General features: G+C 38.0%; 5 protein-coding genes and 2 long non-coding RNA genes across 12 annotated transcripts in view; 6 read left to right on the top strand and 1 right to left on the bottom strand.

The window, feature by feature from the left end:
• Positions 1-545: 545 nt before the first annotated feature.
• Positions 546-6,456, bottom strand: LOC127422607 (zinc finger protein OZF-like). Its single transcript, XM_051666322.1, has 3 exons — positions 6,408-6,456; positions 3,429-3,699; positions 546-3,275 (listed from the first exon to the last, which is right to left on the bottom strand). The coding sequence occupies exons 2-3, from the start codon at positions 3,520-3,522 to the stop codon at positions 2,185-2,187; spliced, it is 1,185 nt and encodes a 394-aa protein (XP_051522282.1). The 5' UTR covers positions 3,523-3,699; positions 6,408-6,456; the 3' UTR covers positions 546-2,184.
• A 1,510-nt stretch (positions 6,457-7,966) lies between these two features.
• Positions 7,967-11,251, top strand: LOC127422621 (gastrula zinc finger protein XlCGF7.1-like). Its single transcript, XM_051666365.1, has 2 exons — positions 7,967-8,067; positions 9,909-11,251. Exons 1-2 carry the CDS (start codon positions 8,013-8,015, stop codon positions 10,769-10,771), a joined length of 918 nt encoding a protein of 305 aa, XP_051522325.1. The 5' UTR covers positions 7,967-8,012; the 3' UTR covers positions 10,772-11,251.
• A 4,790-nt stretch (positions 11,252-16,041) lies between these two features.
• Positions 16,042-66,225, top strand: LOC127422596 (gastrula zinc finger protein XlCGF57.1-like). 6 transcript variants are annotated; one of them, XM_051666258.1, is made up of 6 exons: positions 16,042-16,165; positions 35,363-35,624; positions 38,348-38,451; positions 45,068-46,110; positions 47,120-47,386; positions 48,270-51,598. In XM_051666258.1, the coding sequence occupies exons 5-6, from the start codon at positions 47,302-47,304 to the stop codon at positions 49,637-49,639; spliced, it is 1,455 nt and encodes a 484-aa protein (XP_051522218.1). In that variant the 5' UTR covers positions 16,042-16,165; positions 35,363-35,624; positions 38,348-38,451; positions 45,068-46,110; positions 47,120-47,301; the 3' UTR covers positions 49,640-51,598. The 6 variants fall into 6 exon arrangements, 4 of the variants coding, with proteins under 4 accessions (XP_051522218.1, XP_051522219.1, XP_051522220.1 ...); XM_051666259.1 differs by lacking the exon at positions 38,348-38,451; XR_007894197.1 differs by lacking the exons at positions 47,120-47,386; positions 48,270-51,598 and having other exon boundaries at positions 45,068-46,484.
• A 4,518-nt stretch (positions 66,226-70,743) lies between these two features.
• On the top strand, positions 70,744-75,577 carry LOC127422636 (uncharacterized). The gene is made up of 3 exons (XR_007894206.1): positions 70,744-70,799; positions 72,823-73,080; positions 73,355-75,577. It is a non-coding gene; the product is annotated as an uncharacterized LOC127422636 (long non-coding RNA).
• A 7,589-nt stretch (positions 75,578-83,166) lies between these two features.
• LOC127422633 (uncharacterized) lies at positions 83,167-87,792 on the top strand. Its single transcript, XR_007894204.1, has 3 exons — positions 83,167-83,276; positions 85,441-85,715; positions 87,558-87,792. It is a non-coding gene; the product is annotated as an uncharacterized LOC127422633 (long non-coding RNA).
• Positions 87,793-87,808: 16 nt separating this feature from the next.
• Positions 87,809-144,179, top strand: part of LOC127422581 (zinc finger protein 91-like) — a 95,620-nt gene continuing 39,249 nt past the window's right edge. The window contains exons 1-6 of the mRNA XM_051666231.1: positions 87,809-88,331; positions 89,991-90,764; positions 95,919-96,692; positions 104,137-104,910; positions 107,767-108,255; positions 122,248-122,522. Of these exons, the coding sequence (XP_051522191.1) occupies positions 87,929-88,331; positions 89,991-90,764; positions 95,919-96,692; positions 104,137-104,910; positions 107,767-108,255; positions 122,248-122,285 (3,252 nt within the window). The 5' untranslated portion in view covers positions 87,809-87,928 and the 3' untranslated portion in view covers positions 122,286-122,522. The remainder of the gene's footprint in view (positions 88,332-89,990; positions 90,765-95,918; positions 96,693-104,136; positions 104,911-107,766; positions 108,256-122,247; positions 122,523-144,179) is intronic.
• LOC127422186 (zinc finger protein 271-like) lies at positions 122,429-142,721 on the top strand. The gene is made up of 6 exons (XM_051665518.1): positions 122,429-122,522; positions 122,767-123,039; positions 123,232-123,420; positions 131,635-131,835; positions 131,926-132,153; positions 142,210-142,721. The coding sequence occupies exons 1-6, from the start codon at positions 122,429-122,431 to the stop codon at positions 142,719-142,721; spliced, it is 1,497 nt and encodes a 498-aa protein (XP_051521478.1).

The raw sequence follows: 144,179 nt of genomic DNA on the forward strand, positions 1-144,179 counted from the left end.
TCACTAGGATGCATCAATATAAAAATTAGCTGATACCAATACTGATTTTAACAAAAAGCTATAGGCCTGTACTGATATTTTGCTACTTACCTTATTTTTTCATCAAAGAATTATGGTCTGTTGAACACATGACACAATGAAAGATAAATACAAGATAAAAAAAAGAAATAAAAATTATAACATTATGATTAATTTGGGAGAAAATTATTTTTCCACTACTGCTTTTGCACTTAACAGACCTCAAATTTGACATATTATGATACACCATTACAAATTCAAATTACACTACAAAAATTAAAAATTAAGTAACGTTTACGCTAAAACAATAAAAAACTACTTATTTAAAAGGAATTAAAGTAAAAACAAGTTGATTTTTTTTGACCCTATTGGCAAGTATTTTCCCCTTGTTTTAAGCATAAACCTCACTCAACCTTGTTAGATTTCTTTGGAAACAAGACTTAATATCATCCTGCTTTTCAAGTATTTTTTTCTCTCTTGTTTTAAGGATGATTAGATATTTTTACCAGAAAATAAGACAAAAACACTCATTTTTATTTATTTATTTATCTTTTTGCAGTGTATACATATGTTGGGCAATTCCACGCAAATGTCAACCATACCATGGAAATAAAAAAATGTAAGAAAAGAAACAAATCCCCCTTTAAAATCGTTCATTTAGCTCTATATTTTACTGTATTGAAGTGGTCAAATGGATTTTTGATGAAATAGCACTATCACATGAGGGTTGCACCATTTCTAAAATAACACTGTCAACCAGCCATAGTTCATAATTGCAAAAGAGGGATTATAGGACCAGGGGCACGTCCAAGAGTATAGTAAGGGGTGGCATCCAGTAATTTTGTCTAATGCGGGGTGTGGATGGTTGCGGGGTTGTCAGCGTAGGAGTTCCATGTGACTGGGGGGTTGGCGGAGGAGGAATGCTGTGTCCTGCCAGACGTCAGACCGTGGGGGGGTGAGGGGGTTGTGTTGGGTGTGGGGGTAGGTGGCGGAATGTTGTTATGGACCATGCACAACATGGACGGGTTAGGCTGTTGCACACCGTCTCCAGGACGCGAGCGGGGTCCGAGTTGGGGTGTCAAAGCTTATTTTTAGGGTGGCGGATGCCACCCCATGCCACCCTTCTGGCCCCGCCCCTGTATATGACTCTTTATTTTTAGCTTATGTGAATAATAATCATTTTCCATAAAGACAAGGTAATATCTGAGAAATATATACACTCAATTTGTCATAACAATGCTTCTTTTTGAAATATGTCAAGTCAAAATTAATTTATTAACTTATTGTCATGAGGGTCTGTGGATGGTATACATGCAACATTTTGTGCAAATCAGACAGTTTGAAAATTTTGGTTTTCCAGAATTTTCTCCACCTTTCCTAATTACCACGAGAATTGCCGCTTGCGGCTATATTTTGGATTTTTTTATTTTTTTGGTATTTCTTTAATACTACACAGAAAAAAATTTATTTTAACCTATATACAACACAATAAATGCACGTAATCAATTATAAATAAACCACTGGTTTTCCATATCAGCGTTTTCATGCTTATGACCGATATGCCAATGGTTCTCCATCCATTCATCTTCTATAGCCGCTTGTCCTATGTAGGGTCACGGGTAGTGCTGGAGCCTATCCCAGCTGTCTTGGGCTAAAGGCAGGGAAACACCCTGGACAGGTGGCCAGTCTATCACAGGGCAACACACACAGACATTCACACTCTCACTTTCACCTATGGGCAATTTACAGTTTCCAATTCACTTAACTTGCATGTTTTTGGATTGTGGGGGAAACCAGAGCAACTGGAAGAAACCCACGTAAACACAAGCAGAACATGCAAACTCCAAAAAGAAAGGCCCTGGGTGAGACGGGGCTCGAACTGGGACCTTCTTAATGTGGGGCAACAGTACTTCCCCCATAAATATATCTCCTGAAGCTCAACTGGTAGAGCATGGTGCTAGCAACACCAAGATCATGGGTTCAATTCCAAGGGATCACACAAACTGATAAAATGTATACCTTGAATGCACTTTAAGTTCTTTGAATAAAAGCATCTGCTAAATGCATAAATGTAAATATAATTGGATGATAAATATTGGCATCGGTGCATCCCTAGTGACAACTTATGACAATGTTTTTGCAAAATGGGTGCAAAGGCTCTTTAGATTATTCAGATGAAACCGAATGCTGGTATGGTTTCTCTCTAGTATGCACTCTCTGATGTATTTTCAAGTTTTCTGGCCAACCGAAGCACTTGTCACAATGTGGGCACTTGTAAGGTTTTTCTCCAGTATGAATTCTCCTGTGCTTATTTAATTGGCTGGCTGAAGTAAAGGCCTTACCACACTCAGAGCACACGTGATCTTTTACACCTGCGTGTCTTTTCTGGTGATCTTTCAAATTGTCCAGTCGTGAAAAAAACTTTCCACAATCAGAACACCGGTGTGGCTTCTCATTTGTATGAACTTGCAGGTGTGTTGTCAGACGTGATGTTGTCGTAAAACGTTTACCGCACTGATCGCACTTGAATGGCTTTTCACCAGAGTGACTGCGCATGTGATATTTGAGATTAGTTTTTTCTAAGAAACTTTTTTCACACAGATGACATGTGTGAGGCTTCTCTCCGCTGTGAATTTTCATGTGCTTTCTAAGATTTTTTTGACATACAAACCCCTGTCCACACTGAGGGCATGTGTAAGGCTTCTCTCCGGTGTGAATTCTCATGTGAATCTTAAGGTTTTCTTTTTTTGAAATGCACTTTCCACACTCAGAGCAGATAAAACCCTTCTCTGTGAATTCTTTGTGAATAGTCATGTGTGTCTTAAGGCCTTCTTTACGTGCAAAACTCTTCCCACACTGAGGGCATGTGTAAGGCTTCTCTCCAGTGTGAACTCTCATGTGAATTTTAAGGTTTTCTTTTTGTGTGATGCTCTTTCCACACAGAGGGCACGTGTAAGGTGTCTGTCCAGTGTGAACTCTCATGTGTCTATTAAGATGTGCTTTACATGTGTAACTCTTTCCACATTGAATGCACATGTAAGGCCTCTCCCTAATGTGAATTGTTAAATGCATCTCAAGGTTGTCTTGACTTGTAAAAGTCTCTCCACACTCAACGCAGATGAAAGAGTTTCCAGCTTCAGTGTCATATGAGAAATTCAAAGTCTGTGAGCAGCTAAAATCGCTGTCTCCGGTTATTATGTAATGTTTCTCCTCCACTTCATTCAGTTCGTGATGTCCCTCTTGCTCTTCCATCATGTCTGAAATGAACATATTAAATAATCAAAAATCAATTCATGAGGGACCAATATGAAAACAAAACTGACCCCTTATTCAACATCAGAATATTAAGTTTTATATCAAGTTTGTGCTCCTCTGCAGTCAATAGTGAAGAATCAAGCATTGACCCCAACCTCTTTGTTCCTCAGTATCTTCATATTTTCTTCTGTACGATTCTGTATCACTCATGTCCTCACTTTCCTCTTTAACAAACTCCATCTTTTCCATAGTATATCACACAGATTTCAGTTGTTACACCTGGAGTTGTTCCTGCTGGTCTGAAGCACTTCTCTTGTAGGATGATGGGAATACTCACAGTATTTATTGGTGAATTGTTGTGGGAGTGGCTTCAATGAAGGTGTGAATTGTGATCGCTGTGAGGTACCAATCCTCTGAAGACCTGATCTGCCAAAAATAAAAAATACATGTCTGAAGTAGAGGTAAGGCTAATTTATACTTACTGGGTGAACAGGCTTTGCTTAGTTCGCCTACAAATGATGATGAAATGCAGTGACGTTTTTGTTCTGCCAAGGTGTTTGTTTGGTAAGATTTCTCCTGTTCGTGCACATCTCTGAAATTCTGGACCCAAGAGGACTCGGCTGGTCGAAGAGCATTGATGACTGGTTAAATCTATTCGTGGGTGTGGTTTGGATGTGGCACTTTTCGCACGTGCCAGCTTAGGAGTTGTTACCTAGGTTATTGTCGTTAAAATGGATAACTTTGAAGCCTGTCTCTCAGAGACTGTACGGAAATATACATTTTTTACATGATTTGCAACACAAACTCTACAAAGATAGCGTGGCCACGACAAATCAGTGGAGAAGATTTGAGATTTTAAAAGTGAAAGGGGCCGTGACAAGTTTAATAAAGCAAAGAAGCAGCACAGCGCTAAAAGCGGCGGTCCACGGAGAGAAAAACCTGCATTATTGGCTTTACTTGTGGTTGGAACAGTACGTTAAACACCATGACATCACCCTAAACAAACTAATTTTAAAACGACGTTACGCATAGTATAAACAGCGGCTTCATTCGCCTAGGGAGCTTTAGTTCGTCCAGGAGAAAAAAAAAGTTCAGCTTTTTCCAAAGTATAAACCAGGCCGTAGATGGATATATCGGTTTTGCTGATTAATCAGTGCCGATAGTTGCTTTTTGGAACTCTGTTATCGGCCAAAATCTATTACTAATTCATGCGTTCATGACCTCATCATCATCATCCAGTTTATTTATTTATTGTAATGCATTACTGGGAGGATGTTCTGCAGGTTCAGTAAATAAACTTAAATTGGTTCAAATGCAGCAGCTAGATCAGTGGTTCTCAACCCTGTTCCTGGAGGCCCCCCAACACTTCACATTTTGTATATCTCCCTTTTCTGACACAACCAATTCAGGTCTTGGAGTCTCCACTAACAAGCTGATGAGTTGAATCAGGTGTGTTTAATTAGGGAGATTTCAAAAATGTGTAGTGTTGGGGGGCCTCCAGGAACAGGATTGAGAACCACTGAGCTAGTGTTGACTAGAACCAATAAATATGATCATATCAGCCCAATTTTATCATCGCTACACTGGCTACCTGTTAAATTTCATATTGATTTAAAAATTCTGTTAATTACTAACAAAGCTTTGAATGGTCTAACACCACAGTACTCAAGCAACCTTTTATCATTCTATACTCCATCACGTTCACTAAAATCGCAAAATTCTGGCTTGTTAATAGTTCCTAGAATATCAAAATCCACAAAAGGAGGTAGATCCTTTTCCTATTTGGCTCAGAAACTATGGAATAGTCTCCCTAACACTGTTCGGGACGCAGACACAGTCTCTCTGTATAAGTATAGACTAAAAACTCACCTCTTCAGCCAGGCATACACCTGGCTTAACAATCAACTCATAGTTAAGCTCTATTAGTTAGGTCTACTGGAACCGGAAACACTTCTCATATTCTATAACTCTGCTTTTAAGTGAATGGCATCTATGCTTATATAATTCTATTTGTTTCCCTGTCTGTTACCAGAGCCGGATGTCCGACTCCCACTGCTATGTGTTGCTGATCGATGATGACTTTATACTTTATACTTTATAGAAAGTAGCGGCCATTTTCGGAACGCTCGCGGGAGGCTATTTCCAATCATGAAAGTGCGGCTTCAATCTACTTGAATGGGGAAAGATGGAAATCTAAAAAACGGTTGGTCAAGATTACAATCAAAGAACATATGTCAAATCAGCAGTAAAATCTGACAACAATGGTATCATAAAATTGTGCTTCTTTAACTCAAATTACACACACACAAAAAAAAAAAAAAAAAAAAATACGAGTTTGCGCGTTCTCGAGTTGATTGACAGGCGATGTCTGTAGCTAAAAGGTGATTGGCTATTTTACGTGTAAGGCGGGACTTACATTCACCCTCTGGCGCCCTCTAGACTCAAACTGGCAAAGTCTCGAAACATTGTGACGTAACGAAGCTTTGTTGGCTAAAATCAAGCGACTTGGCCAGTTTGATACCCTGCAAAGCGCTGGTTCGAAACAAAAGATTAATAAACGTTTCAGGGTTTCGAACGCGCCCATAACATCTGATATGAGAGCAAAACACAACTGCAAGAGACCTCCTTCTGACGCATGTGTACATAAGAACGCGTCGTCTCTTTCTTCAGTTGTCCGTGAACGGGTTTAAAGGGGCCGACTTGCAATGCTGAGTGAAAGTAAATAGATTAAGTCTGAAATTCAGAACTAAACATACATTATTTTTGTATGATAATATTCTAATATTTAATACAATAATCATAACAACTGTATGAACCTGCAAGGAATTAATACAACAACATAAGAGATACGTTATTCAAACAACAAGAGTGGTGAAGCCCTAATCAACAAAACAGAACCGAGCAAGACGGTCACTAAAAGACTCCAATAGTAACGCTGTTCTATATCATAAAATAATAAAAGCAGTAGTGGCTCCATCGAAAACATTGATTTCTTAGTGTCGTTTCCCTTCATGAACGCGTCTAACAGACAGCGAACACAAACATACTTCATGCAAACTCTAAAAAAAACACTTATTTATTATTGCAATACAAACATAAATGGCATGAACATTAATTGAGCAGCACTCACTCACCTCTCTCCAGCCGTAGAGTGTGAAATAAAGGAAAGAGGACGGAACTGGAGTGTACATTTCTCTTAAAGGGACAGTGTTTCATTTGAGTGATCTACTTTCAGTATGATCAGGGGAGGTCTGGCTTTTTTTTTTTAATTATTATTATTATTATCCTTATTTTTATTTGTTTATTTTTAACAAATGAACAAAGCTAGTGGTACACATACAAAAACACACATAAGGCCATATTACCTAAAAATCTTTAATGTACTACACAGTTCAGTCTAGCTTTAATACGGTTTTCACGTGTGATTTATGAGTTTCTTACTCAGAAATTGCACATGAATGCACCTTCAATTCGTAATGCAACTTTGAAAGAAAGACACTATTTTTATACCGGAGTTTGCGATTTGGGAGGAGCCATAAACGTTCAACATGGCAGAGGGTAGTGCGGTTTCTGTAGTGAATGAAAGGTTTTATTAATGTTTCCAAACGCAGCTACCTTTTTTGCGGCATATTGTAATTTTTATTATTTTTATTATTTTTATTTTTTTTTACATAGAGAAAATAGCATATATTAAACCAAAATTCCTACATTATCAACAGACTGAGGAACATATGTATTATGGTGTCAAAATAAGAGCCCCCTTACAAATAAGTGCTCTGCACGTGTCCTTCAAGTGCAGTCGGAAATTTCATAATTACGAGTTCCAAGCCCATGAATGACCATGCAAAGTCATATTAACAAGAGTTAATTCTCGTAAATCTAGATTAATTCTGTGCATTTTCACACTGAGAATAACTGGGTTTAACATTTTATTTTTTATTTTCTATTTTTTTGCTTTCAGAGGGTTTATATGGAGTTAGGATGAAAATAAGGTGCACTGTTCTGAGACCAGTGCAGACAGACAGCACACTGGAGGTTAAGTCATTCACTAAATAGGGAGCAAGTGAGCATCCTATAGCTCTCTATGCAGTCAAGTGCGTTCAATCCTAAAATCTGATCAAAAGTTCAGTTTCAGGCTGCAGATGATGTTTGGATCACTCAACATGTTTGACAGACATGTGACAATGATAATCAGTACATAGATTCAGAGTGTATAATGTATCATTTTATTTGAACATGGTTGACAGTGATTGGATGATGCTGGACATTACTTTGAATCAGAATTAATTATGCAAATTTCTGATGTAATGTCTGTAATGTCTCAAAAACATGAATAACCAACACTCCTGGAAACATAATAAACATTTTGATTGACTTTCTATAACGTGGTATTATTTAAAATGTCACAACTTAGTCCCACTGTCCACATATGTGGACATAATTTTTTTTAGAAAAACTATTTGCTATCTGCTCTCAATAAAGCTCATTTGGTCTCTTCGGAGGGCGGGGTTTTTGAAAGAGGGGCGTGGCTAATTCAATGGCTCAGCCTCGTTGAAACAGAACGGCTGAAATCGCTTACAGCACCTTTAAGTGACGTCTTTTATTTTATAATATCTGGCAACACGGCGAAGCCCCTCCCCCAACAACCACCTATAAATACAGATAATATTCGCATCATCCTACGAAAGAGGAAGTGTTGTCACACAAGCAGGAATAACATCTGAACTCTATGGAAAAAGATGGTGTTTGTTGAAGAGGAAAATGATCCTGAAGCATATACAGTGGAACAAAGAGGTTGGTGTCCATTCTCCTGTTCACTTTCTGTGCAAATTAGAAAGAGATCCAACTCCCTGAAAGATATTTATGAAATGAGTGTTGTAAGATATCTCACTGGTCTCTGTGAGAGCTGTAGACTCTGTAAACAGCAAATAAATATGTGTCCGTGGACAATGACGCTTTCGACCTGTTGATCATTTTGCGCATTCTCATAGTTTTGTAGTTGCAGTGAATTATTGAGGCTTAATGCCATTTTTAAGCCATGTTGTTCATATCAATTGTCTGATGAGGGCGCTATTTTGCTGCTGTTGTTTTTAACAACCTTTTGTGCATGATGGTTGTCTCAAAGCTCATTTGGTATTTTTGGAGTGCAGGGTTCAACGGCTGAAATCGCTTGCGTTTAATGAGTAGAACTTTATTGTAAAATGTTACTGTTCAAGGATATTTTAATAAAATCAAACTATTGTGTTGTCCTTTCATTCAGTGTACAAAAGGTAGTTAATAAATCAGTTTCACAGTGTAGGTGAGAATAACATTATTTGTAGTAGTTTTACACATCTTTAGCTGTGTGCAAAGTTATAAAAATTGGGGTGGGGGGTTGGTTTGGGGTAGAGACAGACCGATACTGTATATCGGTCTTGCCGATTAATCTGTGCCGATAGTTGCTTTTTGGGGTCATCGGCAAAAATCTATGCTGATAGTTGACGATACTTTTCCCCCCCCCCCCCCCCCGTGTTCCTCTGTGACCACCGTTTGAGGATTCTGCAGTTGGAACATCTTGGTTCAACAGTGTAACAGCAGCCTCTAGAGGTGAAATAAAAACAATCACTGACACCTTGTGGAGATTCACTGTATCTAAATCTTTCATCATTGACAATATTTGCCTATATATTTATCCTTACTTCAATGCATATTTTGTTTTTTTGATTAGATGATCAAGTGTTCTCAGTTAAATTGAGGGCATGCTAAGTAAAATGCGATTATATTAAAAAGGAGCCCTGTCTTCAACTTCATATCATGTGAAGAATTAATAAAGAGAATCTCATCTGGTAAAAAAAAAAAAAGGCTATAAAAAGCTTAATTTGGTAAAAACCTAAAAATAGAACATTGTAATGGAGTTAAGTCTCTGTCATTTCAAAATAAGAGTCCCTGATCCATTTCGGGCTTGTTTATAGTTAAAAGTCCCTTCTTATGCGGGACTTTTTTTCTGGTTATTATTGGGATTTTAATCATTTTGGACTCTTTACTTGTGCCCGTCTTTGCAAGGAAAGACTAAATCAAATCACTTTTACTGACTAAGAAAACTATGTTCTATAAATCGATTTTAAAAACTACCGGCAGATTAATCGTTTATTGGCCTTTTCCACCACTTTAGTTATCGGTATTGGCAAAATCCACTATCGGTTGACCCCCTTAGTTGGTGGGCACTTTAATCAGGTTGTGCTTTCCTGATTAATAGTGCTGAATCATCCAATCAGGTATCACTTTCCTCATGCAAAGCCTGCAATGATGTCACTTTCTGCCTGTGAAGTGTAAACTAGGTTTAAGGGGCCAGACAGACAAAACACATTTTTTAAGCTAAGAAAATACTTTTGAAAAATATGCAAGGGGCTGTTCACAACATGCATTGACACTTGTTTTTAAACTACATCTAAAAAAAGGCAGGGCAGTGCTCAAAGATGCACGTTTACATAGAAAAACAGTATGATTTATGGTATTTGATGGTATTAACACGAGAACGTCTTTGTTTCACGGAAGGTTAATTTGGTCATTGTTTGCTTTCTGCAATTAATCTGTTCACTTATGTTCACATTTTACTGCCGTGATTGATTTTTGACTATTTAATATGTTCATTTTAGATCTCCTGGGAGTGAATGAGGAGAAACGTCACAGTTTCATAACTGGAGAAGGATCTTTGAGCTGCTCACAGAACTGCAGACCTCGACGTTCAAAGGCTAAATATTCTTTCACGTGGCTTCAGTGTGAAAACAGTTTCACAAATGAAGAAGGCATAGACCTTCATACCGGAAAAAAACAGAAGAAGCCGTTCACCTGCAATCAGTGTAAAAAAAGCTTCGCAATTAGAGGAAGCCTTCGGCGTCACATGAGATTTCACACTGGAGAGAGGCTTTGCACGTGCCAACAGTGTGGAAATAACTTCATGTCAGCAGCGCACCTCAATAGACACATGAGAGTTCACACTGGAGAGAAGTCTTTTGCGTGCCCTCAGTGTGGGAAAACTTTCAAAAATAAATCAGGACTCGATTATCATCTGCACTCACACTCTGGAGAAAAGCCTTTTAACTGTGATCAGTGTGATAAAAAGTTTGCCTTTGGATACCGTCTAAAAGTCCACCTGAAAGTTCATGCCAATGAGAAGCCTTACTTGTGTTCATTTTGTGAAAAGCGTTTTTCCCGGCTGCAGTATTTTAAACTGCACCAGAAATGGCATACTGGGAGTGATTATGTGTGCTTGGAGTGTGGGAAGGCCTTTATTTCAGCAAACCAATTGAAGACTCATGAGAGAATTCATACAGGAGAGATGCCGTTCAAGTGCTCTCATTGTGACAAGACATTCAAAGTGTTAGGAAACATGAGAACACATGAGAGAGTACATACTAGAGAGAAACCATACCACTGCTCTCCATGTGGAATGCGCTTCACACAATTAGGTTCCCTACAGAGTCATATCAAAAAACACTGTCCAAAGTCGTCACAATGAGCCAGTCTTCACCATTAGATCTAATAGTGTGAGATTCAGAAACTCAAAACATGAAGTTTCCCCAGAACAATATATAAAATATAGGAGGTTCATTTTCTGAATTTACCTGCTGTTGATGGTCACGTATTAGTTCTGAGCACGAGTGTGTTGCTGTGTAGGGATGTTTTTCTTTTTTGTTGGAGGTAGTGATAGCACTTATTGCATGAGTTGTGCATGGTATGTTTGTTTTAATAATGTATTTCCATCCATATCCAAATCTGTACAATTTTAAACGATTTTATTGTATTGATCTATTGGCAGTTTTCAAGGTGATGCATAGGCAACTGACAAGACTTGCTTGGAAAGGGAATAAAAGAGTGCTGTGGTGTCTTAACTAGCTCAGCTCTTACAGTTTGGATGAAAAGATGTCTGTTTTAGCAGTAAAGCCAATTTTCTACTATGTAGGATGTTTGCAAAAGCCTGTCTAGTGTTCTAGTTTTAAGGTGCATTAAATGTATAGCTTTCCTAAAATGAAATCCTGTCATCATTTACTCACCCTCATGTCGTTCCAAACCTGTAAGACTTTCGTCTGTGGAACATAAAAAGGGAATTATTTAATGAATGGCCTGTCAGCTGATTTTAGGACAATGGCAGTACGTACTGTAGTAACTAGTAGGGCTGCCCCCTGATAGTCGACCAAAGGTTAGTCGATGAGAAGACTCTTGGTTGACCAAGTTTTGATTGGTCGGTTGGTTGCAGAAAAAAACTCCACATAAAAACGACGAACACCGGTATTAGCGCTGGTTGGACGCTAGGTGGTACTATGGGGTAATTTTCATTAAGCAGGGTTAGGGTTAAGCCTACACAATAAAGCAAGACACCTTGATTTCAAACTTTGAACTTTAATTTTTATTTATTTTAACTAAAAATTCAATGAAACTGGAAAAAATTAAATAAGTGCAATTAAAATGTGTGTACTTCAACTTTTTGAAAGATGGTTTTACAACAGTTGTCAACATCTCTCTGGCAAAGAACCTACTTCATTTGTGCATTCTCTTCCGGTCGGGTATTTCGTTATCCGGGAAAATACATTGTTCCCACCTTCATGAGATCGCTAGATATTGCAATACATATATCCAATTACATCGGTAACCCCTGGGCTGAGGGATCAGTGAATATTCTTGCTTTAGTGATTTTGCATTGAAAATTAAATTATTTAAAAAAACGAAAAACTTAAATCAAATACATTTCTAAATTCAAATTGCACTCGAAACGAAAAAGCAATTAAAATAACGAAGTGATCAAAGAATAATAAATATATATATATATATATATATACACCTTTCCATTTACCATCAGGCAAGAATCCGTCTTAACATCATGGTGGAAATTTACTTACACAAATGAAGACATAAAAACAATTATAAATGTAAAAATAATAATTATGATGATATTAATCACTGTAATATAAATCATGGTTCGAGGTGAACGTGTTTTTGTATTTTATGTTTTGATCATAGATGTAGAGGTTGCAGAGTTGCGTTCACAATGAACTGCTCTGTGGAAATAAAGTGAACTGAATTCAAAGCACCTCCTGAGCTGAGATGTCTGAGGTCATTTGCAGCGCTCTTAGACGATACTGTTCTTGCACAAAATAAATCGCAAGACAGACACAGAGTGAGAACCTTTTAGATGCGCATGTTCCACGAGACTGCACGCCTCAACAAACAGCGTGTCATACATGCACATAGACGGCTTTTCTGTCATCTGTTCTGAATAATATAATAAAGTGTGTTTCTTCAAGCGTGCATCTGTGTTTCTACGGGCAAATTATTTGTAATATTAATTTGATAATAATAATAGCCTATTAATAATAATAATTTAATACATGTGAAAATGAGCCAAATATCGTCTTTACATCATCAAAGGCATCATCTTTTGGCGATCCCGGAGATCATCGTCTATCGGCACAACCCTAATGTGCATTTCTCTTTATAAATTAACTAAATGTTCAGACAGTCTCCTTGCTGGTTTTTCCGACACATTCAGGATCATAACCGCTTTTGCCGGTGTCGCTGTGGCTCGCTTCGTGCGTACGCTTGTAAAATGTATATTTTAAAGGCTCATTATTACAGTTTAGTATTTCTGTGTAATGTAGAACAGTGTTAGCAATGTTACTTATAACATACTTTCTCAGCCCTGGAGCTCAAACCATTTTCTGATGCCCCCCCCAAAAATATATATTCAAGTAATTAAATTAATATAAACGTGTGACTAGTCGACTAATCTCTTAAATTAACTCCTACTAGTTGACTAGGAAAATCTTTGATCGGTGGCAGCCCTAGTAACTAGGAATGCCATAAAATATCAATACACTGATTATTGATCAGCACGTTATTTTCTTGATATGCTTTTTAGGCATCAATATATTAACATTAGCCGATATTTAAATTAGAAGCCTAATTTGTGTTCTTTCTAATTCACAGTCCGTTGGCCTTCCGTTTAATGTAGTCTGGTGTAATAGCTTTGGGAGACCACAAGTGGGTGATATAACATTCACTGTACTTAATACCAATGTTACATATTAATGCGTGAAAAAGGCATCAATCCTAAGCCAAGTAGTGACTCACTTTAATGCTTAATGAAGTGCCAGAAAGTGTCATAAAAATAGTCATATTACACAAGGTTTCTGAAGGCATACATGCACTTTGTGTGTTGAACAGACTGTAATTTTAAGTTGTTATGCACTTTCAAATCAAAGGTAAAATCTTTAAATAGCACTGAAATCCAATATGGCGCCAACAGTGAGAACAACAGACATCATTTATTCTTGTACATCACGTTACCATACATCATATCACATGAATAACGAATGATGTAATAAGTACAACATGACAACAGAGCAGTCCAGTTTAGAAAACAAAAAGTATCATAAAAAAATAAAATAACTTTCAAAAGGGTAAATCGACAGCTCAAAGTGTACAAAGTAGGTAAAAAAGGCTATAAATTGTATAATCTTAAAATTCAAACAGGGAGATTCAATGATTTACAGAAATTCACATGTTAATGTATATATAAAAAAAGACCTTTTTCTATTTTGAAATGACGTAGCTGTCATAATGTTTATTTGTATACTTTATAATTGTTTATACTTTATAATTGTTTTCCCTATGTCCCAGACCCAGACATTAAATCTTGAAATAAGAAAATCCATCATTAAAATATGAATTACCTTTTTAAAATGATAATTTAAAGAGTGGAATATGCATAAACCATTTAATTATTTACAGTGTAAATTGTTTTTGTTTTTTTTATCAGTGTTTCAAAAATTACAACTGTCCCACAGTTGTGGTGTCAATTTTGCCCCTAATAAAGCTCTTTCAAAAAGTTAGTGTACTTGTTAATCAAGTGGACAAAAGTGTCAGTGAAGAGCATGCTTGAGATGAAATATGAGACAAAACAAAGAAAAATCAAGGCAAATATTACTTGTGCGCAGAATATTTGTATTGGGAGTCATCGCTTCCATGAGCACTTGACCATGCCTATTATATTATCTGGCACCAACAATCATGCCACAGTCCAAATCACTGCGATCACATTTTTTCCCCATTTTGTTGGTTGATGTGAACATTAACTGAAGCTCCTGACCCGTATCTGATTTTATGCACTGCACTGCTGCCACATGATTGGCTGATTAGATAATCACATGGATGATTGTTGGTGCCAGATGGGCTGGTTTGTGTATTTCTGTAACTGCTGATCTCCTGGGATTTTCACACACAACAGTCTCTAGAATTTACTCCGAATGGTGCCAAAAACAAAAAACATCCAGTGAGTGGCAGTTCTGTGGATGGAAACACCTTGTTGATGAGAGAGGTCAACAGAGAATGGCCAGACTGGTTTGAACTGACAAGTCTACGGTAACTCAGATAACTGCTCTGTACAATTGTAGTGAGCAGAATAGCATCTCTGAATGCTATTCTGAGATGCGGGTTGGCGCTGTTTTAGCAGCATGAGGGGGACCTTCACAATATTAGGCAGGTGGTTTTAATGTTGTGGCTGATCGGTTTATATATATATATGTATATATTCTTGTTGCACTCTAATCTGTCTTGGATACTGTTATACTGATGCAACTGAAACTTTGTAATGCAGCACATTTCGTACTACTGTGTCCTTCAGATGAATTGCTTATGATGTATTATTGCTCTTTTGTAAGTCACTTTGGATAAAAGCGTCTGCCAAATGTAAATGTAATTCCAATCTAGCTGAATTTGGCAAAATTACACACACACACACACACACACACACACAGACACACACACAAATGTAAAACATTAAAAATGGAATTTCCATCAGCGTAATTTCCAGCACACAATACAGGATTTGAGACGTGCTGGAAATGACGTAGTGGTGAATCTCAGAAAGAAACAAAATAACAAAAATGACATAAATCTCCTGTGATGCATGTACATACACAGTTGGACATTATTAATAGACAAAAAATAAAAATAATAAAAAATAAAAAAATAAATAATAATAATAATAATAATAATAATATTATATATATATATATATATATATATATATATATATATATATATATATATATATATATATATATATTTTTTTTTTTTAAGTGTGAAAACTTTTGAAAAATCCACAGTGCTAAAACAAACACCAATATTAAAAATGACAGATTTATAATAATGATATTAATGTCCCAACAATTTTATAAGAACATGTAATATTATAATTAATAATAATAATAAGCCTATTCTTACGATTATTATCTAAAGTAAGATAAATGTAAGAAAAAAGGACAATTGTGACAAAAATGTTTGTTTAGCTATCTCCAAAAATAATTATGAACAAATAAACTGCTTGAGCAGACGGCGATGTCAAGTGGTATTTGTTACTTTATTCAGCGCTGAAGAGGATGGACCAATCAGAGTCGTTTCTGATGGCTCGGTAAGGCATTTTAAAATCAGGAGATTATATTTACATTAGTATCTCAAATAACAATCCTTAGAATTAATAGATTAAACAAAATATATACTTTCAGCTTTCAGAGCCATCCAGCGCCCACTGATGGAATAACTGGAACTCTGAAATGGTTGGATTTCTCAATACCCTGCATCAGAACAATATCAGAACAATCAGGTAAATTAATACATTCAGCTGAGCGAAAATATCAGTATATGTTTAGGCTTTAATCTCTTCATACGCCGGTACAGTAGGTGGCGCTGTGTATCTTTACAGTTGGTTCGGAACCTGCTAATAAACCATGTGAAGAAACTGAGGCGTTCACGGAGTGCAACGTCGTGACAGTGTGGGGGGATTTTTGAGACGGCAAACAACTTTAAATCCAGAAACGAGTCTAGAAGAGGAGAGTAAGAACACACACTACAACAGGTAAAAAAGAAGCTTTAAACAGACATCTAATAGAGGCTCAATTGAATTTAATAAAGACCGTTTGTATTGAACGGATGTGTGCTGTTTACATACATTCAGACTCGACTCTCGGTTATTTACTGTCGCTAAATGTAGTTGATTACATATTTTAAGCCCTATTGTGATAGTGTATTTGCTAGAGATGTGGTTAGCTCAACGAGCAGGGTTACCACGATCATGTAAAATCTTCAGGAATATTTCTATAGAAAAGAGAAGAGCGCAACCGTCTGGTTACGAATGGAAAAATCCCATTAATTTCTTCCATAGACAAATACATTTTCAACTCTAACTTATAAACCTTTAAGCCTTGTGCGACCTAAGGGACAGTTTTAATAATTTTTAATTTTATTTTTAATCATTTTGGCTGTGTTAATGCCAAAGGCATACATTTTGCCAAATGTTTTCCCATTTTTGCGGGAATTTTGATATTTCAACCTCTTACGTCTATAATACATTGTGTAAACAAAATAGTTACACTCAGGACCTTCAGGACAAAAATGTCCCCATTGAAACCCAGTAAAACGGCAATATTTGATCCCAGTGCCATTAAAGCATAAAATCATGAATTCTATGATATTATACTTTAATTCTGGAGCCCTGGCTTCAAATTAGAATGTTTTAAATATTTTCCACCAGATGGCGCCATTTTTCTCATGTTTAGCCTATGGAGCAAATACATGCTTTTTCCCTATTTTCTGTTTGCTGTATTATAGAGCACTGCAGGACAACTGAATAAATGATGCAGCTAAAATTGTGTGGGTGTGTTGGTATGGATGTCAGAGTGTGTTTTGTATGTGTGTATTGAGAAGTGTGTGTGTGTGTGTGTGAGTGAGTGAGTGAGTGACAAACAACAGTGGCATTATGTAAACAAACTGGCATTTAAAGTGTTAAAATCCTGAAAATGAGTGAATATTTGGTAGTTATGATCAGGACTGATGTTGGTTAAAAAAAAAAGTCAGTGAAAGTGGAAAATAATATTATTATGGCAGTTTTTTGATGTGGACATTTTTGTCCTCTAAGGACCTCTGAGTAAGAAGCTTCTCGAGGACACAGGAGCATCCAATGCGGAAGACTTAAATGCACGTTTAAATTCTCCTCCCCTTTTACTTCTGGTACAATAGTTTTAATTCAAGTTTCACCTTTTACAGTTTAAATAAACCATAATTGTCTCATACTTCAACAGTGCATTTTGAATTATTTGGATTTATTATGAATATATTAATAAAACAAATTTCAATAACATAACGGCAAGCATGCTGAGGTACTGCAGCTGTGCAAAAATGGCACTTTGAAGTGATGTGTGAGTGAGCAATGACATAACATTTTACAAATATTTCTTGCTTTGATTCCACTGTCCTCGTTTCCTTGTTTCCTAAGAGGGTGGAGGTGGGAAACGAGGAAAGGAAGCAAGAAAAGTACACGTGGATGCACAATTTAAGAAATGAGATGCACCAAGTAACTAGAGTCTTTTGAATCCACTCACCAAAAAGATTAGTTTTGATTCGTTCATTGACCATTTATGCAAATTACACCTTTAAGCCTTGTGATGTTGCCAAACGACTGTTTATGTTTGAGTTTCATTAATGTCCATATGTCATTGTAATGTGTGGTCATCACTCACTTTTATTCATAATTCATTCGGTCCCTTTTCTTGTTAAACGAGATTGATGAACTAAACAAACTACATTCATCTTCTCCTCTTGTTCAGTAGAACAGCAGATCCTCATTCATGAATGAGATGACAGATTCATTAATTTTTTTTGCAAATGAGTTTACCAGTACATTGAGTTCGTTCATGAACGAGATGTCTCCTCTTGTTTAGACTCTAATGACCAATTACTACTAGTTCAGTGGTTGAAATCAATAATATTCATACCGCAGTCTTTACAGGCATGAAAAGCAGTAGAGCTCATTGGCTTAGAAAGGAAGAGACTAGGGATGTTCCGTTAATTATTTTTGAGTACGAGTACCGATAATTTTTTTTTTTACTTACTCGCCGATACCGAGTTCAATACCTGTTTTTTTTTTTTTTTCTGAACTCAATATCAGCAGTTTATTTCAATTTTATCATCAAAATTGTGTTTAAATAAATAAAACTTCAATCAAATGAAAGTATAACAATAAATTTTCAACATGAAATTGTATTATTTGTATCAAATGAAGTGATTTTATACAGAACCTCACAACACAATCCTAAATACATTTTTGTCAAAGTGCTGAATAACCGTTAATTAGTATAAGAGTGAATATTACATAACGATATAGTAGTGATCTATTTCTGTCATAATTTTTTCATATACATTTAGCTTTTATTTTGGTAGAGCTTTTATTTTGAAGTGTTTCTGTGTTAGAACAAAGAGCTCTGACATAATGACTGCTGATTCCCAATCCGGAAAAGCAGGTTGCTACGTGAATCACAGTAATTATTAAACCGCAAAAGGCTACTATTTAAATAAATATGTGGTCTATATATGACTCGTGCTAAAAAGTGATTTCGCGCTATGCCTGCCGTCATCTGCTACAAACAGGGCGTGCGATGCTCGTAAGTGTTTTCCGTGTATGAGTCAAGGATCTCTTAAGGTATGAGCAGTTTGTCTCTGTGTCAGCACAACACCGGCTCCACACATTCACAAGCACTCACATTTAAAATGCTGCACGTGCAAACTATCCATTTATCTCATTAAATCGCAGCTTTTGCTGTTAAATGTCACTAGGACATGACGTGATTTTAATCTGTGTGTTGATTGTTTTACGTAATGACATTCGCACGTCAGATGGTATCGGTTTTTGGTATCGGAGCATTTTTACAAGAACGAGTTCAAGAACATGAGCGCAGTATCGGACCCTATTCCGATACCAGTATCCGTATCGGTGCGTCCCTAGAAGAGACGTCAGTGAAAGAGAAATATGAGTCATTGTATGGAGGTGAACGAGAACGATTAGTTTACATAGATTCGTTCAAGAAGATTGAATCGTTCACTAATGAAACATCACTTCTCTGAATGACGCTAACGAGTCGTTCTCCCTGCACTCTCAAACGACTTATATATTTGTGTATATCGGAATATTTAGCAATAAACGTAAACTATAATGTTCCTATACTTATCAACAACCTAAAATCATTAGTTTTTTAGACTTCCAGAGTTTTATTTTTGATTACGGCATTCACAATGCTTCAAGGGATTGTAGTCCGTGCCGTCATGAGAGACGGTAAGTACACAGTCTTGTACTTTAGTCTATTTAGTCTGTTTGTTGGATTTTCAAATACTTTTTTGCCTTAAAACAAAGTATGTAATGTTGCAATTCACTTCACCTTTAACGTCCCCATGAAGTACCTCGAAAAGTGCAGCTTTCTTTGGCCTGTTGACGTATTTCCTACTGAAACATGAAGTTGAAGTGAACATGAAGGGCTGCTGCTAGAGTGTGAGACTGGTACAGAAACTGAGGAGCTATCTCAATACCAAGTCCGACTGCTTTTCCACTGACTTGAGAACTGAACGATGATCATACTGACCATGTTACTACATAACCAGACCACAAATAAATTTAGCACATCGCGGTCTTTGTATAATAAGAAAAGGTTGAAATAAGCTTGTTCATGCGTTCACGCGAGAACTTGTGCTGTTTTTGCTTTTGCGAAGTTTGGCGTGTGACATTGAGAACAAGCTTATCTCATGCGCTCATGAACATGCAGTGGAGAGTTATGGCGGAAGTCAAGCATATCCCTCAAAAATAAATTTTCGAGCATTTCGAGTTGTTTCCACTGATGCCTTCAGAAGACTTGGAATATTATGCACAAGCCGCATGGACTAATTTTATGAAGATTACAGGTCTTTTTTAAGCTTTCAGATAGTCACTATCAACTGCCTATTGAAACCAGCAAACAGGACATTCTGCAAAAGTCCACAGAAGAAAGAGTATTGAAGAAAGTCATTCAGGATTGGACTGAAGGTGAGTAAATTATGACAGTTTAAATTTTTTTGATTTACTGTCCTTTTAACAGTGCTTATTTAATGAGCCCACGATCAATCAAGTTTCATGTAAAAAAAAAAAAAAACAACTAAAACCCAGACACAAACTCTGCTAAAAAGATAGAAGTTAAAACTTAAAATATGAGAATGGTTTCATGCAGACAATTGGCGATTTGTTGTTTTTTGGGGAACAAAATCTATTCCAACCTTTGTTCTATGTTTATTATTTCATGAAAGACTTTGTTTTATTTTGGTATTTCTTTGCCCTCCATATATTAGTGAAAGGGCTTCAAACCAAAATATGTTTTTTAAACGGATAGTTTACTCAAAAATAATTGTCATTTACTCACCTGCCCCAAACTCATAAGACTTTATTTATTTTGAATAACGCAAAAATATTTTGAAGAATATATGTGTTTTTGTCCATGCATTGTTAGTCTATGGGGTCCAAAACTTTCAAGCTCCAAAAAGGACATAAAGGCAGAATAAAAGTAATCCATACTACTTGTGGTTTAATTCATGGTGAGAACGAACCACAATTAAAGTCCTTATTCAGTATGAATCTTGACATCCGCAGTGTTGTATCAGTGATTTGTATCAGTGGTGGTGTTGTTTTTTTACACAGCTTTTTTGTTTGTCCAATTTTTAGTCTTTTGACGTAAATGTCCTTTAAAATTCGTCAGTATTTCGTCATTTCATATTCATTCGTTTTAGTCAGTTTTACTAAAATGGCATATAATTTTAGTCAACAAATATATCTTTTAGTTGATGATAATGTGCAAAACGACAAATGTGTCAAACTGTAACAGACCAAACTTTGAAAAAATTCGGATATTGCATTGCATGTAGCATGTTTTTTTTAACGGAAAAACCGTATTCACAACGCAAGTTATACAACGCATGTTAAGCATATTAGGACTAGTGCGTAACTTACTGTTAAAATACTATAAATATGTTGTGGATATATAGTGATTAATCTCATGTATAAATAGGATTTGTTTGAGTGAGGTAACTCATTTTATAGCGGTTCATTTTGCCGTAGTTTAATGTGTTCAACACATGCAGATTAAGCGGGGAAATCCCCAACATACTGAGAGTCCTGGGGTGATTTTTTTTTGTTTTAGGATATACTACAGTTGCCAAAAGGTTGATTATAAACACTACAGAATGAAAATGCAATGTCTTATTGGTGTATAATGATAACAGGATTGTTACCTGACAACTGCCTGTTGCATCAAATAATCAAGTCAGCAATGTGTTCCAATTAGGGAGGGGCATTTCAAGTAATTTTGTAGCCGAGTACTCTAACATAAATAATTGATTACTTGACATTTAGAATTTAAGTTCAGCCTTCAACCTTTGAACCTTTTTTCCAATGAAAAAATGAGCACTATGCATACACTGATGAGCGAAACGTTATGACCACCTGCCTAACATGCTGGTCCGCCGCGTGCCACCAAAACTGCGCCCATCTGCCGAGGTGTGGACTCTGCAAGACCCCTGAAGGTTTCCTGTGGTATCTGGCACCAAGACATTAGCAGCAGATACTTCAAGTCCTGTAAGTTCCGAGGTGGAGCCGCTGTGGATCGGACTTGTTGGTCCAGCACATCCTACAGATGATCAGTCGGATTGAGATCTGGGGAATTTCCACATGAATGACCGGTCCCAGGGTTTCACAGTAGAACATTGCCCAGAGCATCACACCTCCTCCATTGGCTTGTCGTCTTCCCACAGTGCATCCTGGTGCCATCACTTCCCCAGGTAAATGGCGCACATGTACACGCCGTCCACGTGATGTAAAAGAAAACGGTACTCATCGGACCAGGTGACCGTCTTCCACTGATCCATGGTCCAGTTCCGGCACTTTCGACGGTGGACAGGGGTCATCATGGTCACGGTCTGCGGCTACGCAGCTCCATACTCCTGCATTAAATATGTTGACTACAAGAACTGATTGTTTGCTTACCATTTAATCTACCCAGACTTTAAAGTGTGGCCTTGTTAGGAGATGATCAGCGTTATTCGCTTCACCTGTGAGTGGTCATAATGTTTTGGCTCATTGTAAACAACAACATCTAGATTAAAAAATGACAACAAAAAAAAATTTGCACTCACACATAGAAACATACATTCCATGTCTTCCAAAGTGGTACAATCACTTAAAATAATGATAGAACTTTATTTTTGGGTCAACTACTCTTTTAACAACGTCGTGCATCCACAGCGCCAACCAATGCATTGAGCTGTAACTGCAAGATTTAGGTGAGAGAAGCCTATTGTTGCCCACAATGAAAATCAAATTGCAATATTTGAGTAGTGTTTTTACTAGCCGAATATTTAAAGCTGAACGAGTACTCGATTAATTAATTACTTGTGCATCAGTGTTTAAATTACATGAAATAAATCCTGCTGTTAGGACCAGAAGTTTCTTCTCTTTTAATAACCGGTGGGATCAAGTCGCTTATACACTATGTCGGATAGACCACTCTCGCACACATTTTTACTATCGGGAAAATCTCCCCATATGTGCATCATGTCAGAGCCCACTGTCTATCAAACATTTTATTGGATTGTAATATTTCTTCTCCTGTGAGAAAACTCTTATTCCGTTGACACCCTTGAAAAGGATTTTAACAAAATTAGTCCAAATTTAGTTTGACTTTTTAGAAAAATTAATTTTAAACATCTTTAGTTTTACTATTATTCTTTTAACCTGGTTTTCACCATGAATATAGCCATCGAAGCTGGCATGGCATTAAGAAACAAACAATTACTCGTGCACATTCCTTGTTCCAATCAGGACAGGTGTCAACATTTATATTAAATAAGATCTGTTTGACACCTAATGCTAATCTTATCAATTCAGGAGACATAGATTAAACCACTCAAATCGTGTGGATTATCTTTTTCTGTGTCCTTTTTGGAGCTTAACATTTTTGATTATAGCCTTTTATTTTAGTATTTTTTTTCCATGCTCCTGTATGTGGTTGGGGGTTTAAACACAAATATATTCATAAATGTGAGAATAAAATGAGAATATACTGTATAATTTTTTTTTTTTTAATTTGATTACTTTTATTTTGGCAGAACCTTTGGGCATCCATTACAGTGATCACAATTCACTCTCTCAGTAAAGCCACTCCCGCAACAATTTACCAATTAAAACTGTGAATATTCCCATCATCCTACAAGAGAAGTGCTTCAGACCAGCAGGAAGATCTCCAGGTGTAACAACTGAAATCTGTGTGATATACTATGGAAAAGATGGAGTTTGTTAAAGAGGAAAGTGAGGACATGAGTTATTCCAAATGAAACATGATCATACTGAGGAACAAATAGGTTGGTGGCATTTTTTTTCATTTTTGAATGCTGAGGAACATTCATGTAACAAAACTTCATGCAGTTCACCAGATTTGGTGGCTGTAGTTAGAAAATTATAGGAGCTGTGAAAAAAAAAAATAGTTTAACAAATGGCCAAGTAATCATGACCTCCAGGTTTTAAATTACTGTAACTTGAAAATTACATTTTGCAATCTAGGATCACAAAGAAATGACATCTGTTCATTTCTGCTTTTCATGTATATTTAGTTTCATATCACCTTTTGAGCAAATTAAATTCGCTAATTTATTGTATATTTTAGACATAATGGAAGTGAAAGAGGAACTTAATGAAGTGGAGGAGAAACATCAGGAACAGAAATCTTCATACAAGAAGAAGAATCTTTCTCACAGACAGAAGAATTTCTCACAAAGAATAGAAGCCAAAAACTTTTCCACCTGCTTTCAGTGTGGAGAGACCTTCAGATTTAAATGTAAACTTGAGGATCACATTAAAAATACACACTGGAGTGAAACCTTTCACATGCCCTCAGTGTAGAACGAGTTTCAGACTAAAAAAGTCCTGAAGAATCACATTAAGATTCACACTGGAGAAAAGCCTTACACGTGCCCTTAGTGTAGAACGAGTTTCAGACTAAAAGAACACCTCAAGAGTCACATTAAAATTCACGTGTCATCTGTGTGGAAAAAGTTTCACACATGCTTACAGTCATAAGTCATCTCCGCCATCACTCTGGTAAAAGACCATTTAACTGTGATCAATATGGATGATCACTAAATAACTTTGTTGCTCTCACAACTAAAAGGCCTTACTTGTGTTCATTTTGTGGAAAGAATTTTACTCAGTCAGTGCATCTGAAAACACAAGACAGTTCATACTGAAAAGAAACCGTACCACTTGCACACCATGAGTAAAGTTTCACCCAATTATTGAGTCTTTTCACTCCCATTCAGAACATTTTCAGAGTGAGCAAAGTTCATCTTCTGGTTCAACGGTTTCAATGAAATAGTATGAGGTTAAAGCCACCAGGATACATAGACTGAATATGGAAAACGTCAGTCTGTTATATCTCCATCTATTACTTTAAAAACGTTAATAATTATAGCCGTCAAAAGTCATTGAGAAATGAAAAGACTTGCTTGCAGTAAGATAAATAGACTCAGGGTACGTTTACACGATAACGATGTACTAAAAACGGAGAAGTTTTTCCTTTTGCGTTTTTGAAAAGTTTCGCGTACAGATGACAACGTTGTCAAAACGATCCCCGTTCACACGGATCCGCGAAAACAACTAAAAATGCTGTATTATGCATGCCAGGCCAGTAGTTGGCGATGTCACTTTGTAAAGGAACACTACGCGCCTGCGCACATAAGCATTCTTCCACGGAGCGGTGAATACAAACAATGAAGATGGCGATTGCTGGTTGTAGTAGTGATGCAGTAAATCTACACTTTGCTGGAGAAGAGTGAATAAACTCAAAATCTTGAGCAGCACAAACACAGTCCTGTAGTCCGCCATTGTAGTTTTGAATGTCTCGCACATGCCTATAGACTGAACACGTAATACGTGTGCGCATGACGTCATCGTTTTCACAAATTTGCATTTTTGTATGTTTACACGGAGACGATAATGGCATCGTTTTCAAAAACTTGCACTTTGAAACCCGTTTTCAAAAGTTTGCGTTTTCAGGCCCCAAAACGCCGTTGTCGTGTAAACGAACAGCCAAAACGCATAAAAAGATTTCTGTTTTTAGTTGAAAACGTTGTCGTGTAAACGGCCCCTAAAAGAGTGCTTTTGTGTTTGTAAGAGTTGTTGACTAGCCAAATGTTACCATTGTCGAAAAAAATTTGTATGTAAAAATGTAATTTTTGTCAGACCAGTATCCCTACTGTGTAATTTGCATTAATCAGTCAAGCTGGAATGTGTTTTATTTCTTGTTTGAATGTAGTGCTTATGTACATGAAATTACAAGAAATAAACAAAGAACCAAAATCTTTTGTTGTGCAGATCCTTTTCAATTTATATTGAAATTGTATTTCTTCAGGCGCAGAATCAAGACTCACCTTTCAAGGATACTTTGATTAGGGATGGGACAATATATCAAATTTAGAAATATGGCAAACCATATCAAGGAAAAAATAAAAAAAAACATAAATATTTTGATATTTCAAAATATTTCAGAATTTTTCTGTCCATGTGATCATAAATGAAACGACCTGTCAAATACCAAATTATCTCTTGTTTTTTTTTTTCTACACTAATTACAGGGTTTGCACAAGGTCCTGGAAAATTGCTTTGTTTTGCATACTTGAAATTAAACTGGAACATTTCATGCAATGTGTGTCCATAAAATAGTAAATCCACACACTCCACTTTTATTGAATAATGTCTCTTAATATCCTTTCTGTACTTTACAGTCAGTTCTTCATCAAAAAGTAAAAAAAACAAAAAAAATTTTTTAATTTAATTACACACAGCATGGACCACGGTAAAGAAACCTTGCGAGTTCTCCCTCCTTAATGTGCACTCAGCCCATAGATGCTTATGGAACTGTTGCTATTCTTAAAGTGACAGTACTATTTAAGCGCTGCTTATACAAATGAATGTAAATTCAAAGTTAAAACTTGTAGCGCCATTCTCTACCATTTAAGATTTCTTCCAGTTTCTTATTTATTGCAATAATAAAATGAGGTATATTAAAACAGCATGAGTTTTAAATCAGAAAAATTCTGTAACCTAGCCTTGGCTTGTATGAACATGCCATCGTTGAAAGTCTAGGGGATTTCTTATTGTCCACTATAGATACAGTCTTCAAGGAGGCCACGCCCACTCGTTACTTATTCATTCCTATGAGGAGAAACATAGGATAGATTTGGTTATTTTAACAACGAAAACATGACAAAGATGTTGTGTCGTTTTTTGCACTTCAAACAAATGAGACAAACCCGTAACCAAATTTTTATCTTCTAACCTACAAATTTAGTAATGAAACGTGGTATGGCTGATCCGATTTTATTGGAAGACATTTAATTATTTTTATATTCGAATTTACTGCCTCAGCAGACAACTAGGTATAAATTTTGATTACGTTAAAATAGCAGGCATACAATAAAACCATCTATAAAAAACAAAGGGTGATTCAGTTACGATGGGGATGAAATATATTTTATTAAACATGAAAATAAAATGCAGTAATTTGCTAAATAACAACAACTAGGCCTACCGTCATTTCTACTGAAGTAGTTCGTTTGGCAGTAAAGACAGTGCTAGTCATACCTAGTATTGTGTATCTAAACATTTTACAGTAACAGTCAGAAACCCTATTTATTTAACACCTTGTCAAACTAAACTTACAGTTCCACGAGAAATATTAGAAGCATTAAAAAAACAATATAAGCAGTACTCCACTCCAATCATGTCAAGGAACTTTCTAAACTATTTATTTGTCTTGTTGTCTAGAGTAGCGGCAGCATGTGCAATGCAAAATGGCTGTTAATTGTCTGTGCAACTAAGGGCGCTTGGTTAGTAGAGTTTAGGCTGCATCAGAGAACCCTGCAAATACATTGATTTCAATGGGGATGGTACATCCGAAGGATGGAGAAGGAAAATGCAAGTTTTTGCAGTAGTAATGATCCATCATGTGACCAAAATTGAGAGCATTTAAACTTTCACTGGTAGTAATTGTAGAGCGAGAGCCTGGAGAAGTGTTTCCATGTTTACTGGTACATTGTCAAAGATATATTTTAAATAGTCTGTCTCTATCCGTGATCAGCACTGGATTGCTGATTGGTTTCAAACTGAACCGCCTCATCCCTCGGGTACACGCCTTCCAAACGGATCTTTCACATGCGTCGAACGCTCCGTCTGAGCTTTCTCTAGTGTGTAAGTGCCCTTACGCATCCAGTGTAGACAGCATCATTGATTATAATGGGAGTTATTTGCTGTTGTCGCATCTGGTGTAGATGGTGTAAAGGCCAAAATAAACTTCGGTTGTCTGCGTTGCTGATCGCTCCCCGCACTGTCCGCGTGTGGCCCAGATTTTCTCAACATGCGGACAGTCCTTGCTTGTGCACCTGCCATTGACCATGCTAAAACAGAATAACAAAGCAGTTTTAGTGCACATCTGTCAAACAAGTCCATCTGCACTCAGGGTCAATAGAGTATACTCAGGAAAGCAATCCAATCCTGAACGCAGAAAAACAAAGTATACCCAGGCCTTAAGGGGCCTTTCCCACCGATTGCGTTTTTGTGCACATCTGCTCTGTTTTTCCATTGTTTTCCCATGTAAACACATGCTGGACGGATGTCTTTGATTGTTGCACCACGTTTCGCTGTTTCTTTAGCATCTCGATCAGGACTGGCACATTTTTTTTAGATACTGTGTCAAGTTAAAAAGAAATACAAGCAGAGGTGGGTAGTAATGTGCTACATTTACTCCGTTACATTTACTTGAGAATCTTTTTGGAAGAAAATGTACTTTTATGAGTACATTTAAAGATGGGTACTTTTCACTCTTCGAGTAATTTCTAATGAAAAAAAAATACTTCGTTAAAATGGGCGACGTTACTGTCGTTACATTACTGGTTTTAATTTAATACGTGTAAAAAAAAAAAAATCTTGAGAAATTTTTGAAAGGGACTTTTACGACTGCACTCTGTCATTGGAGTCGAGTCCACTGCAGCAACTGCAAGCACGTCAAATAAACACTTTCTTCGCTCCACACCATGAAATTTTTTTTTTTTCATCATGCAGTGCCTTAATTTTACACCAAGACAAGTGGATATTCCAAGATTAAAATTGCAGCCTGGTAAGTTTTGGCGATTATGATAAAGTGGGCTTGTCTGTGTTCAGTGAGATACTGTAACTATGGGCTCTTATGACCTCAGTTTATAAGAATATATTTTAAATCAGTGCTGCAAAATATCAGTTCCTAAATCCATGTAAACATCTGCGTTAAGTGTAAATATCTTATGCTTTGAAAATCGCGTGCTTGAATTCTGGTGCATGAGCTGATAGTATGTCTGCACCTGCATAGCATTTCTGCGTTTGACAGATGCGATGAATTTTTCTCATGGACAACAAAAAACAAGCTCTGAACTTAAATAAGCCCAACACGCTTCCAAATACAGAGATAAGTTGCAGTTTACCCTTAGAGTACAGAAATAATGGTCTAAATTCTTTCGACACTGAAAATACTGTAACTACACTGATCTAAGTATCCATACAGAACTTTGAAATAGTTACAGTAGGTGTTAATAAAGCATGATCTTGTTTCTTTTTATACAGTATTACATACAGTATAATTGGGCCTGTGGGACATTAACGTTTTTCACCATAATAATTACTAGAGACTGGTTTCCAAAATTCTCTTCTAATTGACAGATTCGTCTGAATCTGACTAGCATCCTTAACCATAAATTAATCATTTCCCACCCTCATGTTGTTCCAAACCTGTGTGACTGTATTTTGTGGAACCCAAAAAAGATAATAGACGATGTTAGCGACTGACGTTTAAACTTTAAAACATTTAAGACTGACTTTAAACTTGACTTTAAAATATGGAGTTAAAAAACATGCAGTGACAATAAATGGTGACTATAAGGCTAACATTCCCTCTGACATCTCTTTAATTGTGTTGCACTGAAGAAAGTCATATGGTTTGAAACAACATGAGGGTGTATGATGACAATTTCCAATAATAATTATTATTATTAGTATAATTGTTATTATTATTCTGTAAGACGTTAAATCTGTAATATGTATTGGAATATTGGGGCATAATCGTCCATTATGTTTTATGTGGAAGTAACTAGTTACTCGCTACTTGAGTATTCTTTTAATTGGATACTTTGTTACTCGAGTCGTTTTTTACATTACTACTTTTACTTGAGTAAAGATTTTGGGTACTTAACCCACCTCTGACTACAAGTTTCCAAAACGCTTGTCGAGACACCTGTGTTCTGTTTCATTGGATGTGCTGCGTCTAGCTTGTTTTTAGCGCAGATTCAACATTCTGAACAAGTTCAGGCTGCAAAGAGGTGACTGACACGTTATTCCAGATTGTTCTGCACCAAGCAAAGTTTTGGCGCTTGATAAATGGTAAGCCAATGTTTTTTTTTTCTATCTGCTCTAGTGAGCTGTGCCTTGTTAAAACTATGTTTACAGTTACTAAACAGTTATCAATGTTGCCAAATATGTTTATATAAAATATAGCTTATTGCAACAATACTTGCTTGGAGAAGGAATTAAAAAGAGAGAGCAATTTTGGGTTCGGCTGTGGTTCGTGCTTAAAATCTGATGGGACCATTCGGGCCGGGTCACATGGTCTTTGGTACAAGACGGGTTCACGTTTCATTTTAAGGCCCGTGCAGACCTCTGATAGCTGATAGCAGTCGCCTTCTGAAGGTTTCCATTTTTGTCAGTTGGAAGGCGATTAAAAATGCAATTGTTTTTTTGGCTTTCTCTGAAGTGCAGAAAACTACACAAAAGCTCATGTTTTTCGGTGTTAAAAAGCTACAAATATCGGAGATTTCTCCCTGATTTTCTCATGGGAATGAATGAGTACATATGATAACGGCTTCGCTTTCCTCCATGCTAAACCATTCCACCAGTGTATTACTTGTGGCTGACTGTATCTACAGGACAACTCTAAGTCCAATCAGTTCGAAAAGCTTTAACACACTAAGTCAGAACAGTCTGAAGGTCTGTACCAAGTTTGGTGGATGTTGCATGAAAGCTCTAAGAGGAGTTTGATACATTTGGTCTTGGTCTAGGTATTTTGGAAAAACCCCAAACCTTGTCTGTAGGTAAACATTATATTGGCTTTGTCTTTCGAACATTAGACATTATTTGTATAAAAACACAAATCTGGTCACTTTTTTTTTTTTTTTTTTTTTGGCAGATCTTTTGGGACTCACAGTGATGGCTATACACACCTTCAGTTAAGCAATTACCACAACAATTTGCCAATAAACTGTGAATTTTCCCATCATCCTACAAGAGAAGTGCTTCAGACCAGCAGGAAGAACTCCAGGTGTAACAGCTGAAATCTATGTAATAAAATATGGAAAAAATGGATATTGTTAAAGAAGAGAGTGAGGACGTGAGTTATCCAGAGTCATGCCAATTAAAACATGAAGATACTGAGCAAATAACAGGTTGGTGTCCATTTTTTATTCTTCATTATTGACTGCTTAATGACTAAGTAAATAAAAAATTAATTAACAGCGGGATAAATGACATAATAAATGCACATAGATCCTAATCTTGTATAGCAGTTGTCTACCAGGTTTCGTGATATTACTGCAACATGAAAAGTACATTTTTCAGTTTAGTATCACAATTTCATGTTTGTCCATCTTGAATTGACTTTGGTAATTTATTGTTTACTTTAGACATCGTGGAAGTGAAAGAGGAAAGTCAAGAACTGAATGAAGTGGAGGAGAAACATCAGGATCAGACATCTTCTAACTTCATACCTGGAGAAGTATCTTACATTTGCACACAAACGGTGTACTTCGTTGTGAAAAAGTCTTCACAAGCCAAAAAACCTTTCCCCTGCCTTCAGTGTGGAAAGAGGTTCAGATATAAAGGTAACCTTGAGGATCACCTAAGAATACACACTGGAGAGAAGCCTTTCACATGCACTCATTGTGGAAGGAGTTTCAAAATAAAAAAACAATTGACGTGTCACCTGAGAATTCACACTGGAGAGAAGCCTTACACGTGCCCTCTGTGTGGAAAAAGTTTCACACGTTCACAGGCTCTCAAAAATCATCTCCACTGTCATTCTGGAGAAAGGCCATTTCAATGTGATCACTGTGGAAAAACATTTATGTTACCGTCAAATCTTAAAATACACCTCAGAGTTCATACTGACAAACGGCCTTACTTGTGTTCATTTTGTGGAAGGAGTTTTCAATGGCTGCAGAGTATGAAAGATCATCAGAAAAGACATACTGGTGTAAAAGATCATGTTTGCTTGGAGTGTGGGAAGGCCTTTGTCAATTCCAGCCAATTGAAAAAGCACCAGAGAACTCATACTGGAGAGAAACCTTACAAGTGCTCCTATTGTGACAAGAGTTTCCCTCAATCAATGACTCTGAAAGTACATGAGAGAGCGCATACTGGAGAGAAACCGTACCACTGCCTTCTGTGTGGGAGAAGTTTCACCTCGACACGGAGTCTTCGCAATCATAAAAATTGTCCCAGTGAGCAAAATTCATCAGGTTCAGCACTTTCAAATAAATAGTATGAGATTGTAGCCAACAGGATAGACCAATTATGGAGTTTCTAGCAAAAGCGTTCTATCATCTGAGAGGTTAATTCTCTAAAATTGCCACTAGTTGTGCAATTATGCACATTTACTCTGGTAGCATTTGGCAAACATTGACAACATCGGTCTATAATAACTCCATCTGTATCTTTAACAATTTAATTTGATTAATCATAACTGTTGAATGTTATTTAAAAAAAGAAAAGACTTGCTAGGCATGAGGTTAAAAAAGTAAAAAAAGTGCTGTTGTGTTTGGAACTGTAACTAGTCAACTCTTATAGTGTGCATTAAAATGTTTATTGAAAACTGTCATTTTGTTAGAAATAAATTTTGTAAGTATTCCTGCTGTGTAATTAGTTTGCATTAATCCAACGGTTCTCAATTTTGTTTTGGGTCACGCCCCCTTTGAAACTCTTTGAAATGAATCTATTTGTAACTAGGCCTACATTGTTGTTATTTTCTGTATGCTTTCTGTGCTTATATAAATAAAACATTTTAACTGGGTTTATGTGCTTATTGAACATGCAAAAATAGAATAAATACAAAAGTTATAGTGCTTGCAGGAGCAATGTTTGTATATGTAATTGCTCACCAAAAAATACAATTTGCCATCATATACTCACCCTCCTGGCGGTGATGTTGGAACAATAAATTGTGATGTAATTGCATTACACTTTGTTTAGAATCTGTTGTTGTCGTCTAACTTTAAAGCTTAAAAAAGGACCCAAAAGGAGCATAAAAGTAGTCCATGCGGCTCGTGCATCATATTCCAAGTCTTCTGAAAGCGAACGTTCGGTTTGGTGAGAAACGATCCACAAAGTAATTTTTCAGGGAAAATCTTGACGTCCATTGCGCATTCATGAGTGCATGAGAAAAGCTTTTTTACAGAGGCACACTTGTCCATGTGAGAACTTGAGTTGTTTATAGCGCTGAAACAACATCGTGAACGAGCTTCTCTCATAGCGCTTATGAATGCTATGGACGTGAAATATTTTCTGTACAATTACATTAAACTCCCGAGACCCCTGTGTAACTGCTGTGCATTTTTCATTTCCCTTTTTTATTGGTAACTAGTAGCACCAAAGAAACTTATTTTTATTTTACTTTTTTTTTTTTTAAAGACCGAATAGTTTTCCTTAAAATGTATGTCCACATGTGTGGACAGTGAGACCAAGTTTTGAAATTTTAAATTATATCAAGCTATAGAAAATATATATATATATATATATTATTATTATTTTTTTAATCAAATTGTTTGTTTCCAGGAGTGTTGGTTATTCATGTTTTTGAGACAGACATTACATCAGAAATTAGCATAATTAATTCTGATTCAAAGTAATGTCCAGCTTCGTCCAATCAATGCCAACCATGTTAAAATAAAATGATACATTATAAATTCTGAATCTATGTACTGATTATCATTGTCACATGTCTGTCAAACATGTTGAGTGATCCAAACATCATCTGCAGCCTGAAACTGAACTTTTGGTCTGATTTTAGGAGTGAGTGCACTTAGCTGCATAGAGAGCTATAGGATGCTCCCTTGCTCCCTATTTAGTGAATAACTTAACCTCCAGTAAGCTGTCTGCCTGCACTGGTCTCAGAACAGTTCGGAAAGAACCTTATTTTCATCCTAACTCCATATAAAGCCTCTGAAAGAAAAAATTTCCAGTTTTTGGATGCATCCATTAATTCTCAATGTGAAAATGCGCAGTGAATATAGGATATTTTAAATGAAAGGCATACAGTCCACGTATATGGTCATTGTGTTTAACAGCATGCCATTTCACGTTAAATTGCTCAAGTTTAAAAAATGGCATATCATGTGAAACTAGAGACTTTAATCTTTTGACTCAAACTGGTTTAAACGTAAAAACGTAATTAGGTTCCTTACCAGATGTAGTTTTGTTACCGTTTCAACCAAAGACAAACTCCTCTGCGATCACCGCAATGTTGTTTTGTCACATGACTCCCTGCTTCAAAAGTTTAACCTTTTACTGATAGCACAGAGTCTCCTGAACTGAGATCAGTCGGTTTAAATGAAATGAAATTATGCATTGTGTATAGCAAAGCCAAAATGCAATGTCCACGCATGTGGACGTGGGGTCGCACAAGGTTAAGAAAGAGACTTTCTGGTTTACTAAATCGTATGTTTCCAACCACATGTACACACAATTTTAACAACAGTAACATAATGATAGTTATATAATAGGTAAATGTTTAAACCAGTAGGTTTCCATTGAAAATAAAGATAGTTTATTCACCCATTTAACCATCGCTGAAGTCTACTCGAGCTCAAAGCTGATTGGCCCGTGCTTTTTGCATGTCATTTCTAATGTTTACTTTGACGCTTCCAGTGTAGACAGTGTGTAACTGATGGATCGATAAACAGAAAAACAGAGAGAGAGAGAGAGGGCATTCATGCCTTAGATGTGTGAGTGTGTTTTTACAGATGGAGTTTGATATCACTAACATTCCTTGACGGAGTCTTGGCCCATTTGAACATTCCATCAGTGTAAGTTTATTGTATTTTTCAGATTTTGATTGTCCGCAAGGGGAAAACTGTAAAGGCTGGATTACACTAAACAACATATATGCCAATTTTAGCCCTTATTTTCTGTTGGGCTGAGTTGGTATAAGTTGGGGCTAGTCAGCTCCAGTCTGCAGAGTTTGAGGATGTAGTGTATGATGGATGCCAACAAGGATTTCTTACCCTATGATACTATGATTCTATCTTGTCCAAGAATATCAAACATTTATCAACGACTACAAAGGAAATCTCGTAAGCTCCACAGCTCAAATCTGAAGTCATACGTCGAGCAGCTAATGAAAATAGAGTGCACGGGGTTATGAAGCTCAAGAAATGGAAATGTCGAAACAAGCAATCAAGTGGAGTTTAACTTTTAACGGCACTCAAATCACATTGGATTGTCTAGAGGCCATACTGGCTGCGTATTCATGCTCAAGATCATTCTTTAATGTGTTTGGCCTGTATCTTTTAAATCAAATAAAATCCCTTTATTGTCACTCAGTCATATACACAAGTGCAACAGTGGGTGAAAGTCTTGGGTGTGGTTCCAAGCAACATAGCAGTATGACAATTAAAATAAACATCTGATTTACATATTTAACAACTAAAGCAGCAGCTAGTTCCTGTATCTATGTTTGTTTACATCTGTCATGCAGCTCCTTGCAGCTCCATGTGCATGTTTCCTCATGAATTTGTGATCAGATCAACATGAAAGTAAATTAGTGTGTGTGTTCCCCAGTCATTTGGTGTGTAATGCCTAGTTTTTGTCTATTATGGTTTTCTAAGTCGGTAAGTGTATGATCCCAAGCATTTTGAAATCTGATTTTGGTGGATGTAGCTTAAAAGCGCTATGAAGAGTTACAATTTATATATATATGGTCCTGGTTTAGGGATTTTGGAAAAACCCAAAACCATGCCTGTAGAATAACATTGTGTTGGCTTTGTCATGTCAACATAATAAGCTTAAATAGTATAAGAATAAATAGCAGGATTTGTATATATATATATAAATTGTGACTTGTTTAGTTGTTTATTTTGGCAGATCGTTTGGGACTTACAACGATGACAATTCACACCATCACTGAAGCCACTACCACAACAATTCACCAATAATATAGACAATAGACCTATCCACATCATCCTACAAGAGAAGAAATTCTTCAGCACGAAGAACTCCAGGTGCAACAACTGAAATCTGTGTGACATAATATGATAAAGGATGGAGTTTGTGAAAGAGGAGAGTGAAGACATGAGTTATTCAGAACCATACAACATAAAACACGAAGATACTGAGGAACAAATAGGTTAGTGTCCATTTTTCATTCTTCATTAGTGACTGCTGAGGAACATTCAGCCTGATTTCATGAAATTTCTGATTGTGGCAACATTTTGTGGTTCATCACACATATTATCGTGGCAGTTCTTATGGAGAAATGTCCACTGTGTGGTGCTAAAAGGGTTCTACATGTTCTACACGTTCAAGGTGGAATCATGCATATGACAATTATATGCAGATGAGGTTATGCATACTAAAAACAGGTGTTGTACACTCCATATATGGTTATTTCAGGGAGGAGATTGAGTTGGGAATAAAGCATGTGCATGTATGCACAATCTTCCGCTATCTTATTTATAATGGGAACTTTGTGCAGGTTCTGGCATACGTTTGGTTTTATACATCTGAAAACATTTGTGCATATGCACAATTTAATGATGAAAACTACGCCAATTTTATATACATGAGGACCCAGGTTAAAGCAACAAAGCTTCAGGCAGTTCACCAGATTTGGTGGTTGTAGTTAGAATATCATAGAAGCTGTGAAATAACATGGTTAAACAAATAAATAATGTTTAATCTGTAAGGCTTATCAATAAGGTTCCATTTGTTAACATTAGTTAATGCATTACATATCATGAACTAATGATGAACAATATATTTTTTAGAGTTTATTAATCTTGGTTAATGTTAGTTTATAAAAATAAAAATGTTAATTGTTCATGTCACTTTTTTCATTAAAAATGAACAAACAAAAGTTAATAAATGCTGTACTTTTTGAACAACCTTATTGTAATGTGTTACCGATTAATCAAAAAACTAACATTTTGGGCAAAAATGATACCGATATTTTGCAGCTTATCTTATTTTGTTATCAAAATCATTTGTCAGTGATGAGGAATGCTTAAAAAATTTACAAAGAGGCAGAAAAGCTTTTTCACTGTTCTTACAATAAATAATTTCCATTGAAAGTGTATTGGATCTGTTGAACACATGACTGTCAAAATTTAAAGCGAGCCACAGTGAAAGACACATGCAAGATAAAAAGATACAAAAAGACAAAATATGATAACATGATGATTGATATGGTTTAGGTATTTTACAAAGCCATATTGCGATATAAATCTTAATTCAATAAATTATGCAGCATTAATGGGATATCATACCGATATCTCAGAAGTCAAAGTCTGCTGGTTTCAAAGTGTTTTGGATGGTTTCCCTCAACATGTTGTCTATAGGCAAGTGCCGCTTTCTCAACTGTCACATCCATTTATGCAGTTTTTTTCCCACAATAACGTGAAAACGAGACAGAATACAAATTTAATATTACATGTTCTTAGGAGTGCCAACCCTTCTGCATAGTGTGGCTATTAAATAATATTTCTGGATTGTACATTTGAATTCACTGAGTTTTTACAAAGTGTGTTACTAATTAATTATTATTAAACCATTGTTTTTCATATCGGCATTTTCATTCTTTTTACAGATATGCTGATGGTTTTAATCATAAAAATAAATGTACATTTTCAGTAATTTCATTATTCGAATGTTATTAAATAAATAGTTTAATTGTTATTAAATGTTAATACTGCAAAACACAGAAGACTCCAAATAGCATGTTTTGTTTTACATTTTGAATTTTTTCAGTATAATTTTGATGCATGTTGTGTCTCTTAAAACGGCATAGATGTTATGGACACTGCTAATATGGTTACTGTCTCTTTAAGAACAGTGCATCATGTAACATTGAACACAAGGTAGTTTTGTGCAGTTATGTTGAGTTTTGGAGAGATGAAGCTACTGTGGCGTGATTTAATACTATCAAGCAGGCTATTAAGTTATTTCTTAATCTTATCATAGGCCTACACATAAAAAATGTGCATGGATTTCATTTTTGTGTACCCAGCATAGCCATATATTGGTACTGCCAAAGGAAATTGTATTATTTAAATTAAACATTGCTTAAAAAAAAACGTAATTTGCTTAATTTTTTGTTTTGTTTTTTTGCCTCTATTCTTAAGAGACGTACTTGGATAGTTGAATGCATTACATTATGAATAATTAAATATAGTCTATAGATAGTATACGATCACATCATCAAACACGCTCCCACCGCCATTTCGGATGGAGACACCGGTAAAGAATGCACTGCATTTCTCCAGTACCATAAAGATAAAGAAATTCATAACATTGTGACCGAGATAAACATATACGTTTATATAGAAACGTTGGATAATATTTAATGGTGTTATGAGAAGATAAACATGAAGATAAACTTAAAGCTACACTATGTAACTTTTGGCCCTCTAGCGGTTAAAGCATAAAACTGCAGGTTAATTGAAGGAACATTGTATTTGTAATTGCTTGAGTCTGGCTTCGACTCTGCACTTCTGCGTGGATGAATCTGATGGTTTGAAGAGTACTGTTGTAACCATGGTTACTGGTGGTCATCTTATCAGAGCGGGTGAACAGGTTTCCTGTTCCAGTTGCTGCCGGCAAGCTTCATGAGTCTGTTTGTTTGTAGCTTGCAGCCAGCTTAGCATTGCTTATTCCTCTACGCTCATTGTTTTATCATTTGCCATTTTACCACATGCTTCGTTTTTTTCCTACTGTTTCAACTGTGTGTATATTACCTCGCGCACCCGTTTTCTTTTTTCCGCTTGTCTGCATCTCGCATTTCAACTGTGTGCATTAATTTTCTCCTCTGTGTTTTACACGGATTATTGCATCAATCTCAAACCTGCTTATCAGGAACAAACACAACAACAGCAAACAATTTCATGAGGGATTCACATCGATCTCAATCCCTCACCGCTCAAGAACAACCATAACAACAACAGCAACATACAATTGAGGTAAGTCATGGCATCCGCTAATATTATTGCTTCCTCCATTGCATGCCACATGTTTACTATAGCTTCTTCCATCAGCAGTGAGGGATATACAGTACATGTAATAAATGTAAGGAATAAGTCAGGCTGACAGAGAAGGTTAATGAGTTAGAGATACGCATCTGAACGCAAGTGGAGGACAGTGAGAAAGAAAAGCCGGGCAAAACATGCACTTTGGTTCCGGCTGTAGAGCCCCCTCAGCAGGGCATTTGGGTGATGTCTCGGCGGCATACTCACTCAGCAAAGCGACACCACTCTCCCATTCCTGTTAGGGTTTCCAATTGATTCTCCCCACTCAGTGATGCACCCACTGAGCATAATGTTGAAAGAGCCCTGGTTTTAGGAGATTCTATTGTAAGGAATGTGGAAATAGAGACTCCAGCCACTATTGTTAAATCCATTTCCGGTGCCAGAGCATCTGACATCCGATCAAATTTACAAGTGCTGGCTAATGCTAAACGTACATTTTCTAAAATTGTTATTCATATCGGCACTAACGATGTCCGATAAGATAATTTAGAGATTTAACATAAGATGTTAAAGAGGTGTGTAAACTTGCAAAAACTATGTCAGACACTGTAATATGCTCTGGCCCCCTCCCTGCTTGTCATGGTGATGAGATTTGTAGTAGATTACTGTCACTGAATGGCTGGATGTCTGAGTGGTATCCGGAGAATAGTATAGGATTTATAGACAATTGGAAGAATTGTTTGGGTAGACCTGACCTGCTAAAAATAGACGGACTCCATCCCTCCAGGGAAGGTGCCGCTCTCCTCTCTAGTAATTTGGCTCATAGTCTTAATAGTGATAGTATTTGACAAACTGGGGCCCAGGTCAGGAAGCAGACAAACTGGCTAATCCGAACATCTGCTAGCTGCCTTGAGACGTCACACAGATCACATAAACAACAACACATAGAGACTGTATCACCTAGATATCACACAGAGTCTGTGTCTGTTCCCCGAACTACAAAACACAAGCCCCTCACTAAATCATTTAGAAAAAAATTTATTAAGGCCAAACTTGAAAATAACAAACAAATTGAAGACAAACATCATATAAAGGTAGGGCTACTAAACATTAGATCTCTTTCAACCAAAACACTAATTGTGAATGAAATGATTACAAATCATAGCTTGGATGCGCTCTGTTTGACTGAAACCTGGCTTAAACAGGATGAATATATTAGTTTAAATGAATCTACTCCCCCAGGTTATTGTTATAAACATGAGCCTCACCTGAAGGGTTGAGGAGGAGGTGTTGCTGCAATTTACAGTGAAGTTTTTGGTGCTACTCAGAGGACAGGATATAAGTTTAAGTCTTTTGAACTAATAATGCTTAATGTGACACCGTCAGATACAATTAAAAAATCTCTGTCGTCTTTTGGGCTTGCTACAGTATATAGATCTCCCGGGCCTTATTCTGATTTCCTTGTTGAATTTGCACATTTTCTATCAGATCTAATAGTAAGTGGATAGAGCTTTAATTGTTGGTGACTTCAACATTCACATAGATAATGAAAATGACACATTGGTATTAGCATTTAACGATATTCTAAACTCTCTTGGAGTCAGACAAAATGCGACAGGACCAACTCATCGCCATAATCATACGCTAGATTTAATACTGTCATATGGAGTTGATATTGATACTATAGAAATTATGCCACAGAGCGATGACATCTCAGATCATTACCTCGTCTCTTGTGATCAGCTAATGTTACTCAATCTACACCACACTGTCGTTCAGGTAGAACAATTCTTTCAACCACTAACGATAGCTTCACTAATAATCTTCCAGATTTATCTCATATACTCAGTAGGCCAAAAAGTATAGACGAACTTGAATATCAGAAAATATAAATACAGTCTTCTCTAGCACTCTTGATAGTGTCGCCCCCCTTCGATTAAAGAAAATTAAAGAAAAAATCCCCGCACCATGGTACAATGATCACACTCATGCTCTCAAGAGAGCAGCTCGGAAAATGGAGCGCAAGTGGAAGAATACAAAAGTAGAGGTATTTTGCAGTGCATGGAAGGATAGTGTCTGTAGCTACAGACAGGCAATAAAAGCTGCCAGGTCAGCATATTTGAGCAAGCTCATACAAAAATAACCACAACGATCCTAGGTGTTTATTTACTGTGGCTAAAATGGTTAGGAATAAAGCCTCGACTGAACCAGATTTTCCGTCGCAGCACGATAGTAATGACTTCATAAATTTCTTTACTGATAAAATGTATATAATCAGAAAAAAATTGGAATTACATTTACATTTACATTTATTCATTCGGCAGACGCTTTTATCCAAAGCGACTTACAAAAGAGGAAAACATAAGCAAATCATCTTAGGAGACAGTGGTATGAAAAGTGCTGTATTACAAAGTATCACTAGCATCATAATAGTATTCAAAACAGAATAAAGTGCAACAGGAATTTTTTTTTTTGTTTGTTTTTTCTTCAATGACTGGTTAAGTGCTCATGGAAAAGATGTGTTTTTAGTCATTTTTTGAAGACAGAGAGTGAGTCATCTTCACGGATGGAGTTGGGAAGGTCATTCCACCATCGTGGTATGATGAAGCTGAAAGTCCGGGAAAGTGTTTTGGTGCCTCTTTGTGTTGGTACAACAAGGCGACGTTCCTTAGCCGAGCGCAGGCTTCTAGTGGGCGCGTAGCTCGGCATAAATGATTTTAGGTATGCTGGAGCAGACCCAGTGACTCTTCTGTATGCCAGCATCAGAGCCTTGAATTTGATACGTGCATCAACCAGCAGCCAGTGGAGAGAGAGACAAGGAGTGGTGTAACATGTGCTCTCTTTGGTTCATTAAAGACCAGACGTGCTGCTGCATTCTGGATCATTTGGAGGGGTTTAGTTGCACATGCAGGGAGGCCTGCAATGAGAGCATTACAGTAGTCCAGTCTAGTTATGACAAGTGACTGGACAAGCAGTTGTGTGGCATGTTCAGAAAGGAAGGGTCTTATCTTCCTGATATTGTAGAGTGTAAATCTACATGATCTTGCGGTCTTTGAGATTTGGTCTGTGAAATTTAGTCTGTTGTCAATGGTTACCCCTAGATTTCTGACCGATTTGGAAGGCGTTACTGTAGTTGCACCCAGCTGCACGGTGATGTTGTGTTCAACAGCAGGGTTGGCTGGAAAGACAAGGAGTTCAGTCTTGGCTGGGTTGAGTTGCAGGTGGTGCTCCTTCATCCAGGCCGATATGTCCGCCAGGCAGGCAGAAATTCGAGCAGTTGGGCTGGAAAGACAAGTAGAATTATGCAATCGTCTGTCACAGTACCACAGAAAACAGTATCTCTTAATTTTCCTCACGAGCTACTTCAATCCTTCGCTGTCATAGGTCATGAAGAGCTAACAAAACCTATTGAAACATCAAAAGCCACAACATGTATGTTAGATCCAATACCAACTAAGCTCTTAAAAGAGATATTCCCTGTGATCTCAGAACATCTTAATTATTCTGTTGATTATAATAATAATAAGTGGATTATTATCCACTTATTATTATTCACTTATTATTCTATATTATTATTTTAATAAAGCTAACCTCACCTGTGAACTGCCAAAATACAGACAGCACATTACATGCCCCACCAGAGACAGAAATGCATTGGATCATTGCTACACAACAATAAAGGATGCATATCGCTCTGTCCCTAGAGCAGCTTTGGGACTCTCTGATTACTGTCTGGTTCATCTTCTTCCAACATACAGGCAGAAACTAAAATCAGCTAGACCTGTTGTAAAGACTATAAAGAGATGGACCAATGAGGCAGAGCTGGAACTACAAGCCTGCTTTGACTGCACTGATTGGAGTGTATTTGAGGCTGCAGGCACCAATCTGGACGAGCTCACAGATACAGTGACATCATATATCAGTTTCTGTGAGGATAAGTTCATTCCTACTAGGACTTATTTAACATACAACAGTGACAAACCATGGTTTACAGTAAAACTCAGGCAGCTTTGTCAGGCCAAAGAGGATGCTTACAGAAGTGGGGATAAAATCTTGTACAATCAGGCCAGGAACACACTGAATAAGGAAATCAGAGTGGCTAAAAGAAGCTACTCTGATAAGCTGAAAAACAAGTTTTCAGCTAACGACCCTGCAGCAGTGTGGAAAGGCCTAAGAGACAGGGGAAATTCACTTCCAGCACATGTACTATCAGCACTGGTGCCCCCCAGGGATGTGTGCCTCATTCAAGATGACGATGAGTCTGTATACAGAAGGTAGGTTGAGCGGCTGGCTCACTGGTGCAGTCAAAACAACCTGGAGCTGAACACGCTCAAAAAAGTGGAGATGATAGTGGACTTTAGGAGGAACACCCCAACATAGACCCCGCTCGCCATTCTAAACAGCACTGTGGCAGCAGTGGAGTCATTCAGGTTCCTGGGCACTACCATCTCACAGGACCTGAAGTGGGAGACCCAAATTGTGAAAAAGGCCCAGCAGAGGTTGTACTTCCTTCGCCAGCTGAGGAAGTTCAACTTGCCACAGGCGCTGCTGATACAGTTCTACTCAGCAGTCTGTCCTCTGCACTTCAGTAACTGTCTGGTTTGGTTCAGCTATGAAATCGGACATCAGAAGACTACAAAGGACAGTTTGGACTGCTGAGAGGATTATTGGTTGCCCCCTGCCCTCCTTTCAAGAACTGTACACTTCCAGAGTGAGGAAAAGGGCTGGAAAAATCACTCTGGACCCCACTCACCCAGCCCACTACCTTTTTGAACAGTTGCCTTCTGGACGGCGCTACAGAGCACTGAGCACCAGAACTGTCAGGCACAGGAACAGTTTTTCCCTCAGACTATCCATCTCATGAGCGGTTAAAACTACCCCATTGAGCAATAATTATGTGCAATACACAGCTTATTCTATTTATATTTATCCAACATACCCTACCTCTTCTGCCATACATTCCCTTGCATCTGTATACAATATATTTGTATTTGTACATACATACATGTAAATATATATGTATTTTGTCTTATTGTGTATTTCTATATATACTTATATTTTCTGTTCACTTTTTATTTTTATTCTATTTTTTTATTATTATCTTTGTCTTGTTGTTGTATTGTTAGTGCACTGGAAGCTTCTGTCACCAAGACAAATTCCTTGTATGTGTAAGCATACTTGGCAATAAAGCTCATTCTGATTCTGATTAATATTATTAACTCCTCGCTGTCCTTAGGACATGTCCCAAAAAACTTGTCAGTAATCAAACCGCTTATTAAGAAGCCACAGCTTGATCCTGGAAAATTGCCTAATTATAGACCAATTTCAAATGTCCTGTTTATGTCGAACATACTAGAAAGTGTAGTGTCCTTCCAACTATGTTCATTTCTACAGAGAAATAGTATATATGAACAGTTTCAGTCAGGATTTAGGCCCCATCACAGTACAGAGACTGCACTTATCAGAGTTACAAGTGACTTGCTCTTATCATCTGATCGACGCTGCATTTCTCTTCTACTGCTTTTAGATCTTAGTGCTGCCTTCGACACCACAGATCACAACATTCTCTTGAATAGGCTTGAGAATTATACTGGCATTTATGGACTTGCATTAGCATGGTTTAGATCCTGTTTAGCAGACCGCTTCCACTTTGTCTGTGTAAACGAGGAATTGTCAAATCAAGCAAAAGTTAAGTATGGAGTGCCACAGGGATCAGTTTTAGGGCCTCTGCTTTTCTCCTTATACATGCTTTATCAGGAATCGTGGAATAAGTTTCCACTGTTATGCCGACGTTACCCCACTTTATATTTCTTCTAAACCTGATGAAATTTCACAAATTAGCAGTGTATCAATGAAATCAAAGATTGGATGGTCAGAAATTTCCTTCTATTCAATTCCGATAAAACAGAGGTACTAATTATTGGACCAAAAACCTCTAAAAATAAACCGCTAAAATATAATTTGACTCTCAGTGGATGTACTGTTACATCGACTTCTACAGCGAAGAACTTAGGTGTTATATTTGATTGATAGATTACTGTAATGCATTATTGGGAGGATGTCCTGCACGTTCAATAAATAAACTTCAATTGGTTCAAAATGCAGCAGCCAGAGTGCTGACTAGAACCAAAAATATGATCATATTAGCCCAATTTTATCATCGTTACATTGGCTACCTGTTAAATTTCGTATTAATGTAAAAATTTTGTTAACTATGTACAAAGCTTTGAATGGTCTAGCTCCACAGTACTTAAGTGACCTTCTACCACGCTACATTCCATCACGTTCATTACGATCACAAAATTCTGGCCTGTTAATAGTTCCTAGAATATCAAAATTCACAAAAGGAGGTAGATTATTTTCCTATTTGGCTCCTTAACTATGGAATAGCCTCCCTAACGCTGTTTGGGATGCAGACACACTCACTCAGTTTTAGTTTAGACTAAAGACTGATCTATTTAGCCAGGCATACACCTAATTTATACATCAACTTGCTGCTTTAGTTATGTCTGCCGGAACCAGAAACATTTATCATGCTCTATAACTCTGCAAAACATTTTATGGCATCTACGCTAATATTATTCTATTTGTTTTCCTGTCTCAACCTCAGGATTCATATCCCGAGGTTACCAGATCCGGCCAGATCCACCTCCGTTCCAGCTTGGTGTCGGACTCCACTGCTATGTGTCTCTGAGTGATGGCTACTAAATGCAGCCGGTGCCAGCCAGACATCACTTCAGTCTGTTACGATGGATTTCAGGGGATGAACTGATGCCAACTCCAACCATAAGACATGGGATACTTCATATGCCATTGCATGAACCTTGGACTTAGGATAGACCTCACCGAAATGACTTGCTGGTTGAACTGCGATGCACCTCACTGATCTCTGCCTGCATCACCTTGGTCTAATGATGGACTACACTCTTAAAATGGAATACATAGACTTTTAATTATTTGTCAACATAAGCCTTCATCAGCCGACTAACAAAGGACAATACATCAATGTGAACTTCTGCATTTAATCCAGGCTGAACTTCAAAGACATTAGTCATTCATCTTACAGTTCATACAAAATCTTTGTTTAAACACTGGCCCTTAACACTTACTTAGTTTACTATTTTTAAACCATGACCTGCACTGCACATACATAACTAATATTGGCATTATATTCATGATGTTAACCAGAGGGGAACTGGCCTCCACAGTGAGTCTGGTTTCTCCCAAGGTTATTTTTCTCCATTAACCAACATCTTATGGAGTTTTATTGCCACATTCGCCTTCAGCTTGCTCATTGGGGTTATAAATACAATTATGATTTAATTATTTACTTTTTATACACAATTTACAATCATATTTAAGCAAACTACACAATGATCACTCTAAGACTTTATAGATATTACATTTCATCTTACATAGTGTAGCTTAAATTGGTGGATTGGATTCTTCTAACTTTGTAGGAAAAACGCTTTTGTTTCTGATATTGCCCACATGCTGGAATATCCTCAATACTTCATACACACTGTTAATGCTTACACAAGATATTCAAGTCTCTAAAATCATGTATTATTTCATCTGTGGATGGGTGCTGGACAACATTTACTAGTGGAAAAGAACAATCAAGAATATGACCGCATTATTGCCACCGCAGAGGTATGTTACCAACAACAACACATAGTAGCACACGCTATACAACTTAATGTTTCTTTTTAAAGTTGTTGGTCAATTTTATATATGCAAATGCTACTCTGTTCAGATAAAGGCATAAAAGATGTTACTATGTCTGGCCTGTGAATTTGTTAACCTGAAGTCATTGAGCTCAAAATAATATCACTTTTATCTGTTTCAAACTCTTTTGTGTATCTTCGCATATTGGTCAGATTATGACCAATGACCGTGTGCTACGCCTTTCATGAGTGCTAATTCTAAGCGCAATTTTCGTCCCAATGCAAGTGGCCTTGGGTGGGAGTGTTTGTGCTATCTGTGGGTGTATTGTATGTTAATAAAGTGGCGCAAAGCACAGTTTGCTATTTTCTTCAGAAATTGGTAATTGTTCTAAGACGTCTGAGAAACGCATCTTATCTCAGCACAAAGTCTAAAATCAGTTCCTGCATTTGCATTTTGGAGATTTCAACAGCAGGTGGTAATAAAGTTCATGTCCAAACTCTGAAAATATAGTGGAATATCAAATTATGACCCTGATACTCACTGTTGTTGCTGTTTTATCTAACAAAAATGTATGAGACTCAAAGCACTTGAGTAATAGAGGCTATGTTAGGATTTATGTTTATTGTAGTCAGTGTATTAGGGTTAAAACAACAGGAATAACTGTGTAGTCTTTCCTACATTGTTGCAAATGCACCTGTATAGGTGTCTATAAAGGTGTGAACCAAAGGGGTCATAAACTCAGAGCAACCAACAATTGATCAAAGGAAAAACATACAGGGATGTTCTCAATGTCTTGTTTATTTGGGATATCCGGTATGTCTTGTATTGGGGGCCTTCCAGGGAGATTCTTACAAAATTGTTCTTCAGGTATAAAGGTGTCACACAGGAAGAATTTAGTTAAGATTCAGAAGAGCTATAAGAGTATGTTGGCTTTGTCAAGCCAACATAAGATAACACAGAATTTGTATAGAAGGAGTTGTGTTTATTTTGGCAGATCCTTTGGGACTCACAACGATGAGAGTTCACACCTTCAGTGAAGCCACTCCCACAACAATTCACCAATAATATAGAGAATAGATCTATTCCCATCATCCTACAAGAGAAGAAGTACTTCAGACTAGCTACAAGAACTACAGGTGCAACAACTGAAATCTGTGTGAGGTACTTGGATAAAGGATGGCGTTTGTTGAAGAGCAGAGAGAGGACATGAGTGATCCAGAGCCATACAACATAAAACATAAAGATACAGAGGAACAAAGAGGTTGGTGTCCATTTTTCATCCTTCATTATTGACTGTTGATGAACATTCAACCCGATCTCCTGAAAATTATGTGACTGTGGTGACATTTTTGCAAAATTATATTAAATGCGTTCCTTACACATTTTGCGGTAGTTCCGAGCTGAAATGTCCACTGTGTGGTGCTAAAAGCGAGTTAAATGTTCTCCCAAACTGATGAGGTTTTTTAAGGTTAAAGCTCTATTGAGTTTTAAATCAACAAAACTGACCTCCCTACTCTAAACCTTAATGATAGTGTCATAAAAAGCACATTTCAGATGAAAAACGCAATTACTGACGGAACCACGATATTTTGTGGTGCTTCTATGACACTTTCGGTTCACATGTCAACTCGCATTCTCTTCAGGATTCGTACACCAGTCCTTTGTATCGCAAGCGCAACGCTCTATCAGATGAACTTGCCATAAATATGTGCGCACCATCCGTACGCCCTTGACTGTACGTACATACTCTTTTACTGGTGTGTGTGTGTGTGTGAATGGCGACTCCAACTGGCCAAGTAATGAACTCAACAGACTGATTATAATTTCATCTTTTCATTTAATACACCACATTTAGTATAAAAAGTGTGGTATTTTTGTAAAGGGTTAACGATTAATCAAATAACAAAAATTGTTAAATGAACATAACCATACAATTACATGAGATACTAAATGCACATAGATCTTAAACTTGTATAGAAGTTGTCTACCAGGTTTTCAAATTACTGTCATGTGAAAATGACATTTTCCAATCTAGGATCACATAGAAATATAAACTGACATCTGTTACTTTCTGCTATTCATGTTTATTTTGTTTCCTTTCGCATTTGTGCTTGTTTAATTTGGGAATTTAATGTTTATTTTAGACATCATGGAAGTGAAAGTGGAAAGTCAAGAACTGAATAAGGTGGAGGAGAAACGTCAGAATCAGAAATCTTCAAACTTCTTACAAGAAGAAGAATCTTCTAGTTGCTCAGAGACTGAGAAGAAATTCTCTCAAGAGTCAACTCAAAGAACAGAAGCCAAAAACTCTTTCAACTGCCTTCAGTGTGGAAAGAGTTTCACACTTAAAAAAAACCTTAAGAAACACATGAGAATTCACACTGGTGAGAAGTTCATCTGCCATCAGTGTGGAAAGAGTTTTGCACGTAAAGAATACTTTAATATTCACATAAGAATTCACACTGGAGAGAAGCCGTTCACCTGCCATCAGTGTGGAAATAGTTTCAGAGCAAAAGAACAGCTGAACAGTCACATGAAAATTCACACCGGAGAGAAGCCTTACACATGTCCTCAGTGTGGAAAGAGTTTTACACGTAAAGGAACCCTTAATACTCACATGAGAACTCACACTGGAGAGAAGTTCATCTGCCATACATGTGGAAAGAGTTTTACACGTCAAGCAAACCTTGATAGTCACTTGAGAATTCACACTGGAGAAAAGCCGTTCATCTGCTCTCAGTGTGGAAAGAGTTTCAGAGCAAAAGAACTGCTGAAAAGTCACATGGAAATTCACACTGGAGAGAAGCCTTACATGTGCCCTCAGTGTGGAAAGAGTTTTTCGCGTAAATCAAATCTTAATTGTCACATGAGGTTTCACACTGGAGAGAAGACTTTTAAATGCACTCAATGTGGAACGAGTTTCAGACTAAAAGAACACCTCAAGTGTCACATGAGAATTCACACTGGAGAGAAGTCTTACACATGTCATCTGTGTGGAAAAAGTTTCACCCGTGCATACAGTCTCACAAGTCATCTCCGCAGTCACTCTGGTGAAAAGCCATTTAACTGTGATCACTGTGGTAAAAAATTTATAATGCAGTCATGGCTAACAGCACACCTTAAAGTTCATACAAATGAAAGGCCACACTTGTGTTCATTTTGTGGAAAGAGTTTTTTAAAGCTGAGCTATTGGAAAGATCATCAGAAAATACATACCGGTGAGAGAGATCATGTGTGCTTTGTGTGTGGAAAGGGCTTCATTGCAGCCAACCAATTGAAACCACACATGAGAATTCATACTGGAGAGAAACCTTACAAGTGTTCACATTGTGACCAGAGTTTTGCCTATTCAGTGCAACGGAAATCACATGAGAGAGTTCATACTGGAGAAAAACCGTACAAGTGCTCACATTGCGACAAGAGATTCACTATGTCACGACACCTGAAATCACATGTGAAAGTGCATACAAGAGAGAAACCTTCCCATATGCCCTCCAAAGTTTCAACCGATTAAGGAGTCTGTAAAACTGTAAAAGTGAACAACACTTTCCAGTAAATAGCATGAGATTAAAGGCTTCGTTCAGCTGAAAATAATTTGCCCTCTTGTCATTCCCGATTACTTTCTTTCTGCGGAACACAAGAAGAGAATTAAATGAACGTCCTGTTTGCTGACTTACAATGTCAGTACATAGAGACTCACTTCAACGTCATGTCGCCAGTACCAGTGAATTGACGTTATCAACATAGCTGTCATTGGATTTCAGTGCTGTTTATAGACTTTATTAATGATCTTATTTGACTTAATAAAGATTGTTCATGGTTCAAAGTGATTGAATGTCCTCAGATGACTTGGTATATAATGCACAAGCTTCTCACAAAAGAAGATATCGTCTAAGAAGTTGCGTTAAGTGTTGTCACTGTTTTAGTTCAGAAAATGTATGTGTTGCTGTTGAGTTTTGTAGGATCTTTTACTTTTATGTTGGGGATTAGCAATGACTTGTATTAATTGAATCATTTGGCAAACATTATTCAGTCTATTATAACTCCATCTATATCTCTAACAACTTGATTTGTTTAATTATAGCCATTAAAAGGCATTTATAAATTAAAAGACTTGCTTGCACTGAGTTTAAGTGTGATTAAGCAAAAAAAGTGATTTTGTGTTTGGAAATTTAGCTTGTCCACAACTCTTACAGTGTGGATGAACATATGGATGTGGAAAAATGTCATTTTTGTCATACCAGTATTCCTGCTGTGTAATTAGTTTGCATAAATCAGTCAATCTGCGATGTGTGTGAGTTCTTGCTTGAATGTAGTTCATTACTGTCATTCAAATGTCTCAAAAGGCCACATGTGCTGACTGTACATGAATTATGAGAAACAAATAAGGTTGCAGATCTTTTCCAATTTATAATTAAATGGAAATTCATTGAAAGCCCTAGAAATGGCCGACTCCCTGATCAGTGCCCTAAACAACTGAATATTTGATATTTTAATGAATATCACTGTCTGTCTTTTCAATACAATGACAGTGGATAGCGCCACTCTTTAAAGCTTAAAAAGGATCCAAAAGTATTACAAAAGTAGCCATGCAGCTTGTTCATGCATCAAATTTAAAGTCTTCCGAAGGAGTCTGTTAGGTTTTGGTGAGAAACAATATAAGCACTTTAAGCCATATGTTTATCTTTAAGATCTGCTGTGTATTCTCCCCCTAAACTTCGAATAGGCTGCTCTGCCAGCACCAGGATTCTTTTCCCATCCACCTCAAACGCTATCTGGTTGCTCCTAACTCCCTTACAAATGGAAAGTCTATGTTATTATGTTGGCTTAATTTTCATCTTGGCACATGCCAATAGCTCTTTTAGCCTTTTCATGAGTCTGTGTGTACATGCAGCAGTCTGGAGGATGCTTGTGCCATCGTCCATATAGCTGTCCAGTGCTGGCAATCTCACCCCAGACTGTGCACAGATTCCTCTGTCTGGCACCAATTAGGATGATCTCAAATGCAGCTGTGAACAGAATGGGAGAGATTGAATATCCCATTGCAATTCCTTTTTCAATTGCTGCCAGCCAGTTGACATATGTTCAGGTCCCCATAGTAACTGTCTTCCAAGCTCCTAATACACTCTGGTACATGGAAAAACTCCAGAACATGGCTCACGAGGTGGTGTGAACCAAACCATAGGCATTTGCCAGGTCCAGCCATGCCAGGGCCATCACTTTTAATGGAGCTGCTGAAAAGCCTCTTTGTTTCACACGAATAATTCCCTGTTTTCACCAAATCAATTTTGGTGATTTAAGATCTGTAAATTGTTATATTAAGCATATTTAATTGGTGTCATGAAAAGTCTGAAGCAAACTGCAACACTATGTATATGTAAATATCACCACTTGATATCTAGTCAAAATATATTACTACCTCTGTATAACAAGACAAGACAAAGTATTTAAATGTTTACAGTAACACTTTATCTGTACAACCACTTAGATTGCATATTAAATAAAGATGCTATCAGTGCAATTTTAATTTGATCTTTCTCATTATATAGGGCCAGCAAGTACTTTTATTTTGTTGAGGAATCTGCACTGGCACAAGTCTCTTAACATTTATTTACACTACCATTCAAAAGTTAGGAATTAACATGATATTTGTTTGTTTTTTAAAGAAATTTGTAATTTTCTTCACCAAGGATGCTTTAAATTGATCAAGAATTATAGTAAAGACATTTATTGTTACAAATGACTATTTCTATTTAAATAAATGCTCCTTCTGTTCATCCAAGAATCCTCCACTTGCAGCAGTAACACCTTTTAGTTAGTCAGTTTATTCAGATACGTGAACTTTCATCCCCTGTTTTTTGTAGCCCTTCTCAGAGATGTCAATGTTTTGTACAATACTTTTCACGGACCTATGGTCAGACTTTTCTACCAACAGCTCAACACTTCAAATTTGGATACATCCATAATACTCATTTCGAATCATTTACCATACCTTTCTCTACACTTTTTATTTTTCAGTTTCAGATATGTTTTTCACATCTAAAACTGCCCACATCCAGGAGTCTTCTCTTTAATGTTTCCGATGAAACTGCATGTTTTTTGGCATGTACTGGTAATTGAAGATGCTAGTTTAGGGTCTGTGAGGAGTCTGTTTCTCAGTCTAGAGTCTCTGATGTACTTGTCCACTTGTTGTTGTGCTCCTGGGCTGCCCACTTCTCTCTCTGTCCAGGTCACATCCATTTGATTTCTTTTTTCAAGACAGCAGTGCATGGAATAGGGTTCATGTCTTAAAAAAAACAACAACATTCTGATGCATTTTTAGATAAATTTGGCTGTTTCTGGCCATTTTTAAAACCCAAATTTGACTTGGAAATGTAAAGCGACTTGCAGGAAATGCAAGTCGATACTAAAGCAACTTACAAAATACACTATATTGCAACGTTCATACGTATCATTAACTAGCACATCCGTTGTCAACTGTTCTATTTACAAGAATAGTTCCTTGAGTATCAAATTAGCACAGATTAGCATACTTAAGGATTATGTGACACATTATTTTAAGACTCCAGAAATGACTGCTGAAAATGGGGCCATCATAGGCAAAAATTTAATTTTAAAATAAACAGAAATAGAAAACATCTATTTCAAGACGTCAAAATTATTTTCTACACTGCTTATGTTTTCGGCAGTATTTTTGATCAGTTTAATGTATCCTTGGTGAACAGAAACTCCAATTTCTTTCAAGAACAAAACCGTCTTAGTGATTTCAAACTTTTGAACGGTAGTCTGCGATAAATCATGTTTCATGTTAAACAAAACTAAAACCCAGTGACAAGAACTCAAGTTAGAAGATAACTCAAAATGGGAATTAATTCAAGCTGACATTTAGCTAGGGTACAATGGAGCTAAAGGCCCCGCAGGGTTAAAGGCTTTTTTTATTTTCTCCCAAAACACTAAATAGCAACAAAAACTACCACAGCACTTTCCTAAACATCTGTTTCTCACTATGCACTGAAACGATTTCCTGATCCATAAGATCATTGCATGTGGTTGATTCTGAAGCAATTTGATCTCATTTTTAATATTTTTTAAAATGTTGCAAATTCTGATGGGGCCTGGGTAGATCAGCGAGTATTGATGCTGACTACCACCACTGGAGTTGCGAGTTCGAATCCAGGGTGTGCTGAGTGACTCCAGCCAGGTCTCTTAAGCAACCAAATTGGCCCGGTTGCTAGGGAGGGTAGAGTCACATGGGGTAACCTCCTTGTGGTCGCGATTAGGGGTTCTCGCTCTCAATGGGGCACATGGTAAGTTGTGCGTGGATCGCGGAGAGTAGCATGAGCCTCCACATGCTGGGAGTCTCCACGGTGTTGTGCACAGCAAGCCACATTATAAGATGCGTGGATTGATGGTCTCTGAAGCGGAGGCAACTGGGACTTGTCCTCCGCCACCCGGATTGAGGTGAGTAACCGTGCCACCACGAGGACCTACAAAGAAGTGGGAATTGGGCATTCCAAATTGGGAAAAAAGGGGATCAAATAAAATAATTATTTTTTTGCAAATTTATGTAGGCTAGCCAATGAAAATAAGGGGGATTTTTCCCCTTTTTCTCCCAAATTGGAACGCCCAATTCCCAATGTGCTTTTAAGTCCTTGTGGTCACGTAGTGATTCGCCTCAGTCCGGGTGCCGGAGGACGAATCCCAGTCCAAAAAAAAAGTTAATGACCAATAAGTGAAAGGATGGTATTTGGGGTAAAACGCCCCCGTTGCAGGGACTAAAAGCCCCTGTAAAACACACTGTTTTTGACTGTAAGTGGGGTGAATAGATTTGTTATGAAAAATGTTCAAAGTGGGCTCAATATTGACTCCAATATATCCAATACCAGTGGAGATTAATATGTTTATAGAATACTTGAAATGTAATCAAATGCCAGATGTGTTTGAAATTAACAGGAAACCGTGCACCCTTTTCTGAAGTAATTATTTTGAATAAGCATTATTAAAAAAAAAGCATCATTCGTTCTCAAATATCTTTGCATTAGTTGACCACTTTTGCACTATAACTATTGCCCCTGTATCTATGCAAAATCATTATAACCCCCATAGGGGCCTTTTACCCCAAGTGTGTGGTAAAAGGCTCCCATACCACCTTTTTTTAAAAACTTTTTAATCAAAACAAGCTTCCGTTGTTATAATTTTTTTTTCACACAAATTTTGTCGCTCCATTCTTGATACTTTTTGTGACCAGAAAAAAAGCTAATTTTCCTTAAGGTGTGCCTTTAGTCCTGTTGTGCCCTATTTGTTGGTTTTGGGGGAACAAAATCTGCACTTATTTCTACGTTCATGTCTGTATTTATTTATTCCTACACTATATTTGATATTTTTTCCAGTTTCGTTTAATTTTGGCATTTCTTCATCCATATGTTATATATGGCTTTAAACAAAATATATCCTTCATTACATCTTGTAGATACAAGATGGCGCCGCAGATGGCTGCTTCGGTGTGGAGCTGTCTAGCGTTTTTGTTACATTTGTTTGTTTGTCATGTTTTTTGTCACTCTTTCCCAATCAGTTTCACTAGGGATGAACTGCTGAATATTTGGCAGAGCATACCTGATAATTTTTTGCCGGTGTTTGATTATTCAGACGTTTTATTAAACATCTTAGTTGGAGGCGCAGTGTTGCTCTACAAGTGCTCCAAGAGGCACAAGCGAGGGAAGCGCACCGCCACACTTGTGAAGCTTCGTCAATGCAGCTTTAGGATTCTGCTGCCGAGTGTTCATCCCTCGCCAACAAAATGGATGAACTGCTTCTGCTCACTCAAACAATTAAGGACTTTTCTAACTCCGCTGCTCTGTGTTTCACGGAAATCTGGCTGAATGAAGCCATCCCAGACAGTGCGCTACATCTGCCGGGCTTCCGGCTGTTCAGAGCGGATCGCGTTGCAGAATCATCTGGGAAAACGAGAGGCAGTGGAACATGCTTTTACATCAACAAAAGTTGGTGTACAGATGTAGCAACATTGAAGAAGATGTGCTGTCCTAATTTAGAAGTGCCCTTCATCAACTGTAATCCTTTCCACTCACCGTGGATGTTTTCCTCGTTTATTCTGGTGAGTGTGTACATCCTGCCACAAGCATGCATGAATGCTGCATTGCAACAGCTGGCTGATTACATCACAGACACAGAGCAACAACACCCAGACTCTCTTATCATTATTCTGGGAGATTTTAATAAAGCTAACCTCACCCGTGAATTGCCAAAATACAAATAACACATCACATGCCCCATCAGAGAAAGAAATATACTGGGCCACTTCTACACCACTGTAAAGGATGAATATCGCTCTGTCCCACGTGCAGCTTTAGGACTCTCTGATCACTGTCTGGTTCATCTTCTCCCGACCTATAAGCAGAAACTAAAATCAGCTAAGCTTGTAGTAAGGACTGTAAAGAGATGGACTAATGAAGCAGAGCTAGAACTATAAGCCTGCTTTGACTGCGCTGAATGGAGTGTTTTTGAAGCTGCAGCCACAGACCTGGACGAGCTCAGATACTGTGACATCATATATCAGTTTCTGTGAGAATGTGTGCATCCCTACTATGACATTTTTATCATTCAATAACGATGAACTATGGTTTACAGGAAAACTCAGACAGCTTCATCATGCCAAAGAGGATGCTTACAGAAGTGGGGATACAATATTGTACAACCAGGCCAGAAACACACTAAGGAAATCAGAGTGGCTAAAAGAAGCTACTCTGAGAAGCTAAAAAACCAGTTTTCAGCCAACAATCCTGCATCTGTGTGGAAAGGCCTGAAAAGTATTACCAAGTATAAGACACCTCCCCCTCGTTCTGTAGAGAATCAATAAATGGCTGATGAACTGAATGTGTTTTACTGCAGGTTTGAAAAGCCCAGTCTCACACCCATCCCCTGCTCTGATCTTTACTTCACACACACACCAACACCTCCTGGAACCCCCCTCCTGCTACTCAACCTGCACTTACGGTCTGTGAGGAGGATGTTTGCCGAGTCTTCCAGAAACAAAATACTAGAAAAGCTTCACGCCCAGATGGTGTCTCACCTGCCTGTCTGAAAGTCTGCGCTGACCAACTGGCCCCCATCTTCACACAGATCGTCAATAGATTACAGAGGTTGTACTTCCTTTGCCAGCTGAGGAAGTCGAACCTGCCACTGGAGCTGCAGACTCAGTTCTACTCAGCTGTCATTGAGTCTGTCCTGTGTACATCTATAACTGTCTGGTTTGGTTCAGCCACCAAATCAGACAGAAGGAAACTACAATGGACAGTCAGGACTGCTGAGAGGATTATTGGTGCCTCCCTGCCCACCCTTCAAGACCTGTATGTCTCCAGAGAGAGGAAACGTGCAGGTAGAATCACTCTGGACAACACACACCCTGCCCACTTCCTTTTTGAACTGTTGCCCTCTGGCCGGCGCTACAGAGCACTCAGCACCAGGACAACCAGGCACAAGAACACTTTTTACCCTCAGACCATTTACCACATGAACAATTAAACTGCCTTCAGGATTCCCATAGTGCAATAATGTATAAATATGTCATGTACATATGTAAATTCACTCATGTTTAATTCAATAACTACATACCCCTACCTTGCACATGTATTACCACTTTTACATACACCATTCTATGTTATATGTCCTATGTTTTTGGACATCTATATATACTCTTACCTTGTTTTACAGTTGAAGTCAGAAGTTTACATGCACTTAGGCTGAAGTCATTAAAACAAATTTTTTAACCACTCCACAGATTTCATATTAGCAAACTATAGTTTTGGCAAGTCGTTAGACAATTAGCTTCTGATATGAGGTGTACTGAATTGGAGATGTACAGTACTGTGCAAAAGTTTTAGGCACTTGTGAAAAATGTTGCATAGTGAGGATGTCTTAAAAAAATAATGACATAAATAGTTTTCATTTATCACTTAATGTCATACAAAGTCCAGTAAACATAAAAAAGCTAAATCAATATTTGGTGTGACCACCTTTGCCTTTAAAACAGCACCAATTCTCCTAGGTACACCTGGACACAGTTTTTCTTGGTTGTTGGCAGATAGGATGTTCCAAGCTTCTTGGAGAATTCGCCACAGTTCTTCTATCTATTAAGTCTCAATTGCTTCTGTCTCATTTTGTAATCTCAGACTGGCACGATGTTCAGTGGAGGGCTTTGTGGGGGCCATGACATCTGTTGCAGGGCTCCCTGTTCTTCTATTCTAATCTTTTCTATTTGCAAAAGTAATGTTTGGGAGTCTAACATTTATATTTCCTATTGACACACTAAAGCTGAAGATATAAATAACCATCTTAAGACAAATGTTTTTGTGAAACATCTTATGTGCCTAAGACTTTTGCACAGTTCTGTACCTGTGGAAGTATTTTAAGGCCTGCCTTCAAACTCAGTGCAATTTTGCTTGATATCATGGGAAAATCAAAAGAAATCAGCCAAGACCTCAGAAAAAAAATGTTGGACCTCCACAAGTCTGGTTCATCCTTGGGAGAAATTTCCAAATGCCTGAAGGTACCACGTTCATCTGTATATAGTACGCAAGTATAAACACCATGGGACCACGCAGCCATCATATCGGTCAGGAAGGAGACGCATTCTGTCTCCTAGAGATTAATGTAGTTTGGTGCGAAAAGTGCAAATCAATCCCAGAACAACAGCAAAGGTCTTTGTGAAGATTCTGGAGGAAACAGGTAGACAATTATCTATATCCACAGTAAAACATGTCCTATATCGACATAACCTTAAAGGCTGCTCAGCAAGGAAGAAGCCACTGCTCCATAACCGCCATAAAAAAGCCAGACTACAGTTTGCAAGTGCACATGGGGACAAAGATCTTACTATTTGGAGAAATGTCCTCTGGTCTAATGAAACAAAAATTGAACTGTTTGGCCATAATGACCATCGTTATGTTTGGAGGAAAAAGGGTGATGCTTGCAAGCCGAAGAACACCATCCCAGCCGTGAAGCATGGGGTGGCAGCATCATGTTGTGGGGGTGCTTTGCTGCATGAGGGACTGGTGCACTTCACAAAATAGATGGCATCATGAGGAAGGAAAATGATGTGGATATATTGAAGCAACATCTCAACACATCAGCTAGGAAGTTAAAGCTCGGTCACAAATGGGTCTTCCAAATGGACAATGACTGCAAGCATACCTCCAAAGTTGTGGCAAAATGGCTTAAGGACAGCAAAGTCAAGGTATTGGAGTGGCCATCACAAAGCCCTGACCTCATTCTGATAGAACATTTGTGAGCAGAACTGAAAAAGCATGTGCGAGCAAGGAGGCCTACAAACCTGACTCAGTTACACCAGTTCTGTCTGGAAGAATGGGACAAAATTCCAGCAATTTATTGTGAGAAGCTTGTGGAAGGTTACCTAAAAAGTTTGACCTAAGATAAACAATTTAAAGGCAATGCTACCAAATACTAACAAAGTGTATGTAAACTTCTGACCTGCTGGGAATGTGATGAAAGAAATAAAAGCTGAAATAAATAACTATCTTTACTATTATTATGACATTTCACATTCTTAAAATAAAGTAGTGATCCTAACTGACCTAAGACAGGGAATGTTTTCTATGAAAAATGTCAGGAATTGTGAATGTTCTCACTGTAATGTTCTGTGTGCACTTGCTTGTATCTCCTATCACCCAAAAAAAATTATTGTGTACTTGAGCACACTTGGCAATAAAGCTCATTCTGATTCTGTTCTTACTTGTTTTTATTGTCGCAGATGGTTTGGGCCTCAATATCTCACAGTGATCACAATTCACACCTTCAGTGAAGCCACTACCACAACAATTCACCAATAAATACTGTGAATATTCCCATCATCCTACAAGTGAAGAAGTGCTTCAGACCAGCAGGAAGAACTCTAGATGCAACAACTGAAATCTGTGTGAGGTACTATAATAAAGACTGAGCTTGTTCAAGAGAAAAGAGAGGACATGAGTAATCCAGAGCCATACAACATAAAACATAAAGATACTGAGGAACAAAGAGGTTGGTGTCCATTTTTAATTTTTCATGACTGACTGTTGAGGAACATTCAATCTGATCTCTGTGACTGTGGTGAAACTTTTGCAAAATGATATTAAGTGGTTCATTACATGTTTCGCGGCAGTTCCAAAATGAAATGTCCACTGTGTGGCGCTAAAAGTGAGATAAATGTTTTCCCAAACAGATGTTCTTTTTTTTTTTTTTTTGTTATTAACAATTTTTATTGATTCCATGCACCAAATAAAATAGACAGAAAATGCAGAATCAAACCACATTAAATCACAACTTTTCCCCCCAAACATTAACAACCACCCCAACCCGACACAAACGAGCACCCCAGTGGTCAAAAGACAATTGACAAAGACACACATATAGACAATAAAACAGCAGAAAATATTTAGAAACATAAGAAAAAAAAAGAAAAAGAAAAAAACCACTAGTCTCTCTCTCCATTGCCCCTCCCCGAGAGCCTTCCAAAAAGGAAAAATAGCTGCCCCATTTCCTGATGTACAAATCCAGGTTGCCTAGCCTTCTACATGCTATCTCCTCAAATGCTGCTACCCTGCCTATCTCGGTAGACCACTCATGAAATGAGGGCACATCAGTTGACTTCCATCCCCTGAGAATTACCTGTCTGCCAATCATCATGCTGGTTAGGACCTAGATTTTTATATATTTATCACCTATATTCAGGACCGCCCCATCACCCAAAATACACAGTCTGGGGCAAAACGAAAAACTGAGTGTCCACTACATCACACACAAAGCTCTGAACCCTCCACCAAAACTCCTGGATCCCAACACATCCCCAAAAAACATGGGTTGTGTCCCCGTCTTCTGATTGGCATCGCCAGCAGGTGGGGATGTCTTTTAGACCAAACCTATTCAATCTAGAGGGGGTCCGATAAAATCGATGCAAAATCTTAAATTGCATCAGACACACCCTTGCATCTCTAGATGCAGACTTGATGTTTTTTAGGATCCTAGCCCACACCCCCTCCCCCAATGTCAAGTTTAGCTCTTTCTCCCATAATCTTTTGAGAGAATTCAAAGTTCCGTCCCCCAGACTCTGAATTAGCAGGGAGTAATACACTGATGCCTCATGACCCTTCCCAAAAGCAGCAATCTCCACTCCCAGAGTATCTGCTGCTTTAGGGGGGTGCGTGCCACTCCCAAAAACAGTGCAGAGTAGGTGGCAAAGCTGTAAATACTTATAAAACTGAGATCTGCCAAAATGTTGAACCAAATTTTCAAAAGGTCTCAATACTCCACCCTCATATAAGAGTGCATTAACCCCCCTCACAATCCAATCTGATCAACAGAAAGGGGACTTATTAATACATAGTTTAGGGTTCAGCCATATGCTCGAGGCTACATTTAAATAAATATCCAAATGAAACACTCTGGACACTTTTGTTCATATTGAATGCAAATGCAAAATAACGGGGTGTGACTTAACCTCTCCGGCTAGTTTGATCGAAAGGCTTTGCAGTGGCGAGATAGGGGCAAGAACATCCTTTTCAATACAAAACCAGGGAGGGGCTCTCTCAGGTGGAAGCGACCAATGAGCCAAATGTCTAAGACCAAATACAAAATAATAAAACAAAGTCTTGGGTAGGCCTAACCCACAATTGTCAATCGGCCTATGTAACTTATTGAAATTTAAATAAGGACGCTTACCATTCCAAATAAAGGATTTCGCTATGCTATCAAATTGCTTGAAATAAGAGAGGGGGACATCTACAGGGAGAGACTGTAGCAGGTAATTGAATTTTGGAATACAATTCATTTTAATAACATTAACCTTCCCAATCATCGATAAATGTTATGAAGCCCACCTGTCCACATCATTCGAAAACCTCTTTATTAAGGGATCAAAATTAACTCTGACTAAATCAGACAAATTTGCTGGGAATAAAATTCCCAAATACTTAATTCCCTGTTTGGGCCACTGGAAGGCGCCCAGCTGAAAAGCCGTTACTGGACAGTACGCTGTCAAAGCCGAAGCTTCGGATTTAGACCAATTGACTTTGTATCCTGAGAACTTGGAAAAGGAATTAATAATTCTGTGGAGGCAAGGTAGAGATCTAGTAGGGTCGGAGACGAATAATAAAATATCATCTGCGTAAAGCAAAAGCTTATGCGCCACACCTCCCGCAATCACCCTTGGAAAATCATCCTCCTTTCTTATTGTGGCTGCTAATGGTTCCAGGGCAAGACAGAACAATAATGGGGAAAGAGGGCAACCCTGCCGAGTGCCCCTATCCAGAGTTAAAAAATCTGAAATTAGTCCATTTTTTTGTACCGCCGCTACAGGGCATCTATAAATTAGCTTAATCCAACCAATAAAAGTACTCCCGAACCCATACATTTCCAAAATCTTAAAAAGATAATCCCATTCTACCATATCAAACGCCTTTTCGGCATCAAGTGAGATGGCAGCGACCGGAGTCTGATCATTCACTACCAACCACATGATATTGATGAGACACCTAATGTTATCAGAAGAGCTACGGCCTCGAATAAACCCCACCTGATCTATATGTATAAGTGATGTCACAACTTTACTTAATCGATTAGCCAGAATTTTTTGACAAAATTTTTACATCTAACTGAATCAGGGAAATTGGGCGGTAACTTTTACACTCATTTGGATCTTTGTCCTTTTTAAGAATCAGACTGATCTGGGTTTGTGTCATGGTTGGGGGAAGCTTTCCATTCTTTAATGATTCCGTATAAACTTCTAACAAAAGTGGAGCCAGTTCTGTAGCATAAGATTTGAAAAACTCAGCAGCAAAGCCGTCAGGCCCCGGAGACTTGCCTGTAGGCAAGGCTTTAATTACCTCATCAAGCTCCTCCAAGGTTATCTCAGATTCAAGAGAACTCCTTTGCTCAGTCATCAGTTTAGGGAGATCTAATGGTTCCACAAAGTTCCTAATATCCTCATCAGTAGAAGAAGACGTGGAATTATAAAGATCAAAGTAGAATTCTTTAAAAGCATTATTAATATCAATGGCCAAGGTAAATATTTCACCACCTGCAGATTTCACTGAGGGAATGGCAGAAAAAGACTCTCTCTGCTTTATATATCTAGCCAAAAGTTTTCCTGCTTTGTCCCCTGACTCAAAGTATGACTGTCTTGCCCTGGATAACTAAAACTCCTCTTTCCGCGACAAAATAGTATTATATCTATATTTCAATCGGGTAAATTCTCTGAGGCCATCAGATGACATACGGTGCTTCAGCTCTGCCTTGGCACTTTTAATATTTCCTTCCAACTCCACGAGTTCTCGTGCTTTGGATTTTTTGGTGAATGAGACATATTGTATAATCCGACCCCTACATTTGTTGGAAATCAGGATTTTGCAAAAGGGACACATTAAGGTGCCAACTATATGATTTATTTTTCTCTGTATATGGCAACACCTCTAAATTCACCAGGGCGTGATCTGAGACTAAGATGTTTCCAATTGAGCAATCAACAACAGATGAAATGAGGGATTTGGATATAAAAAAATAATCTATTCTAGAATAAATCTTTTGGACTGATGAAAAAAAATGTATAGTCCCTACCAGATGGGTTTAAAAGTCTCCAAATATCTGTAAGACCAAGATTTTTACACATCCTGTGAAGTGTCAATGTTGCTCTAGGGGGCTTGCACACTTTTGCTTCACTATGATCAAGGACTGAGTCCATCAAATGATTAAAGTCTCCTCCCAACATTATATCATGAGGGGTGCCAGCGGTTTGCAGCATCCCTTCAAAATCTATAAAAAAGCCCTGATCATCAGCATTAGGTGTGTAAATATTAGCCAAAATCAGCCTTTGCCCCTGAATTTCAGCTAAAACAATAATGACTCTCCCTAATTTATCTTTAGTCTGTTTGGGACATTTGAATTGTAGATGTTTATTAATCAGTATAATGACTCCCTTGCTCTTACATGAGCCAGCACTAAAGAAAACATGTCCACCCCATATCTTCCCAAATTTTTCAGCTTCCTGCGGGGAGAGATGTGTTTCTTGAAGAAACACTATATCATATTTCATATGTTTAAGAAAAGTAATAACCTTCCTTCTTTTTATGGGGTGCCCCAACCCATTTACATTCCATGTGGAGAGAGATAGTACACTCATATTAACATTTGACATTTTGATATAGTAGAAAAATAAATTGTGTGTCAAAAAAAAATTATACAGACCACATTCCCCATTAGTGATCTGTTTCTTTTTGTATTGGTTCCACCTAGCGGCTGGTACAACTTAATCACCTAAAGTTGAGTAAACTCAAAAATGCTTTGCAGCTGGTTGCCTTACTTTTTTAAGTTTACTCAACTTCTTATTTTTTACAGTAAATAGAAACTTGACATCTGTTACTTTCTGCTTATAATGTTTATTTTATTTCATTTCATGTTTGTGCTTGTTTAATTTGGTAATTTAATGTTTATTTTAGACATGGAACTGAAAGAGGAAAGTAAAGAACTGAATGAAGTGGAGGAGAAATGTCAGGAACAGAAATCTTCAAACTTGGTACAAGAAGAAGAATCTTCTAGTTGCTCACAGACTGAGAAGAAATTCTCTCAAGAGTCAACTCAAAGAACAGAAGCCAAAAACTCTTTCACCTGCCTTCAGTGTGGAAAGTGTTTCACACTTAAAAAATATCTTAAGAAACATATGAGAATTCACACTGGAGAGAAACCGTTCACATGCCATCAGTGTGAAAAGAGTTTCAGAGCAAAAGAACAGCTGAACAGTCACATGAAAATTCACACTGGAGAAAAGCCTTACACATGTCCTCAGTGTGCAAAGAGTTTTACACGTAAAGGAACCCTTAATACTCACATGAGGTTTCACACTGGAGAGAAGACTTTTAAATGCACTCAATGTGGAACAAGTTTCAGACTAAAAGAACACCTCAAGTGTCACATGAGAATTCACACTGGAGAGAAGTCTTACACATGTCATCTGTGTGGAAAAAGTTTCACCCGTGCATACAGTCTCACAAGTCATCTCCGCAGTCACTCTGGTGAAAAGCCATTTAACTGTGATCACTGTGGTAAAACATTTATAACGCAGTCACAGCTAAAAGAACACCTTAAAGTTCATACAAATGAAAGGCCACACTTGTGTTCATTTTGTGGAAAGAGTTTTTTAAAGCTGAGCTATTGGAAAGATCATCAGAAAATACATACCGGTGAGAGAGATCATGTGTGCTTTGTGTGTGGAAAGGGCTTCATTGCTGCCAACCAATTGAAACCACACATGAGAATTCATACTGGAGAGAAACCTTACAAGTGTTCACATTGTGACCAGAGTTTTGCTTATTCAGTGCAACGGAAATCACATGAGAGAGTTCATACTGGAGAGAAACCGTTCACATGCTCTGAGTGTGGAAAGAGTTTTACACGTAAAGAATACTTTAATATTCACATAAGAATTCACACTGGTGAGAAGCCGTTCACCTGCCGTCAGTGTGGAACAAGTTTCAGGCTAAAAGAACACCTCAAGTGTCACATGAGAATTCACACTGGAGAGAAGTCTTACACATGTCATCTGTGTGGAAAAAGTTTCACACGTGCATACAATCTCACGAGTCATCTCCGCAGTCACTCTGGTGAAAAGCCATTTAACTGTGATCACTGTGGTAAAACATTTATAACGCAGTCACAGCTAAAAGAACACCTTAAAGTTCATACAAATGAAAGGCCACACTTGTGTTCATTTTGTGGAAAGAGTTTTTTAAAGCTGAGCTATTGGAAAGATCATCAGAAAATACATACCGGTGAGAGAGATCATGTGTGCTTTGTGTGTGGAAAGGGCTTCATTGCAGCCAACCAATTGAAACCACACATGAGAATTCATACTGGAGAGAAACCTTACAAGTGCTCACATTGTGACCAGAGTTTTGCCTATTCAGTGCAACGGAAATCACATGAGAGAGTTCATACTGGAGAAAAACTGTACAAGTGCTCACATTGCGACAAGAGATTCACTATGTCACGACACCTGAAATCACATGTGAAAGTGCATACAAGAGAGAAACCTTCCCATATGCCCTCCAAAGTTTCAACCGATTAAGGAGTCTGTAAATCTGTAAAAGTGAATTGGTTCTGTTCACTGATTCCTGATCGCAAGAACCAGTGAATTGACATTATCAACATAGCTGTCATTGGATTACTGTGCTGTTTATGGACTTTATTATTTTTTTTTTTTTACTTGACTTAAGAGTGAATAAGGATTGTTCATGGTTCAAAGTGATTGAATGTCCTCAGATGACTTGGTATATAATGCACAAGCTTCTCACAAAAGAAGATATCGTCTAAGAAGTTGCGTTAAGAGTTTTCACTGTTTGAGTTCAGAAAATTAATGTTGCTATTGACTTTTGTAGGATGTTTTACTTTTATTTTGGGTATTAGCAATGGCTTGCATATATTAATTTTCTATATCATTTGGAAAACATTAATCAGTCTATAATATCTCCATATGTATCTTTAACAACTTGATTTTATTAATTATAGCCATTAAAATGCATTGAGAAATTAAAAGGCTTGCTTGCAGTGAGACTACAAGGGTTTGGAAATGTACACTGGTGGCCAAATGTTTGGAATAATGTACAGATTTAGCTATTTCAGAAGGAAATTTGTACTTTAATTCACCAAAGTGGCATTCAACTGATTACAAAGTATAGTCAGGACATTACTGATGTAAAAAACAGCACCATCACTATTTGAATTTTTGATCAAATCTAGACAGGCCTCATTTCCAGCAGCCATCACTTCAATGCCTTATCCTTGAGTAATCATGCTAAATTGCTAATTTGGTCCTAGAAAATCACTTGCCATTATATCAAACACAGTTGAAAGCTATTTGGTTCATTAAATGAAACTTAACATTGTCTTTGTGTTTGTTTTTGAGTTGCCACATTATGCAATAGACTGGCATGTCTTAAGGTCAATATTACGTCTAAAATTTCAAAAAAGAAACAGCTTTCTCTAGAAACTCATCAATCAATCATTGTTTTGAGGAATGAAGGCTATACAATGCTTGAAATTGCCAAAAAAACTGAAGATTTCATACAAAGGTGTACACTACAGTCTTCAAAGACAAAGGACAACTGGCTCTAACAAGTACAGAAAGAGATGTGGAAGACCAGATGTACAACTAAACAAGAGGATAAGTACATCAGAGTCTCTAGTTTGAGAAATAGACGCCTCACATGTCCTCAGCTGACAGCTTCATTGAATTCTACCTGCTCAACACCAGTTTCATGTACAACAGTAAAGAGAAGACTCAGGGGTGCAGGCCTTATGGGAAGAATTGCAAAGAAAAAGCCACTTTTGAAACAGAAAAACACAGACATTGGACAACAGATAATTGGAAAAGAGTGTTATGGATCTTAACCCCATTGAGCTTTTGTGGGATCAGCTAGACTGTAAGGTGCGTGAGAAGTGCCCGACAAGACAGTCACATCTATGGCAAGCGCTACAGGAAGTGTGGGGTGAAATGTCACCTGAGTATCTGAACAAACTGACAGCTAGAATGCCAAGGATCTGCAAAGCTGTCATTGCTGCACATGGAGGATTTTTTTTGATGGGAACTCTTTGAAGTAGTTTAAGAAGTTCTGGAAAAAAAAAATCTAATTGTAATAGTAATTTTTTACATTATTAATGTCCTGACTATACATTGTGATCAGTCGAATGCCACTTTGGTGAATAAAAGTACCAATTTCTTTCCACAAGAGCAAAATCTGTACATTATTCCACACTTTTAGCTGCCAGTGGAGCAAGTCAACAACTCTTACCGTGTGCATGAAAATATATGTATTGAAAATGTTTTTGTCGCACCAGTATTCCTGCTGTGTAGTTACTTTGCATTAATCAGTCAAGCTGTGAGTTCTTGCTTGATACCATCATTCATTTATCTTAAAACCAAGGCCACAAATGCTGATTGTGCATGAAAATATCAGAAATAAATAAGAAAAAAAAAAAAAATCTTGTGTTGTGCAGATCTTTTTCAATGTATAATTAAATGGAATTTCTTAAACATTCTTAGAAAGCCTTGGGAATGGCAGATTCCCTGATCAGTGTACTAAACAACTGAACTAGAATATTTGATATTTTAATGAATATCACTGCATTAGGAATGTAACGATACAGAAATTTAGCCTCACGATATGATGCGATACCATTATAAATAAAACAGTGCCACATTTCACTTAAACTTATTCAAGGATTCGACACAAATGTGTTTTAAATCTGAAGTGACACAACAGCGTCTGACACTGGCCACTAAAAGCAGAGCTCAGTAATAAAGTAACTTAACTTACAATTTTTGTGTTTTTCTTGAGAAAAATGAGTTTGTCTACACTCAAATAATTTTTATTTATATAGCACTTTTCACAATGCACATCGTTTCAAAGCAGCTTTGTAGAATATCATGCCTTAATGTCTTAAAGCCTCCAGTGAGCAATCTAAATGTGACATTGGCAAGGGAAAAATCCATTAAATGTTAATGGAGAGAAAAAAAAAACATGAGTGGAACCTGACCTATGGCTAATACATAATCTAATATGAATGAACGTTACATTTATATAGTGCTTTTCTGACACTACACTCAAAGCGCTTTACATTGTGTACAGGGGACACTCCTCAACCACCACCAGTGTGCAGCATACACCTGGTTGATGCGACGGAAGCCATAGTGTGCCAGTACGCTCACCACACACCAGCTATTGGTGGAGATGAGAGAGAACAGTTATAAAGCCAGTTAATGGATGGGTATTATTAGGAGGCCATGATTGATAAGGGTCAATGTGGGGAATTTGGCCAGGACACCAGGGTTACACTCCTACTCTTTACAAGAAGTGCCCTGGGATTTTTAACAATCACAGAGAGTCAGGAGCTCGGTTTAATGTCTCATCTGAAAGACAGTGCCTTTTTACACTATTGTGTCCCCATCACTATACTGGAGCATTGGGACCCACAGAGACTGCAGGGTGAGCACCCCCTGCTGGCCTCCCTAATACCTCTTCCAGCAACAACCTGAGTTTTTCCCAGGTGGTCTCCCATCCAGGTACTGACCAGGCTCAACCCTGCTTAGCTTCAGTGGGTAACCAGGCAAGAGCTGCAGGGTGATATGGCTGCCCAATGTTATTTAGCGGTTTGAACAAAAACCATCTGCACACATACTTTTCCCCTGCTTCCATGTTGTTGAAAACACCTTTACTGGCATTCTTTACCAGCAGCTCTGTTCTGCAGTTGGATACTACTGGGGTGTGAGCGCTCAGCACTGCCTCTCCAGGGAGGAGACTGGATTTTGCTGCTTTCAATGTGGTCTTAATGTGGCTTGGTTTTAAAACACTTCTAAAGCAGTAGGCATATTAACACTACCAGTTATGTATTTATTTATGTATTGAACAATACATAAGCTATTGTATTGATAGCGTCGTATTGTACGATATGATACAATATTTTTTACATCCTGCACTGCATGTCTTTCAATACAAAGGCAGTGTATAATGCTGCAACTTAAAGCTTAAAGAAGGATCCAAAGTATTATAACAGTAGTATATGCGGCTCATGTGTGCGTTATATGAGAAGTATTTGTTAGGTTTTGGTGAGGTGCAATCCAAAATGTAATTCTGGATTCCTTTAAGAATTTATTCTGTACTCTTTTATTTAAAATCCTGCCACATATAGAGAGTAAGTCGCATTTCCCTTGTTGTATTATTGGTCTTAGAGAGAAATAATAATTACCTTCTTCATTTTTTAAATGGAGCGTAACCAGTTTGCTCTCTTTTTCTAACCGTAAACAATTATGTTCACTTAATTTACAGTGAATCATTTTAGAACTCTCCTGATTATCCTGAAATGTTTACTGCATTAATGTCAGAAACCTGACAGAAATGCTAGGGCCACCACTTTTAATGGAGCTGCTGAAAAGCTCATTTGTTTCACGTGAATAATTCCCAGTTTTCACCTAATTTATTATGGTGATTAAGATCTGTTAATTGCCACATTAAGCACATTTCGTTGGTATCATGAACAGTCTGAAGCAAACTGCTGCACTTTAGTTATCGCCAATTGAAATCCATTTTAAAATTACCAACTATTACCAACTCTGTATAACAAAAACAAGATAAAGTATTTAACTGCAAAGAATATTAATGTTTACACTTAAACAACACACCACTCAACTGATTAATATTACTTATTTAATATTAACATAATAAATAAAAATGCTATTAGTGCAATTTTAATTTGATCTTTGTCATCATATAGAGCCTGCAAGTCCTTTTATTTTGTAGAGGAATCTATGCACTGACATAAGTGTTTTAACAGCATTTATTTACATTATACCTGTCAAAAGTTTGGAATCGCCATGATATTTGAATATTATTTAAAGAAAATGGTAATTTTCTTCACCATGGGTGTTTTAATATGATCAAGAATTATAGTAAAGATATTTATAATGTTACAAATGTCTATTTCTATTTAATTAAATGCTGTATTCTCCACACATTCTGTTCATCCAAGAATACTCCACTTGCAGCAATAACACCTTTTTAGTTAGTCAGTTTATTAAAATATAGAGATGAAATTTCATCCCCTGTTTTCTGTAGCCCTTCTCAAAGATATGATTGGTTTGTAGGACACTTTTCATGGACCTTATGATCAGACTCTTCAAACAGCAGCTCAACACCTCAAATTTTAATTCATTCATTTATATTACATTTAAAGTTTTTTTTGCTCTGTTTACCATTTTGACAGTTTCTGATGTGGCTATTTCTTTGAAAGTCTGCCTAAAATGCCAACATCCCAGAGTCTTCTTTTCACTTGCATGTGCTGGTCAGTTTCTTAAACGAGACTGAAGGACTTGTCCTCTTGTTGTCAGACTTATGGGCCTTGGTTACTTGTTTCAAGACAGTAGTGCATGGATTAGCCTTCATCTCTTAAAAGAACAACATACTGATGAGTTTTTACTAGAGAATTTTGTTTCTTTTTGGATATTTTTCAAAACAAAATTTGACTTGGAAATGTAAAAAGACACTGTTTTGCAGTGATTTAAGTAGCACAACTGTTTTCAATTGCAAGAATTAGAATAAAAGTTTCTTGAGTATCAAATTAGCACATTAAAATAATTTAAGGATTATGTGACACATTATTTTATTAGTAGACTCCAGTAATGACAGCTGAAAAAAAGGGCCATTATGGGCAAAAATATAATTTGAAAATAAACAAAAATATAAAACATATAAAATGTTTCAAGCTGTAGTAATAATTTTCAAGACTACTTAATTTTTGGCATTATTTTTGATCAATTTTACATATCCTTGGTGAACAGAAGTGTTACCCGCTTCAGACCAGTCATGCCCGAGTGGGTAATTTAAATGTGGAATGTTTAACCTTGTGCGACCCCGCGTCCACATGTGTGGACATTGTATTTTGACTTCACTAAATACAAAGCATAACTTAAATGAATAAAAACTGACTGAATACTGTTCACAAGACTCTAGACTGTCATTTAAGGGTTAAACTTCTGGTGCACCGAGTCACGTGACACAACAGCATGCCGTCGATTTCCTTGAAGCGCTCCTACAGACGCAGCACCAACAAAAGTGCCTCTGGTAAGAAATACATTTACGTTGTTTCATTGAAACCTGTTTGGTTGTAAAGTATTGCATCTCTAGTTTCGTTTGATATGCCGCTTTAAAAAATCTGTTAATTTTTTCATGTCAGCATACTGATAAACATGATGTACACATATTGTATGTGGACACTGGCACTGCATTTCCACAAAAGTAGAACAAACATGTTCGTTATTTTGAATAACTTTCAACTCTAGCACATCTGTGGGTCATTTAGCTTCATTTTAATATACATTTTGTTATGTTTAATTTGGATATCTTTGTGCAATACGATTCTATTCATTAACATTAGTACGACCCCAATTCCAAAAAAGTTGGGACAGTATGAAAAATGCTAATAAAAACAAAAAGGAGTGATTTGTAAATTATATTCACCCTTTGCTATTTTGAAAGCACTACAACTACATATTATATGATGTTTTACCTAGTGAATTTCATTGTTTGTTTTTTTTTTAAATGTACAGTCATTTCAAATCAGATGATTGCAACTCGCTCCAAAAAAGTTGAGACAGGGGCAATTTAAGACTAATAACAATTTGATGTGTTGAAATAACAAGGCGATGTGAAACAGGAGATGTTAAACAGGTTAGTCAACATGTCATGGTATATAAGGAGCCTCCAAAAACAGCCTAGTCCTTCAAGAGCAAGGATCATTCGAGACTTGTCAATTTGCCAAAAGATGCTTCAGTAAATAATCCAGCACTTTGAGAACAATGTTCACAAAAGACAAATTGGAAGGATTTTGGGCATCTCTACAGTGCACAATATATTTAAAAGATTCAAGGAATCTGGTCAAATCTCGGTGCGTAAAGGGAAAGACAAAAACCACTTCTGAATGCGCATGATCTCTGATCCCTCAGACATCACTGTCTTAAAAAACGTCAATCATCTGTAATAGATATCATGAACATGGGTTTGGGATTACTTTGTTAGTCAACACCACTCGCTGCTGCATCCACAGATGCAAATTAAGACTTTACTATGCAAAGGAGAAGCCGTACATCAACACTGTCCAGAAGCGCTGCTGACTTCTCTGGGCTCGGTCTCATCTTAAATGGAAACTAGAACAGTGGAACTGTGTTTTTTGGTCCGATGAGTCCACATTTCAAATAGTTTTTGAAAAACACAACCATTGTGTTATACACGCCAAAGAGGAAAAGGATCACCCAAGCTGTTATCAGCATCAGATCCAAAAGCCAGTGTCTGTATGGGCGACATATACTCAGTGCCTAAATGCTTAGTAAGTGTTGTTAGAAGAAATGGGGATGTTTCACAGTGGTAAACACTCGACTGTCCCAAATTTTTTGGAGCGTGTTGCAATCATCTGATTTGAAATTACTGTATATTTTCACACACACACACACACACACACACACACACACACACACACACACACACACATAAATGAATAAATAAATACATTCACTGGGTAAAACATCATGTGTGGTTGTAGTGCTTTCAATATAGCAACGGGTGAATATAATTTACAAATCACTCATTTTTGTACGGTCCTACATTTTTCGGAATTGGTGTTGTAAATGCATTCCTGTTGTTGCGTTCCCCTCCAGTCTAGGGGTTGGATAGGGGTAACAAGATGTGGGAGTTCTCATTTCCTGTCCCAGAATTCAATAATCAGTCAAGTTTCACAGTCAACAAAAAAGTATTTATTTAATCAAAACATAAAATGGAAGTTTAAAAGGCTTCAGGAGGGAGCAAAGGCCAAAATAACAAACATAAACCCTCTGCCTAATGGGGAGTAGTTAAATAAAACTAAAACCCAGTGACGCAAACTAAAATTAGATGTTAACTTAAAATGGGAATTCATTCGAGCAGACAAATGGCTATTTGTTGGTTTTGGGGCAATACAATCTGCATTTATTCCTACATTCATGTCTGTATTTATTTAGTCTTACATTCTCTTTTAACAATATATATAATTCAACACATTTAAAATATATCCTTCAATACATATAAATTCAGTTACTTGTTTTTATTGTTGCAGATTGTTTGGGCCTCAATATCTCACAGCAATCACAATTCACACCTTCAGAGAAGCCACTCCCACAACAACTGGCCAATAAATACAGTGAATATTTCCATCATCCTACAAGAGAAGTGCTTCAGACCAGCAGGAAGAACTCCAGATGAAACAACTGATATCTGTGTGATGTTCTTGTGAAGAAGGAGAAAGAAGACATGAGTTATCCAGAGCCATACCAAATAAATATAGAGGATCATAAAGATACTGAGGAACAAATAGGTTGGTATCCATTTTTGGTTCTCCAGTATTCACTGCTGAGGAACATTAATGTAACTTCATAATGTTCTGCAGATTTGGAAGTTACAAAGTCATAAGAGCTTTGAAATAACATAGTTTAACAAAAAATAGGTTGAGAAAAGATATAGGACCTGATCATGTATCTAAATAAAAAAATAAAAAAAACACATTGTTAAGCAGTTGTGGAACAGATTTGATGATATAATTATGAGCATGTCAGAACTTTTACTGTATTAATTATTTACTTTAATTTTAGACCTGATGGAATTGAAAGAGAAAAGTCAAGAGGAGGGACATCAGTATCAGAAACCTAAGTTCATAACTGGAGAAGAATGTATCAGTCGTTCATGGACTAAAAATAATTTGTCACAAAACGGAACTCAAAGAACAAGAGTAAAAACTTCTGTCACCTGCCATGAGTGTGGAAAGTGAATTGCAGATAAATCAGACTTTAAAAGACACCTGGCAATTCATACTGGAGAGAAGCCGTTCACCTGCATTGAGTGTGGGAAGTGTTTCACCATTAAGAAAAGCCTTCAGCTTCACACAAGAGTTCACACTGGAGAAAGGCCTTACACATGCCATCAGTGTGGAAAGAGTTTCACATATAAATCACACCTTAACAGACACATGAGAATTCACACTGGAGCGAAGCCTTACACATGTCAAAAGTTTCATAAATAAAGAAATTCTCAATGATCATCTGCGCCGACACTCTGGTGAGAAGCCTTTTAACTGCGATCAGTGTGGTAAAAAGTTTACGACTGCATTATGTCTAAAAAATCACCTGAATGTTCATGCAAATGAGAAACCTCACTTGTGTTCTTTGTGTGGAAAGAGTTTTTCACAACCGTTCTATCTTAAAGACCACCAGAGCATTTGAAACAGCACCTGTTGATTCATACTGGAGAAAAACCTCACAAGTGCTCATATTGTGACAAAAGCTTTACTCTATCGGGACTATTTAAATCACATGTAAGAGTGCATACTGGAGAGAAACCGTACCACTGCCCCCCATGTGGGAAAAGTTTCAGCCAGCTGAGTTCCCTAAAGGTTCATATGAAAAAATACTGTCCAAAGATGTCTAAATAGGCAAAGTTTATCTTCAGATTCAATGCTTTCAAGTAAGATATCATCTGAGAATTTAATTAGCTAAATTTACCTCAAGTACTCGTGTGTGTGCTTTTCATCTAGGTGAGGTTCAGAAGAACAGTGTACTATTGTGACATACCAAACATTTTGTAGAGATGTTTTTGTTTTATGTTGGGGAGTAGTGGGATAGAAGTGATTACATTAAAGGTATAGTTCACTCAAAAATGAAAATTCTCCCATTATTTACTCACCCTCATGCCATCCCAGATGTATATGACTATCTTTCTTCTGCAGAACACAAACAAATGTGTTTGGAGTTTTACCTTTTCTTTAGATGTGAATTCTTTCTGCCTTCTGTTCTTCGAGGTTTCCTTTGGTACAACTTCTTCCACCAGGTCTAAAATTAACAGGTTAATCAAATATTATTTATTATACAAAGTTATATTTTTATTTATGTATGCATTTTAATTTATCGGTCTCAGATGATTCCATTATCATGTATTATTTTGTTCTATGACAGCACCTATGATTTTTTTAAACTACTGCCACCAAATCTGGTGAAAAGTTTTGTTACATTAATGTTAAACGAAAATGTTATAAATGTACAGTATATATAAATGAATGCTGTTGCAAGATTCATTTCAGAGTGTAGAATCCTCCACACTCTGTAGGAAAGGGAACTTAATATCTGACACCAATTGTGAAGCAATAATTCAACAAATCAACAAAACAACCAACTTATCGTTACGTGACCCAGGATTTAGCACTTACATTTTATTGTGGGTGTATATTTATCGTTTATCATTTCCCATCATCTAATTTAGGTATACACTGTAAAATTTATTTTGACATTTAGTTGTATCAATTAGCTTTTTTGAGTTGACAACTAAAATTTCATGCCAACTTGTAACGCTTTGATTCTATCAACTTGTACTTCAACTGGATTAACCATCTTATTTTGCATTTTAACTCACTTAACAAAGTTGACTGAAAAAGCAAAGATTTGCCAACTACATTGTGACAAGGCTTTCTGTATATCAGGAAACTTGACCGTGCATGAGAGTGTTCATACTGGAGAGAAACTGTACCCCTGCCCTCAGTGTGGGAAGAGTTTCAGACATTCCTCTGCTCTAAAGGTTCATATGAAAAATCATTGCCCAGTTTTCACAGTGATTATTGTCAGGTCCAAATTACACATTGCCTCCCTTTTGCCTTTTTTTTTTTTTTTTTTTTTGGATGGAAGCAACTGATGTTGCTGCATTTGAATAGTCCTATTTCCACCAAACAGAAGTTGATTTAGCTAAAATTACCTGAAAATATAGTGAGAATATGACTGAAAAAGTAATATAGTATATATGGGATCCCTCATCATGAACAATATATATATTTTTTGTCATTTCAGTATTTACACTGTATTTTGTTTGCAAAAATCAGTCAGAATGGAATGTTTTGTTTAATGCCATTTATTTTTCTTTTGTGTATAGTGTGCTAATTGTACTTTAATAAGACAATAAAAAAGTGCAAAATCAAATATCTTGAGTGACCTATTTATCAAGCTCAGCCTTGTAATTTCATTTCAATCAAATCAAACTGTTTGAACATTATATTAAATAATGTTTAAAACAGATCTTTTTTTATTATATTGGGTTGACAAAGCCTGCATACTGTTACTATATTAATAGTCAGATAAACCGTCAGACAGATAAATAGATAGAGAGAGAGAGAGAGAACTTAAAGCAGATCAAAGGCCTTTCGTGGGTTTGTTTACATTTGAACAATTGGAGTTTGAATGAACAAGAATTCCGTTTGCCCATTTGAACATTCCGTCAAAGTAAATCTATATCATTTTTCTGATTTTTGATCATCCGCTGTGTGAAGCCCATGATTCCGTTCAGTTAGAAAAGATAAAGCACACTATTCCAGAACAGTCTGAAGGTCTGTGCTGAGTTTAGTTTATATAGCTTGAAAGCTCTAGGATAATTTTGGCCTTGTTTCAGGGATTTTGGAAAAACTCTAAACAAAGTTTATGTGACAGTCTGTCTGAATATCAGTCCAGCTAGCGGGCTGTTTGTCTTAAAGGAATAGTTCACCCAAAAATGAAAATTCTCTCATTATTCACTTACCCTGATGCCATCCCAGATGTGTATGACTGTCTTTCTTCAGCAGAACACAAATCAAGATTTTTAGAAGACAGAGCTCTGTCGGGTCCTTATAATTGAAGTACACAGGTGCTTCATCCACACAACTCCAGTCGATCAGTGAATGTCTTCTGAAGCAAATCGATAAATTTATATAAGAAACAAGTCGATGATTAAAACGTTTTTAACTTTAAATCGGTGCTTCCATCCAAAGCTCTGATGCTGTTTGAAATGGCCGAACACTCGCATGACGTTTGTTCTTCTATTGTAAATAAACGCAGCTTCCGAATCTTGCGTGAACTCGCCGAAATGCTTACGACACGCTTCACAACAGCTGCTTTTTTAAAGTTAATAACATCAATCAATGTATTTTTTACACAAACTTATCGATTTGCTTCAGAAGACATTCATTGTTCGACTGGAGTCTTGTATGCTGCCTAAATGTGACTTTTGGACCGTCAAAGTGCTGGCACCTGTGTACATCCATTATAAGGAGCTGAGAGAGCTCTGTCTTCTAAAAATCTTCATTTGTGTTCTGCAGAAGAAAGACAGTCATACACATCTGGGATGGTATCAGGGTAAGTGAATAATGAGAATTTTCATTTTTGGGTGAACTATTCCTTAAAGGCCAGTTAACACTGCCCCAATAGACGCCAACACTTCAAACATTAAGTTGGCTGTTGTATATAGAATCTTGAGAGACATAACTGTTGTGTTCACACTGATCCAGCAAACACCAACAAACTTGCATGTTGTTTGCCTTTAAAGAAGATGATTGACAAGGAAGAGGTTGCAGATGAAGCCAAACATGCACAATTAAATATATATACAGTTGCAATCTAAATTATTAAATTATATATTATTATAAACTTAAAATGTAAGTTTAGCGTTGTAAGCAAAAATGCATTTCTATGCAAAAAATGCAATTAAAAATAAGCTGTCTCAAAAGCTAATAGAGGAGATTATTTTATTACACAATAAAGGTCATGGCTAAAAGTACATTTCCAAGGCACTTAAATTTCCAATAGACAAAGTTGGCAGCACCATTCATACATTTTTTAAATATGACACAACAGCAACCTTCTTGGGGTGTGGAAGAAAGCAAAACTTCACCAAGGGAAATGTTGACTTGAATATTCAAGAAGTAATTAGGAAAGACCTGTGGAGTCCTGGAAGAAGGTTTTATAGACGTGTGACACTAAACTGAAAATGAGTTTTAGACCCATGGGTCAGCAGTACGTCTGGAGTAAGATGACAAGGTGATGACAAGAACGACACCATCCCCACAGTCAAGCATGGAGGTGGGTCAGTCCTGTTATAGGGGTGTTTTGCGACTGCAGGAAACGGCTATCCTGACTATGTGACTGACACCATGGATTCTTTCATGTATCAGGCCATTGTGGCATGAAAAATGTGATGCCTTCAGTGTTTAAATTGAAGCTTGGTGATCACTGGACTTTCCAGCAAGACAATACCACCAAGGATACATCCAAGTTGTCCAAAATCTGGTTCAGGGATAGGTCGTAGAATGTCCTTAAATGGCCCTTTCAGTCCATCATTAAAATCCCATTGCAAACCTTTGTTGGGATTTCAAGGAAGCAGTGGCAGCACAGAAACCAAAGAATGTCAATGAGCTGGAAGCTTTTGCTCATGAGAAATGTGTAAAAATTCTAATAGAGAGGTGTCCGAAGCCTGAGAACACTTACCTGAATCATTTATTTGCTGTTATTAAGGATAAAGGATGCTCCACAAATGATTGACTTTGGGGGTTGAATATTTTTGACATGACATTTGTGGAGAGAATTAGTAATTTTTTTATTTTAAAATTTGAGTAAACTGAACTCTTTGTTCTCAAAATCACTCAAATGTGTATTAAAAACTTACTTTGACTGTTTACTGAGATTTTAGTTGATGTGTTTTAATTCACATCACCAGAATGTATTGCTGGTCAGGGGGGTTGAATAATCTTGATTGCAACTGTATTATGTATTATGCACTATTAATATTATTGATTAAACATGTTTAGCATGTAGTGACATTAGGCTATAACCAAGTAAACACACCTATGTTGTAAAAACTTTTGTATTTGCTGGGAACTTATTCATTCTCAAAGTTCTGTTAAAGGAAAAAAGATTTTACACATGAGATTTTGCCCATAAAATGTGGAGAAAGTTGATGTTTTTATTGCAGATCAGATTATGTCAGAGTTTGTTGGAGTTTGTTGGAAAATCATACCAGACTGCTCAAACATTCCAAGACCTGACAAACACCGATTGACCATGTTGAATCGGTGAAAACAGATGCCAATGAACCCCAACAAACACCAACAGGGTGAACACACTGATCCTACAAAACCCAACAACTGTTGAATATTGGTGTTTGTTGCCATTTGATAGGGCTGTGTGAATTGGCCTTACAGTAATGTCTGTATATCCATCAAACTTCACATTTTTAAAACTAGTTTAAACATTCAGACAAGGCTTTGTCAAGCCAACATCAAAGCCAACATCAAAGTTTGTCTTAAAAGACTTAATTTATCTAGTTTATTTTTAAACAGAATATCTCCCAATTCACAGTCTTCAGGCACATACCTCACCCCTTTTGACAATACTCTGAATAATAATAATACGGATGCTATGCTTATTTAGTGTTACATTAAGGTTCTTCACTATAGGTTTCTGGGAATTTTGTACTTGTTTAGCAAGAAGATAACAGTCTGAGAAGAGCATGCTTGATGTAATATCTGATTTGTAAAGAAGAAAACAACAACAGCATCTTAATATCACATTGGCCTATTAGTTTGTTTAATAGTTTGTCACAATCTGTCAATGTGGAATTTGACCAAATTATCCAGAAAGTGTGAGAATACTTAATTTGTGTACTAAAGACTGTATCTGGCTGTATCTCCGCCTGGTACGGCAATAGCACTGCCCACAACCGCAAAGCACTGCAAAGGGTGGTGCGAACTGCCAAACACATCATCGGAGGTGAGCTTCCCTCCCTCCAGGAAATGTATACAAGGCGGTGTGTGAAAAAAGCTCGGAGGATCATCAGAGACTCCAGCCACCCGAGCCATGGGCTGTTCTCACTGCTACCATCAGGTAGGCAGTATCGCAGCATCAGGACCCGCACCAGCCGACTCCATGACAGCTTCTTCCCCCAAGCAATCAGACTTCTGAACTCTTGATCTCCCACGATCAAAATACATCAGCCCTGCACTTTATTACTCTTTTATCTCACACCGGACTGTCATAAATTATATTACTGTCATTATATTATGTCTCTCTTAACAACTGACTATCAACCGACAGCCTGAATGTCAATACAGTACAATACTGTACATTCTATATATATACTTTTTTCATATATATTTTAATTTTTATTGAATAATGTGTATCTATATAGTATCTATATAGTAAAAAACAAACAAAAAAACAAAAACAGCATATTGTATACTGTACAGTGTATGTTATTATTTGTATATTGTTGAGTGTAATTGTGTATAACAGATGTTTAAATTGTGTTGTGTTAATATGATGTTTTAAGTTGAGTGTAATTATGTATAACAGATGTTTAAATTGCGTTGTGTTAATTTGATGTTATTGTAAATTGGTATATGTCTCATCACTGTCACGACTGCTATGTTGATCGGAACTGCACCCAAGAATTTCACACACCATTGCACTTGTGTATATGGCTGTGTGACAATAAAGTGATTTGATTTGATTTGATTTGAAAGATAGTCTATAATCACCCTGAAAAAAAGAGAGAGGATTCTACTGGTTTTCACTACAAATACCATTACTAGTGTAGCAGTATTTTGGGCCACATTCCATTAGGATTTAATGGTTTGTATTGATTTCCATTACATACACTGGCGGCCAAAAGTTTGGAATAATATACAGATTTTGCTCTTATGGAAAGAAATTGGTACTTGTATTCACCAAAGTGGCATTCAACTGATCACAGTGTATAATCAGGACATTAATAATGTGAATAATTACTATTACAATTTGAAAAAAATATTCAGAACTTCTTAAACTACTTCAAAAATTTCCCATCAAAAAATCCTCCACGTGCAGCAATGACAGCTTTGCAGATCCTTGTTATTCTAGCTGTCAGTTTGTCCAGATACTCAGGTGACATTTCACCCCACACTTCCTGTAGCACTTGCCATAGATGTGGCTGTCTTGTCAGGCACTTCTCACGCACCTTACAGTCTAGCTGATCCCACAAAAGCTCAATGGGGTTAAGATCCATAACACTCTTTTCCAATTATCTGTTGTCCAATGTCTGTGTTTCTTTGTCCACTCTAACCTTTTCTTTTTGTTTTTCTGTTTCAAAAGTGGCTTTTTCTTTGCAATTCTTCCCATAAGGCCTGCACCCCTGAGTCTTCTCTTTACTGTTGTACATGAAACTGGTGTTGAGCGGGTAGAATTCAATGAAGCTGTCAGCTGAGGACATGTGAGGCATCTATTTCTCAAACTAGAGACTCTGATGTACTTATCCTCTTGTTTAGCTGTACATCTGGTCTTCCACATCTCTTTCTGTTCTTGTTAGAGCCAGTTGTCCTTTGTCTTTGAAGACTGTAGTGTACACCTTTGTATGAAATCTTCAGGTGTTTGGCAATTTCAAGCATTGTTTAGTGTTCATTCCTCAAAACAATGACTGACTGATGAGTTTCTAGAGAAAGCTGTTTCTTTTTTGAAATTTTTGACCTAATATTGACCTTAAGACATGCCAGTCTATTGCATACTGTGGCAACTCAAAAACAAACACAAATACAATGTTAAGCTTCATTTAACGAACCAAAGAGCTTTCAGCTGTGATGGTGCTGCTTTTTGCATCAGTAATGTCCTGACTATACTTTGTGATCAGTTGAATGCCACTTTGGTGAATTAAAGTACAAATTTCCTTCCAAAACAGCAAAATCTGTACATTATTCCAAACTTTTGCCCACCAGTCTATGTACTGGTTAGGGTGACCATACGTCCTCTTTTTCCCGGACATGTCCTTAAAAAAGCGTCCGACCGGGATTTCTAAATTTGCAAAAATGTCCGGGAATCGACTTTAGTTGCATTATGATGTGCATCTGGTCAAATACTGCATTGTGTGTGCATGCATATTTGCATTGCTTTAACCCCTCTTTGTAAGTCTCGCCTTCTCGCACACCAGTTGGTCGATTATAAGAGGCTTGCAGCAACTATTGGCCAAATTCCTGCCTGTCAATCTCTCCGCAAACGCGCGAAGCACTGTTGTGTTCGGCATCAAACAGTTCCTTGACAGCAGCAACAAATGACAGCTGAGTGGAAACAATGCCCAAACAAAAGTGCAAATTTACAGAAGATTTGAACAAAAAATTCCCATGCTTTCGTCCAGGTCGAGATCCGTGGGAAGCAGAATGTATGACATGTAAAGCTGGCACTTATCTGTCAGTTGCTAATAAAGGTGCAAGTGATTTAGAAGCACATATTAGCTCTGCGAAGCATAAAGGGTCAGCAAAAGGTGAAAGTTCCTCAGGTAAATTAACTACTTTTTGCGACCAGGTAAAATTGTTATCACATTGCTTCATTTTCCATGGCCATTCAAAATAATAGTAATAGTAAATGAAGGTACACTCATGGCATCAAATATTTTATTTTAGTACATGGACATTCAAAAGAATGTTGGAAATGTTTTATATATGTATATATATATATATTTATGTTATGCTAATAGAGTGTCTTTGTCACTGTATTAAAGTTTGCATTCATAGTAACACTGTTTTGAACCCTATTACACCCCAATCTGCCCCCCGCGCCCCCTAAATGGTCACCCTAGTATTGGTCCTTAAGGACATCACCAATAGAAGCCAAGACATTACCAGTAGAGACCCACAGGGACCATTATGAAAACCAATTCAGTTTAAAATTTCTGTGTAGGTTTCTTTGTAGGCGCTTACTGTACCTATAAAATTTGCATTTGAAGGAGTCTACCATGCTACCTGAAAAATGTTTACAATGCAATTTCAACCACATACAACAACAGCCATCAGTTAACAAATAATTTGAAATTACATTTGTTGGTTCAGATTTTTTTTAAAAAGAGAGAGATTTATCTTGTGATGTATGTTCATTGACTGGTGGGCATTCTCAAAGTCTCTCTAGCAAGTCAGTCCACTGTCTGTTATCTTTGGCAAAATACCGAAATTACCTAAACGGTTGGTCAAGATTACGATCAAAGCACATATTTACAATCAGCAGTAACATCTGACAACACTGGTATCATAAATTGTGCTTCTTTACCTCTAATTACGCAAAAAAAAAAAAATAAATAAAAAAAAAAAAAAAGAAAGAAAAAAGCTATTTTCTCGGCTTGCATAGCTAATGCGCACGCGCATTGTCGAGTTGATTGACAGGCGATGTCTGAATCTAAAAGGTGATTGGCTCTTTTATATGTAAGGCGGGACTTTTTTCTACGTCCGTTGATTGTTGGGCGTTCCAATTTCTCCCATTCATTTTAATAGAAGTGGCCCATCTCTGCTAAATACTCTCTGGCATTATAAGTACACAAATTAAACAGACTAGTGAGAGTGTGAAACACATATATTTTAAGAGTCATGTTTCCTAAGAACTCACAGAACCTAAAGTGTGATCGTTGCCATTGTTGCTCGTTTACTCACCGACAGTCGTTAGGTGCCTGTTACTTTTCTCAACGCAGAGTAGGATGAACCATTCACAGTAGTTTAGTGTCTGTTACTTTTCTCAACGCAGAGTAGGACGGGCCTATCGCAGGCAAATGTGGCGCCCCCTGGAGGAAGGACAAGCTCATTATTTTTACGACAGAGGAAAGTGTGTTTGCAGCAGCATCATGGCCACGAATGGCTTGAGTTGTGAGAGCGCAACCATCCAAAGCGTTTTACATCCAAAAAAAGAGTCCACAAGAGAAAAGAGATAATAAATACAACAGGTAAACCCCATAAACACTTTGAACTAACATCTAATGGTGAATTTAATCAGATTGATGCTTAACGGAGCTGGACAAAAGTCTGTTTGTGTTCGTTGCTCTCTGTTGTTTACATTCACGTCAATCCATTCATCAGTTATTTACTATTGTAATCTGTTCTCTTTTCAGTTATTGTTTATTGAGGATGCTTCTCTCTCTCTCTCTCTCTCTCTCTCTCTCAATGTGAAAATGGCTTTATTGTCATGACTGTGAATAATACAATATTGCCAAAGCAGGGGTTGTATGTAAAAAAATTAAAATAAAACATTAATCAATAATTTAACGAATGTTAAACAACATAACAAATTATAAAATTCCTGAACGGCAGAAGATCACAGTGTTGACATAAAACTGAAGATCACAAACATGTTTACACACTGTATACACATACAGGATATTCACACACATACATGTACTGAGGATCAATGTGGTGAACAGTTGGGTGACATACTGGGGTAATATACATAAAACATATTCACCCACTGTCTCTCAGGCTGTGGCACGTTAAAACATATCTTGCAGCCATTGCTGCTGTGTGTCCCTCTCCAAGTATTGTTTTGATTTTTTTCTTGTTCTGTCGTGGTTGTAAAGTTGTTTGTGCTGTTTGTAAATGTATCCATATAAATGTCCCCTGTTTCTTTAAATTTTGGGCAGTGAAGTAGAAAGTGCACCTCTCGATCTCACCTGTCGTACAGTGAGCACATACTCTTTCTTCTCTGGGTAACCGTGTTTTTCTGTGTCTGCCTCTCTCGATGGCTAGACTGTGCTCACTGAGCCTGTACTTGGTTAGTGAGTCTCAGAACCAGCTGACAGAGGGGACTTTTTCCTGGGTTCAGTTCTTGGGTTTGTAGCGCTTCATAATGTAGCGGTTTTGTGGGAAATGATTTTAAATGCATCCAAAAATGTAGAGATATTTTGTGTGTGTGTTAATAATCAATGGGAATCGTCCTAATTCTGTCCTACATGCATTATTGGGTGTTTTCCTTTGTAATTTCAAAATAAATTTGCAGAATTCTGTGTGTAGGGCTTCTGTTGGATGTTAGTCCCATCTAGTGTAGTTCTGATCACTGAGTGGACCCCATACCTCACTCCATACAGCACTATGGGTTGTATAACACTATCAAAGATCTTACACCAGACTGGAATTGGTAATTCAATATTATAGAACTTTTTTCTTAATAGCGTATAAAGCTCTTCAAGCTTTTTCTATAAGTGCATTCACTGCCTTACTGAAACTCCCTGATGCAGTGATAATCAGGCCAAGGTAAGTATACTGCATCGTGTGCCCTAGGGTGGTGCTGCCTAGAGAGAACTGGTATCTGTGTTCCTGACATCTGGGCTTTTTCTGAAAGACCATAATGTTTGTCTTTTTGAGGTTTTCTGCCAGGGCCCAGTTCTGGCAGTAGTTCTCCAGCAGGTCCAGATGTTGCTGTAGTCCCTGTGGGGTGGGTGACAGCAGCACCAGGTCATCTGCATAGAGCAAAAACTTGATGTCTTTGTCTTGCAGAGTGAGTCCAGGGGCTGTAGACTGTTCAACTGCACCACTAATTCATTAATGTAAATGTTGAACAGTGTTGGACTCTGCCCTGCCGCACTCTTCTCTTCTGGGTGAAGAACTCTGTTTGTTTGTTGCCAATTCTTATTGCACATTTGTTGTCCGAATACATTGATTTTATGATGTCTTAAACTTTACCTCCTACACCACTTTGTAACAATTTGTAATATAGTCTGTCATGCCAAATAGAATCAAATAATTTTTTGAAATCAACAAAGCATGCAAATATTTTCCCTTTTTTGGTCTGGTTTACGTGTTTATTGATTAGGGTTTGTAGGGTGTAAATGTGGTCCGTAGTTCTATGGTTTGGAAAGAAGCCAATCTGACTTTTGCTCAGGACACTGTGTTTGTTAAGGAAGTTTAGAATTCTATTATTTAAAATACTACTAAATAACTTCCCGAGATTACTGCTCACACAAATGCCTCTGAAATTATTAGGGTCCAATTTGTCTCCACTCTTATGAATTGTGGTAATAAGTCCTTGGCTCCAGAAGTCAGGGAAATAGCCTGAACTCTCTCACTCTCTCTATATAGTACTTTTAATAATTGTATTTCCTATTTCCTTTCATTTAGGTATTTCATTAATTTTCGAGCAACTCCATATGTCAGACCTTCATTGAAGCCACTCCCACAACAATTCACCAATAAATACTGTGAATATTCCCATCATCCTACAAGAGAAGAAGTGCTTCAGACCAGCAGGAAGAACTCCAGGTGTAACAACTGAAATGTGACATATATATATATATATATTATGGAAAAAATGGAGTTTGTTAAAGAGGAAAGTGAGGACATGAGTGATGAAGAATCATGCAGAATGAAACATGAAGATACTGAGAAACAAAGAGGTTGGTGTCCATTCTTGATTGTTGAGGAACATTAATGTAACAGCTTCAGCTTTATACGTACTGATAAACATAGAGATTCACACAAAAAAACTTTTATCCCATCATAAGGGTCTGATGCTTTCTACTATTCACACGTACAGCTGAAGTCAGAAGTTTACTTGCACCTTAGCCAGATACATTTAAACTCAGTTTTTTTTTTACCAATTCCTGACATTTAATTGTAGAAAACATTCCCTGTCTTAGGTCAGTTAGGATCACTACTTTATTTTAAGAATGTGAATTGTCAGAATAATAGTTGAGAGAATGATTTATTTCAGCTTTTATTTCTTTCATCACATTCCCAGTGGGTCAGAAGTTTACATACACTTTGTTAGTATTTGGTAGCATTGCCTTTAAATTGTTTAACTTGGGTCAAATGTTTTGGGTAGCCTTCTAGAAGCTTCCCACAATATGTTGCTGGAATTTTGGCCCATTCCTCCAGACAGAACTGGTGTAACTGAGTCAGGTTTGTAGGCCTCATTGCTCGCACATGCTTTTTCAGTTCCTCCCACAAATGGTCTATCGGATTGAGGTCAGGGCTTTGTGATGGCCACTCCAATACCTTGACTTTGTTGTCCTTAAGCAATTTTGCCACAACTTTGGAGGTATGCTTGGGGTCATTGACCATTTGGAAGACCTATTTGTGACGAGCTTTAACTTCCTGGCTGATGTCTTGAGATGTTGCTTCAATATATCCACATAATTTTCCTTCCTCATGATGCCATCTATTTTGTGAAGTGCACCAGTCCCTCCTGCAGCAAAGCACCCCCACAACATGATGCTGCCACCCCCATGCTTCACGGTTGGGATGGTGTTCTTCGGCTTGCAAGCCTCACCCTTTTTCCTCCAAACATACTGATGGTCATTATGGCCAAACAGTTAAATTTTTGTTTCATTAGACTAGAGGACATTTCAACAAAAAGTAAGATCTTTGTCCTCATGTGCACTTGCAAACTGTAATCTGGCTTTTTTATGGTGGTTTTGGAGCAGTGGCTTCTTCCTTGCTGAGCAGCCTTTCAGGTTATGTCGATATAGAACAAATTTTACTGTGGATATAGATACTTCTCTACCTGTTTTCCCCAGCATCTTCAAAAGGTCCTTTGCTGTTGTTCTAGGATTGATTTGCACTTTTCACACGAAACTACGCTCATCTCTAGGAGACAGAATGTGTCTCTTCCTGAGCGGTATGATGGCTGTGTGGTACCATGGTGTTTATACCTGCATACTATTGTTTGTATAGGTGAATGTGATACCTTCAGGCATTTGGAAATTGCATCCAAGGATGAACCAGACTTGTGGAGGTCCACAATTTTTTTTTCTGAGGTCTTGGCAGATTTCTTTTGATTTTCCCATGATGTCAAGCAAAGAGGCACTGAGTTTGAAGGTAGGCCTTAAAATACATCCACAGGTATACCTCCAATTCAGTACACCTCCTATCAGAAGCTAATTGGATAATTTTCTAAAGGCTTGACATCATCTTCTGGAATTTTCCAAGCTGTTTAAAGGCACAGTTAACTTAGTGTATGTAAACTTCTGACCCACTGGAATTGTGATATAGTCACTTAAAAGTGAAACAGTCTGTCTGTAAACAATTGTTGGGAAAATTATTTGTGTCATGCACAAAGTAGATGTCCTAAACGACTTGCCAAAACTATAGTTTGCTAATATTACATTTGTGGAGTGGTTAATAAATTAGTTTTAATGACTTAAACCTAAGTGTATGTAAACTTCTGACTTCAACTGTATCTCCTTCATGTTTTTCCCTCTTTAAATGAATTTGCTATTATTTAATGTTCATTTTAGGCCTGATGGAAGAAGTGAAAAGGGGAAATCAAGAGCTGAATGAAGTGGAGGAGAAACATCAGTATGAAGAAAAATCCAACAGTTGCTCACAGACTGAAAACAATTCCTTTAAAAAAAGAACTCGACGACCAGCAGCTGAAAACTCATTGACCTGCCCTCAGTGTGGAAAGATTTTCAAACGTAGAGAACACTTTAATAATCACATGAGAATTCACACTGGAGAGAAGCCGTTCACCTGCCCTCATTGTGCGAAAGGTTTTGCACAAAAAGAAAACCTTAATGTTCATGTAAGGATTCACACTGGAGAGAAGCCACACACATGCACTCAGTGTGGAAAGAGTTTCTCAGGTAAAGGAGAACTTAATAGTCACATGAGGATTCACTCTGCAGAGAGGCCTTTCACATGTGCTCAGTGTGGAAAGAGTTTCAAATGGGCCAACGATCTCAATGTTCATCTGCGCTCTCACTCTGGAATCAAGCCATTTTACTGTGATCAGTGTGGTAAAACTTTTACTTCAGCATCAAATCTAAAAAAACATGTGATTATCCATACAAATGAGAAGCCTTACATGTGTTCTCTTTGTGGAAAGAGTTTTTCATGGCTGATCAGCTTGAAACGGCACCAGAAAATACACACCAGTCTAAAAGATCATGTGTGCCTTGAGTGTGGTAAGACTTTTCTTTCAGCCACATGCTTAAAACGGCACCAGAGTGAACACATGAGTGATCCAGAACCATCCAGAATGAAACATGAAGATACTGAGGAACAAAGAGGTTGGTGTCCATTCTTGATTCTTAATTATTGACTGCTGAGGAACATTAATGTAACAAAATGTCAGTGTTATAAGCACTGATTAATAGGGCTGGGCGATATAGCTACTAAATGTATTTTATTATTATAAGTAGTGAAACAATAAAAAAAATAAATAAATATGATTATGATCCACCAAATCAAAGTCATGTGGTGTAACCAACTTGTAGTAGGTAGCCATTTTGTTGTCATGTGACAAAAAACATAAAACAGAGATGACCCTTTAGACCTTCAAAAATGTGTGAGAAGTTTAATAAAATAAATTGGTCATATAATTAAATATCAGATATTATGATATTTTTATGAAAAGGCACATCTTGGTCAGGTCATGTGGTGTAATATTGAGAAAACGTATTGATATTTGTGACTCAAAAGTTCATTATATATGTAAAAAAAACACACAAAAAAAAAACTTAAATATATTTGAAAACTTTTTTTTAAATGAATGATTATGTTGCATACACTTATGTATTCAAGGTGCAAGTAAATTATTTTAATACCTTTAACTTTACTCAAATGTTTTTGCCTGTTTTTATGATTTACGTATTTAAATTTCATGATTAGATTCCATCAAAATGAATTGTGTAATGTTTAACAAAATTAAATCAATAAATAAAAAAATAAATATATATATATTTTTTATTTGGTTAAAGAATACTTAATAAAATTTGATGGAATATTTTTATGAAATTAAAATGTGTAAATCTTAAATTTTGTTTTGAGTGTTGACTTCATTCTTTTATTTATTTTTTTTGTAGAAAATGCTCAATGTTTTTCAAAATTTTTTGAAACCAACATGGACACAAAGATTACATATCTACAAACTTGACACATGTGCTTTAAACTAGATTTTTTTTTAAAGATTTCTAAATTTTATCATGATGGACAACCATGTAAGTGCTCTGACATGGAATAATAATAATAAAATAATAATAATAATATATATATATATAATTAAATCAGCGGAACCATCATTTCAACCTAAAAGCCACTGTAGATTAAAAATGTTTAATGCATGAAATAAGAAATCTAGTTACAAAAAATTAAGGCATGTTTTCCACAGTTTTTCAATAAATTAACACACAAGTTTTAAAAATAATTTTTATTTATATGCACCAATACAAGTATACAGTAGGCCGCCAAAAAAAACCCCATTATTTACATACATATATTTATTTTTACAAAAAAGCAAATTATTCTATTATTAATTATTATGAATTATTATTTTTGTGCCCAATCAAGTTTATTATTGTTATATAATACTAAATTATAATTTTTATTTTGAGGATTAGATTTTTTTTAGACAGTAGAAATATATTTCTGTCGTATTTAAATTAATCTAATGACATGCCCTTGACGAAACGTAGTGACCAAATAAAAAGTGCATTAAAATCATCACAATATTCATTATATTGCATAATTTTATATTGGCAGCAAAATCATCACTATAATATCTTGAATATTCAATATATCACTCAGCCCAATACTGATAAATGATCATATCATATAAAAAAATCGAATGCAAATATATAGTTGATGTCTATTGCTTTCTACTAATCATTTTTATTTCCATCACATTTTGCCCTCTTTATTATTTTATTATTTAAAAATGTTCATTTTAGGCCTGATGGAAGAAGTGAAAGGGGGAAATCAAGAGCTGAATGAAGTGGTTGAGAAACATCAGTATGAAGAAAAATCCAACAGTTGCTCACAGACTAAAAACAATTCCTTAAAAAAAAGAACTCGAAGAACAGCAGCCGAAAACTCATTGACCTGCCCTCAGTGTGGAAAGATTTTCAAACGTAGAGAACACTTTAATAATCACATGAGAATTCACACGGGAGAAAAGCCGTTCACCTGCCCTCATTGTGCAAAAAGTTTCACACAAAAAATAACCCTTAATGTTCATGTAAGGATTCACACTGGAGAGAAGCCACACACATGCACTCAGTGTGGAAAGAGTTTCTCAGGTAAAGGAGAACTTAATAGTCACATGAGGATTCACTCTGCAGAGAGGCCTTTCACATGTGCTCAGTGTGGAAAGAGTTTCAAATGGGCCAACGATCTCAATGTTCATCTGCGCTCTCACTCTGGAATCAAGCCATTTTATTGTGATCAGTGTGGTAAAACTTTTACTACAGCATCAAATCTAAAAAAACATGGTGTTATTCATACAGATGAGAAGCCTTACATGTGTTCTCTTTGTGGAAAGAGTTTTTCATGGCTGATCAGCTTGAAACGGCACAAGAAAATACACACCAGTGTAAGAGATCATGTGTGCCTTGAGTGTGATAAGACTTTTCTTTCAGACACATGCTTAAAACAGCACCAGAGTGAACACATGAGTGATCCAGAACCATCCAGAATGAAACATGAAGATACTGAGGAACAAAGAGGTTGGTGTCCATTCTTGATTCTTCATTATTGACTGCTGAGTAACATTCATTTAACAAAACTTCAGCTTTATAAGTACTGATTTTAAGGGCTGGGCGATTATAGCTACAAATGTATTTTATTATTTCCTAAAAAAAATATAATTGAATTGTGGAATGTTTAATAAAATTAAATCAATCAATCTAAAAATATGTATTTTTATTTTCGTTGGTTACTTAATCAAATTTGATGGAATTTTATTATGAAATTGAAATGCGTAAATCTTAAAATAATTATTTTAAGCATTGACGGTTACACCATGAGACATTTTTAAAGTCATTAAATTTGTTTTGTTTTTTTTTAAGAAAATTCGATATATGTTTTAAAAAAAAAAATTGAAACCAACATGGACACAAAGATTACATTTCTACGAACTTGACACATGTGCTCTAAACTAGATTTAAAAATATTTCTAATTTTTATCACATCAGACAAACTTATTTGTCAGTGACCCATGTATTTGCTCTGACATGGAATAAAATAATTTTTATGTATTTGTTTTAAATCAGAGGAACCATAATTTTAGCCTAACAGCCACTATAGTCAAGTAGATTTTAAATATTTAATGCATGAAATAAAGTAGTTACAAATAATTAATGCATGTTTTCCACAGTTTTTCAATAAATTAACAAAAAAGTGTTAAAAATCATTTTTAATTTACAGTTGAAGTCAGAAGTTTACATATACTTAGGCTGAAGTCATTAAAACTAGTTTTTAACCACTCCACAGATTTCATATTAGCAAACTATAGTTTTAGCAATTCGTTTAGGACATCTACTTTGTGCATGACACATAATTTTTCCAACAATTGTTTACAGACAAATTGTTTCACTTTTAAGTGACTATATCACAATTCCAGTGGGTCAGAAGTTTACATACACTAAATTAACTGTGCCTTTAAGCAGCTTGGAAAATTCCAGAAAAGGATGTCAAGCCTTTAGACAATTAGCCAATTAGCTTCTGATTGGAGGTGTACTGAATTGGAGGTATACCTGTGGATGTATTTTAAGGCCTACCTTCAAACTCAGTGCCTCTTTGCTTGACATGGGAAAATCAAAAGAAATCAGCCAAGACCTCAGAAAAATAATTGTTGACCTCCACAAGTCTGGTTCATCTTTGGGAGCAATTTCCAAATGCCTGAAGGTACCACTTTCATCTATACAAACAATAGTACGCAAGTATGAACGCCATGAGACCACGCAGCCATCATACCGCTCAGGAAGGAGACGCATTCTGTCTCCTAGAGATGAACGTAGCTTGGTGCGAAAAAGTGCAAATCAATCCCAGAACAACAGCAAAGGACCTTGTGAAGATGCTGGAGGAAACAGGTAGAGAAGTATCTATATCCACAGTAAAATTAGTCCTATATCGAAATAAACTGAAAGGCTGCTCAGCAAGGAAGAAGCCACTGCTCCAAAACCACCATAAAAAAGCCAGACTACAGTTTGCAAGTGCACATGGGGACAATGATCTTACTATTTGGAGAAATGTCCTCTGGTCTAATGAAACAAAAGTTGAACTGTTTGGCCATAATGACTATTGTTATGTTTGGAGGAAAAAGGTTGAGGCTTGCAAGCCGAAGAAAACCACCCCAACCATGAAGCATGGGGGTGGCAGCATCATTTTGTGGGGGTGCTTTGCTGCAGGAGGTACTAGTGCACTTCACAAAATAGATGGAATCATGAGGAAGGAAAATTATGTGGATATATTGAAGCAACATATCAAGACATCAGCCAGGAAGTTAAAGCTTGGTCGCAAATAGGTCTTCCAAATGGACAATGACCCCAAGCATACTGTAACATGAGGTCACAAGAGCAGGATCTAGGTGCAGCAAGTTTAATAAGAAATAAATCAATAAAATAACAGGGTAAACACAAGAACAAGGCAAGACTAGGAACTCGGAAACAAAACAAATATAGAAACCGGTATATAACTAAACACACAGCAACTGACAAAGACAGAGCAGACATCAGGAGATTATATACACACGGATAAATGAGGTAATGGAAGACAGGTGAAAACAATTGGCAACAGCTGGTAGTGATGAGGGCAGTGAATTATGGGGAATGTAGTCTGGGGAAACAGATGACGGGAAAAACACAAGGCAAAACAACAGTGAATCATGACATAACCGCCCCCACCCCCCCAATGGGCGGCTCCTGACGCCCAAGGAAGGCTGGTAAGGGAGGCATGGCCAAGATGGAGCCGGAGACCCAAGAGGCCAGAGCAGATCAGGCGGAAGGCAGGCGGACGGCCAGGAGACCCAGAAGACCAGAGCAGATCAGGCGGACGGCCAGGAGACCAAGAAGACCAGAGCAGATCAGGCGGACGGCCAGGAGACCCAGAAGACCAGAGCAGATCAGGCGGACGGCCAGGAGACCCAGGAAACCACCTCAGGGTAGAGACTGGATAAGGAGGCCTGGTTGGCGGCCACAGGGCTGAAACAGGGTCAGGAGGCCTGGGTGGCGACCACAGACTAGAGACTGGAGCCGTGGAAGACTCTGAGGGCGGAGCCGTGGAAGGCGGTGCCTTAGGAGGCTCAAGGGGCGAAGTCGTGGCAGGCGTAGCCGTGGGAGGCTTGAGGGGCGGAGCCGTGGGAGGCGGAGCCGTGGGAGGCTCGAGGGGTGAAGCCGTGGCGGGCGGAGCCGTGGGAGGCTTGAGACAAAGAGTCCTGGATGACTGGGAAACAACCTCTGTGGTCGTAAACACTGGCTGAGACTCGGGGACGACCTCCATGGTCGTGTGCATGTGCAGAGACTCGGGGACGACCTCTGTGGTCGTGAACACTGGCAGAGACTCGGGAACGACCTCCGTGGTCATGGGCATGGGCAGAGACTCGGGAACGACCTCCGTGGTCGTGAACATCGACAGAGACTCGGAAACGATCTCCGTGGTCGTGTGCATGGGAAGAGACTCGGGAACGACCTCCGTGGTCGTGGGCATGGGAAGAGACTCGGGAACGACCTCTGTGGTCGTAAACACTGGCTGAGACTCGGGGATGACCTCCGTGGTCGTGTGCATGGGCAGAGACTCAGGAACGACCTCCGTGGTCATGTGCATGGGAAGAGACATGGGAACGATCTCCATGGTCGTGGGCATGGGCAGAGACTCGGGAACAACCTCCATGGTCGTGGGCATGGGCAGAGACTGGGGAACGACATCCGTGGTCGTGAACATGGGCAGAGACTTGGAAATGATCTCTGTGGTCATGTGAGGTAGGGTCTTCATTGCACTATGCACTGACATCAGTGGCAGATCATTCAACTTGGAGACAGGGGCCGCGGGAGGCTTGGAGCAAGGTGTCGCGGAAGGCTTGGCTGTGACATGGCGTGGCGCAGACTCAGACTTGGCTGTGACATGGCGCGGAGCAGACTCAGGCGTGGCTGTGACATGGCGCGGAGCAGACTCAGGCGTGGCTTTGACATGGCGTGGAGCAGACTCGGGCATGGCTTTGACATGGCGTGGAGCAGACTCAGGTGCGGGAGGTTCAGAAGCCGGGATCGGGGTAGGGAGAGGAGGATCCTCTGCTAGAGTTTCAAGGGTTAACCTCATGTATTCCCTCCAAGTTAGGTTACTCTCTTCAGGCAATTCCCTCCACTGGTGAAACATTGGTCCAGTCTGGATTTGAGGTCGGAATCCTCCCAACCCGTGAGGCTGGCTATGGAGCAGAAGTGAAGTGAGTACTCCCTAATGGGTAAATTTGCCTGGCACAGTTGTCTAAGAGAAGCTGCTAGATCCATTTTTTGTGGTCAGTTGTTCTGTAACGTTTGAAGGAGGTCACGAGAGCAGGATCTAGGTGCAGCAAATTTAATAAGAAATAAATCAATAAAATAACAGGGTAAACACTAGAACAAGGCAAGACTAGGAACTCAGAAACAAAACAAACATAGAAACCAGTATATAACTAGAGAAAACACACAACAACTGACAAAGACAGAGCAGACATCAGGGGATTAGGATAAATGAGGTAATGGAAGACAGGTGAAAACAATTGGGAACAGCTGGTTGTGATGAGGGCAGTGAATTATGGGGAATTTAGTCCGGGGATACAGATGACAGGGGCAAAACACAAGGCAAAACAACAGTGAGTCATGACACATACCTCCAAATTTGTGGCAAAATGGCTTAAGGACAACAAAGTCAAGGTATTGGAGTGGCCATCACAAAGCCCTGACCTCAATCCGATAGAAAATTTGTGGGCAGAACTGAAAAGCGTGTGCGAGCAAAGAGGCCTACAAAACTGACTCAGTTACACCAGTTCTGTCTGGAGGAATGGGCCGAAATTACAGCAACTTATTGTGAGAAGCTTGTGGAAGGCTACCCAAAACATTTGACCCAAGTTAAACAATTTAAAGGCAATGCTACCAAATACTAACAAAGTGTATGTAAATTTCTGACCCACAGGGAATGTGATGAAATAAATAAAAGCTGAAATAAATCATTCTCTCTACTATTATTCTGACGTTTCACATTCTTAAAATAAAGTAGTGATCCTAACTGACCTAAGACAGGGAATGTTTTCTATGATTAAATGTCAGGAATTGTGAAAAATTGAGTTTAAATATATTTGGCTAACATGGATGTAAACTTCTGACTTCAACTGTATATGAACAAATACAAGAATACAGTAGGCTGCCAAATAATAAGCATTATTTACATATATTTATTTTTACAAAAAATAAATTGTACCCCATTTAATAATTATTCTAGTATTTTTCATTATTTTTATTAGTCCCAATCAAGTTTATTATTGTTACATAACACTGAATTATTATTTTTGAGGATTACATTTTTTTTAAACAGTAGAAATATATTTCTGTCATATTTAAATTAATCTAATGACATGCCCTTGACGAAACGTAGTGACCAAATAAAAAGTGCATTAACATCATCACAATAATCATTATATTGCATAATTTTATACTGACAGCAAAATCATCACTATAATATCTTGAATATTCAATATATCGCTCAGCCCAATACTGATAAATTATCATATCATATAAAAAAATCGAATGCAAATATATAGTTGATGTCTATTGCTTTCTGCTAATCATTTTTATTTCCATCACATTTTGCCCTCTTTATTATTTTATTATTTAAAATGTTCATTTTAGGCCTGATGGAAGAAGTGAAAGGGGGAAATCAAGAGCTGAATGAAGTGGTTGAGAAACATCAGTATGAAGAAAAATCCAACAGTTGCTCACAGACTAAAAACAATTCCTTTAAAAAAAGAACTCGAAGAACAGCAGCTGAAAACTCATTGACCTGCCCTCAGTGTGGAAAGATTTTCAAACGCAGAGAACACTTTAATAATCACATGAGAATTCACACGGGAGAGAAGCCGTTCACCTGCCCTCATTGTGCAAAAAGTTTTGCACAAAAAATAACCCTTAATGTTCATGTAAGGATTCACACTGGAGAGAAGCCACACACATGCACTCAGTGTGGAAAGAGTTTCTCAGGTAAAGGAGAACTTAATAGTCACATGAGGATTCACTCTGCAGAGAGGCCTTTCACATGTGCTCAGTGTGGAAAGAGTTTCAAATGGGCCAGCGTTCTCAGTGATCATCTGCGCTCTCACTCTGGAATAAAGCCATTTTACTGTGATCAGTGTGGTAAAACTTTTACTACAGCATCAGATCTAAAAAAACATGGGGTTATTCATACAGATGAGAAGCCGTACATGTGTTCTCTTTGTGGAAAGAGTTTTTCACGACTTACCAGCTTGAAAAAGCACAAGAAAGTACACACCAGTGTAAAAGATCATGTGTGCCTTGAGTGTGGTAAGACTTTTCTTTCAGCCACACGCTTAAAACGGCACCAGAGTGAACACATGAGTGATCCAGAACCATCCAGAATGAAACATGAAAATACTGAGGAACAAACAGGTTGGTGTCCATTCTTGATTCTTCATTATTGACTGCTGAGGAACATTTATGTAACAAAACGTCAGCTTTATAAGTACTGAAAAATGACAGAAATTAACACAGGATTGGCCTTTATCACATCAAAGATCACATACAAATTAGGGCTGTCAGAAGGGCTGAAAAATACTTAAATATGACCAAACTTCAACTTGTTTTAGAATTTTTAAGACATTATTTCATTTAGGGGGAAAAGTTACAAGACATCAGTAATTACCAGATTTTTAAATCAATGTTATTTCCTAAGTGTACAAGAGGGTGCCACAAAGACAAATAAACATTACAGCACCATGTTATATTGTTTACTACAAAAACATAGGCTACCTAACAAAAATGCATTCCATTCTAAACTAAAGTGTGTAAAGTCAAAAGATTTTTTAGCCAGTTTATATTCTCAAATCTTAAGTAAAAATGTAAAATGAGAAAAGAAGCGCTACTACCAGTAGTACCGCGATACACAGTCTTCAGATTAATGGCAAAACAGTTGTATTATTAAAAGTCTTATTAAAAGCTGCATTTCTTGATCTTTTTTTTTTTTTACACGAATGGTGCAGAATAATATTTTATTAATATTTATTTAAAAAAATTAAGCAGTGAAACAATTGTTTTAAAATGAATAATATTTGAAAAACTTCTGCTCACCAAATTAAAGTCATGTGGTGAAACCAACATGCCATTATGTTATGTTGACAAAAACCATAAAAAAGAGAAGACCCCAGTTAAGTTTAAAAAAATATCCCAATTTAGATTTTTTTTTTTTTTAAAGGTCACATTTTGTTTCGGTCGTTTGGTGTAACCATGAGAAACTTGCTTGATATTCTTGACTCAAAAACTTTGGAAATTTGTTAATATATATATATATATTTTTTTTTTTTACCTTAAAAAAAAAACATGTTTGAAAAATTTTTTAATTTTTTATTATTGATTAAGTAGTGTAAACTCTGACGTATTCAAGATGCAAAGAAAAGTACTTTTAATGGCATTTACGTAATGGTTACATCACATGATATTTTTAAAGTAAATATTTGTTAATGTTATAATTCATTTTATTTTATGGAACCAAATTGAACACAAATATTTCATATCTACGAACTTGATACAAGTGTTTTTAACTAGATTTTTTAAAGATTTCTTTATTGGTCATTAGCCGTGGCCAGTGCGAGCCAGGGCTATCAACTGGTCAGCCTGGGCCAATGGTCTCGAACCACGAGCCGCAAGACCAAAATCGATCTGGATTCTCACCATTGCCCTAAAACCCGCCCTTAATATGACGCCCTGGTGCCAATGTCAAACACTCCGTGCCCATTTCACAAGCATGAGGGAAGCTCAAGATGAGGTATCAGACTCTGGAGACTAGCTAGCCCTCAAATTGAACATAGTGGAGACTGAAGCTGCCATTTGTTTGATTATTTTGGTCTTTACTTGGTGGAAAGCGAGACCTTATTCAGAGAAACTCTGCCTTGACATTGACCCCGCCTCAATCTCTAGTTGGCCTTCTTTGGCCCAAGGATAATTGGCAGGCCAAAGGCACTTGACCGTTGGACCAGAGGAAGCCCTGAGGAGGCACGATGAAGCCACGGAAGAGACAGTGGGAACGCAATTGGCCCTGGTACGCACTAGCACGGCCTTATTTGGCCCAACAGTGGAAATGCGGCTAATGACCCGTGTACAGTGCCCTCCATAAATATTTGGACTCTGAGACACTTTTCAGAATTTTGGCTCTGTACACCACCACAATGGATTTGAAAGGAAGAAGTCAATATGTGATTAAAGTGCAGACTGTCAGCTTTAATTTGAAGGGATTTACATCCAAATTTGGTGAACGGTTTAGGAATTACAGTCGGCACTTCAGTCACATATTGATTTCTTCATCACAAATCCATTGTGGTGGCGTACAGAGCCAAAAGTATGAAAAGTGTTTCACTGTCCAAATACTTATGGAGGGTAAAAATACTTAGGGAGGGCACTGTATCTGAGCCCAGTACTGCAATAAAGGATGTTCAAACAGGGCGCTAGACGGAGTGAAATGGCAACAGAACGCAGAGATCTCGAGATGTGCTGTTCGATATTTAACTAATTTCAACTTGACAAAGTGTTTTAAATGCACTGCTTGGGGGTCATTCAGATGGACTGTCTTCTTGCGCCAACAAAGATAGATGCAGTGCAATGCATATAGCAAAACACCGGTGTCTCCAGCTAGGGTGAGAGATTAAGGGGGGCTGTGGACAAAAATGCCACTTAAAATGAAATTCAAAATGTGGGGAAAACAATGCCCTTTTTAATGTTCTATTAAAGTCCTAATTATACATATTATGGCATAAATATGAGATGATGTTGATTTTTTTCAATGAATTCTCAGTGAATTCTTAGGGTAAGAAATAAATTCTCAGTCTTGTGAATTTGTATTAATAAATTGTTTATATTAACACATTTGACAAACGGATGAAACACATTTTATACATTTACATTAGGCATGTAACGATACAGAAATTTCACAATATGATACGATATAATACGAGCACTCACAAATGTTTCACTCAAACTTATTCAAGGATTCAACATAAATGTCACCAAAATACATAAATATAACAAAAGTGTCTGACATTGGCAACAAAAAGCAGAGCACTAAGAACCTTAAACAACAGCACTGCATTTATTTTGTTTGATTATTGAGAAAACGAATAAAACTCACAATTTTCATGTTTTTCTTAAGAAAATAAGTTTGTCTACACTGTAGTCATTTAGATGTGTATAGCACTTTTCACAATACACAGTTTCAAAGCAGCTTTATAGAAAATCATGCTTTGTTGTCTGAAAACCCCTGTGAACAAGCCGAAGTGACTGTAGCAAGGAAAAAACTCCTTTCAATTTTATTTAGTGGTGAAAAAAAAAAAAAACTCGAGAGGATCCTGACCTCTGGTTTTACGATATATGTACATAATCCAATATTATTTAGTGGCTTAAGCAAAAATCGATCAGCACACGTAATTTTTTTTGCACTCTTTCCCGTTTCACTTTGCATGTAAACTTAAACACCGTTATTGCTGGCTTATAACGTGTGCACATGTGTTCTGCTCAAAGCTGTTTAATTAGAAGTATCATGTAATCTTGGGTTTCTTACGTTGTTGGTTTTTTGAATAAGCTGTCTTTTGATAGTTAAGACTCATAACTTATGAGTGTCGTGCTGTGCATGTCACGCTCAGTGTCAGCTGAGAGAGGCGGCTGTTAAACTTACTGCTGCTGTTTCTGCCTTACAAATCCACCTATTTGCGTGGTGATGTCAGCTTAAATGAAACATCATGTTTGATGTACTGTAACTCCAGGACATGACACCGTTGTTTGGCAAATTCGACAATCTGTACTGCTACAGTACAATCTACTTGCCGTTTGCCATCGATCTTCTCGCCTATGTACTGTGTGTGGTGCTCTATTTTCCTATGAGCGCTCAGCGCTGCCTCTTGTGGGAGGAGACTGTTCCGCAGATCTCAGTATTGCACTACTTGGTTTTATTTACACTATAATGTGTTTATGTATCGTACGATACATATGGTATTGTATAGTGAGCGTTGTATCATACGATACAATATGATATTTTTTTACACCCCTAATTTACATTTATTCATTTAGCAGATGCTTTTATCCTAAGCGACTTACAAATGAGGAGAATAATAGAAGCGATTTATCCTAAAAGAGACAGTAGGAAGCAACGTGCTCTAAAAGGAGTTTCAAAATTCCTTAGTGATGTATACATGGCGAGGAAGGTAAAAGACAAAGTTAGAAGAAAGGATAGTTTTTTTTTTTAAATGAAGCCAAGAGTCCATTAATAGGGTAGGGTGAAGTGCTAATGAAATAGCTGTGTCTTTAGGCACTTTTTGAAAGAGGCTAGAAAAACAGCTGCTCGGGTGGAATTCGGCAGGTCATTCCACCAGCAGGGTACAGTCGAAGTGAAAGTCTGGGAAAGTGAATTTGTGTTTCTGTGAGATGGCACCACGAGGTGCTGTTCAACCACAGAAAATACGCTTCTGAATGGCACATAGACCTGAAGTAGTAAGTGTAGATCGGGCGATGCGGAGCCAGTGGTTGTTCTATAAGCAAGCATCGATACCTTGAACTTAATGCGAGCAACCATTGGCAGAAAGTGTAGATCAGTGAAGAGAGGCATGACTTGCACCCTATTGGGCTTGTTAAAGACCAGTCGTAACGCCACGTACTGGATCAGTTGCAGAGGTTAGCCTGCCAGAAGAGCATTACAATAGTCCAGTGGTTCTTTCATCCAATCCAAAATGTCTTCCAGGCAAGCTAAGATCTGTACTGCTCCTATAGGATCGTCAGGCTGGAATGAGAGGTAGAGTTGTGTGTCATTGGCATAGCAATGATCAGAAAAGTCATGTGCCTGAGTGACAGATCCCAGTGATGACATGTATATGGAGAAGAGGAGAGGTCCAAGCACAGAACCCTTGAGGTACCCCAGTAGCTAGTTGGTGAGATTTGGACACCGCTACCCTCCAAGACACCCTGAAAGACCTTCCTATGAGGTAAACCTCGAACCAGCAGAGCAAAATTGCTGAGATGCCCTTTACCATGATGGTTTACTGTGTCAAGAGCAGCAGACAGATCCAGCAGAATGGGAGCAGATGATTTGGATGCAGCCTTTGCCATTCTCAGAACTTCAGTAACGGACAGCAGGGCAGTTTCCAAAGAGTGTCCGCTATGAAGCCAAACTTGTTGCTGTCTAGCAGGTTGTTCTGGGAGAGAAAAGAAGAGACATTCATGTTTTTGCTAGGAATGAGAGTAGAGAGACCGGTCTGTAGTTTCCTAAGAGTGCAGGATTTAGAGTGGGTTTCTTAATTAGAGGGGTTTCCCGAGCTTGCTTAAATGTGTTGGTAAAGGTACCAGTAAGAAGATATGTGTTAATGATGTGTGTGAGTGCAGGTAGGATTGAAGGAGAAATGGCTTGGAGGAGATTGGAGGGAATAGGATCCAGGGGACAGGTAGTAGGATGGCTGGAGAGGAGAAGTTTAGAGACTTCAACCCCAGTGAGGGGGAAAAAAAGAGGGAAATATGGGGTTGTGTGTTTGTGGTAGGTGTTTGTGGGTTTGTGGAGTGGAGAATTGACTTCTGATGGTTGTTTTGTCTGTGAAAAATGTAGCAAATTCATCAGGTGTTAGAGCTGATGTGGGAGGGGTGGAGGTGGGCAGAGCTTTTGATAAGTGTACAGGTGTCAGATGAATTACTAATTTTCTTCTGATAGTAGGATGTTTTAGCAGTTGAAACATTGGCAGAGAAAGAAGAGAGCAGTGACTGATACCCACTCAGGTCAACTGGATCTTTTGATTTATGCCATTTCCTCTCTGCCGCCCTGAGTTCGGTGCGATGTTCATGGAGAACATCAGATAGCCAGGGGATGGGGGGTGTGGCACAGGCTGGCCTGGATGAGAGAGGACAGATGTTATCTAGACAAGATGTTAAAGTTGAGCATAAAGTGTTAGTAACACTATCGACATCAAGTGAAGAGAACTGGTTGGAAGGAGGAAGCAAGGATGAGACCGTAGAGGACAGACAGGTGGGTGAGAGAGCGCAGAGATTACACTGAAAAAAGGATCTGAGGAGGAGAGTGTGTAGGACAAGGAGGCAATTGTAGGTTAAAGCTAATGAAGAAGTGATCGGAAGTATGCAGTGGAGTAACAAGAACATGATCAGTGGTGCAAATGTGCACATAGATGAGGTCCAATTGGTTTGTGAGTTGCTGCAGTTGCGAAACATTGAGATCAAAAGAGGCAAGAGGTTTATCCAGATGGATGTTGAAGTAAACTAGAAGTACAAGTGTGGTGCCATCCTTATGAAAGGATGATAGCAGCTCATCCAGCTCTTCTAGGAAGTTTTCTGGCTGACCTTGGGGCGGGATATAACTACAAAATTGATTTTTCCTGGTGGGTGAGAGTAATTGCATGTATTTCAAAGAAGTTATTGTCACACAGAGAAGCAGTGTAGTAAAATTCCATGCATTGGTGATGAGCATACCTGTTCCCCCACCCCTCCCAGTGTAATGGGGGTGGTGGGAGAAAGTAAAGTTGTTGGATAGGGCAGCAGTTGTGACAGTGTCCAATGGTCAGATCCAGGTCTCAGTCAGGGCCAGAATGTTGAGACCTTAATGACTTGCAATTGCAGTAATTTGGTCAGATTTGTTAACAGCAGACTGACAGTTCAAAAGACCAACAGAAAGAGAGGAGTTTAGCAGAGAAGGTGGAGATACTGCTCAAGTTGTTTGGGTTGTGTCTGAAGCGTGAGTGACAAGTGTGAATGATGGTAGGAATGTGGTGGAAGCACATGGTGGAGTAGGAGAGAGAAGAGAGATGTAGAAAAGCTGTGAGGAAACAATAAAAATAATAAGAGCTATACTTAAGTGCCTTTTCAGTGTCCTTGCTCGGTGGACTCACACAGACTCGCTGGTGATGGTCTTTACACAAGTAGGTCTTCACACGAGGAGGGCTACCCGTCCACGTAAAATATATATGAGCCTGTTACATAGTTAAATGAAAAGTGCTAGCCATGCCTTCCTATCTATCAAAACAACTCTAAAAACAAGTAAAACAGTAAAAACATGCACTTACACATTCTACTTCTGACTCCCTCTGATAGATTGCTTCTCCTGAAGTGAGGAGCGAACACAGTTTAAATGTCCAACCTGTCACCAGACATGCCCTCCTATCCAGCAAAACAACACGACTGGCTAACATGCCGCTAATCAAAACCAGGAGTCACGCGAGTTGAAACGGGAACAAACGCGAATTCAGCGCACAGTAAACAAACAATTCCCCTAGCAAACTCTAAAACAAGTGAAACAGTAAAAACATGCACTTACGTACACTACTGCAGACTCCTTCTTATAGATCAAAACTGTTTGTTTTATGTAAGTGTTAATGGTTAGAAAAAAATGCCCTCAGAAAAATAAAAAATCCCTTTAATTTAAAACACTGCTCGAGACACACTTTTAAAGGTTGATGTTATTTTTACCTTACATAGCATCAAAATACACTGTGCTCCTGTGTAAGATGCTGAAAAAACAGCTGGATGCAGCACAATGGTAAAATACATCCGTCTAGTGCATGTTTACATAGAAAAACAATCAATGGGAAAAGATTGCAGATTGTGCTGTGAAATGCTAAGAGAGCAAGACACAAGGACCAAAGACCTCTACCCAAGACATTGTTAGTGCTTGGCACACATCTAAAATTCAGTTTTTGCATTCAAATGTACAGTTTTCTTTTAAACTTGGCAAATATTCGTATTTCTAATTATAATTTGACAGACTGAATACAAAAAGATACTTGATGCCTGTTGCTTTCTGTTATTCACTTGTATTTCCTTCAAATTTAATAATTTTTATTGTTCAAAATGTTTATTTTAGGCCTGATGAAAGACGTCAAAGTGGAAAATCAAGAGCTGAATGAAGTGGATGAGAAAAGTCACTCTGATGAAAAATCCAACATTTGCTCACAGACTAAAAACAATTCCTTTAAAAAAAGAACTCGAAGAACAGCAGCCGAAAACTCATTGACCTGCCCTCAGTGTGGAAAGATTTTCAAACGTAGAGAACACTTTAATAATCACATGAGAATTCACACTGGAGAGAAGCCGTTCACCTGCCCTCATTGTGCAAAAGGTTTTGCACAAAAAGAAAACCTTAATCGTCATGTAAGGATTCACACTGGAGAGAAACCTTTCAAATGTCCTCATTGTAGAAAATGTTTTTTGAGCAAAAGAGAACTTAAAAGTCACATGAGGATTCACTCTACAGAGAGGCCTTTCACATGTGCTCAGTGTGGAAAGAGTTTCAAATGGGCCAGCGTTCTCAGTGATCATCTGCGCTCTCACTCTGGGATCAAGCCATTTTACTGTGATCAGTGTGGTAAAACTTTTACTAATGCATCAAATCTAAAAAAACATGGGGTTATTCATACAAATGAAAAGCCGTACATGTGTTTTTTTTGTGGAAAGAGCTTTTCATGGCTGATCAGCTTGAAAAAGCACAAGAAAGTACACACCAGTGTAAAAGATCATGTGTGCCTTGAGTGTGGTAAGACTTTTATTTCAGCCACACGCTTAAAACGGCACCAGAGTGAACACATGAGTGATCCAGAACCATCCAGAATGAAACATGAAGATACTGAGGAACAAAGAGGTTGGTGTCCATTTTTGATTCTTTATTATGGACTGCCGAGGAACATTAGTTTAACAAAACTTCAGCTTTATAAGTACTAAAATGACATAGAAATTCACACAGGGTTGACCTTTATCACATCAAATATCACCTATAAATTAGGGCTTTCAAAAGGGCTGAGAAACTAAATTCGAAGTTTTCACTTAAATATTACCAAGATTTTATTTATATTAGAATTTTAAAGAGCCTATTACCAGATTTTTGAATCTACCTTGCCTCCCAAGTCCACAAGAGGTCACAACCATGGTGCAAAAAACGGGGTCAAGGGGGGTCTCAGACCCCCTGTATGCAACAGGAGACCCCCTGGAAAGCTAATTTGTGCATTCTTGCAGTGTCTTGTTTAAAATTATGTGATTAATTAAATACGTCATTTAACATAATTTTTTAACACTGTAGTAATGCGTATATTAAATTTGATATAAAATTTAAAATCAATGTTTCTTTCTGTTCTGTGAGATTTTCTAAAAACTGCACTGATCCAATCGAAGCTGAACCCTCCTCCCTTGTTCTCTTTCTCTGTTGCACAGGACAGGTAAAATAAAGTGTTTTACACTCTATTTATGGTGGAATTGTATCATCATTGAAGCTCAAAAAGTGAAATATCACCCACGAGTGCAACTACAGTGTGAAATGCAAACACCAACCGAGTGGCAAGCCTACTGTAGTCAGCTGCATCAACTTGTGCAGCATGTTTTCAACTGAGGATAAAGTCGTTAGAACAGATGTTTGTAGTTGACGGTTTATATGTAATTTGATTTGCTCACGTCTCTTACGATACAAATTTAACTATGTATTATGCTGCAATTCCTAAAACAAATTGCCAGCCAAATGATGAGACAATTCCTCAAACTCCAGTATTGTTTCTCCCTCGATATACCATGTCTACAGGAGCAGAATATTTGTAGGAATGAACAGATTTGTGAGGGCACTGGACACGTTCTGAGTGAGAGCAGGGAGATTTCATAAGAGAGAAGTGAATATTTGAAAGAGTGCATAGAGTTTTTTTCAAGAGCAAAGGAAACGCGTGTGCAAGCAGAGAGATTCGTGCTCATGCAACCGATACATGAATGTGCTCTCGCATTACATGCAAGTGCTCTCGACATTTAACAGTATTATAATGCCATAGAGCTACAGTCTATTAAGCTGGACTGTGGTTTGTCAAGCTATTAATTTAAATTTATCTTCACAATAAATTTTTATTGCATTTATTTATCTTTTGATTTTATCATCATTCTCTATGCCTCCCCTGACATGCCCTGGCACCCCTCAGTTTGAAAACCGTGATCCTAGTGTGATTATTAAACATCAAAGACTGCAATTGAATTAACTAAATATATAGTCTGCATGTGTTTCACACTTCAAGCTGCACATACTCTGAAAACACCTAATCAGGAGCATCATGCGCACTTATTTGTCATCTGCGTTTGTAGAAGATGACAGAGAGCAGAGTGCTAATTCACTGTGAAGCTCGCAGCACATAAAGACTACAAATTTGCTAAATTAAATTGCAGCTTTTTGCTGTTTGTTAATCGCACTGTGTCACGTAACAACCTGCTTTTCAGGAGGTCTCTATCAAAAGGCTCTTTTAAAATGGAAAAAAGTACAACAGGAATATAATACTGCTGAATATAACAATGTAATATTCACTGTAATACTGCTAATAATAATAATAAATCAGTAATAATTGTATAGTATTTATGCAATATCTCACATCTGGGATGTTCTGTTGTGCAGCACTTTATTTGACAACAATAACTCCAATGTTGTATTTTGGATTGTGCAGTAAGGATTGGTATAAAAGCACTTCATTTAATAAAAATAATGCAATATAATATTTTGAAAATTATTTGTTATATTTTAATTTGATTACATTTAGTATTATTGAATTTAGACACCCTTTTTATGATAAAATCGAAATGGTTGAATACAGTTTTTGTTTTAGTTTGGAGGGTGTGGTAAGGGACTGCCTGAAAAGTCCACACATAATACTAAAACTATGGATTTTTTTAATTAAAAAACGGAAGGTTCAATATAAATGTTCAATAAGATGTAAAAAATTACACAGATACAACAATGTATAAATACATATCAGTGAAGTCATAAAGACAAGTACAGGCCAAGGAACAAAATAATTAAAATAAAGTTAAAATACATACATAAAATACATGTAAACCAACACAGATGTATACATAAATAATTGAAGACATAAAAAGTTATATTTTTTATAGGTCATGGGTCAGGAAAGTTCTCAGCATATAAGAAAGGATATACACTTTTTATTATTAATAATTCAAAAAGCATTTATTGCTAAAACTGTGAAGGATGTGGTAAGGGACCATCTGAATACATTTCTTGGTGGTATTCATCTTCAGTGTAGTATTACTGACCAGTACTGCCACACCCTATACGCATAATACACAGTCTGCTGTTCCTCGCACATTCAAACCAAAATGTTCCCTATTTTTCACAATCCGATGTTGGCAGGTATGGGGATACCTTAGTGTTTTTCTTTCATTACAGATGTATGAATGATCGTAACATTCCCAGGTAGTAGTGGCATTTGTTTGATATATTTTCGATATTGAACTTCTTTTAACCTTTAAACAAATTTTTTTTTAAACACACTGCTAAGGGGGCATTTGGACAGACTGGGTTTTATTTTAAATTTGTCAGATATTCGTATTTCGAGTTACATTTTGTCAGGCTTAATACAAATAGATACTTGATGTCTGTTGCTTTCTGTTATTCACTTATTTCTTTTACGTTTTTCCCCCTTCATTTGATGTTTTTTTTATTTATTTAAAATGTTTATTTTAGGCCTGATGGAAGAAGTAAAAGAGGAAAATCAAGAGCTGAATGAAGTGGATGAGGAACGTCAGTATGAAGAAAAATCCAAAATTTGCTCACAGACAAAAAACAATTCCTTTAAAAAAAGAACTCGAAGAACAGCAGCCGAAAACTCATTGACCTGCCCTCAGTGTGGAAAGATTTTCAAACGTAGAGAACACTTTAATAATCACATGAGAATTCACACGGGAGAGAAGCCGTTCACCTGCCCTCATTGTGCAAAAAGTTTCACACAAAAAATAACCCTTAATGTTCATGTAAGGATTCACACTGGAGAGAAGCCACACACATGCACACAGTGTGGAAAGAGTTTCTCAGGTAAAGGAGAACTTAATAGTCACATGAGGATTCACTCTGCAGAGAGGCCTTTCACATGTGCTCAGTGTGGAAAGAGTTTCAAATGGGCCAACGATCTCAATGTTCATCTGCGCTCTCACTCTGGGATCAAGCCATATTACTGTGATCAGTGTGGTAAAACTTTTACTTCAGCATCAAATCTAAAAAAACATGTGATTATCCATACAAATGAGAAGCCTTACATGTGTTCTCTTTGTGGAAAGAGTTTTTCATGGCTGAACAGCTTGAAACGGCACCAGAGAATTCATACTGAAAAGCACTTGATAAGAGTACTGGAGAAAAACCAGACCACTGCTCTCCATGTGGGAGGAGCTTCACCAAATTAAGGGGTCTTCGCACACATAAAAACACATTGTCCTTGTGATAGTGAGCAAAGGTGCTCTTTATCAGGGTTAATGCTTTCAAGTAAATAGTGTGAGAAAACAAATATGTAGTTATAAAAAAGCACATTATCATCTGAATGGTTAATTTGCCGAAATAACCTGAGGTGGTGAAGTTTGACTTGTTCATGCAATGAAAATTTGAGGAATTCACAGTATTAGTACAAAAAACTAAGCCTGTAGGGATCATTTAAATGTTTTATTCCTAATTGTTGAAAAAGCTAATATATATATATATATATAAAAAGACTGAAAGATTCATGTATTAGAAGCTGAACTTGTTGTGAATGAAATATTACTGTGTAGTTACTGTGTAGAATTAAATAACTGTAATGTGTAAAATAAAATAAGTGTGAAATTTGATTTTATAAATCAGTCAAGCTGGAATGCGTGATAGTTGTTGAGTTATTGCTCGAGTAGAGTACATTAAAAGAACAGTTCACCCAAAAAAACTAAATTCTGTCATCATTTCTTTGTTTTCATGTAAAAACCCCTATGACTTTCCTCAGTAGAACACCAAAGCAGAATTATTGAAGAATGTTCAAGGTGCACTTATCACCTTAAAAAAAAAAAAATCAGTGTACAAAATTATTTTGAAATGAAGTGTTTTGAAACTCAAAATTCCAACTTAAAGTTTTATTAAATTGAAATGTCTTGCTTTATCTATCTATCTATCTATCTATACATACTGACAGCCAAATGTTTGGAATAATATACAGATTTTGCTCTTATGGAAAGAAATTGGTACTTTTATTCACCGAAGTGGCATTCAACTGATCACAATGTATAGTCAGGACATTAATAACGTGAAAAATTACTATTACAATTTGAAAAAAATTTCAAAACTTCTTAAACTACTTCAAAGAGTGCTCATCAAAAAATCCTCCACGTGCATCCGAATTGTTGGAATTTCTGAGCATGAAGAAGGCAGTGAAATGGTGAAATTCCTAGACGAACTCTTCCCGAGTCTGCTCGACATAACAGGCCATAAGCTGGAAATTGAGCAAGCTCACAGAGTACCGGCTCAAAGATCGGCGGAGGGACACAGGCCCGATCAATTCTGGTCAAATTTCTGAGATCATCCAATAAAGAGCTAGTGTTGCGCGAGGTGAGGAGCAAAGGAAAGCTTTTTGGAAGAATCACAGCATTTTCTTATTCCCTGACATTGCGAATTCGACAAGAGAGAAATGTGATAGATTCAAGGAATGCAAGAAACTCTTACATCAATGGAAGGTCGCTTTTGCACTGATGTTCCTGGCCAAATTGAGAGTAGATACTAAGGATGGCCGCAATGTATTTACATGTCCACAGCAAGCATTGTCTTTCATAGAGACAATGGGGTGAGTAAGCCAATTGGTGATTTTCATGTGGCCCCCGAGTGAGCATGACTCGCTGTACATACACTTGTCTGTCTGAGGAAGCTGGGTTTCTTTTTGTGTTGGTTGCGCCTAGCAGCTGGAGTCTGTATTGTGGAATAACACTCCTTCAAGAAACTTGCTTCGACAGAGGGTCGCTTTTGCACTGAGGTTCCCTGCCAAGTTGAGAGTAGATACTAAGGATGGCCGCAAAATATTTACATGCCCACAGCAAGCGATGTCTTTCATAAAATCAATGGACCGAGGAAGTCGTGTGTTTCTCACGTGCCTCCAAGTGAGCTTGTCTCACTGAACATACACTTGACCCTCCGAGGAAGCTGGGCGCCTTTTTTGTTTCTTTTTGTGCTGGTTCCGCCTAGCGACTGGAGTTTGTTTTGTGGAATAACACTCCTTCGGGACAGTTGTGGATGAATCTGCTCGTTCTTTGTGCTTATGCCTCCTATTGGATGGAGTTTGTTTCATGAGGTATTTTTTGCAGGACATTGGAACGATTAGGTCATCTCCTGCACTCATGAACAGCCGGCTCACTGAACATTCGTTTGACTGTCCGAGGAAACTGAACAGCTTTATTTATTTATTTATTTTTTATGCTGGTTCCGCTAGCAGCTGGAATTTGTTTTGTGGAGGAACACACCTTCATGTCAGTTTTGTGAATTAATCTTCACGTTCTGTGTTTATTCTGCCTATTGGCTGGCGTTTATTTAATAGATTATTTTCTGTTATGTAATTCTGTCTCACACAATTTGTACAGAAGCACCAGACTTGAGCAATCCGATGGTAAAGTTGTCGCGGGGACTCTCGTAGACATACATGGACTTTTTGAGTTTAGAAGGATGGACACCGGTTGGCGCTGTCGTCTGCGGGGTTAATGCGCACGTTTTTCTTTTTTCTGTTTGTTTGGTTCTGGGGGAAGTTCGGGGTCTGACTGTGGCACTAATTTTGGAATGCGGTCTTTATAATTTTATTTTTGACACACAATACATTTTTTCTAATATGTAAAAATGTAAAATGTTAATATGAGTGGATTATCTCTCTCCACGTGGAATGTGAATGGGTTGGGGCACCCCATAAAGTATGTTTCTTAAACGTAAGAAATATGATATAGTGTTTCTTCAAGAAATGCGTCTTTCCCCGCAGGAAGCTGAAAAATTTGGGAAGATATGGGGTGGACATGTTTTCTTTAGTGCTTGCTCAAGTAAAAGCAGGGGAGTCATTACATTGATAAGTAAGCATCTATAATTCAAATGTCTCAAACAGATTAAAGATAAATTAGGAAGAGTCATTATTGTTTTAGCAGAAATTCAGGGGCAAAGGTTGATTTTGTCTAATATTTACGCACCTAACACTGATGTTCAGGCTTTTTTATAGATCTTGAAGGGATGTTGCAAGCCGCTGGCACCACTCATGATATAATGTTGGGAGGAGACTTTAATCATTTGATGGACTCAGTCCTTGATCATAGTGAAGCAAAAGTGTGTAAGCCCCCTAGAGCAACATTGACGCTTCACAGGATGTGTAAATATCTTGGTCTTACAGATATTTGGAGACTTTTGAACCCATCTGGTAGGCACTATACATTTTTTTCATCAGTCCATAAGATTTATTCTAGAATAGATTTATATATATATATATATCAAAGACCCTCATTTAATCTGTTGTTGATTGCTCAGTTAGAAACATCTTAGTCTCAGATCACGCCCTGGTGAGTTTAGAGTTGTTGCCACATATGGAGAAAAAGAAATCATATTGTTGCCACTTTAATGTATCCCTTTTGCAAAATCCTTATTTCCAACAAATCTTAAAGACTGAAATCAATGTTTATATGGAGACCAACTGGTCCTCAGTATCCTCTGTGGGAGTGGCTTGGGAGCCTGATCCAGTCTGATTCTTAAAAAGGACAAAGATCGAAGTGAGTGTATGAGTTACCATTCAATTTCCCTGATCCAGCTTGACCTTAAAATTTTGTCAAACATTTTGGATAACCGATTAAGTCAAGTTATTACATCGCTTATACATACAGTTCAGGTGGGGTTCGTTCGGGGCCACAGCTCTTCTGATAACATTAGGCATTTCATCAATGTCATATGGTCAGTGGCGAATGATCATACTGCGGTTGCTGCCATCTCCCTTGACGCCGAAAAGGCATTTGATATGGTAGAATGGGATTATCTTTTTAAGAATTTGGAAATGTATGGGTTTGGGAATAATTTTATTGAATGGATTAAGTTACTTTATAGACACCCTGTAGCGGCGGTACAAACAAATGGATTAATTTCAGATTGTTCTGTCTTGCCCTGGAACCATTAGCAGCCGCGATAAGAAAGGAGGATGATTTTCCAGGGGTGATGGAGGGAGGTGTGGAGCATAAGCTTTTGCTTTAGGCAGATTATATTTTATTATTCATCTCTGACCCCACTAGATCTATGCCTTGTCTCCACAGGATTATTAGTTCCTTCTTTAAATTCTCAGGTTACTGAGTCAATTCTCTCCCAGAGTATCTGCAACTTTAGGATGGTGTGAGCTACTCCCAAAAATATTACAAAGCAGGTGGCACAGCTGTAAATACCTAAAGAACTGAGATCTGGGAATCTCAAAGTGATGAACCAAATTTTCAAAAGATCTAAACACTCCACTCTCATATAGGTCACCGAGTGTAGTAACCCCCCCCCTCACAATCCACTCTGACCAGCAGAAAGGGGACTTTTCAATACACAATTTAGGGCTCAGCCATATGCTCAATGCAACATTTAAATAAATGTCCAAATTAAACACTACTGAGTTCAAATGCGAGGTAACGGGGTGTGAATTAACTTCTCTGGTTAGTTTAATAGAAAGGCTTTGTAATGGCAAAATAGGGGCAAAAACTTCCTGTTCAATACAAAACCAGGGAGGGGCTCTCTCCAGTAGAAGCGACCAAAGAGCCAAATGTCTGAGACTGAATGCATAATAATAAAACAAAATCTTGGGTAGGCCTAGCCCACCTTTGTCAATCGGCCTATGTAACTTGTTTTAAATGTAATCTGGATGTTTACCATTCCATATGAAGGACTTCGCTATACTATCAAATTGTTTGAAATAAGAGACGGGGACATCTACAGAGAGAGATTGTAACAAGTAGATAACATCTGGAATATAATTCATTTTAATAACATTAACCTTCCCAGTCATAGATAAATGCAATGAAGCCCACCTGCCCACATCGCTCGAAAACCTTTTAATTAAGGGGTCAAAATTAACAGTATTTTAACATCTAGCTGGATCAGGGAAACTGGATGATAAATCTGACTGATCCGGGCTTGTGTTATGGTAGGCGGAATCTTTCCATTCATTAATGACTCCGTATAAACTTCTAACAAAAGTGGAGCCAGCTCTGTAGCATAAGATAAAACAAAAAACTCAGTGGCAAAGCCATCTGGCCCCTGTAGGCAATGCCTTAATTACCTCTCTAAGCTCCTCCAAGGTTATCTCAGAATCAAGAGAATTTTTTTTGCTCCGTTGTCAGTTTAGGGAGTTCTAATGGTTCCACAAAATGTATAATATTTTCATCAGTAGACAAGGACGTGGAACTATTGAGATCAAGATAGAATTCTTTAAAAGCATTATTAATATCACTGGCTGAGGTAATTATTTTACCACCAGCAGATTTCACTGAAGGAATGGTAGAAAAAGACTCTCTCTGCTTTATATATCTAGCCAAAAGCTTCCCTGCTTTGTCCACCGACTCAAAGTATGACTGTCTTGCCCTGAATAGCCAAAACTCCACCTTCTGTGACAAAATAGTATTATATCTGTATTTCAATCGGGTCAATTCTCTGAGGCCATCAGATGACATTCGGTGCTTCAGCTCTGCCTCTGCACTTTTACTATTTCCTTCCAAATCCACAAGTTCTCGTGTTTTGGATTTTTTGATGAATGAGGCATACTGTATGATCTGACCCCTAAGAACTGCCTTAAGTGCCTCCCAAGCCATTCCCACAGATGATACTGAGGACCAGTTGGACTCCATATAAACATTGATTTCAGCCTTTAACATTGGAAATCAGGATTTTGCAAAAGTGATACATTAAAGCGCCAACTATATGATTTCTTTTTCTCCGTATGTGGCAACACCTCTAAACTCACCAGGGTGTGATCTGAGATTAAGATGTTTCCAGTTGAGCAATCAACAACAGATGAAATGAGGGATTTAGATTATATATATATATATATATATATATATATATATATATATATATATATATATATATATATATAAATCAATTCTAGAATAGATCGTATGGACTGATGAAAAAATTTTATAATCCCTACCAGATGGGTTCAAAGGTCTCCAAATATCTGTAAGATCAAGATTTTTACACATCCTGTGTAGCGTCAATGATGCTCTAGTGGGCTTACACACTTTTGCTTCACTATGATCAATGACTGAATCCATCAAAAGATTAAAGTCTCCTGCCAACATTATATCATGAGGGGCGCCAGCGGCTTGCAACATCCCTTTAAGATCTATAATAAAGCCCTGATCATCAGCGTTAGGTGTGTAAATATTAGCCAAAATCAACCTATGCCCCTGAATTTCTGCCAAAACTATAATGACTCTTCCTAATTTATCTTTAACCTGTTTGAGATATTTGAATTGTAGATGTTTATTTATCACTTACCTCTTACATCATGATGGCGCCGCGGTTGGCCGTCTCGGTGTGGAGGGCTCCTATTGTTTTGTTGTTTTTGTTTGTTTGTCCTGTGTTTAGTAATCTTTTTCCAGTCAGTTTTACCAGAGACGAACTGCTGAACATTCGACAGCTTATACCAGACAGTCTTTTCCCGGTTTTTGAATATTCAAACATTTTGCTAGACATTTTAGTTGGAGGCGTGGCTTTGTTGTTCAGGAGATTCAGGCGAGGAAGACGAGCCAGTGCGCTGGTCAAACTCCATCGGCGGGGCTTTCGAACAATGCTGCCGAGCATTCATCTTGCAAATCTCCGCTCTCTTCCTAACAAAATGGACGAACTACATCTTCTCACCCACACAAACAATGACTTTTCAACCTCTGCTGCCTTGTGCTTCACAGAAACCTGGCTGAGTGAAGCCATTCCAGACAGCGTGTTACATCTGCCGGGCTTCCTGCTGTTCAGAGCGGATCACATCGTGGAGTTAATGGGGAAAACAAGAGGCGGTGGAACATGCTTTTACATCAATGAATGTTGGTGTACAGATGTAGCAACATTAAAGAGGATGTGCTGTCCTAATTTGGAAGTGCTCTTTATTAACTGTAAGCCTTTCTGCTCACCGCGGGAGTTTTCCTCGTTTATTCTGGTGAGTGTGTATATCGCGCCAAACGTGTGTTTGAATGCGGCACTGCATCAGCTGGCTGATCAAATCACAGACATGGAACAACAATACCCGGACTCAGTTATTATTATCCTTGGAGATTTTAACAAAGCAAACCTCACACGTGAACTGCCCAAATACAAACAGCACATTACATGCCCCACCAGAGACCATAAAGGATGCATATCGCTCTATGGGGACCTAGAGCAGCTCTGGGACTTTTGGGACTTTTTCTGATCACTGTCTGGTTCATCTTCCAACCTACAGGCAGAAATTAAAATCAACCAAGCCAGTAGTAAGGACTGTAAAGAGATGGACTAATGAAGCAGAGTGGGAACTACAAGCCTGCTTTGATTGCACGGATTGGAGTGTTTTTGAGGCTGCAGCCACAGACCTGGATGAGCTCACAGATACTGTTACATATATCATATATCAGTTTCTGTGAGGATATGTGCATTCCTACTAGGACTTATTTAAAGTTCAACAACGACAGACCAGAACTCAGGCAGCTTCTTCAGGCCAAAGAGGATGCTTACAGGGGTGGGGATAAAGTATTGTACAACCAGGCCAGGAACACACTGAACAAGGAAATCGGAGTGGCTAAAAGAAGATACTCTGAGAAGCTGAAAAACAAGTTTTCAGCTAACGACCCTGCATCAGTGTGGAGTGGCATGAAACAACTCACAAATTACAGGACTCCTAGCCCCAACCCTGTGGTGGATCAACAACTGGCTGACAACCTGTATGTGTTCTACTGCAGATTTGAAAGGCCCAGTCTCACACCGCACACCCACTCTGACCTTCACTTCACACAAACACCAACACCTCCTTTAACCCCCCTCCTCCCCGCTCCTCCTACTCAACCTGCACTTAAGATCTGTGAAGATGATATGAGCCGCGTTTTTCAGAAACAAAAGATGAGGAATGCTTCAGGCCCAGATGGAGTCTCACCAGCGTGTCTTCGATCCTGTGCTAACCAGCTGGCACCCATCTTCACACAGATCTTCAATAGATCACTGGAGCAGTGTGAAGTTCCATGCTGCTTCAAACGCTCTATCATTATTCCTGTCCCAAAGAAACCAAAAATCACAGGACTTAATGTCTACAGAACTGTCGCCCTGACGTCTGTGGTCATGAAATCATTTGAGAGACTGGTGTTGGCCCACATGAAAAACATCACTGGATGCTTTCTAGATCCCCTTCAATTTGCTTATCGAGCAAACAGGTCTGTGGGTGATGCAGTCAACATGGGATTGCATCATATCCTGCAACATCTGGACAGACCAGGGACATATGCAAGGATCCTTTTTGTGGACTTCAGTTCGGCTTTCAACACCATCATCCCAGCTATACTCCAGAATAAATTACACCAACCCTCTGTTCCCATGTCTGTCTGTCAGTGGATTACCAGCTTTCTGATGGACAGGCAGCAGCTTGTGAGACAGGGGAAACTCACTTCCAGCACCTGTACAATCAGCACTGGTGCCCCCCAGGGATGTGTGCTCTCCCCACTACTCTTCTCCCTCTACACCAATGACTGCATCGCCAAGGACCCCTCTGTCAAGCTCCTGAAGTTTGCAGACGACACCACTGTCATCAGCCTCATCCGAGATGATGATGAGTCTGCATACAAAAGGAAGGTTGAACAGCTGGCTATCTGGTGCAGTCAAAACAACCTTGAGCTGAACACGCTCAGAAAGGTGGAGATTATTGTGGACTTTAGGAGGAACACCCCAACGCTGACCCCCCTCACCATTCTAAACAGCACTGTGGCAGCAGTCTCACAGGTCCTGAAGTGGGAGACACACATTGACTCCACTGTGAAAAAGGCCCAGCAGAGGTTGTACTTCCTTCGCCAGCTGAGGAAGTTCAACCTGCCACAGGCACTGCTGATACAGTTCTACTCAGTGGTCATTGAGTCTGTCCTCTGCACTTCAATAACTGTCTGGTTTGGTTCAGCTACGAAATCAGACATCAGAAGACTACAAAGGACAATTCGGATTGCTGAGAGGACTATTGGTTGCCCCCTGCCCCCTTCAAGAACTATACACTTACAAAGTGAGGAAAAAGGCTGGAAAAATCACTCGACCCCACTCACCCTGCCCACTACCTTTTTGAACTGTTGCCTTCTGGCCGACGCTTCAGAGCTCTGAGCACCAGAACCGTCAGTCACAGGAACAGTTTTTTCCCTCAGGCTATCCATCTCATCAACAGTTAAATTGCCCCATTGAGCAGTAACTACGTGAAATACACAGTTTAGTCTTTTTTTATATTTACCCAACACATCCAACCTCTTCTGCCATTTCATTCCTCTGAAGAAAAAACAAAAAAACACATTTGCACTTTTCATAACAGATTTGTATTTGCACTGTACATTACAGATAACAGATTTCTATTAGATTGCACTACATATGTGTATGCGTGTATGTATGTATGTACGTGTGTGTCTGTGTGTATGTACGTATGTGTATAACTATTTTTTATTTTTTATTATTGTCTTGCTGCTGTTTTTGTATTGTTGTACACTGGAAGCTCCTGTCACCAAGACAAATTCCTTGTATGTGTAAGCATACTTGGCAATAAAGCTGATTCTGATTCTGATCAATATAATGACTCCCCTACTTTTACTAGAGCCAACACTAAAGAAAACATGTCCACCCCATATCTTCCCAAATCTTCCCAAAAAAGCTTCCTGCGGGGAAAGATGTGATTCTTGAAGAAACACTATATCATATTTCTTACGTTTAAGAAAATAAATAACCTTCCTTCTCTTTTGGGGTGCCCCAACCCATTCACATTCCACATGGAGAGAAACTATCCACTCATATTAACATTTGACATTTTGAAATATTAGAAAAAATTGATTGTGTGTGAAAAATAAAATTATAAAGACCACATTCCAACATTAGTGCAACAGTCAAACTCTGAACTTCCCCCGAACCAAACAAACAGAAAAAAAAAAATGTGCGCATTAACCCCGCACACGACAGCGCCAACCGGCTCAAGTCTGGTGTTTCTATACAAAAATTTGTAAGACAGAATTACACAACAGAAGATAGTTTATAAAACAGACTCCAGCCAGTAATTGAAATAAACACACACACAAAAAAACATGTAGATTTATTCACTTAACTGTCTCGAAGGTGTGTGCCTCCACAAAACAAGCTCCAGCCTCTAGCAGAACCAGCACAAAAAAAAAAAAGCGGGCCGTTCAGTTCTTCGTGTAGTCAAACTCACTCAAATGTCCTGCAAGAATTATTCCACAAACCAACTTCAGCCAACAGGAGGCATAAGCACCCAAAATGAGTAGATGTATCCACAAGCTGTCCCAAAGAAATGATATTACACAAAACAAACTCCAGCCAGTAGGCAGAACAAGCACAAAAAGAAATGAAAAAGGTATCCAACTTCCTCGAACAGTCGAGTGCATGTTTAATGAGACAGGTCCACTAGGCGGCCACAATGAAAATCACCAAATGGCTTACTCACTCCAATGTTTTTATGAAAGACAGTGCTTGCTGGGGACATGTGAATGTTTTACGGCTATCCTCAGTATCTATCTCAGTTTGGCCGGAAACATCAGACCAAAAGCTATCTTCTGTTGATGTAAGAGATTCTTTCATTCCTTGAATCAATCACGTTTCTCTCTTGTCGATTTCGCAAAGTCTGGGAACAAGAAAATGTTGTGGTTCTTCCAAGAAAGCTTTCCTTTGCTCCTCGCCTCACATAACACGAGATCTTTATCGGATGATCTCAGAAATTTGGCCAGAATTGATCGGGGTCTTTCTCCCTCAGCGGATCTTTGAGCCGGGACTCTGTGAGCTCACTCGATTTCCAGTTTATGGCATGTTATGTTGAGCAGACTTGGGAAGAACTCATCTAGGAATTTCACCATGTCTCGACCTTCCTCATGCTCAGGAATTCCAGCAATTCAGATGTTGATTCATCTGCTATGATTCTCAAGGTCTTCCAATTTTTCCAAAACGAGCTGCAGATCTATCTTGGTCACTAGTGGATTAGCAGCTAATTCCCTCTCCGATGACTCCAGATAATCGATCCATCTCTCGACCTCTGACAATCTTGTAACCAACTCAGAGAATTTCATCTCCATGGAAGTAATCAATCGACGTATCACAGCAAGATCCTCCAAGTCTGCTATGACTTTCGTCAGCATTGCCAATACATTTATCAATTCACACCGGATTTCTTTCAGTTCACTGTCCGAATTGAGTCCGTGGCTTTCGGCCTGTTGCTCCAGGGAATCAGCCCGAGCACATAAGTGTTTTTAATATCTCCAGAGCCCGAGGATTTTGAATTTTTTTACATATTGTCTTCTTAGAACAGTTAAGAATCAGAGTGTATAGAATCTCACCGGTTTATGACACAAATAGTAATAAAATTAGTAAAGTGCGCAGAGCTTGCCGTTTACATGTCCGCTCCTCGCATGGCATCACATGACTCCTAATCTCACTTTTTAAACAATGTTTAATCTGGGGGTTATTCCGAATATTGACTTCATTCTACAAACCGTGGACCTGAATTTCCTATTTAGACAGAGATATACACTCACGATGTTGTAGATCTTCCCTTCATCCTCATATTGCACCTTCAAATGAGCGGGGGACCACGTTTTAAACTTCATCTCTCTGTCTTTCAAGAGTTTCCATACTTCAGCATACTCCCTTCTCATAAATGTTGTAAAAACTGATTTGTTTTTCCTGCCAAGTGAACCCTCTTCTTTGCAAGTTCTGCCAAAGTATCTGTTCTTTGGTTACGAAGCTGAAGAATTTAATCACGATTGATCTTGGTTTTGCATCCGCTGGTGGCTGTGGGCCAAGAGCCCGATGGGCTCTCTCAGTCTCCTTTATGACTACTTGCATGTCGGCCGCTGTGAATCTGCATGGCTTCATGTCATGTAAAAGTTAATTACTTAAAACGATAATTCTATTTTTAGGGGGATTTAGAAAAAAAATACTCCGGAGCTCTCTCTCTCTCTTTGCTGCCCTCCCATCGATTTTCAACCTGGAAGTCGCATATCAATATTTTATGTCCATTTATTTATTTATTTGGTAGGTAGCTGTGTAATTAGCAATACACAGTCAGCTAGTCATTATCGCAAATTATTACACATCTCACTGGAATACTCGATTCTGATTGATCAATTGATCCAGACCATCCAGCAATCTGATATTTCTCAATAACAACCTGTAACAGTATAAAGGATGGGCAAGGAGGAGGTGGGAACTGAACAAAGCATCAAAGTAATATTTTAATGAAAACTTAAAAAGACACAAATACACACATGGCAGCTGCATGTGGCTCTCTCCTGAACTGCTGCATCTGGCTCTGCCTTATCCCTCTCCTCGGCTGATTAGCCAGATTGGGGGCTGGCCGTGTGGACTCATGGCCCGGCCCTGCCCTCCTCCTCATCACACAACCGTACATATGGTGATTAAGTGATATCAGACCAGTCATCTGGGTATTTCAAATCATCTTTCCTACTTCTTGGATCACTTGTGGCCTTCAAGTTGCTTCTGAAATATTGTAATTACGAGTTTGAGCACATGAATTTGTATTTACCAGTGGGAAACTCAGAATTCTAGAAGATACCCAAGTTTTCACGTTGTGATGTTGGAAGGGGTGTGTCGACATGAAGATAATGAAAGCAATGATTTTGCAAAAGCATTTAAATTGTATGCTTTATTTCAATAATTTTAATGACAGAGTTTATTGACAACTAATGTAAAACTAAATACTTCCCCTTTGTGGTCTGTTATATGCAAATTAATGAATAATTTGTTACATACCATCCATGAATAAACTATGTAGGTCATTTAAAAGTGATGCAGGTGTATTCGATCATGCTTATTCACCAGTACAACAGAAAAACAAGATTTTGCCATCGTTAACTGTGTATTTGCTTTAGGCTGGCTTCTTACGTATATCTTTCCAACTTTTATGCGTGACATGTCATAATAACAAATGCCCAACTCAGAAGAAGCAGCAACTCTGCAATCTCTACAAGTAGACTGAGCTAATGATATAATTAATAATTGTAAAATGTAATAAAAAAATATCCATTCATTTATTTATTTGGCAAGTATTCTTTTATAAGCAGGATAATGAGAAGTCAGATGGTGATTTTCGCAAAATAAACACCAAAAGAACTCAGACGCAAACCGGAGGTGGAATTCACCTGTTTCTAGAGACTCTCTTTTTTTTCCTTCCATACTTTTTGTGTAATACTGTATATATTCCAAGTAAAAAAGGTACTGCTTAAGGCACAAAGCCGTCACTGGGGTGTTTTGGGTTCATATTTGTACCCTAATGGAGAAAGCTACACAATAGATCCTTAGGGTACAATTTTGTACCCAAAGCGTGTTGTAGATTTTAACTAGAGGTACAAAAAAGATCCCCTTGAGGGTACCACCACAATGATGACCCTTGTACATTAATGGTACCTTTTTTCTGAGATTGAAAAATCGGATAACTGGGATCTTTCCTGATTATCCTGAAGACTTGTTTCATTAATATCAATAACAGGCCATCGCTTTTATGCTGCTTTATAAAGCCTCTTTATTTCACACCAATAGTTCACTGTTTTCACCTCATTCATTATGGTGATGTCTATGATCTCCTGTAAACTGCCACATTAAGCACATTTCATTGCGTCTTCAGAAACATCATTGAGATAATTGAACATTTATTACTGTTTGTTGGTTATGGGGGGCACATATCTGTATTTATTTTTTATTTTCATGTTTTACATTTATCTGTTTGCAGTTCCTTTTAGGATTTGGGTATTTTTTCAAGTATGGGGACTTTGAACCAAACAATGTGCTTAAATAAATGTACATATTAAATGAGAAATACTAAAACAATGAGATAATGCAAGACAGACAACAGAGAATGAGAACTGTGAGGATAAAATAAAGAAAAATACAGCGTATACATTATTAATTAGTATAGAAATAAAAATTCAGTAACCTATTTATTTTTCATTTGTGCAGATCTGGTTCTTTGGGCCTCCAAAACATCACAGCAATAATAATTCACACCTTCATTGAAGCCATTCCCACAACAATTCACCAATAAAAACTGTGAATATTCCCATCATCCTAGAAGAGAAGAAGTTCTTCAGACCAGCAGGAAGATCTCCAGTTGTAACAACTGAAGTCTGTGTGATATACTATGGAAAAGATGGAGTTTGTTAAAGATGAGAAAGAAGACATGAGTTATCTAGAGCCATACAACATAAAACATGAAGATACTGAGGAACAAATAGGTTGTTGTCCATTCTTGATCCTTCATTATTTACTGCTGAGGAACATTAATGTTACAAAACTTCATGCAGTTCACCAGATTTTGAAGCTGAAAATATACAAATAACACAGAACAATGCATCTAAATGGACATAACTCTGTACATCAGTTATTTTCCTTTTTAGAATCACCACAAATTGATACTTGACGTCTGTTTCACATTCTCTCCTGATTTGATTTGTAATGATTTAATATGTTCATTTTTAGACATCATAAAAGTGAAAGAAGAAAGCCAAGAACTGAATGAAGTGGTGGAGGAACATCAGTATCAGAAGCCTCATCATTTCTTAAGTGGAGAAAAATCCTTTTTTAGTTGTGCAGAGACTGAAAATAATTTCTCACAAAACAAAACTCAAACAACAGAGGACAAAAACTCTTTCACCTGCTCTCAGTGTGGAAAGAGTTTTACACGTAAACACAGTCTTAAGAAACACATAAAAACTCATACTGGAGAAAAACCTTTTACATGCCCTGAGTGTGGCAAGAGTTTTAAAAGGGCACCCACTTACAGTAGTCATTTACTCTCTCACTCTGGTCTAAATCCTTTTCACTGTGATCAGTGTGGTGAAAGTTTTATTTCAGAATCAGTTCTAAGAAAACATCTAAATGTTCATGTGAGGCCATACTTGTGTTCATGTGGAAAGAGTTTTTCATGGCTGAACTGTTTGAAAGCTCATGAGAAAACACACACTGGTGTTAAAGATCATGTGTGCTCTGAGTGTGGAAAGGGCTTCACTACAACTGGCGACTTGAAAAAACACCAGAGAATTCATACTGGAGAAAAACCTTACAAGTGCTCACATTGTGACAAAAGTTTTGCTCAGTCAGGACAATTGAAAAGACATCAGAGAGTTCATACGGGTAGAAACCGAACCAGTGCTGTCTGTGTGGGAGGAGTTTTACCTGATTGCAGTATCTAATTATTCACAAAAAAAGCATTGTTCAGTAAGCAAAGGTCATAAGGAATAATGTGAGTTTTAGGTTTATTGCAGAGAGGAATCTTCCAATCTAAAAAGTTTGCATTAATTACATGTAGTGTTGTTTGCCCTTGTTCACTACAAGAAATTTAGGAAAAATTACAATATTAGTTCAGAAATCTACAGTTGTGAAGTGGAATGCAATTTTAAAACTTGAAATTCATTATTAATACACTTTTCAAAAAAGCATGTAAAAAATAAACACTTAAGCTAAAATGAACTGAATAAAGATTGTTTGTATGAAACAGCTGTGTGCTCTTTTTATATATATATATATATATATATATATATATATATATATCAGATGTATAGTATCAAAATATTTTGAAATTATTAATTCCACCTAAAAGTTTTATTGAAATGAAATATCTTGCTTTGCCTCCAGATAATAATCCCTGGAATTAATATATTTAAAATATGTATTGCACAAATGTCCCTAATATACGGAGGCTCTTAGAGGACAGGGCAGGAATTTTTTTCTTAAATAGTTTTGTGTTCTCTCGCAATACATTTACCATGATTTTACCACAGTACCCATATTTTAATCATGATATTCATAGTGACACCATAGTGATAAAACAGAAGATTGAAAACTATGGTACTAAAAATAATTTTGTGGATTTCATGGTTTTACTATTCAAATATCATTGTTTAACTTTGGGTTTACTATAGTAATATTGTGGTAACACTTTAAAATAAGGTTACATTTGTTAACATTAGTTAACATGAACTAACAATGAATAATACTTTTTCAGCATTTATTAACATTGGTTATTGTTCATTTCAACACATGATTTTTAAAATGCAATATGAACTAACATTATCAATGAAACATTTTATTTTAATGAACTAACATCAACAAAGATGTAAAAGTATTGATAAAAACTGTAAAAGTATTGTGTTCATTGTTAGTTAATGATACATAATGCATTAACAAATGTTACATTAAGATAAAGTGCTACCGATATTGTAGACTGTAGTAACTGTAGTTTTTGGTGGAAAACATGTTTTTTTTTATAGCCTAGTAATATTGTAGTAACCATGATTGTTGTAGGCTAACCCTTTTTATTATTATTATTATTATTATTATTATTATATTTTTATTTTTTTTATTTATTTTTGACGGAAACCATGGTTTTACTATGGTAATATTGTAGTAGCCTAACTTTGAATAGTAAGGTAACCATGTTTTTTTGGTGGAAACCATGGTTTTAATACAGTATGCTGTATCCACAAATAACCACAAAATTATGATTTTTATCACCATAGTGCAACACATTCATCATAGTGTGGGAAAGGAGAACACAGGAACCGTGGGACTTCAACTCAAAGGTACGACTTTTAATTAAACAAACTAAAGAAAGCTTTTCAGCATTACGTTCAACAGCACACGGTTTAACACAGTCTCTTCCTGACTGGAGGCTCTCTTCCCCCCGTGTCTCAAGCGTGGCCGCTCTTTATCGCTCCACCCACTGCTTACTGCAACTAGAAACAGGTGTTAGACATTATCATACTCAGGTGTGTGCGCCCTTACCACTTTCTCTCTCCGGACAGATGCTCGAGCATCACCCCTGGGGAGACATCTGGCCTGTCTATCACTCCCGCCCCCCATTTCTGGAGAGGAAGTTGGCGACAGCCATCTGCGCTCCTGGTCTGTGGACCACCTTGAACTTAAACGGCTGAAGAGCCAGAGAACAACGGGTGATCCGCGTGTTGGTATCTTTCATGCGGTGGAGCCATTTGAGTGGGGCGTGATCTGAGCAGAGAGTGAAGGCCTGCCCGAACAGGTAGTACTGGAGAGTGAGGACCGCCCACTTGATGGCAAGACACTCTTTTTCAACGGTGCTGTACTTAGTCTCCCTCAGCGAGAGCTTGAGGCTAATGTACAGCACTGGGCGCTCCTCCCCCTCCACCACCTGTGAGAGCACCGCCCCCAGCCCTCTGTCTGAAGCATCTGTCTGTAACACAAACGGGAGAGAGAAATCGGGTGAATGTAAAATTGGCCCCCTACAAAGTCACCCCCTTTTTGGTCTTGGGTCTCGGGCAGGTTGCAATTGCCGCAGTTTTGTCAATTTGGGGACGCACCTGCCCGTGGCCCAAGTGAAACCCCAGATACCATACCTCCACCTGTCCAATCACGCACTTCTTGGGGTTTGCTGTGAGTCCCACCGGTCGCAGCAATCTCAGAACCGCCCTCAGATGCTGCATAATCATTACTGTTAATGATGATGTCATCTAAATAGGCAGCGGCGTAAGCCGAATGTGGTCTGAGGATTCGGTCCATGAGATGCTGAAATGTAGCCGGGGCCCCAAACAAACCGAATGGAGGCGTCACAAACTGGTGTAATCCAAACGGTTTGGAGAAGGCCATTTTTTCATGGGATATTGGTGTCAAGGGGATCTGCCAATAACCCTTTTTCAAATCCAGTGTCAAATAAAATAGAGTGGGGCCCAACCGATTGAGCAACTCATCAACACAAGGCACTGGGTAGGCGTCAAATTTAGACACTGCATTGACATTTCTATAATCCACACAGAACTGTACAGACCCGTCGCTCTTAGGAACCAGAACAACCGGGCTGTGGGATTCCTCTATTACCCCCATATCGAGCATTGCATCCAATTCTTCCTGAACTATTTTTTTTGTGTTCAGGCAGTCGGCTACATACCACTACCCCCGGCTCGGTCTCGATGTGGTTCTGGATGAGGTTTGTACGACCCGGCAGAGGGGAAAACAAGTCTGCAAACTCCTGTTGCAACTTGGCAACCTCTGTGACCTGATACGGTGAGAGGTGATCCCGAGGTGATATGATTGGGTTTTGTATTCACCTCCGGCCCGAGCTCTGCCCTCTCCGGAACTACCATAGCCAAGGTCACAGGGACCACCTCCTTCCATAATTTCAGGAGGTTGAGGTGGTATATTTGACATGCACCCCCTCTATCTGTTCGCTTTACTTCATAATCGAAATCCCCCACTCGTCGTGTGACCTCAAATGGTCCTTGCCACTTGGTGAGTAATCTGGAGCTCGATGTGGGGAGTAATATGAGCACTTTGTCTCCTGGTGCAAATTCCCACAGCCAAGTTCCCCTTTTATACAGTCAGCTTTGACGTTCCTGAGCTTGGAGCAAATTCTCCTGAGTTAGTTGCCCCAAAGTGTGGAGTTTTGCTCTAAGATCAAGAACATATTGGATTTCATTCTTACTGTTTGAAGGTTCTCCTCCCAAGCTTCACACACACCACCTGCAGACATCACCGCGAATGCCCGGCCAATAGAAATGGACCATTAGATGGCTCAGTGTTTTCCTCTCCCCTAAGTGACCCGCCATCGGATTATAATGAGCCACCTGGAACAACATTTCCCGGCAGCTCCGTGGTATTAACATCTGGGTTGTATGTTTTCAGCATAACGTTCAACAGCACACGGTTTAACACAGTCTCTTCCTGACTGGAGGTTCTCTCTCCCCATGTCTCAAGCATGGTCGCTCTTTATCGCTCTCCCCACTGCTTACTGCAACTAGAAACAGGTGTTAGACATTATGAGACTCAGGTTTGTGCGCCCTTACCACTTTCTCTCTCTCTGGATGGACGCTCGACCACGCCCCCGCTGCCACACATAGTTTTTGTTTTCCTGTATTAGTACAATGGTTTTACTACAAATATCAGGTTAAAATATGGTTATTTTAGGAAAACCATGGTAAATGTTTTGCGAAGGCACCCAAAACTATTTCAGAAAAAAAATTCCGACCTGTCCTCTAAGAGACTCATTGGAAATATTTTTTCTGAAATAATAATAATAATATGTTTAATTTATTTAGCACCTATCCAGAGCTCAAGGATGCTTCACAATAAAGAACAGTAACATAACAAACATGTAGACAATCATATGGACAGTGGACAGTTGCCCAGTCCGGAACAGAAAGCAAATGCAATTGCATATAGCAGATAACAGATCATACCAAAAATTTGACATTTCAATCCAGTACAAATAAGCATACAAATACAATGAGCAGTACATGATGCATTTACACATTATAACTGATAATATTGAGAGAACAAATAGGTTTTGAACTGAGTTTTGAATTCAGTGATGGAGGTAGTAGTTCGGAGTGCCAGGGGAATTGAGTTCCATATCTTAGGTGCCACAACAAAAAAAGACCTGCCACCCATTGACGAAAGACGGAATCTAGGAATGTAGAATATTTTTATCAAGCTGAGTATAAATTAATCAAGTATAATCAATGTTAATATAGCCATTTTATTCTGCAATTATTTCTTCTGCTCAAGCATGAATCTTAGTGTGTGTTTGGAGAAGCCTGTGTAGGAAAGGAATGTGCTCACATATAGTAAACTGCTCTCATGACTGCTGAGAAAATATATGTTGAGGTTCCTCCACAGGTGTCTCCTGTCCACTTCTTAAAATAAACAGACTGAAGTCAAAGAATAGGAATGTTGACATGTATGGAATGTATTGGCCACTCCTTGGTAGATGATATGTATTTAAGTGGGTGCAAACCAAGTTGTTGTAGTTGTTGTGATGGGAACAACTCAGCTTTTTTTTTATCTCTGATAATAAAGTCTATCTTCTGGCATCAAAACCCCAAGACTTCAAGAGTGATGTTTCACAGAGGTGGCAGAAGCCACAACAGGAACAAGAAGAAGATCGCACCCAGAAGATCGGAGTGAGCGAATAGGAGTATAGAGAGAAAGTAAATCAGAAAGGTAAGAAGGAGCTAGACCGTAGAGTGACATATGTAAGCAGTAGAATTTTGTATGCAATACGGGATGCGACAGGTAGCCAGTGAAGGTTAAATAGGATGGGAGTAATATGTGCAGATCGTTTAGTGTAAGTTAGCACTCTTGCAGCAGAATTTTGAATATATTGCAAACGGGAGGTAGAGTGTGCCGGTAGTCCAGAAAAAAGGGCGTTACAGTAGTCAAGGCGAGATGTAATAAATGCATGGACTAAATGATTCAGCATCTTTCAGGCTAATGTAGGGACGAATTTGGCTGATACGACGTAGTTGGACAAATGCTGCTTTAGAGAGTTTGTTAATATAGGCATCTAGGGTCAATGAAGGGTCAAGAATGATACCTAAGTTTTTGACTGTGGCAGATGGGAAAATTACCATCAACATCACAGCTAGGGACATTAATTAGATTTTTTGTTGGTGTTGATGGTCCAATAATTATGATTTCAGTTTTACTCAAGTTTAATTTGAGAAGGTTGGAGTTAAGCCAGCCCTTCAATTCATTGACACAAGAGGATAACGAGGCAGTCTGGTGAATAGAATTTGGCTGGCAAGCTGTATATATTTGTATATCATCGGCGTAGCAGTGATAGTTAAAACCATGATGTCGAATAATTTGTCCAAGAGGCATATTGTAGATAATGAATAGTAATGGACCAAGAACTGAGCCCTGAGGAACACCTTGTTTGAGTGGGACAGTGGGGGATTTGTAATCGTGCATAGAGATATAGTATTGCCTATCCATGAGATATGAAGTGAACCAGGATAATGCAACGTCTGGGATACCAGTCTCTGAAAGGCAAGAAAGTAGTAGTTTGTGACAGAGAGTGTCAAAAGTTGAGCTGAGGCAAGTAGTAAGAGAATGGATAGATTGCCCGAGTCACCAGAGAGTAAAAGGTCATTGACAACCTTTACTAAAGCAGTTTCAGTACTGTGATGTAAGCGGAAACCAGACTGAAATATATCAAAACAGATTGTTGTGAGCTAGAAATGATTGCAGCTGAATGGCGACAACCTTTTTCCATGATTTTAGAGACAAATGGTAAATTAGAAATTGGACGATAATTTGAAAATTCTGCTGGATCCAGATTTGATTATTTGAGAATAGGAGTAAAAGCAGCAGTCTTAAGAAATGGTTTTGAATGCCCGCCCAATAAATTTACCATGGTTTTACCACAGTGACCATATTTTAACCATGAAATTCATTGTGAAACCATAGTGATAATACAGAAGGTTGAAAACTCTGGTAGTAAAAATCATAATTTTGTGGTTATTATGGCTTTACTACACAAATACCATAATAGTTACTGTAGTAAAACCAGTTTTTTTTTTCTCATTTTTGTTGGGGGCAGAAACATGGTTTTACTGTAGTAATATTTTAGGCTGTTGTAAGTAACCATATTTTTTTGACGGAAATCATGGTTTGACTATAGTTTTCATAGTTCTATATTTTAAGAATCATGACGTTGAAGGCTAAACATTTTTCTTTTTTTTTTTTTTTTTGGGTGTGGCTGAAACAATGTTTTAAATACAGTACACTGTATCCATATATTAATCATGGTTTTATGATGCATTAACCATGGTTAATCTTGGTTACTATGGTTTTACCATGTTATTTGATGTTATTGAAAATTTTTGCTGTTAATATTAAATATTTGAAAATATTTTGTGTGAATTCACCTAAAAAAATTCAGGTTGTGAAATTCAAGTTTTTATTATTCAAGTGGTGGATTTCAGGTAATTAAATTCAGGTCTCAATATTCAGGTTGTTGAATACGAGTTGAGAACTTCAGGTGGCAAAATTTGAGGATGACATCTCTCTCTTGGACAATCGCAAAGTGATTGGAAACAGCTCAGAAAAGTAATTTTAAACAACTGTGACAACAACACTGTGAAAACACAAAAAGGTATACTTTAGGGATACTTATTATAATGTTTCATTAATGTGTTTTGAAGATAATATCAACTTAATCAGTCAATTGGATCCTTCACCTAACAGCAAGTTTCAAGAACCTTATTTCACAATGATATGGGCAAATGAAATATGGACAACATAAAACATGAAGATAGTGAGAAATAAATAGGTTGGTGTCCGTTCTTGATTCATTATTTACTGCTGATGAACATTAATGCAACAACTTCATGCAGTTCACCAGATTTTGAAGCTGAAATATACTAATAACATAGAACAATGCAGATGTTATTTTCGAAAAAAAAATAAATAAACACCAAAAGAACTCGGAGGTGGAATTCACCTGTTTCTAGAGACTCTCTGATTTTTTTTCTTCCATCATTTTTGCGTAACACTGTATATATTCCAAGACAGAAAGGTACTGCTTAAGGCACAAAGCCGTCACTGGGGTGTTTTGGGTTCATATTTGTACCCTAATGGAGAAAGCTACACAATAGATCCTTAGGGTACAATTTTGTACCCAAAGCGTGTTGTAGATTTTAACTAGAGGTACAAAAAAGATCCCCTTGAGGGTACCACCACAATGACGACCCTTGTACCTTAACGGTACCTTTTTTCTGAGAGTGGATCGGATGACTGGGATCTTTCCTGATTATCCTGAAAGACTTGTTTCATTAATATCAATAACAGGCCATCACTTTTAGGCTGCTTTATAAAGCCTCTTTATTTCACACCAATAGTTCACTGTTTTCACCTCATTCATTATGGTGATGTCTATGATCTCCTGTAAACTGCCACATTAAGCACATTTCATTGCGTCTTCAGAAACATCATTGAGATAATTGAACATTTATTACTGTTTGTTGGTTATGGGGGGCACATATCTGTATTTATTTTTTATTTTCATCTTTTACATTTATCTGTTTGCAGTTCTTTGGGCCTCCAAACATCACAGCAATAACAATTCACACCTTCATTGAAGCCACTCCCACAACAATTCACCAATAAAAACAGTGAATATTCCCATCATCCTACAAGAGAAGTTCTTCAGACCAGCAGGAAGATCTCCAGGTGTAACAACTGAAATCTGTGATATACTATGGAAAAGATGGAGTTTGTTAAAGAAGAGAAAGAAGACATGAGTTATCTAGAGCCATACAACATAAAACATGAAGATACTGAGGAACAAATAGGTTGGTGTCCATTCTTGATCCTTCATTATTTACTGCTGAGGAACATTAATGTTACAAAACTTCATGCAGTTCACCAGATTTTGAAGCTGAAAATATACAAATAACACAGAACAATGCATCTAAATGGACATAACTTTGTACATCAGTTATTTTCCTTTTTAGAATCACCACAAATTGATACTTGACGTCTGTTTCACATTCTCTCCTGATTTGATTTGTAATGATTTAATATGTTCATTTTTAGACATCATAACAGTGAAAGAAGAAAGCCAAGAACTGAATGAAGTGGTGGAGGAACATCAGTATCAGAAGCCTCATCATTTAAGTGGAGAAAAATCCTTTTTTAGTTATGCAGAGACTGAAAATAATTTCTCACAAAACAAAACACAAACAACAGAGGACAAAAACTCTTTCACCTGCTCTCAGTGTGGAAAGAGTTTTACACGTAAAGAACACCTTAAAACACACTTAAGAATTCACACTGGAGAGAAGCCTTTCACATGTACTCAGTGTGGAAAGAGTTTTAAATGTAAAGGTCACCTTAAAACACACTTAAGAATTCACACTGGTGAGAAACCTTTCACATGTACTCAGTGTGGAAGGAGTTTCGCACGTACAGATGCTCTAAATAACCACACACGAATTCATACTGGAGAGAAACCGTACAAGTGCTCTCAATGTGACAAAAGTTTCGCTCAGTCAGGATACCTGAAAACACATGAGAGAGTTCATAGTAGAGAGAAACCATACGAGTGCTCACATTGTGACAAAAGTTTTGCTCAGTCAGGACAATTGAAAAAACATCAGAGAGTTCATACGGGTAGAAACTGAACCAGTGCAGTCTGTGTAGGAGGAGTTTTACCTGATTGGAGTATCTAATTATTCACAAAAAAAGCATTGTTCAGTAAGCAAAGGTCATAAGGAATAATGTGAGTTTTAGGTTTATTGCAGAGAGGAATCGTCCAATCTAAAAAGTTTGCATTAATTACATGTAGTGTTGTTTGCCCTTGTTCACCACAAGAAATTTAGGAAAAATTACAGTATTGGTAGAAATCTACAGCTGTGAAGTGGAATGCAATTTTAAAACTTGAAATTCATTATTAATACACTTTTCAAAACAAGCATGTAAAAAATAAACACTTAAGCTAAAATGAACTGAATAAAGATTGTTTGTATGAAACAGTTTTGTGCTCTTTTCAAATTCAGCTGTTATTTACTTATTTATTAATTCTGAATTTGTGTCTTTTGGTTTCCTAACGCTTATTTCAAACCAGGTTCATTAACACATGAGCTCTTTCTACATAACACTGCTGTATATCTGCTATATATATATATATCAGATGTATAGTATCAAAATATTTTGAAATTATTAATTCCACCTAAAAGTTTTATTGAAATGAAATATCTTGCTTTGCCTCCAGATAATAATCCCTGGAATTAATACATTTAAAATGTGTATTACACAAATGTCCCTAATATACGGAGGCTCTTAGAGGACAGGGCAGGAATTTTTTTCTTAAATAGTTTTGTGTTCTCTCGCAATACATTTACCATGATTTTACCACAGTACCCATATTTTAATCATGATATTCATAGTGACACCATAGTGATAAAACAGAAGATTGAAAACTCTGGTAGTAAAAATCATAATTTTGTAGTTATTATGGCTTTACTACACAAATACTATAATAGTTACTGTAGTAAACCATGGCTTTACTATATGTATGACAGTTCCAAGTTTTTTTTTTTTCTTTTAGTTTTTGTTGGGGGGGCGGAAACATGGTTTACTATAGTAATATTTTAGGCTGTAGTAAGTTACCATAGTTTTTGATGGAAATCATGGTTTGACTATAGTAATATTTTAAGAATCATGACTGTTGAAGGCTGAACATTAATTAATTAATTAATTTTGTGTGTGTGTGTGTGTGTGTGTGTCAGAATCCATGTTTTAAATACAGTACACTGTATCCATATATTAATCATGGTTTTATGATGCATTAACCATGGTTAATCTTGGTTACTATGGTTTTACCATGGTGATTTGATGTTATTGAACATTTTTGCTGTTAATTTTAAATATTTGAAAATATTTTGAGTGAATTCACCTAAAAAAATTCAGGTTGTGAAATTCAAGTTTTTATTATTCAAGTGGTGGATTTCAGGTAATTAAATTCAGCTCTCAATATTCAGGTTGTTGAATACGGGTAGAGAAATTCAGGTGGCAAAATTCGAGGATGACATCCGAGAACATTGATGTAATCCATCTCTCTCTTGGACAATCGCGAAGCAATGGAAACAGCTCAAAAAAAGTAATTTTAAACAACTGTGACAAAAACACTGTGAAAATACAAAAAGGTATATGTAACAGTTCACAAACAGAAGTGAAGGAGAACACAGGGAAGCAGGTTTTTCCAGGCTCAGGTAGGACTTTTAATCGGCCACTTCAGTGCTGCACGACTTCACAAACTCGTCAGTTTCACAGGCACTAGTAACTTAAACACATCAGCTTCACAAGCATAACAGATTAAACGTAGCAGCTTCAGCACCGTGGCCTTCCTTGTGCCAGACTCTCCCTCTCTGCTGGTGGTGTGGCTGCTTATATGCCGCTCTCCCCATGCTCACTGGAATTAGTGACAGGTGTTACACATAATCTAGCTCAGGTGCAAGCGCCCTTAACGCTTTCTCTCTCTCCGGACGGATGCTTGACCACACCCCCGCTGCCACATATCCCCACCACCCGACTCAGGCCGGGGAGACATCCGGCCTGTCTACCCCCCCCCCATTTCTGGAAAGGAAGTCGGCGACAGCCATCTGTGATCCGTGCGTTGGTATCTTTCATGCGGTTTAGCCGTTGGAGTGGGGTGTGATCCGAGCAGAGGGTGAAGGCCCACCCCAACAGGTAAACCGAACACTTGATGGCGAGACAGTCCTTCTCTACGGTGCTGTACTTAGTCTCCCTCAGCGAAAGCTTGCGGCTAATGTACAGCACCGGGCGCTCCTCCCCCTCCACCACCTGAGAGAGTACGGCCCCCAGCCCCCTGTCTGAAGCGTCCGTCTGCAAGACAAAAGGGAGAGAGAAATCGGGTGAATGTAAAAGCGGCCCCCCGCAAAGTGCGGCTTTAACCTGCATGAACGCCTGTTGACACTGCTCCGTCCACTGGACCAGGTCTGGAGCTCCCTTTTTAGTGAGATCAGTCAGCAGGCTGGTGACATCCGAATAATTAGGCACATATCTACTGTAATAGCCAGCCAGCCCCAGGAACTGTCTCGCCCCCTTTTTGGTCTTGGTCTCGGGCAGGTCGCAATTGCTGCAGTCTTGTCAATTTGGGGACGCACCTGCCCATGGCCAAGTGGAACCCCAGATACCGTACCTCCACCCGCCCAATCATGCACTTCTTGGGGTTTGCTGTGAGTCCTGCTCATCTCAGCGATCTCAGAACCGCCCTCAGATGCTGCATGCGTCGCTGCCAATCATTGCTGTAAATGATGATGTCATCTAAGTAGGCAGTGGCGTAAGCCGAATGCGGTCTGAGGATTCGGTCCATGAGACGCTGAAACGTAGCTGGGGCTCCAAATAAACTGAAAGGAAGTGTCACAAATTGGTGTAATCCAAATGGCAACTTTATGGCAACAGTTTGGGGAGAGCCCTTTTCTATTTCAGCATGAAAATGCCCCTGTGCACAAAGCAAAGTCCATAAAGAAATGGTTTTCTGTGTCTGATGTGGAAGAAATTGACTGGCCTGCACAAAGCCCAGACCTGAACCCCACTGAACACCTTTGGGATGAACTGGAATGCCAACTGAAAGCCAGGCCCCATCGCCCAACATCAGTGCCGGACCTCGGTGATGCACTTGTGTCTGAATGGGAACAAATCCCTGCAGCCATGTCACCACATATAGTATAGTGGAAAGCCTTTCCAGAAGAGTGGAAGTTGTTATTGCACCAAAGGGGGAAATTGATGCCTATGGTTTTGAAATTGAAGGTTCATCAAGCAAATAGTGTATTTCCGAAAAACAATCCCGACCTGTCCTCTAATAGACTCATTGGGAATATTTTTTCTGAAAAAATTTTGCATGCCCTCCCAATAAGTTTACCATGGTTTTGCCACAGTGACCATATTTTAACCATGGTATTCGTTGTGAAAACATAGTGAAAATACAGAAGGTTAAACTCTGTGTGACACGGGTGGTGGGGCTGGGCCGTGACTATGCACGCCCGGTCCCCAATTGGGCTAATCAGCCGAAGAGAGGGATAAAAGATATACATCATGATGGCGCCACAGATGGCCGCCTCGGTGTGGAGCGCTTCTATTGTTTTGCAATTTTTGTTTGTTTGTCCCGTGTTTAGTAATCTTTTTTCAGTCAGTTTTACCAGAGATGAACTGTTGAACATTCGACAGCATACACCAGTCAATATTTTTAACAAAGCAAACCTCACACGTGAACTGCCTAAATACAAACAGCACATTACATGCCCAACCAGAGACAGAAATATACTGGATCACTGCTACACAGCAATAAAGGATGCATATCGCTCTGTCCCTAGAGCAGCTTTGGGACTATCTGACCACTGTCTGGTTCATCTTCTTCCAACCTACAGACAGAAATTAAAATCTGCTAAGCCTGTATTAAGGACTGTAAAGAGATGGACCAACGAAGCAGAGCTGGAACTACAAGCCTGCTTTGACTGCACTGATTGGAGTGTTTTTGAGGCTGCAGACACCAATCTGGATGAGCTCACAGATACTGTTACATCATATATCAGTTTTTGTGAGGATATGTGCATTCCTACTAGGACTTATTTAACATTTAACAACGACAAACCATGGTTTACAGCGGAACTCAGGCAGCTTTGTCAGGCCAAAGAGGATGCTTACAGAGTTGGGGATAAAGTCTTGTACAATCAGGCCAGGAACACACTGAATAAGGAAATCAGAGTGGCTAAAAGAAGATACTGGCTGACGACCTGAATGTGTTCTACTGCAGATTTGAGAGGCCCAATCTCACACCCCACACCCACTCTGACCTTCACTTCACACAAACACCTCCTTCAACCCCCCTCCTCCCCCTCCTGCTACTCAACCTGCACTTTAGATCTGTGAAGATGATGTGAGCCGCGTCTTTCGACAGCAAAGGATAAGGAAAGCACAGGGCCCAGATGGCGTTTCACCTGCATGTCTTGGATCCTGTGCTAACCAGCTGGCCCCCATCTTCACACAGATCTTCAATAGATCACTGGAATAGTGTGAGGTCCCATGCTGCTTCAAACGTTCCATTATCATCCCCACCCCAAAGAAACCAAAAAATCACAGGACTTAATGACTACAGAACTGTCGCCCTGACGTCTGTGGTCATGAAATCATTTGAGAGACTGGTGTTGGCCCACCTGAAGAACATCACTGGACCCTTTCTAGATCCCCTTCAATTTGCTTATCGAGCAAACAGGTCTGTGGATGATGCAGTCAACATGGGATTGCATCATATCCTGCAACATCTGGACAGACCAGGGACATATGCAAGGATCCTTTTTGTGGACTTCAGTTCGGCTTTCAACACCATCATCCCAGCTATACTCCACAATAAATTACACCAACTCTCTGTTCCCTTGTCTATCTGTCATTGGATTACCAGCTTTCTGATGGACAGGCAGCAGCTTGTGAGACAGGGGAAACTCACTTCCAGCACCTGTACAATCAGCACTGGTGCCCCCCCAGGGATGTGTGCTCTCCCCACTACTCTTCTCCCTCTACACCAATGACTGCATCACCAAGGACCCCTCTGTCAAGCTCCTGAAGTTTGCAGATGACACCACTGTCATCGGCCTCATCTTAGATGACGATGAGTCTGCATACAGAAGGGAGGTTAAACAGCTGGCTGTCTGGTGCAGTCAAAACAACCTTGAGCTGAACATGCTCAAAACGGTGGAGATGATTGTGGACTTTAGGAGGAACACCCCAACACTAAACCCCTCACCATTCTAAACAGCACTGTGGCAGCAGTGGAGTCATTCAGGTTCCTGGGCACTACCATCTCACAGGACCTGAAGTGGGAGACCCACATTGACTCCATTGTGAAAAAGGCCCAGCAGAGGTTGTACTTCCTTTGCCAGCTGAGGAAATTCAACCTGCCACAGGCGCTGCTGTTACAGTTCTACTCAGCAGTCATCGAGTCTGTCCTCTGCACTTCAATAACTGTCTGGTTTGGTTCAGCTACGAAATCAGACATCAGAAGACTACAAAGGGCAGTTCGGACTGCTGAGAGGATTATTGGTTGCCCCCTGCACCCCCTTCAAGAACTATACACTTCCAGAGTGAGGAAAAAGGTTGGAAAAATCACTCTGGACCCCACTCACCCTGCCTACTACCTTTTTGAACTGTTGCCTTCTGGCCGACGCTTCAGAGCTCTGAGCACCAGAACCGTCAGGCACAGGAACAGTTTTTTCCCCTCAGGCTATCCATCTCATGAACAGTTAAATTGCCCCATTGAGCAATAACTATGTGCAATACACAGTTTAGTCTTTCTTATATTTATCCAACACATCCAACCTCTTCTGCCATTTCATTCCTCTGAAAAAAAAAAGAAAAAAAAACATTTGCACTGTACATAACAGATTTGTATTTACACTGTACATAACAGATTGTATTAGATTTGCACTACCCATGTGTATGTGTGTATGTATGTATGTGTGTGTCTGTACGTATGTGTATAATTAGTTTTTATTTTTTTTATTTTTTATTATTATCTATGTCTTGCTGCTGTTTTTGTATTGTTTTTGTATGGTTGTACACTGGAAGCTCCTGTCACCAAGACGAATTCCTTGTATGTGTAAGCATACTTGGCAATAATGCTCATTCTGATTCTGATAAATGCAGTGGGACGCGGCAGTTCGGGAGAGAGAGAGCCACATGCAGCTGCAGTGTGTGCGTTTGTGTTTATGTTTTGTCTTTGTTTTAATTTCTCATTAAAAATTATTTGTATGGTTTGTCCGGTTCCTGCCTCCTCCTCCTTTCTGCACCAATGTAACAAAGGGTAAAATGGAAAGGAGGAGGTGGGAACCGGACAAACCATAAAATCCAGCTCCCACTCTAGAAGACATTCCAAAGGGCTTCTACGGCGTAATTTTTATATCACCAGAATGTGAATTTGAAAAAGCCTCCGAATTCATGATCTTCAAAAAACACTGGCTGTAATTTGATGGTATCAAAAATGGTTGGTGTTTATTTAAATATTTGAAAATATTTTGTGTGAATTCACCTAAAAACAATTCAGGTCATGAAATTCAGGCTCAGTATTCAGGTTGTTGAATACGGGTTGAGAAATTCAGGTGGCAAAATTCGAGGATGACATCCGAGAACATCGATGTTACGCATCTCTCTCTTGGACAGTTGCAAAGCGATGGAAACAGCTCAAAAAAGTAATTTTAAACAACTGTGACAACAACACTGTGAAAATACAAAAAGGTATACTTTAGGGATACTTATGTTTCATTAATGTGTTTTGAAGAAAAAATCAACTTAATCAGTAAATTGGATCCTTCACCTAACAGCAAGTTTCAAGAACCTTATTTCACAATGATATGGGCAAATGAAACAAGGACAACATAAAACATGAAGATACTGAGGAACAAATAGGTTGGTGTCCATTCTTGATTCATTATTTACTGCTGATGAACATTAATGCAACAACTTCATGCAGTTCACCAGATTTTGAAGCTGAAGTTAGAAAATATACAAATAACACAGAACAATGCATCTAAATGGACATAACTCTGTACATCAGTTATTTTCCTTTTTAGAATCACCACAAATTGATACTTGACGTCTGTTTCACATTCTCTCCTGATTTGATTTGTAATGATTTAATATGTTCATTTTTAGACATCATAAAAGTGAAAGAAGAAAGTCAAGAACTGAATGAAGTGGTGGAGGAACATCAGTATCAGAAGCCTCATCATTTCTTAAGTGGAGAAAAATCCTTTTTTAGTTGTGCAGAGACTGAAAATAATTTCTCACAAAACAAAATTCAAACAACAGAAGACAAAAACTCTTTCACCTGCTCTCAGTGTGGAAAGATCTTTCCTGATTATCCTGAAAGACTTGTTTCATTAATATCAATAACAGGCCATCACTTTTAGGCTGCTTTATAAAGCCTCTTTATTTCACACCAATAGTTCACTGTTTTCACCTCATTCATTATGGTGATGTCTATGATCTCCTGTAAACTGCCACATTAAGCACATTTCATTGCGTCTTCAGGAACATCATTGAGATAATCGAACATTTATTACTGTTTGTTGGTTATGGGGGGCACAAATCTGTGTTTATTTGTTATTTTCATCTTTTACATTTATTTGTTTGCAGTTCCTTTTAGGATTTGGGTATTTTTTTCAAGTACGGGGACTTTGAACCAAACAATGTGCTTAAATAAATGTACATATTAAATTAGAAATTCTAAAAGAATGAGATAACGCAAGACAGAAATCAGAGAATGAGAACTGTGAGAATAAAATTAAGAAAAATACAGCATATACATTATTAATTAGTACAGTGTAAGGGGGAGGCCCAAGAATGGTATTCAATGGTGTGACTGAAGGTCTCCTGCGTGTTCTGTCATATTGTGCGCATTAAATAATACTTTGATTATTTGATTTGAGTTCCATGTTTTATTAATCTTATCATTAATTCTTTTCTTTATTTCATCTGACTCCAATTATGAAAAACCTTGTTGATGTATCTGTGCTCTGAATTTAAGTTTTGTATCTTATTATTTTTTAGTAATTCCCTCTTCTAGACTGCATTTGTTATTTCAATGTTATCTGGGTCCTGTACTGGCCGGACGCAGGTCCTTTAACTACAAACTCATCAGTTTCAGATATTAGTAAGTTTTAGACTAAGTCCTTATAGGTTCTCGGCTTTATCCATTTAGTCTTATTTGGCTAAATTCAGCATAGATTCTCAACTCACCATTTAGCCCCAGTCAATTAAGTTCTGTTTTACAGATTCTCGGTCCTACCTTTAGTATTCCTGTTTAATTCTACTTAGCTAAGTTCTATTATAGATTCTCGGTTAGCCGTTTAGCCTTTTTGTACATACTTAACTAATGGGTTACTTCTGAAGTAGCTTAGTTAAGCCAACTCTGACCATAGATTTGTAGTTAATAAGAAATATACTAGAAAACAGTCCTTCAGAATTAATCATAATAACAATTTATTTTACCAGGTAATAGTAATACATTCAAACAATCCAATTAAAATGATAAATCAAATTTAGACATTTTATCAGTGAACCAAGCATAATAATATAATTAAAGATGCATTCTATTCAAACATTTACCAAACATAAGAAATTCTAATTGCAATTACCTTGTAGAGAAAAACTACACACAATGTTTTCTGTGTGCGTCATCTGGCTACAGATTCCTTTGTCATCTCTCCTTAAATACCAAACGATTCTTATTGTTATTTCAGATGTGTGCATTTGATGTTATTCAGGATTTGGTTTACAATTTAGGGGTTTGAAGATAGACCTTTGAAACTTGTGATCAAGTAGTTGTTTGATGTTTACAAAGAATGCACCTAATCTGCATACAGCGTCTGGTCCCTGTGAGAGACTTGTGAGGCGCATGTCCTGGATAGAATACAGTATTTTACTAAGTTCTTAAATCTTACTTGTGATTTGACTTTGCTGAAAAGGAATAAGACCTCTTGAATAATTCCAAACATGTATGATCAGAAAACCTTTTACATTACAGAACAGGATATGTCATAACTTAGTTTTTTGGTGTCCTTAAAGTGACCTGAGAGAGAACAGATGTGAATGTGATTTGCATTTTATGGTCCCTAATCAGTGGGGTGTGTTGTCTCAGGTGGAGATGTCTTCTGTGTGAGAGTTTTATGACGTTGGATCTTGCAGAGTTCTTTGACCTTTACCGGAAACGATGCAGACAATTTTGTGCCAGTCTTACAATAGAAATATAAATACAGTAACCTATTTATTTTTCATTTGTGCAGATCTGGTTCTTTGGGCCTCCAAACATCACAGCAATAACAATTCACACCTTCATTGAAGCCACTCCCACAACAATTCACCAATAAATACTGTGAATATTCCCATCATCCTACAAGAGAAGAAGTTCTTTAGACCAGCAGGAAGAACTCCAGGTGTAACAACTGAAATCTGTGATATACTATGGAAAAGATGGAGTTTGTTAAAGATGAGAAAGAAGACATGAGTTATCTAGAGCCATACAACATAAAACATGAAGATACTGAGGAACAAATAGGTTGGTGTCCATTCTTGATCCTTCATTATTTACTGCTGAGGAACATTAATGTTACAAAACTTCATGCAGTTCACCAGATTTTGAAGCTGAAAATATACAAATAACACAGAACAATGCATCTAAATGGACATAACTTTGTACATCAGTTATTTTCCTTTTTAGAATCACCACAAATTGATACTTGACGTCTGTTTCACATTCTCTCCTGATTTGATTTGTAATGATTTAATATGTTCATTTTTTAGACATCATAAAAGTGAAAGAAGAAAGCCAAGAACTGAATGAAGTGGTGGAGGAACACCAGTATCAGAAGCCTCATCATTTCTTAAGTGGAGAAAAATACTTTTTTAGTTGTGCAGAGACTGAAAATTATTTCTCACATAACAAAACTCAAACAACAGAGTACAAAAACTCTTTCACCTGCTCTCAGTGTGGAAAGAGTTTTACACATAAAGACAACCTTAAAATACACTTCAGAATTCACACTGGAGAGAAGCCTTTCACATGTACTCAGTGTGGAAAGAGTTTTGCACGTAAAGATGTTCTAAATAACCATACACGAACTCATACTGGAGAGAAACCTTTTACATGCCCTGAGTGTGGCAAGAGATTTTCATGGCTGAACTGTTTGAAAGCTCATGAGAAAACACACACTGGTGTTAAAGATCATGTCTGTTCTGAGTGTGGAAAGGGCTTCACTGCTACTGGCGACTTGAAAAAACACCAGAGAATTCATACTGGAGAAAAACCTTACAAGTGCTCACATTGTGACCAGTGCTTCACTCTGTCAGGAAACCTGAAAACACATGAGAGAGTTCATACTGGAGAGAAACCGTACAAGTGCTCTCAATGTGACAAAAGTTTCGCTCAGTCAGGATACCTGAAAACACATGAGAGAGTTCATAGTAGAGAGAAACCATACGAGTGCTCACATTGTGACAAAAGTTTTGCTCAGTCAGGACCTTTGAAAAAACATCAGAGAGTTCATACAGGTAGAAACCGAACCAGTGCAGACTGTGTGGGAGGAGTTTTACCTGATTGCAGTATCTAATTATTCACAAAAAAGCGTTTTTCAGTAAGCAAAGGTCATAAGGAATAATGTGAGATTTAGGTTTATTGCAGAGAGGAATCTTCCAATCTAAAAAGTTTGCATTAATTACATGCCCTTTTCAAAACAAGAAATTTAGGAAAAATTACAATATTAGTTCAGAAATCTACAGCTGTGAAGTGGAATGCAATTTTAAAACTTGAAATTCATTATTAATACACCCTTCAAAACAAGCATGTAAAAAACAATAACACTTGAAAACATGAACTGAATAAAGATTGTTTGTATGAAACAGTTGTGTGCTCTTTTCAAATTGAACTGTTATTTTCTTATTTATTAATTCTGAATTTGTCTTTTTTGGTTTCTTAAAGCTTATTTCAAACCAGGTTCATTAACACCTGATCTCTTTCTACATAACACTGCTGTACATCTGCTATATATGTACAGTATGTGTGTATATATACATATCAGAATCAGCTTTATTGCCAGGTATGCTTACACATACAAGGAATTTGTCTTGGTGACAGGAGCTTCCAATACAATACAATACAATACAATACAGCAACAAGACAGAGATAATAATGAAAAATAATTAAAATAGATAAATAAATAGAAAAAGAATACAAATAAAATTGGATAGAAAATAAATTATATACAGAATACACAATAAGATAATATCAATATATATATATATATATATATACACACACACACACACACATAGTGCAAATACAAATCGGTTATATACAGTGCAAGGGAATGTAATGGCAGAAGAGGTAGGATGTGTTGGATAAATATAAAAAGTCTAAACTGTGAACTGCACATAATTATTGCTCAATGGGGCAGTTTTAACTGTTCATGAGATGGATAGCCTGAGGGAAAAAACTGTTCCTGTGTGTGGCAAGGAGGAGGGCGGGGCCGGGCCGTGATGATGCGTGCCTGGCCCCTAATCAGGCTAATCAAGCCCACAAGAGGGATAAAGGCGGTCGGAGGTGGCAGTTCGGGAGAGAGGGAGAGCTACAGGCAGCTGCCTGGTATGCGTTTGTGTTATATGTCTTTTGCTTTAAGTTAATCATTAAATGATTATTTATATTGTCAAGCCGGTTCTCACCTCTTCCTTCCCCTTTTACCCCATTACATTGGTGCTGAAGCCCGGGAAGGAGGAGGGATGTGCTGTAGTAGAGTCCTTGCCACTACCATCCACCCCAAAGGAGCATCCGTGGCCATCCGCCGTGGGACTGAGGAGCCTGGCCACCTGAAAGTGGAGAAATGATGGTTGGGCCACTGTCAGGGGCGTAGGAGACCCCTACCGGCTGCTAAAACATGGCGGGGTCAAAGATAAGACCACCGTCTGCGAGCGGGGAGGGGCTCACTGCCAACTGCCGGAGATGGAGAACCACTGCCAGGGGCGGAGGAGACCCCTACCATCCACCAAAACTCAGTGGGGCATTCCATCCACCA

The sequence above is a fragment of the Myxocyprinus asiaticus genome, chromosome 31 (assembly GCF_019703515.2).
Source record: "Myxocyprinus asiaticus isolate MX2 ecotype Aquarium Trade chromosome 31, UBuf_Myxa_2, whole genome shotgun sequence".
NCBI lineage: Eukaryota > Metazoa > Chordata > Actinopteri > Cypriniformes > Catostomidae > Myxocyprinus > Myxocyprinus asiaticus.

Coding starts and splice junctions, on each gene's coding strand:
- LOC127422607 (XM_051666322.1), bottom strand. CDS start 3,522: ATGGAAAAGATGGAGTTTGTTAAAGAGGAAAGTGAGGACATGAGTGAT. Junction 3,276..3,428: donor AGATACTGAGGAACAAAGAG/GTTGGGGTCAAT, acceptor TGTTCATTTCAG/ACATGATGGAAGAGCAAGAG.
- LOC127422621 (XM_051666365.1), top strand. CDS start 8,013: ATGGTGTTTGTTGAAGAGGAAAATGATCCTGAAGCATATACAGTGGAA. Junction 8,068..9,908: donor ATATACAGTGGAACAAAGAG/GTTGGTGTCCAT, acceptor TGTTCATTTTAG/ATCTCCTGGGAGTGAATGAG.
- LOC127422596 (XM_051666256.1), top strand. CDS start 59,124: ATGAGTAATCCAGAGCCATACAACATAAAACATAAAGATACTGAGGAA. Junction 59,179..63,626: donor AGATACTGAGGAACAAAGAG/GTTGGTGTCCAT, acceptor TGTTTATTTTAG/ACATGGAACTGAAAGAGGAA.
- LOC127422186 (XM_051665518.1), top strand. CDS start 122,429: ATGGAAAAGATGGAGTTTGTTAAAGATGAGAAAGAAGACATGAGTTAT. Junction 123,421..131,634: donor ACATCAGAGAGTTCATACGG/GTAGAAACCGAA, acceptor GTTCATTTTTAG/ACATCATAACAGTGAAAGAA. Junction 132,154..142,209: donor ACCATACGAGTGCTCACATT/GTGACAAAAGTT, acceptor TTGCACGTAAAG/ATGTTCTAAATAACCATACA.